This window comes from Phascolarctos cinereus, unplaced genomic scaffold (genome assembly GCF_003287225.1).
Source record: "Phascolarctos cinereus isolate Bilbo 61053 unplaced genomic scaffold, phaCin_HiC Scaffold_4;HRSCAF=312, whole genome shotgun sequence".
Classification (NCBI taxonomy): domain Eukaryota; kingdom Metazoa; phylum Chordata; class Mammalia; order Diprotodontia; family Phascolarctidae; genus Phascolarctos; species Phascolarctos cinereus.
The window spans coordinates 655,338,502-655,482,680 of record NW_027555847.1 but is presented as its reverse complement, the minus strand read 5'-3'; the positions used below and the strand labels follow the sequence as shown (position 1 = coordinate 655,482,680).

Sequence of the window (144,179 nt, the reverse complement as noted above, 5' to 3'; positions counted from 1 at the left end):
AATTGTCTTGGATCATTGTATTGCTAGAATAGCTAAGTCATTCACAATTGACAATCGTACAATATTTCTGTTACTGTGTATAATATTATCCTGGTTCTGCTCACTTGACTTTGGATTGGTTCATATAAGTCTTCCCAAGTTTTTCTGAAACCAAACTACTTGTCATCTCTTATAGCACAATAGTATTCCATCACAATCATACACTACAATTTGTTCAGCCATTCCCCAATTGATGGGCACGCCCTCAATTTCTAATTCTTTGCCACCACAATTATACATATGGATCTTTTTCCTTTTTCTTTGATCTCTTTAGGATACAGACCTAGTAGTGGTCTTGTTGGGTCAAAGGGTATGCAGTTTTATAGTCCTTTGGGCATAGTTCCAAATTGTTCTCCTGAACACTTGGATCAGATCACAACTCCACTAACTGTGCATTAAGCGTACTATTTTTCCAAATCCCCTCCAACATCAATCTTTTTCCTTTTCTGCCATATTAGCCAATCTGATAGGTATGAGGTGGTACCTCTGAGTTGTTTTAATTTGCATTTCTTTAATCAACAGTGATGTAGAGCATTTTTTAATATGACTACAGGTAGCTTTGATTTCTTCTTCTGAAAATTGTCTATTCATATCCTTTGACCATTTGTGAACTGGGGAATGACTCATAATCTTATGAATTTGACTCATTTCTCTATATATTTGAGAAATAATGACTTTATCTGAAAAAATTGTGGTTAAAAAATTCCCCCAGTTTCCTGCTTTCCTTCTAATCTTGGCTGCATTGGTTTTGTTTGTGGGGGGTTAAAACTTTAATTTAATGTAACCAAAATTATCCATTTTATATCACATGATGCTCTCTATCATCATATATTCTTCCCTTATCCATAGATCTAACAGGTAAAATTCTCTGTGCTCCTCTAATTTGCTTGTGATATCACCCTTTATATCTAAATCAAGTATTCATTTTGACCTTATCTTGGTATACAATGTGTGATGTTGGTCTATTCCTATTATTGTTGTTCAGTCATTTCAGTTGTGTCTGACTGTTCATGACCCCATTTTGGGTTTTCTTGGCAAAAATATGGGAGTAGTTTGCCATTTCCTTCTCTAGTCCATTTTACAGATGAGGAACTGAGGAAAACAGTTTTCCCAGCAATTTTTGTCAGACAGTGAGTTCTTATCCAAAAAGCCTGAATCTTCGGATTTATAAATGCTAGATTACTATGGTCACTTACTACTGTGTATTGTGTACCTAATCTCTTCCGCCAATTCATCACTATTTCTTAGCCAATACCAAATTGTTTTGATGATTACCATTCTGTAATACAATTTGAGATCTGGTACTGCTAGGTCATCCTCCTTCACATTTTTTTTCATTGATTCTCTTAATATTCTAGACCTTTTGTTCTTCCAGATAAATTTTGTTATTATTTTTCCTACCTCTACAAAATGATTTTTGGTGGTTTGATTGGAATGGCACTGAATAAGTACATTAGCTGAGACAGAATTGTCATTTTTATTATATTGGCTTGGCCTCCCATGAGCAATTAATATTGTCCAATTACTTAGACCTGTGTTTATTTGTGTGAAAAGTGTTTTGGCATTGTGTTCATATAGTTCTGGCTTTGTCTAGGCAGGCAGACTCCCAGGTATTTTATATTGCCTGCAGTTATTTTAAATTAAATTTCTCTTTCTATCTCTTCCTCTTGGTCTTTGTTGGTAATATATAGAAATGTTCATGATGTGTGTGGGTTTATTTAACATCCTGCTACTTTGCTGAAGTTAATTATTTCAACTAGTTTTTAGCTGATTCTCTAGGATCCTCTAAGTATACCAAAATACCATCTGCAAATAGTGATAGTTTTGTTTCTTTATTGCCCATTCTAATTCCTTCCACTTCTTTTTCTTCTTTTATTTCTATAGCTAGCATTTCTAGTAGAATATTGAATAATAGTCATGATGGTGGCCATCTTTGCTTCATCTCTAATCTTACTGGGAAGTCTTCTAGCTTATCTCCATTACAAATAATGCTTGCTGGTGGTTTAGACAGATACCACTTATCATTTTAAGGAAAGCTGCATTTATTCCTATGCATTCCAGTGTTTTTTTTAATAGGAATGAGTGTTGTATTTTGATAAAAGCTTTTTCTACATCTATTGAGATAATCATATGATTTTTGTTGGTTTTGTTATTGATATGGTCAATTACACTGATAGTTTTCCTAATATTAAACCAGATGTGAATTCCTGGTATAGTGTATGGTCTTTGTGATATATTGCCGTAATCTCCTTGCTAGTGTTTCATTTAAAAATTTTACATCAATATTCACTAGGGAAATTAGTCTATAACTTTCTATATGTTTTTGCTTTTCCTGGTTTAGGTATCAGCACCATATTTGTATTTTAAGAGGAATTTGGTAGGACTCCTTCTTTGCCTATTTTCCAAATAGTTTATATAGTACTGGAATTAATTGTTCTTTAAATGTTTGGTAAAATTCACTTGTGAATCCATCTAGTCCTGGGGATTTTTCCTTAGGGAGCTCATCTATGGCTTGTTCAATTTCTTTTTCTAAGATAAGATTATTTAAGCATTCTATTTCTCTTATGTTAATTTGGGCAACTTATATTTTTGTCAATATTCATCCATTTCACTTAGATTGTTGGACTTATTGGCATGTAATTGGGCAAAATAGCTCCTGATAACTGCCTTAATTTCAAGTTCATTGTTGATGAATTCACTCTTCTTGCTACTGGTAATTTGGTTGTCTTCTTAAAAAAAAAAGTAAAATTAACCTGTAGCTTACCTATTTTATTGGTTTACCTTTTAAAAAAAATAAAAATAAAAACCAGCTCCTAATTTTATTCATTAGTTCAATGGTTCTTTTACTTTCAATTTTATTAATCTCTCCTTTGATTTTCAGGATTTCTAATTTGGTGTTTAATTGGAGATTTTTAATTTGTTCTTTTTCTATTTTTTTAATTGAATGCTCAATTCATTGAACTACTCTTTCTCTATTTTATTGATGTAAGCATTTAGAGATATAAATTTTCCCCTAAGTGCTACTTTGGCTACATCTCATAAATTTTTTATGCTGTCTCATTGTTGCTGTTTTCTTTAATGAAATTATTGATCATTTCTATGATTTGTTCTTTGACCCACTCATTCTTTAGGACGAGATTACTTAGTTGCCAATTAATTTTTAATCTATACTTCCACAGCCCTTTATTTTATTTAATTTTTATTGCATTGTATTCTGAAAAGGATGCATTTAATATTTCTGCTTTTCTGCATTTGTTAGGTCTTTATGCCATAATACATAGTCAATTTTTGTGAAGGTGCCATATACAACTGAGAAAAAGATATACTTCTTCCTATTTTCATTCCATTTTCTCCAGAACTCTATCATATCTAATTTTTCTAAAATTCTATTCATCTCCTTAATTTCTTGTTTATTTTATGATTGGATTTACCTAATTCTGAGAGGGAAAGCTGAGGCCCCCACTAGTATACTTTTACTCTCTATTTCCTCCTTTAACTCATTTAACTTTTCCTTTAAGAATTTGGATTGCTATACTATTTGGTCCATATATGTTTAGTATTGATATTACTTCCTCTTTGGTAGCTTTTAGCAAAATGTAGTTTCCTTGCTTATCTCTTTTAACTAGACCTATTTTTTTTTTTGCTTTGTCTCAGTTCATGATTGCTACCCATGTTTTTTGTTTGGTTGGTTTTTTTACCTCAACTGAAGCATAATAGATTCTGTTCCAGCCCCTCATTTTTAATCTGTGTATGTCTCTCTGTCTCAAGTGTATTTCTTGTGAACAACATACTGTTGGATTCTTGTTTTTAATCCATTCTGCCACATGCTTTGTTTTATGAGTGAATTCATCCCATTCATATTCACAGTTATGATTATTGTGGTTTTTCCCTCCGTCCTATTTTTCCATTTACCCTCCTCTCTCTCTCTCTCTCTCTCTTCTCTCTCTCTCTCTCTCTCTCTCTCTCTCTCACCCTCCAACCCTTCTCAAAAGTCTGTTTTGTTTTTGACCACTGCTTCCCTTAATGCACTCTCTTTTCTATTAATCCTACCTCTTCTCTTATCCCCTTACACTCCTACTTTCCTGTAAGGTAAGAGATATTTTTATGCCCAAGTAAGTGTGTATGTTACTCTCTTTTTCAGCACATTCCAATGAAAGAAATGTTCAAGCGAAGCCCCCCACTTTTCCCCCTCTACTATAAAATCTCTTTCTTTCTTGCCTCTTTTATATGAGATAATTTTCCCCATTCTTTCTCTCCCTTCCCCTTCTCCCATTCCATTTCTATTTCTCACACCTTAATTTTATTTTTTTTAATCATCCCCTCATCGTCAACTCATACACATGCCCTCTGTCTATGTATATGCCTTCTAACTGCCCTAATAAAGATGAAGTCCTTAGGAGTTACAGTATTATCTTGCCATGTAGGAATGTAAACAGTTTAGCCTTATTGAATCCCTTATAATTACTCTTTCCTGTTTACCTTTTTATGTATCTCTTGAGTCTTGTATTTGAAAGTCAAATTTTCAATTCAGCTTTTCATTAGGAATGTTTGAAAGTCCTCTATTTCATTAAATATGCATTTTCCCTTTTGAAGTATTATGCTCAGTTTTGCTGGGTTGTGATTCTTGGTTGTAAACCTAGCTCCTTTGCCCTTCAGAATATCATATTCCAAGCCCTCATATCCTTCTATGTGAAAGCTATTAAATCTTGTGTGATCCTGACTGTGGCTTCATAGTACTTGAATTGTTTCTTTCTGGGTGCTTGCAATGTTTTCTCCTTGACCTGGGTGCTCTGGAATTTGACTATAACATTACTGAGATTTTTCATTTTGGAGCCTTTTTCAGAGGTGATCAGTGGACTCTTTCAATTTCTATTTTACCCCCAGATTCTAGGATACCAGGGCAGTTTTCCTTGATAATTTCTTGAAAGATATGTGAGCTCTTTTTTTTTTTTTGATCATGGCTTTCAGGTCTAACAATTCTTAAATTATTTCTCCTCAATCTATTTTCTATCTCAATTGTTTTTCCATTGAAATATTTCAAATTTTCTTCTATTTTTCATTCTTTTGATTTTATTTTATTGTTGCTTGATGTTTTGTGAAGTCATTACCTTCCACTCACCCAGTTCCAGTTTTTAAGGAATTATTTTCTTCATTGAGCTTTTTCCATTTAACAATTCTGATTTTTAAGTTCTTCTCTTCAATAGATTTTTGTGCCTTGTTTTGACCATTTGGCCAATTCTGTTTTTAAGGTCTTCTTTTCTTCAGTATTTTTGTGTCTTCTTTACCAAACTGTTGACGCTCTTTTCATAATTTTCTTACATCACTCTCATTTCTTTTCCCAATTTGTCCTCTACCTCTCTTATTTGATTTCTAAAATCCATTTTGAGCTCTTCTGGGAATTCTTGTTTGGCTTGTGTCCAATTCACATTTTTCTGTAAGGACCTACTTCAACGCTGTTTTGACATCTTTGTCTTTTTCTGAGTTTGTGTCTTGATCTTCCAGTCACTGTAGTAGCTTTTTATGATCAGGCTCTTCTTTTGTTATTTGCTCATTTTGCAGCCTATTTCTTGACTTTTAACTTCATGTTAACATCGGACTCTGCTTCTAGGGTGGAGGGGGCATTGTCCTAAGCATCACGTTTCTTATGCTGCTATTTTCAGAATTAGTTCTGGAGGTCTGTAGGTTTTTGATTCTTCTAAGGTAGTATGATCTAAGGAGAGGTGTGATCACTGCTCTCCTGGCATGTGCTCTGGTCTTTATCTAGGAAGGGACATTGTTTCTCTATAGCCACAAGTGCTTGTGCTCCTTTTAGCCATGAAACTGTGACTAGGTCCCCTGCTCTCCTGCAGCCACAAGCACTAGCACTTGGAATTGAGAGCAGGGCCCCTACTCCCTTGTGAATGACCACAAGCACTTTTCTCCACCCTAGAACTGTGACCAGTCCTCCTACTCCTCTGAAGTCACAAGTCCCAGTGTTCCTCTTCCCCCCGGACCTGTGGCCCAGAACTGCTTATGGGCAATGCAACAGGGTCCTGAACCCAGTGCCAGCAAAAAGTCTCTTGTAATCTCTTTCTAACCAATTATCCAACCCCTTACCATCTGTGGACTTAGAGATCTCAAAGCTTCTGCTGCCACTGTTGTAGCTGACCTTAAGGTCTACTGCTGGCATTGCCATGGTCCAGGCCTGATCACCACTCCAGTGTGATCATCTTTTTCTGTCAACCTCCTAAGTTGTCTGGTATTGCTTCACCCTGACCTTTTGTTGGCTCTGCAGCTCCAGAATTTGACCTGAGGTGTTATTACACAGTTGTTGGGAGAGTTCAGGTGAATTCCAGGCCCTATTCCACCATCTTGGCTCCAGCCCTACTTCCTATTCTTCTGAGGAGAAAAGGAGACAAATAACTGGCTTTCTGAGAATCTGATAAGTTCAAAGTTGAAAGAATCCCCAAAGACAATTTAATCAGTCAGTCAATAAACATTTATTAAGCACCTATTATGGGCTATTTGGTAAAAATTTTGGGTAAAACTGGAAAGCAATCTGGCAGAAATGTGATATAGACCAACATCTTACACCAAGATAAGGTCAAAATGGATACATGACCTAGACAGAAAGAAGATATCATAAGTAAATTAGAGGAGCATGGAACATATTACCTATGTTATCAGTATTACCAGATTTATGGATAAGAGATTACACTTAATTTTGCTGGGTAATATTCCTGGGAGTTTTCATTTGGAGATCTCTTTCAGGAGGTGATCAGTGGACTCTTTCAATTTCTACTTTACCTTCTGGTTCTAGGATATCAGGGCAGTTTTTCTTAATAATTTCTTGGAAGAAGTAAGCATGTCTTTCAGATAGTTCAGTAATTCTTAAATTATCTCTTCTCAATCTATTTTCCAAAACAGAAAGGGAAAGGGACCTATAGGTACAAAAAATATTTTAGCAGCTCTTTCTGTAGTGGCAAAGAATTGGAAATTAAGGAGATGCCCATAAATGGGGAAATGGCTGAACAAGTTGTGGTATATGATTGTGATGGAATACTACAATTGTGCTATAAGAAACAACAAACAGGATGCTCTCAGAAAAACTCACCATTACTATATGGAATATGTGCACACATAGACCACACAAAATCCAGTCGACCTGAAATACAAACAGCGCTTTTTGCAAAGTAACTCAGCAGGTATTGTGTCAAACAGTAGCCCTGAGGGAAACAAGGCTGGCAAATGAAGACTAGCTGACAAAAGTTGGACCAGGATACACATCTTTCTGGAGTCATCATCATCATGAGGAGCACTGGGAAGCTGGCATAGCTTTCTCAATCAAATCCAGTCTAATTAACAAGCTTGTATGCCTCCCAAAAGGAGTGAATGACAGGCTCACAAGGCTCACAATAATATGATTGTTGTCACTTGCAGGAAGTGGCACACTACCATCATCGGTGGCTATGTTCCCACCGTGATGAACAGTGATGAGGTCAAAGAAAAATTTTATGAGATATTTAACATTTTCTTCTATTGTTTTCATTCTTTTAACTTTGTTTTACTGTTTCTTAAAATCTCATGGAGTCATTAGCTTCCATTTGCCCAATTCTAATTTTTAAGGAATTATTTTCTTCAGTGACTTTTTGAAGCTCCTTTTCTACCCGACCAATTCTTCTTCTTAAGGAATTCTTTTTTTTTTTTTAGTGAATTTTTGTGCACCTTTTTCCATGTGGCCAGTACTGCTTTTTAAGGAGTTCTCTTCAGTGAATTTTTGTCTTTTTCCATTTAACCAATTGTGCTTTTTAAGGAGTTCTTCTCTTCATTGGATTTTTGTGCCTCTTTTTCTATTTGAGCTATTCTGTTTTTTAAGGTGTTATTTTCTTCAGCATTTTTTGTGCCTTTTTTTACCAAGCTGTTGGATCTTTTTCAAGATTTTCTTGTGTCACTCTCATTTCTTTTTTCAATTTCTCCTCTACCTCTCTTGATTTTTAAAATCCTTTTTTGAGCTCTTTCAGGAATTCTTGTTGGGCCTAAGACCAATTCACATTTTTCTTTGAAGCTCTGGATGTAGCAGTTTTGACTTTGTAGTCTTCTGAGTTTATATTTTGATCTCTGTCACCATAGCAATTTTCTAGGATCAGGTTCCCTTCTTTGTTGTTGTTGTTATTTGCTCACTTTTCCAGCCTATTTCTTGACTTTTAACTTTATATTAAAGTTGGGTTTTGCATGGAACTGTGACCAGGGTTCTCATTACCCTGCAGCGGCAAACTCTCATGTACTAGTAGTCCTCCTTGCCCTGAGACTGTGACCCAAGACTGTGACCCAGATCCCTGTATGGGCAATGCAACAGACTCTTGCATCCAGTGTCAGCAAAGGGACCTCTGTAACATCCTTCTGACCAATTGTCCAGCCACCTTATCATTTGCAGACTGAGAGCTCCAGAAGCCACTGCTGCCTATTCATTCCCGCCCCGCCCCGCCCCCCCCCCCCCGCCTACCACTGGTTTGTTAGGAGTTGCCTGCATTAGACTGTGCTTCACTCTCATCCCAGCTCAACAGACATTTCTTGCCAAACTTCTAAGTTATCCTGGGCTGGAAAATTGTTTCACCTTGTCCTTTTGTAGGTTCTGCCACTCCAGAATTCATTTTAAAGTCGTTTGGAGGGGAATTTGGGAGAGCTCAGGTGAGTCCATGCCTTTTCTCTGCCACCTTGGCTCCACCACCTTCCCCACCACCATCTAAGTAGACCCTCTGAGCTCTACACCCTTCATGAATGATTGGGATCAGTCCTGAAGGAGCCTAAATTCTGAAGACATAGGGCAGGTCCTTTTTCCTCAAAGTGCCTGGCTCTCTCTACCTCTACCCCAGAACCTGAGGTGGGTAGGAGGTAATCACTTAAAAGCTTAGGTTTGTTTCAAGTCTCGAGTTTTCCAAAAAAAACAAAGAAGAGTAAAAAGGCACTCAATGCTCAATTCATATTTGATTCTGGAGGTAATAGGGAACCACTGGAATTTATTGAGTAGAGACAGGACATAACAGGAAAATCACTTCAGCTATGTGAAAGTTGGAATAAGGAGACATTTGAGCCAGAAACATCATGTAAGAAATGATTACAATAGACCAGATGAGAGGTGATGAGAATCTATACTGGCATGTGGCCTGTGTGAACACAGACTCCAAATCACCACTGCTGTGACCCTTCCCTCCCATCCCCCAAATAAAAAGTCTCCAAAGGCATTTAACAACCAAGGAGACTCTTCAGGGACCCAAACCTTGATTCTTCTATTTCAGTGCTGCCAAACCTCACTGAGAGTCTCTTCACAGATATATACACATAGGGTACCAACACCCCATAGGCATCCACATGCAAAAGTACACAGGGCTGCTCCCTTCACGTGATCAGCGCGTAGCCAGAGATTTGTGGGGTGGGTGAATGAAGCCAAGGTCCAGGCTGACGCAATAGTAATAGTGATGTTTAGAGAGTCTTAGAGTTCCTTTGCCCTTCTCTATAGCAACAGAACTCCACACCCTTCTAAAGGACCTGGCTGTCAACATCCACAGGAAGGGATCTTCAAGGCAGTGAAGAGCTAGAGATGAGGTGACCCCATGAACTCAGTCAGGCTCTAGCCAGACCAGGAAAGAACAGGTCAGCAGCCCTTGACCCCTCAATGTCTGTCTGCCTTTTCCTCCTGTTGAGTCCCTACCCCTTCTCTCTTATTCCTACCAGGCACAGGGGAATGAAAGAGTTGATCCTGGAGGACTGGGGTGGGGGTGGGGGTGGAGAAGATGGATGGCAGGGAGAGGGAAGAATGATCTTGGGATGACAGGAGACTAGATGGTGGGACCTTGGAGGATAAGGGAGTGGGTGACAACCTCAGAAGGATAAAGGAATGGGTGGGATGACCCCGAGAACACAGAGTAATTGGTAGGATGATCCTGGAAGGATAGATATGATGAACCCAGGGCAACAGGGAGTGGGCATAATGACCTGGGCAGTGCTCCTGAGGTCCCACATATCCCCACAGGCCCCACCCCATGGCCTCAAAGAAGAAGAGTGGGGGCTCAGGCCGCCGGGGTACAGGGGGCACGGGAGGCACATGGGGTACAGGGGGCACAGGCACAGATGGCACGGAGAAGGTGGTGCTGTCGGATCGCTACCAGTTTCTACAGCAGGAGTTTGCAGCATTGACTGAGCAGCTGGACACCTATGAGAAATATGTGCAGAGCGTGCTATGGGAGAATGACTTCCTGGACCAGGAGGCTGCCCAGCTACGTGAGGAGAACCGGCAATATGCATCTTACGTGTCCTCACGGGCCCAGCGTTGTGCCAACTTCATCATCACACTGGATGCCCAGAACCGGGCAGACCTGGCCCAGGTGCACTTCCAACAAGAAGAGCTCACTGCTCTATACCAGGGTCGCGAGGGTGTCGTGCGCTCCCAGCTCACAGAGATGGAGGCCCGCTCGGCCAAAATGGCATACCAGGTGGAACTGCTACAACCCTTCAAGGTCAGTGACCCATGGGTGAGCAGGGGTACAGATGCAGGTCGCACACAGGGCTGAGGAAAAGGGAGAAGACACAGACGAGGGATCAGATAAGGAGGACTCAGCAGTGCCTTCAGAGAAGGCTCATAAAGGCAAGGGGCTGCAGGCTCAACCTGCCTAGTTGCTCTTAGCCCCATATGCTTACCTGTCTCTGGAACCTCAGAGATGCTGGCTCAAAGGTCTGGACATGGGATATATAGAACCTAAGGGATTGCACAAAGGGGACTGTCCATGTCAACACCTTGGGGCTGATCCTATGGTCCTCTGGACCCTCCCAGGAGCTACAGCTGGAGCAGCTGGCCAGGATCAAGACCCTAGAAAGAGAGTTGTTGCACATGCGGGTAGAACACACCCAACTGCTGCACCGTGTGAAAGGACGCTTCCTGGAGGACAAAGCCACATGTGAGCGTGAGGCCCGGCAACAGGTGCAGTTGTTGGTCCGCAGGGCAGAGCGTGAAGCCACTCACTCCCTCCTCATGCATATTCAGTCTATCAAGGCTGAGAATAGGCGTCTCCGGCAGGAGCTCCTGGAGCTCCTACTCCGGACAAAGCTGCTACATGATACCAGGCAGGAGCTGCTAGACCAGCGAAGGCAGTTACGGCAGGAGCATGAAGACACCAGGGAACTGGCCAAAATGCATGGCTGGCTTCAACGGGGCCCTGATGGGCCCCCACTTTGGGAGCCACCACTGCATGCAATCAGCTCAACTTCATTCTCATCCTTGCTCACACCTTACTTACTCATGCCCACCTCTTCATCCTTGACCACCTCCTCACCCACACCCCCAGCGTCACCCACATCTCCAGCCTTACCCACACCCCCAGGATCTTCAGAAAACACTGCAAGGCCCAAGATGCTGTCTGGTGGCCCAAATGCCCCCTTATCTGCCTCCGCAATTTCCAATACCAAGTCTCCAACTCCAGGTGGACCTCATGAGGTTCCCTCTCCACCCTCTTTACACAGCCGTGGTACCTCCCATGATGAGTCTATGAGCGTGGGATCAAAGGCAGGGCCCTAAGCAGGGCCTTGGGAGCTGGGGGGGGGGCGAGGAAGGGGAAGCAAGAAAGGGAGAATTTCTAATAAAGGTCTATGTCATGTCCCATTTCCTGCCATTTATGATGATCTACATGTGACCTTCGGCAATTTGCTACCTTTCTCTCTGCCTCAATTTCCTTAGTAGCAACAGGAGGGAGGTGGGCCAGGTCATCTTTAAGGTCCCTTCCAACGCTAACATTCTATGATTCTAGGCTTATTCTTCGTTCATTTATTTACTGATTTGTTGCTGTCTTTCATTTTCGAAGAGGACCAAAATGACATCATTATGCTAAAGTCAAGTTACAGTGCTTCTGACTGTGGCTGATCAGACGAATATGTGCTCAGAATGCTCTACCACAGGTCAGGTACAAATAGTCCACGTGAACCTTTGGGGTGGATTCTCTAAATTTGCACGTCTTGCATTTCTTTTGAGCTCCTTCAATTCTACTTTGCTCATAGAGCACAGCACCTTCTCTGATGAGGGCATGCCATGCAGGGCAGTCCTGTGCCAGTGTCTCCCATGTCACACAATCAATTCCAAAGTTCTTAAGAGAGACCTTGAGGGCAGCCTGGAGTCAGGAGGACCTAAGTTCAAATCCAGCCACACTTACTAGCTGTGTGACTCTAGGCAAGTCACTTAACTCCAATTGGCTCACAAAAAAAAAAAAGAAAAAGAAGAAGAAAAGAAAAAAAGAGAGAGACCTTGAGAGTGTCCTTGTATTGCTTCTTCTGGCCACCACATGAACTCTGGTCTTGTGTTAGCTCTCCATGAAAAAGTCTTTTTGGCAAGCACATGTTTTACATTTAAACAATGTGGCCAGAGCCAAAATAGAGAAAGAAAATTATGGACCAATTTCCCTAATGAATATAGATGCAAAAATTTTAAATAAAATATTAGCAAAGAGATTACAACTTATCTCGAGGATAATACACTATGACCAGGTAGGATTTATACCAGGAATGCAGGGCTGGTTCAATATTAGGAAAACTATCAGTATAATTGACCATATCAACAACAAAACTAACAGAACAGCATGGCCAGGCCACTGGAGTTGCCCTCTCTGAAGCAGAGTTTGAATGGTTGGCAGTTTAGTTAGAGAAAGGACTTCAGTTGGGGCAGCTAGGTGGCACAGTGGATAGAGCACCAACCCTGAAGTCAGGAGGACCTGAGTTCAAATGCAGCCTCAGACCAAACGTTTGACACTTACTAGCTGTGTGACCCTGGGCAAGTCACTTAACCCAATTGCCTTTAAAAAAGAGAGAGAGAGGGAGAAAGGACCTCAGTGTCTGGTATCTTACCTGCCAGTTGATCTTCAGCATCTTCCTAAGACAGTTCAAATGGAAGCAATTCATTTCCCTGGCATGGCACTGATATGCTGTCCAGGTTTCATAGGCATACAACAATGAGGTCAGCAAAACGGCTCTGTAGACCTTCAGTTTGATAGTCAGTTTACTACCTCTTCTCCCCCATACTTTCCTTTGGAGCCTCCCAAACACTGAGCTAGCTCTGGCAATGCTGTGCCTCAACCTCATTTCTTGGCCCTTATGCCTCCCCCTCAGGGCTCTTCAGAGCTTCAGTGGGGGAACCCGCTGAGGGGACCCTGGCAGCTGTGTCTGTGGCCCTCTCCCAAGAGAGACTCAAGAGTAAGAGAGAGCATGACAAGAAAGAATGACACCTGAAGGCAGGTGGCTTTCGGTGGGCCTGTAGGGGGCACTTCTTTCTCCCGGACTGTTGGTTGCTCATTTCTTTCTTCTAATTACTGATTTATTCGCAATGTGGATTGGTAGCTAGCTGGGCCAGTAGATAGAGCACTCCACCCACAGTCAGGAAGACCTGAGCTCAAATGTGGCCTCAGACACTTACTAGTTGTGTGACCATGATCAAGTCAATCCACCTGGCTGCCTCAGTTTCCTCATCTGTAAAATGCAGATAATAACAGCACCTATCTTGCAGAGAGTTGTTGTAAGGATCAAATGAGATAATATTTGTTAAAAAAAAAAAAAACCAGCACAGCACCTGGAACATAGCAGACACTGTATAAAAGCTTCTTCTCTTCCTCCTTCCCACTGAGCCAAAAAATGGGATAGTTGGTGTGGGTTCAGTGCACACCAGTGTTACATTTGCCATAGAATCCTACACATGGTTCATTTCTCTGCTCTCGGCAACCTACAGAAAAGCAGGCTGTCAATTAATTGGTTAATGAACTAGGAAAGGAATGGAGTAAATAACTTGGCCACCAGGTGGCACTAGCCTCTAGCCACTACCCAAAGGTTTTAACCAGATATTCAGAGCAGATATTCAGGTTTTCCCAAAGGCCTCAATATTTCTACTGCTAATCAAAAGTCTCTCAGTCTATCAACTCTTAGACTTATTCTACTCCTAGTAATGCAGCCCCAGTTAAATGTTGGTCTATGGAGACGGAATAAGAAAATGGTGAGTTGCCCTGAAATGTTAAAATTAGAGAAATGTCAATGGCTCTTGCCCCAACCCAACATTTAGGACATCTTCCGTTCTCATTGACTTCATAAGACTCAAATTTTGACATTTTTAAGTCATATGTTTTATTCAAACACAGCAAAGTAAATTTTTTAAAGTAAAAGAACTAGGGGCAGCTAGATGGTGCAGTGGATAGAGCACCAGCACTGGATTCAGGAGGACCTGAGTTCAAATCCGGCCTCAGACACATAACGCTTACTATCTGTGTGACCCTGGGCAAGTCACTTAACCCCATTGCCTAGCAAATAAATGAATGAATGAATGAATGAATAAATGAATAAATAAATAAATGAAGTAAAAGAACTACCAGGCCCAACCTTTTCCCAACATCTTTTACCACTCCTGTTCCTGGAGATATGAAAAAAAGAGGAGAAGTTGCACACCTGGGCTGCCAGCATTTAACTCAAAAGGTAAAAGAGCATAAGAGAAAGACATGCCTCCCTCTTTCTCCCACAACTAACTGTTCCTCTTAACTCTATGACAGCAGTCCACCCCCAGCACTCTGGAACATGCTCCAACAGCAATATGCCCCATAGAGCTTGGCCCACAACCTCCATCCGCATGCCAGATCCTGACCTCAGTTCTGGCTGGTCTCAGGCCCAGTAGTTAGTATCTCAGAGGCCAATGAAATAGCAGCGGTAATATTACCATTACTTGCTGCCACTAGCTGTTCTCCTCTTCCTTCCTCCCCTCCCTTCACTCTCTCTCTCTCTCTCTCTCTCTCTCTCTCTCTCTCTCTCTCTCTCCCTCCTTCTCTGTCTTTCTCTCCCCTTCCTTTCTTCCTCCCACCCTCTTCCCCTCTCCCCTAAATTGCACCCTAATGGGGAAGAAAGTTGGGTCAGCCATATGGACTCAGATGAATTGAAGACCAACAGCCTCTCCCTGTGAGTTGCAAGTTTGCATGAATAATCTCATCCTTTCTCCTAACTTCTTAGCTTCACCATAGTCTCAAACTTGTGACTAAGCAGTCCTGCTTTCCTGTCTCGAAGACTCAGTTTCTCCTGTGCTTGCCCTCAGGGTCCCTCAGACTTCCATAGAAATATAACACATTGTAAGCCCTGATCCAAGGCCATGGGTTAAAAATGTGGGTCTGCACCTAATTATGAAAGCTTGGGCTACTTTCTCCAGCCTTTACTTTCCTCATCCATAAAATCAAGAAGTTAGGTTAAGTGATCTATAATGTCCCTTTCATCTCTAGAAAGTATGATTATTAAGCTACACAGTGACCTACATGATACAAGGATGCCCACTCTTTCCACTATTATTTGATATAGTTTTGGAAATGCTGGCAACACTTCACTCTTCATCATTTTGTGCAAGTTTTTCCATGCCTTTCTAAAATCATTGAGCTCATCGTTTCTTATAGCATGGTAGTATTCCATCACAAACATACACCACAACTTGTTTAGCTATTCCCCAATTGATCCCTGAATTTTCCAGTTCTTTGCCACCACAAAGAGAGCTGCTATAAGCATCACATTCACATTCAAAGTTATAATTACTATTTGTGAGTTTCCCTCCATCTTATCTTTACTCATTATTTTCTGTATCTGTTAGCTTCTATTCTCCCCTGACACTATCACCCCCCACTTCATCCACCCCTCCAAAAGTCCTCCCCATCCTCCTACATCTCAATCCACACACCCCTCTAAAAGTCCCTCCCCAACTCTGTCCTCCAATTTTCTCACCTCTGTACATGTTCAGAAGAATTTTACACCCTTCCAGATATACATGTTTCCTCTTCAATCCCAGATTAGAGTAAGTTTCCAATGTTATCAGCCCTCTATTTCCACCTGCTTCCTCTGTTTTAGTTATTTCACACCTCATTTTTATAATATAATTGCTCCCTTTTACCTTTTCCTAATTTTGTTTTTTAGATTCACTCCATTATACACAGCTCAGCTCCAACCTTTCTTTCAAACTACTTTAGTAATGATGACAGTTTTAAGAATACTGATAACATTTTCATATATATAATAAATAAATAGTTTGACCTTAATGAGTGCCTTATAATTGATCTTTAATGTTTTCCTCATATTCCTTCTGGATCTTTTATATCAAATTTTCCATTGAAGTTTTTTGTTTGTTTGTTTGTTTGTTTTTCTGTGAGATAATTGGGGTTAAGTGACTTGCCCTGAGTCACACAGCTAGTAAGTGTTATATGTCTGAGGCCAAATTTGAACTCAGGTCCACCTCATTCCAGGGCCGGTGCTCTATCCACTGTGCCATTTAGCTGCTCCCAAGTTTTTGTTACAAATACCTAAAAGAATTTCAGTTTGTCAAATGTCCATTTTTTTTTCATTCAGGATTATACTCGACATTGTTTGGTAAGTTATTCTTGGACACAACTCTTTTGCTCTTCAAAATACAATGTTCTTCAAAAGCTGCTAGGTCTTGTGAAATCCTGAGTGTATTTCTGCAGTATTTAAATTGTTTTCTTTTTTTCTTGTTGCTTGCAATATTTTCTCCTTAACCTGGGATTTTTTAAAGTTGGCTACGACATTCTGGTAAGTTTTTCTCCTGGAATCTCTGCCAGGTGGTTAACAGTAGATTTTTCTTTTTTTCTACTTTACCCTCTTGTTCTAGAACTTCAAGGCAATTTTCCTAAATAATTCCTTGATATTGTATCCAGGTTTTTTTTTATCATAACTTTTGGGTAGTGCAACAATTCTTATATTGTCTTTCCTTGATCTATTCTCCAGATCAGTTGTTTTTCTAATGAGGTGTTTCAGATTCTTATTTTTTTTCAGTTTTTTAGTTTTATTTTCTAGTTTTATTATTTCCTGCTGTCATATAATATCATTCAATTCCTCTTATCCAATTCTAGTTTTCAAGGAGTAATTTTCTATTTTTCCAATTGGTTAACTTTCTTTTCATAATTTTCTTGGATTGCTTTTTTTCCCCTAATTTTTCCTTGATCTCCCTTATTTGATTTTTTAATTCCTTTTTAACTTCTTTCGAGAACTCTTTTTGGGCTTGCGACCATTTGATGTTACTCTTTTTTTACCTCACTACCTTCCTCTGAATATGAATCCATATCCTCTTTTACACCGAAGTAGCTAGCTATGGTCGTGTTCTTTTTCCTTTGCTTACTCATTTTTATTTTTATTTTGTTTTATTTTATTTTTAGTGGCTTATTATTATAATCAATTTTTAATCCCAAATTGTGGGTGATGTTGCCCTAGGCCTCAGGTCCTCCTTATTGTTATTTTCTGAATTCTGTCTGAGGGCTCAACCTCAAGGACTCTTCTCCCCTAAGCCACAGTTAGAGCCCACAGGTATGCTGTCCCAAAAATTTTCTTACTCCCCGTGGTACTGCACAGGCATGTGCTTGCCACCCCTCCTCACCCACAGCCACAGCCCAGGATCGTTTCTGGGTCCTTCAATTTTCCCCCATTCAGCCACCTGCTGTTGTTTGTGAGGTGAAAGTTCCTGAGGTTGTGAGGTAAAAGTTTGTGTGGTGAAATTTCTTGAGGTTATAAGTAAGGTGAAAATTGAGGTGAAATTTCTTGAGGCCTAATCTGCTTCCTAGTGGAGCTGCCTTCAGCGCCTATTGTTTGCCAATTCAGCGGAGTCAGCCTGGAGGTATCTATACTTTACTCAGGCCGAACCTCAGTCCCTGGAGGTCCTGTCTTTTCTGAGGTAATCTCAAGTTATTTTAGGAGGACAACTACTTTACTCCTTTATTGTTGCTGCTCTACATTCATTTCATGGGGATGTCCTGTCTGTTTGTGGAAGAAATCTGGAGAGCCTGGAAATTTCTGACCTCCTCCACCAGCTTCTCAGAATGTCCTTTTCCTAAGTGCTTGTTGAAGAAATAAAGAACAACTTAAGAAGCTAGAGGAATAGTCAGTGTTCATGGCTAGGCCATGCCAGTATAATAAAAATGTCAATACTACCACATCTAATTAACATTTTAAATGTCTCACTAATCAAATTACCAAGGAGATACTTTATAGAAGTTGATTTTTTTTAAATTATAGCATCTTTTTATAGATGATAATAGTCCACCCCCAGCACTCAGGAACATGCTCCGGTGGCTCCATGCCCCCTATAGTCACTGACCAAGCTTATACTTTGCAGGGAATTTCTGCCTATGGTTGCAGAGACACCAAAAGGGTATAAATTATAGATTCAAAGGTAGTGACAGAGTCACAGGACATCATGACAAATTATTTTAGCTCTCACCTCCTAACATCCCTTACCACCTCAGTCAGCCAATTAGCTATGTGCCAGGCACTATTCTAAGTTCTGGGGATACAAAAAAAAAAAAAGGAAAAAACAGTCCCTGTTCTTCAAGGAGCTCACAGTCTAATGGAGGAGACAAGATACAAACAACTATAAGCAAACACGATACACAGGATAAATTGAAGATAACCTCCGATGCTAAGCAAGAATAAGAAGGAAAGGGAAAGGCATCTTACAGAAGGACTTTGGGCAAGACTTGAAGGAAGCCAAGTAGCCAGGAGGCAGAGATGAAGAGGAAGAGCATTCCAGGCATGGGGGACAGCCAACGAAAAAGCTTAGAGTCAGTATCACAGTCGAGGAATAGCAAGAACACCAGTGTCACTGGATCATAGAGTGCATGGAAGGCAACATGGTATAAGACTGAAAGTTAGGGAAAGGCCAAATTATGAAGGGCTTTTAAAGCCAAATAGAGAATTTTATATGTGATCCTGGAGGTAACAGGGAGCCATTGAAGCTTATTAAATAGAAGGATAGCTGGAATAGTTCTCTCCTGTTCAGTCACTAGCTCCAAATCTCAGATTCCAGCTCCCTGGTCCTATGTAGGCCCCACAGTGCATTACCAATCTGTATGCCAATCCAAACTTCCTGTCACGCCAAAGAAGGTGTCGAGGGTTCGTTCATGATCTAGATGTGTTCTCATCTGATAAATGTATCAGAGCTAAGTGGAGTGGAGTAATTTCCCCACTAGGTGACACCTAGTTAACCCATATATGTTCTCATCCTATAAATGTCTCAGGGTGCAGCATCTTCTCACTTACTTTAAATGGTGTGGGATGATTGTCTAGGCTGACCACCCCCACCCTGACATAAATATTTTTTTTTAAATAAAAGAAGGGTGATTAATTAATGACTGGGGCTTCTTGACAGAGTTGAGAGCCATTTAGGAAGTCAGTATGAGGAGAACAAACCAGGGCTGGGAATATAGGGGGAAAGGGCAAGATCATTTGTTATCCAGAATTTACAGAAAACAATAAACAGCTACAGTGAGTCCTGCCTAATGATCAAGTAGGATCAGACTGGGTGAGTTGCAAGTTTTTGCTCCTCCACCCTCATTATACTTAAAGAACTATCAAAATGCTCCCGCCCCCACACTCATGTAGGAGTAAGTGGGGAAATTCCTAACACACCAGAGAGAAGAAAAGAAAGAAAACAAATAAGCCAGGTAGAGATGTCAGTCTCAGCCTACATCCCTGTGACAGTGAGTGTGCATTCAACTTTCATTTTTAATTTTACTTAATTAAATTGCAGTAACCATATGTTGCCAACTTGAATTCTTTGGCATGATGAAGGACATGGAATTGGGAGGGCGGAAAAAGGGGAGGGAAAGTGATAGGGATAATCATTCCAAAGGAGATGAAGACTCAATCAAGGTAACCCAGGCTCCTTTAAAATATTTTGCTAATTGTCTCTTGAAGTTGAACGCTGGCTGCTTTTTGCATAGAAAAGCTCAGACTTTATGCTCCCTCTAGTGGACAGAAGGGATATTTCAGTCTACCAAAAGGTTGAGAGTCCTGCATGTGTAGTTAGAAAGGAAATGGCTCAAAGAGCATGCCACCCAGTGGCTAATTCGAATATTGTACTGAGGCACTCCCCAGTCCCTCATTAGATTTTACTTACTATCATTATCATTATCATTATCATTATCATTATTATTTATTATTATTAGTCAGGCAATTGGGGTTAAATGACTTGCCCAGAGCTACACAGCTAGTGAGTGTTATGTGTCTGAGGCCGCATTTGAACTCAGATCCTCCTGAGTCCAGGGCTGGTGCTCTATCCACTGCGCTACCTAGCTGCCACCTAGCTGCCCCCCCATTAGATTTTCATACTACATTCTTTACGCAGAAAGGAGGTAGCACCAAGTCCAGTGTCACATTAATTATTCAGAAGCTAATTGCCAAGGGTGGGAAATCACAGCAGAGTCAGGGACAGAGGCCAATTCAAGCCCCCCCAAATCTAATTCATGCCCTTTTTTTAAAAGCACATTCCACCTAGATGAACAGATGGAATATATCCAATAATCATCTGGATTATTTTAATAGCCTCCCTCTGCAACAGTGATCATCATTTTGAAGATGGGATGTCCTGCTGTGCCTGGACAGACTATGGCAAGGGACAATTGTATTCTGGTCATTTTAAAAAAGGAAATTTACAGCATATACATCTACAGCTTATGCAAATATTAGGCATCTGTAGAGAAAGAAAGTCTACTTATGTGTAACACCGACTACCTTGACTCTCCCCTACCTGAAGGCCAGGTAGATTAGACTTTACACATACACACACACACACACACACACACATACACATGCTCTCTCTCTCTCTCTCTCTCTCTCTCTCTCTCTCTCTCTCTCTCTCTCTCTCTCTCTCTCTTTCCTACTCTAGTAGCCTTAAGTATATACTCTAGTAGCTGGAAGTATATAAGCTCTCTGGCATGGACTCCAGGTCTACTGATGGCGTTCCTCCAAGTTCCATTTATCAGGCTAACAATCAGATTAGCTTTTACACAGAAATATTTACTTCAAAAAGTATAATTACAACTATACAAACTTACTCCCCTATGTGTTCCCCTTATATCTCAATCTCTTGTGAAGGGAAAGGGATTAGGGTTTCAGTTTAGCTCAATTCCTATAGAAAACTATCCTAGTTCCAAGTCTAATCTCCATCCCACCCCACCCCAGTCCCAGGTACCCTGGTTTCCCACAGCTTCTATGCTGGGCTGGATGGCTGAATCACCCTGCCTGCTCCAAAAGCTCAGAGACCCCAAAACTGAGGACAAACAACACAGAACAGAAACAAACACCACCAGGCCCATTTCTTGGAACCAGGGCAAAAGGAGAGCAGAAGAACTTTCCTTCTCCTCCCAACAGTTCAGTTCATGGTGTCTGCTGTGGGTGACACTCGATAAGAGCTGCTGAAATGGGAGCAGCAGAAAGAATGCAGAAAAGAATGAAGCTAGACCAGCTCAGTCTTTCCAGTTATAAAGACAGAGGCAGCCAATCAAAGGAGGCTCTCCCCACCCACATGGTAGGGGACTAAGAGACCTCCATGTTAGACAATCTAGACGTGCTCCAAAGGTTCCTCAAGGGTGCCTCCATCTTGGGTGAAATGGGTATGCCCAGACATATCCTGGTTATGTATATTTGGATTAAATAATAGAGTGAGCTTGGATCCAGTAGTAAAAACCCATGGCCTCAAACGTCTGTTCGCAAATGCCCAAAATTTAAACAACAAACAGAATGAACTAGAGGTCTTAACACAAAGATGCAAATTTGATCACACAGATATTGTTGAGACTTGGTGGGATGAAGCCATCATCATAATAAGATTCTGATTGGGTACAACTTCTTCATAAGAAACAAGACAGATAAAGAAAGTCCACTCATATTAGAAAATCTAAGAACCAGAGTGGGAAAGAATGGTGGGGAGCATTGGAGTAAAGGTGAATGGATAAATAACAGAAGGAGTTTCATCAAATTAGTATGCTACAGAGCAAAAGAGCATAGATAAGGAGTTTGAGAAACAGATCACAAGCCCAGCATAGAGGCATGATAAGGTAGTGACGCAGACTCAAACTATCCAGGCATCTGCTGGATCTCTGTTTGCCCAAGGTAACTGAGAACTCTTTTAAAACCTGAATTACTTCCTTTTATTTTTATATCACATACATTTCTAAATATATCTTTTCCTCCTCCTCTACCCATTAAGGTTTTCTTTGTAACAAAGATTTTAAAAAGAAAGGATATTTTAACAAAACCAACCAACAGATCTGACACATCTCTTTATAATTTTAATTGATGTTTTCTGTTTCTTACATCACCGTGTATGGCTCCTCCACCCAGAGCCAAACTCTACACCCATAGTCCTCTACTTCTCCAATGAAAGGCTAACAATAAGTTAATAGACATGCCTTAATGATAACTTCGTCCTTCGAAGGGTGGAGGAACCAACGAGGAGGAATCCTATTCTGGATCCAACCAATGGGGAAAATCTGGTAACTGGAGTGGAAATCACGGGAACCTAAGGAGTAAATGACTCTTGTTTCCTAGAATTAGTGGTAGAGAAGAAGAGGAAAGTCAGGCATAATCAGGTATGAACTCTAAATTTTTAGGAAACTATATTTCAAAGAGTTCAGATGAAGGATAGATCAGATCCCATAGACTAAAGGTATTCATTAAAAGTCAGTTGATGATGGATGAAAAACTCTCAAAAATGAAATTCTGAAGTCACAAAAGGAAACAATTATGATGAAGGGAAAAAAATAGGAGTTGTCTGAAGAACACTACATGGATACATAGAGAACTCACCAACTTTCTCAGATTTTTTAAAAATACATATAGAGCATAAGAGCAAGACAAGGTAACAGGATAAATACAAAAGTTTAGCATGATTCTATAAGACATATGCCTAAACGACAGTCAATGTTCGAGTGGTTGTGGGAAGATAGGCACACTAACATGTTTTTTGGGGTTGTTTGTTTGTTTGTTTGTTTGTTTTTGGTGTTTTTTAGTTTCTTTGTTTGTTTGGCTAGACAATGGGGTTAAGTGACTTGCCCAGGGTCACACAGTTAGTAAGTGTCAAGTGAGGCCAAATTTGAACTCAGGTCCTCCTGACTCTAAGGCTGGTGTTCTATCCACTATGTCACCTAGTTGCCCCAATATGTTGTTGGCAGAGCTTTGAAATGGCCCAACCATTTTAGAAGGTAAATTATGCAAATAAAGTGACCAAAAGGTCCATGCCTTTGAACCAGAGACTCCATTACTGGACTTATACCCCAAGGAAATCATTGATGAGAAAAAGTCACCATATATTCTGAAATATTTAGAGCATCACTTTTTGTGATAGTTAAGAATTGGAAACTGTTGTGCACAACTAATTCAGCTCGCCACTAGAGCCAGGATCCTGACTTTGAAGGAATAAGACAAGCTTGACCTTCTATCTTGAATGCGCATTGATGAGGCAGGAGACAAGATGGAAGCAACTCCGCTTATTTTTAGCAAAGCACTTACTTATGTAGTAAAATAACAGGAACTCTTTCTCAAGATACAATGACGTATAGCCCACGCTGTGCTCAAGGACAGTGCATGCATGTCCTGTGCACTCATCTGACTCCAATCCCAGTATAGACTGCTAATGACCATACCATAACCAGGGGAGTTAAAGATTGTTACAGATCCATACAATGGAGCACCGAACCAGGCGACCTTTGCTCAAAGATCAGCACCCGAGAGGGGCCTTCACCCATCAGTGAGACCTCCTGAACAGCCTGTGGCCCTCTACATCCTGATAGATCCCTAACAGTTCCCCCTTTTTTGTTTTTGATGGAGACGGAGCATATGAAGCTCAGTCCCAAAGTCCTTTATCTGATTAGCTATGCACCTGAGCAAACACAGTCTAAAACACAGCATGGCCAGCAATAGTGAACATAGTGGCAACAAAGAAGACAATGGAGACATAAGCCAATGTCCAAGGTTATCAAAAGGGTTACAGAGTTTATCTAGCCAATCAAGTATATGTGGGGCAGTTTTATCTGGCATCAAATCCTTATCAGCCGCCCTTGCAATATCTTTGGCAATTGCGTATAAGTCATCAATATCCACTGCAATAGTAGAATTTCCAACAGCCCATTTAGATGCCTACATAGTCTTTGCCAATCCCATTGGGATTTATTGTATTTAACATTGGTAAGGCAAATGAATTCATACCTATAATCACATTTCAAATGTGTTCTATATTCTAAAATATCCAATTCATCACCTATTTCGATAACGGTTTCCTTCATTCCGTCAAGTATATGGTAAAATTCACCATCTATCCTTTTTTGTGTTTGGAAACCTTTAGATACATTGCGAGCTAATTGATTCATAAAATCAGCTTGAACCATTTCATTTCTTGTGATAGATATAGATTGAGATAAAGATACATAAGCAGTTATGATAGCTATAAGTGAAACAATTCCTAATACTACACATGAAATACATCTCTTTTTCCTAGCAACTGCTAATTGATTACTTTGGTCTATTATTCCAAAAATATGATCAGAACGTGACTCATACCAATCTTTGCTTTTCACAGGCACCAAGGCAAACTTTTGTTGTGTAATAATGAAAATAATTTGGTCTCTAATCTTGGTTCCTATACATTCAGACACCCTGCAATTAATACAAGTGACATTATATTCCCCTGAATCCACGGCCGTTATATTAACATTCTGTGCTCTTCCCCACATAAATGCATGATTGCCAGTCAAACAAGCTCACATTGTCATATTATCATGGATGGTCCCTTGCAAATTCGTGATGTTTATGGGGCCTAAGGCTACCCATGCCTTCCACAACTGATTTTTCAACCCCTCTGTCCTCATGTCACTGAGGAAATGGAAACCTGCCAAAAGCCCAAATATGATTGTTTTTCTCCCTTGTATAATTGTGCCAGGATTGTAAGGTAAAATTCTTTTGTAACACAACACAATGACGTTCTGAAGTATAACAAGATAACCAAGGAGGATACCCTAAGCTCTTGCTAATCGGTGTCACATGATAGCATGGCTTTGAATTACTTGGACATCTGATAGGTGTGTCATTAACACACTGTGACTCCAAGATGCCCGTGTAAGTAACCTTATAAAATTGAAAAGACAACAGTATAAGGAGGGGGTGCTGTGTTATCAAACACATACCCATCAAAACGGGTGGTGACATTAAATAATTGTAAACACGTGGAGTCTTTGGTGTTATTGCCTTTTGTAACACAAATAGGCGGCACCAAAGCCACACCAGTAAAGTTCATTTTTACAGTGTGTTGAGACCGGTTCTTAGGTGATATGAAATGAAATTCCTTGCCAAAACCTGTCGAGGCATTTCCTTGCAAAGTGACCTCGGGTATTGTCTCTCCCCATGTAACTAGTCTGGGCCATGGTGGTTTTGTCACGAAGGCCCATCGTGTTGTATTTCCTGTCTCTGCTGCTGCTGTATTCTGTATCCCTGCTGATGATAACGACAAGAGGCACAGCTTGGTTAAAAGTTCTTGTAATGCCTCCTTCTTATTCTTTCGGCTCCTTCAATTTCCTGGTGTGTTTTCTCTTCTGCTTGCCTTGTCCCTTCTGAATGGATAATGGACATCCTTCGTTCTGACCCAAGTTCTCCATCACCTGTGAAAATAAGAACAAACCCTTGCCCCCAGGTTAGCACTTGCCCTGGACCCTGGCAGACACCATCAACATCTCTCCACAGAACTTTCATATTATGTTTAGGAGAAAGGAATCTGTTTGATTTAGTGGTGTCACTAGTACTGTTGTCATTTCCTGCCAGATATTTCATTGCAGGGGAGAGGTTACAACTATCGAATTTTAAATAATTTATAGTGTAGAGTGCAGTGTTCAATTGATGCCAAGAAGATTCCTTAGCTCCCTTTTTTTGTTTTTGGAGCACCATTTTCAAGGTACCATTGGCACGTTCAACTATGGCCTGACCACGAGGATTATAGGGAAGGCCAGTAGTGTGACTAATAGAGAACTCAGTACAAAACTTTTTAAAACCTTGCGAAATATATGCAGGACCATTATCAGTCTTTAAGCATTGAGGTGGGCCAGTGAAGGAAAAACAATGAAGCAAATGATTAACAACATTGCAAACAGCCTCACCCGCTTGAGCAGTATCAAAAATAAAGCCTGAATAAGTATCAATAGAAACATGAACATATTTTTGTCTTCCAAAAGGAGAATAATGAGTAACATCCATTTGCCATAAGGTGTTAGGTGTAAGTCCCTTGGGGTTATGGACATCAACATGGAAAGGGGGTTGAAAAGGCACACAAGTAGCACAGCGCTTAACAATTTCACGTGCTTGTGATTTTGTTATGCCATATAAAGTTCTTAAAGACCTAGCAGATAAATGTAACTTCTTATGACTATTCCTTGCTATTTCCACATTCATTGTTAAAGACCTATCAACAATATCATTACCTTGAAAAATTGGTCCTGGGGCAAGAGTGTGGGAACAAACATGCAAAACATAAAATTTTTCTGTCCTATTCTGTATCATAAGTTGTATAGCATTAAGCAGCTGACATACATTGTTGCCAGTATTTTTTATTACAGCAGTCTCTAGAAGTTTTAGAATTCCTTCAACAGATTTACTATCTGAGATAATATTCATTAGCTCCTCATATTTTTGAAATGCACAATAGATAGCATATAATTCATTCTGTTGTGTGGATATAAAGGGTGTTTCAATCACATGTAACTCCTTTCTTTTAGGGCACCAGATAGAGGCCTTATTCATCTTAGTGGCATCAGTAAAGACATTAATCCCGTGTACGGGTTCACCTGCTGTAAGTGTGGGTTATATCCAAGGCCAGTTCTCAAAGACTGCATGATATTTAAAGGGTTTTCCAAAAACAAGTGTCAAATTTACATGTATTTGCTAATTAGGCAACTTTTGTATTGCCTTTTCTATAACTTGTTGAGGAAATGGAAGGTATATGACTTCCGAATGTGTGCCACACAATGTTAATTACTTAAAGTATTTTTGGCTGAGATGGTAAATATACTCATTCTAAAAAGCCTTTGTTTCTGATGCATCACTGCTGTTGGAGAATTTGGAGTGTTAAATATAGAAGCCTCCACACTTTCATGCCTATCAATCCTGTTCGTGTGTGCTCCAACTACTTGTTCCTGAATATACAGCAATGTGTGTTTCGCCTCAGGGGTCAGTATTCCGGGTGAATCTAATTGAGGATCACCTCTAAGGCAATCATATAAAGGTATCAATTCATAATTTGGAATGCCTATCTGTAACTGAAGCCACTGTACATCTCCTATAAGTTTCTGAAAATCATTGTTTTCAACTTTTGTAGGTCTATTTTTGGAGGATGTAGAACTATTTTTTCTTGAAGTATCTGGTGACCTAAATATTGATATGGAGGAAGTTTTTGAATTTTTTCTGGGGCTATTTGAAGCCCATGACTTTGCAACACACTTTGTATTTTTAATAAGATTTCTTCCAACACTTCAAGATTGGGATGAGCACATAAAATGTCATCCCTGTAATGTATCATTTTTAGCTTTTTGTCATGGAATAGTAAAAAAGCAATCTTTTAAATCAATAACTATCAAAGGCTAGGAAGTCATAAAGCATCGTTAATTTTCCTGACTTCTTTGCAATAATAAAAACAGGTGAATTTTAAGGAACCCAGACAAGTTCATTGGATTTCATTTTGTATTTTGTCAGTTTTATGGATAGAAAAAGCACAAACAGTGGGCGGGAGAAAATAACAGCTCTAAGTAAATATAAAATATGGCGCCCACAAATCAGGGGGAAATGAATTGAGTTTTAGCTATCTGTTATCCTAGTAGTTTAACTTCATCTTAAAATAATTGATTAGTGGTGATTTATTAGGCAAGCTAAAAGTAACTAATATCCATAAAAAGTCATATGAAACTTATTAGTCCGGAAGCCAAGATGGCGGAGTGAAAAAGTAGTCGCTCTCACTCTCCCCTATCAACCTCTGAAAACCCAGAAAATATCACCCCAGAAAAAAAAAAAACCTAGACTAGAAGAAAGACAAGGAGCAGCAGTGCAGTAGCCCAGCAAACGGGTCTCCCAGTGCCTCAGCAAAAACAAGGGGCCCCAGGCGGATAAGTACCCTGCAGCATTCATCTGAAAGGAGGTGAAGAAAACAACCTAAAGGCTTCCTAAAGCCCCGACCTTGCTGATTCCAACCCAACACCAGGTGAGCTGTAGGAGCCCTGAAGCCTCCAATTGTGAAGAGATCCTGAAGCCCAGGTGGTAGAGCAGGCAAACACCAACACCTGGACCTCCCAGTGCCTCAGTGGGGGGGGGGGGAACTGGTGGAAACCAGCTCAGAAAACCACCAGGAGTGGCAATCCACCCCAAAGGAATGTCCCTGTGCATTAGCAGAAAGGAGGGAGACAACACTGCAGGGGCCCCAGGCAGATAAACATCCTGCAGCAGCCATCTAAAAGGAGCAGAAGAAAGCTAAAGGAAAGGAAAAGCAGGCAACCTAGAATTGCCTGAAAGTTCCAGCCTTGCTGATTCCAGCCCAACACAAGGTAAGCTGCCAGAAACCTACAGCCTCCAATTCCCAGCCTAAGAGGCCCCAGAACAAAGCCAGTGACCAAGACCTAGGCTCCCAACACAACAAGCTTGGGTCAGTACCCTCTGTTCCCCAGCAGGAGAGCTCAATCTCTTTAAAGGCCAGGGAATAAAGAAACACCATGAGTAAAAAGAAACGTACCATAGATTCATATTATGAGAAGAGTGAAGATCAAGACAGAAATTCTGAAGAGGACAACATTGTCAACAAACCCACATCTGCAACAACAAAAGGGAATATGAACTGGTCTGAAGCCCAAAAAGCCTTCTTAGAAGAGCTCAAGAAGGATTTTAATAGTCAAATGAGACAGGTAAAAGAGTCCTTCAAAAATACAATTGGCCAGTTGGAAAAAAAATACACTGAAGAAAACAAGTCCCTAAAAAACACAATTGGCCAGTTGAAGGAAGTACAAAATCTAACAGAAGAGTATGCTGAAGGAAACAAGTCCCTAAAAAACACAATTGGCCAGTTGAAGAAGGAAGTACAAAAACTAACAGAAGAAAACAATCTGTTAAAAACTAGAATTGGACAAATGGAAACTAATGTCTCTATGAGAGAGCAAGATCAGTCAAACAGAAACAAAAAAATGAAAAAATCGATGAAAATGTAAAATACCTCATCAGTAAAACAACGACCTGGAAAATCGACTCAGGAGAGACAATTTAAAAATTATTGGACTACCTGAAAATCATGATGAAAAAAAGAGCCTGGACAGTATCTTTCAGGAAATCATAAAGGAAAACTGCCCAGAAGTCCTAGAACCAGAAGGGAAAATAACCATAGAAAGAATCCACCGATCACCACCTGAAAGAGATCCCAAATTGACAATGCCAAGAAAATAATAGCAAAATTCCAAAATTACCAGATGAAAGAGAAGGTGCTGCAAGCAGCCAGAAAGAAAGAATTTAAATATCATGGAACCACAGTCAGGATTACACAGGACCTTGCAGCTTCTACATTAAAAGACCGCAGGGCATGGAACATGATATTCTGAAGGCAAAGGAGCTTGGAATGCAGCCAAGGATCAATTACCCAGCAAAAATGAGCATCATTTTTCAAGGGAGGAGGTGGATATTCAACAAAATAGGAGACTTCCAAACTTTCCTGATAAAAAGACCAGAGCTCAACAAAAAATTTGATCTTCAAGTACAGGACTCAAGAAGGACTTAAAAAGGTAAATGGGACAGAAGGATACAATATGTTGTTAATGGGGGGGCTGTTTAAACCCCTACAAGGGAATATGAGACTTGCAACCCTTGAGAACTGTATTGTTATTACACCTTGTTAAAGGAGTATATATAAAGAGGGTGGATATTAGTTGACTTTGATGTAATGATAAAAAAAAATCTAATCAAGTGGGTTAAATGGATCCAAATAAGTGGATCAATCTAATCTTAGAAAAGGTACTGAGAAAGGAGGAGGCAGACAAGGGTAAATTACATTACAGGAAAAGACACAAAATCCTATTACAGCAGAGGGAAAGGGGGGGGAGCATTGTTTGAACCTTACTCTCATCAGATTAGGCTCAAGAAGGGCATAATATAATCAGTTAGGTATAGAAATCTAACTTGCCCTATAGGCAGTAGGAGGGAAAAGGGGAAAGAAAAGGGAGGGGGGAAAGAAGGGAGGGAAGCAGCAGTAAGACTAAAGGGGAAGAAAAGGGAAAGGGATAATAAAAGGGGGAAGGGACTGAAGGAGGTGGTGGTCAAAAGCAAAACACTAGTGAAGGGAGAAAGGAAAAAGGAGAAAGAAAAGCATAAATGGGGGGAAAGGATGGAGAAAAAGACACAGATAGTAATCATAACTGTGAATGTGAATGGGATGAACTCTCCCATAAAACGGAAACAGATTGCAGAATGGATTAAAAACCATAATCCTACAATATGTTGTTTACAGGAAACACATTTGAAAAAGAGTGACACATACAGGGTAAAGGTAAAAGGCTGGAGCAGAATATATTATGAGTCAGCTGAAGTAAAAAAAGCAGGGGTAGCAATCCTGATCTCTGATAAAGCAAAAGCAAAAATAAATCTAATCAAAAGAGATAAGGAAGGAAACTACATCCTGCTAAAAGGCACCATAGACAATGAAGTAATATTACATTAAATTGAAAAGTTTTTGCACAAAAAAAGCCAATGCAACTAAGATTAGAAGGAAGGTAGAAAATTGGGAAAGAATTTTTACAACCAGTCTTTCTGATAAAGGCTTCATTTCTAAAATATATAGAGAATTAAGACAAATTTTTAAGAACACAAGCCATTCCCTAATTGATAAATGGTCAAAGGATATGAACAGACAGTTCTCAGATGAAGAAATTAAAGCCATCTATAGTCATATGAAAAAACGCTCTAAATCACTATTGATTAGAGAAATGCAAATCAAAACAACTCTGAGGTACCACATCACACCTATCAGATTGGCCAACATGACAAAACAGGAAAATGATAAATGTTGGAGAGGATGTGGGAAAATTGGAACGCTAATACATTGTTGGTGGAGTTGTGAAATGATACAACCATTTTGGAGAACAATTTGGAACTATGCCCAAAGGGATACAAAAATGTGCATACCCTTTGATCCAGCAATAGCACTTCTAGGGCTATATCCCAAAGAGATCAAACAAATGGGAAAAGGACCCACATGTACAAAAATATGCATAGCAGCTCTTTTTGTGGTGGCAAAGAATTGGAAATTGAGAGAATGCCCATCAATTGGGGAATGGCTGAGCAAGTTGTGGTATATGAATGTAATGGAATACTATTGTGCTATAAGAAATGATGAACAGGCTGACTTCAGAAAAGCCTGGGAAGACTTATATGGTCTGATGCTGAGTGAAGTGAGCAGAACCAAGAGGACTTTGTACACAATAGCAGCCACATTATGCAATGACTAAGAATGTTAAACTGAACCCTTCTCAGCATTACGAGGATCTAAAACATCTCCAGAGGCCTCGGGAAGGAAAATGCTGTCCACATCCAAAGAAAGAACTATGGAAGTCAAATCACTCTCACTTATTTTTACCTTCTGTTGAGTTTTGTCTCATCTTTCTGATGGTTCCTCTTCTTGGTTTTAATTTTTACTTACAACTTCACTAATGTGAAAATATGTTCAATAGGTATGTAAATGTAAAGCTTATGTCAGATTGTGCGCCATCTTGGGGAGGGTGGGGGGGAGAAAAAGGGAGAAAACTTTTCAACTCAAAAGCATATGGAAAAAAAATATTTTTTTAAATAAAAATTTTTAAAAAAAGAAACATTAAAAATTATCAAGGAGTCTTCATTAATTTGTAACATTTTGATGGTATACCTGCAGACTGCAGAACAATACACCCAAAGTAAGCAAAGGGTGACACCCTCTGCACCCTTTCAGGGGTAATTATAAATCTATGAGATTGAAAGGCTTGTTGACTGAAAAGCCTGTTAAAACTTGGGCATTAATAAGGAAAGTTTGGTAGTAGTAGGACAACTGCAAAGTTTACCATCCATACAATAAATTATTTTTGTCTGGGAATATTTCTAACAAGTTTAATAGTGTGATGAACAAAATTTTGGCACATGGTAAGAAACATTCCTCCTTAAAGGATCATAATAGGGAAAATGGGAAATACTGCTTTAATAAGATAACCATACCCAAATTCAAGCTCAAAATAAAGTTAATTATAGTTCTAAGAGTCTTTTACCTCAAGCAGTAAGTTTCACTAATTATGGCTTAAAGCCAGATGCAGTTAATTGTTTTCATAGAAGTGTAATAATCAATGAAGATTTACTAGGACTCACATATATAAGAAATTTTACTTAACATCCTTTCTTTCCCACATTTAAACTTGTCTTGGTGAAAAAGCCAATTATTAGAAATCATTTATATAAAGTTGCAATTTCTCAGTAAGCTAAATGAATTGTTTAGGAACTCAATAACATAAACAAATTCTTCTCTCAGAGCAGACAACCTTGACACAGTTGGTAGGAGCTTTTGGCAAGCTTCCAAAGTTAGGGGAATTGCCTTGTGTCCCTCCTTTTCACTCAGAAGTAATTAAGAATTCTAGGTCTTAGCTTTAAAACAGTAACTTCAAATAACTTAGTTAACAATTTTGGTAATTTGCATGGGTGATAGTTAAATTATTTTAGCTCTAAGCTGTTCTTTTAATCATAGGTAAAGATAGAAATACCTGATTTTCTAAATGATAGTTATAAAACATCATAAACAAGATTAACCAGACTTGATAAAATAATTTAGTTGGATTTACACAGTTATCTCACTACTTTTCAGTTTCTTTTAGTTCACATTTTAATAACATCAAAATTACTAAAAATTGCTTGACATAACACATAAAAGTGTACCAATTTGTAATGAGACTAGATTTTTAAAACTTGAAACATGCATATTACTAATGTGAATGAACTAAATTATCTTTAGATTGTGTTCCAATACTTAAAAACTTTTCTTTTGATTTGAAGAGGAAAACTCCTCCTTCTCCTTCTTTTCTCCCCCACCCCAACCTGGCCAGGGTTGGAATTCGAGAGAAAGGAAAAGAATATTTTTCAACATAATCTTTCAATCTTACACCCAAAGCTTTGGCCAGAGCTTTAGAATGCAAAGAAGAAAGAGAATTTTTCCTCCAAAAGTTTCCAAATCTTTTACTCTCAAATCATCTATTCCTGCTATTCATGCAGACAGATTATATTATTCTTTCTATCCATACTTTTCTTATTCCTGTATGCTTAAACTTTCTTGCCTTTTATCAAATTATATAACCTATATAATGAAGTACTTCTTCTCCCATTCTATCCCCCATCCACCCGCTCCCAGGAAATGTGACTGGTATTAAGGAGGGGGAAGGGAAGAAAGTCACTAACAGCATTTCAGCACAGACCATCATTCACACAGACACAGACAAACATAGAACAAAATGACAGGGAGAATCCAAAAGCGAGAAACTTGTCAGAAATTCCCTACACAAATGAAATAATACTGTTTTTATTTTATTTTATCTTTTCTTTTCAGGGTATTCTAAAACCAGGCAAAATCTTTCTTAAGGTTTTGGTTCTTATAAAAGGAAACTTTTTCACTTTGTAATGCTCCACAATGTCCATAATATATTGCTGTGACTACACATTCCTTTTCTACTTCCCCTTGGGGATTTTTGAAATTCCTCACAGCGGGATTTTTGAAATTCCTCATGGCACATAGCAGGAGCTTCCTTTGTCCTCACAGCTCCTACAAGCCCACTTTTATAAGATTGTAGATAGTGAAAGTGCCCCGAGGAACTGATTTTGGGCCTTTGGTGTTATAAAATTCTGTCAATTGTTCTCCCACTATTTTCCATTGTTCTAAATCTAAACTCCCTTCTCTGGGGTGCTATGGAGATTTCATATCAATAATATCTGGAAACTCTTATTTTCTTAGGAGTTACCAAGCACCCCGTTCCCTAATCACTTTATATATTACTCTAACATTCTGTTCCTTATCTGAGAGTCTACCTAGATTTTGCCTCATGATAAGACTTTACCTTACCTCTCCGTAGTTTTGTGCCACGGGATACAATTTGGAGACCTCTCACAAGGGGGCTGCCTGGCTTCCCAAAGACCTCGGCGTCCTGACCGTGGGGTGATTTCTCCGCCTTTTTTCCGGCCCGGCCCTTCACTTTTCAGGCTAAAAGGTGTCCCACGTTGTGGATCTTGGGTTGTTTTCTCAGCTTCCTCCGCTGCCTGCCCTTCAGTCTTCAGACTACCAAAGGGGGTCCCACGTTGGGTGCCAGTTTGTTGTGCACAACTAATTCAGATCGCCACTAGAGCCAGGATCCTGACTTTGAAGGAATAAGACAAGCTTAACCTTCTATCTCAAATGCGCATTGATGAGGCAGGAGACAAGATGGAAGCAACTCCGCTTATTTTTAGCAAAGCACTTACTTATGTAGTAAAATAACAGGAACTCTTTCTCAAGATACAATGACGTATAGCCCACCCTGTGCTCAAGGACAGTGCATGCATGTCCTGTGCACTCATCTGACTCCAATCCCAGAATAGACTGCTAACGACCATACAATAACTAGAGGAGTTAAAGATTGTTACAGATCCATACAATGGAGCACCGAACCAGGTGACCTTTGCTCAAAGATCAGCACCGAGAGGGGCCTTCACCCATCAGTGAGACCTCCTGAACAGCCTGTGGCCCTCTATAGATCCTTACAGATACCTAACAGAAACAAAGTCAGAGAATGGTACACGAAATTGTGGTACACAGATATAATGGAATTCTACTGCACTGTAAGAAATGGTGCACATATTCGCACCATCCATCTTCATTCTTGAAGCTGGAAGCCAGAAGCCTGAAGAAACTGAAAAGGTTGGCTCTTCCTTCTCTCACTAACTCTGCCCTACTTCTCATGCAGGGCCATTTCTCTCCACCAGTGAAGAGAGAGTCCCATACCCACTGGCTCTTGGGTTAGTGTTACACATCGATGAAAAGAGATGCACATTCAGTAAGAGGCATTTGAAGCATTAACACAAAGGAAAAAATATATTTAAAAAAAAAACATGAGTAGATTATGAGACTTGCAAACAACCCAAGCAACAGAAACATAAGAAAGGTAACAAATGTGACAACCAAGGAAAGAATAAGTAATGTTCTTGTGGTGATCTACAGATATTTTTACAAAGAAAACAGAAAGAGAAAAACATCTTTTTTTTTCAAAAGGGCTATTAAGAAATTTCTTTTGGAAAGTACACAAGGGGATAAAGATAAAAGTGTAATTTAAAGAAATAAGGGACATGATGATAAAGGAGTAAGTCTGAAACACAGTGGAGAAACCAGGAACACATTCATCATTTGAATCAATGTATTTTATGGGACTAAGTTTCAGAAGAAGGGGAATGCATGAAATGGTGGAGGATGGGTGAAAATGTGTGATGTACCCTAATCAAATCCATAGGTAATAAAGTAAAGATAACTCCTGTAGTTAGTCTCTCAGGGAAAGAGATTCAAGAAAATTGAAGAGGCGGTAAAGGAAAATTGAAATGGGCAAAAAAAGGAGAACTTATATAGATCCATTCCAATTGCAAATACTACTACTAATAGTTAAACTAGGAAAGGATAAGGCAAAAAAGAAAAGGAAAAAGTTAATCCAATAGGTGTCAGAAAGAGCAGAAAGAGACAAGAAAACTTGATCAAGATATAAGAGTGGTAAGGCCCGTGGTCCATTTTCAGGAAAGGAGAATCATGAACATTCCCCTTGAGACAGAAATAAAAGTCAGTATTGCTTTCCTTGGCTATCTACACATGATGACAATTTTCGCAAATGTTTATTAAAAGTGCTATATGACAAAAAAAGAAATGATGTACACAATAAATACAGAGAAGTGTGGAAAGATCTACATGAGCCTATGCAGAGTGAAATAAGCAGGGCCAAGAAAACAATGTATGCAATAACTTTGCTGTTTAGTTATTTTGGGTCATGTCCAACTCTTCGTGACCCTTTTTGGGGTTTTCTTGGCAAAAATACTAAAATAATTTGCCATTTCCTTCTCCGGCTCATTTTACAGATGAGGAAACTGAGGAAAACAGATTAAGTCACTTGCTCAGGGTCTGCGGCCAGAATTGAACTCATGAAGATGAGTCTTCCTGACTCCAGGTCCAGCACTCTATGCACTGTGCCACCTAGCTGCCCTTTATACACAGTAACTACAGCAATGTAAATGGAAAGAATCACCACATACAAAAATCAAAAGGAAATGTAACAAAATTATACAGATCAAGCAGGACTCAAGTGAGAAGATAGGAGAAGGCCACCTATCCCTTGGTGAAGGTGGGAAGTCCACAGGTGATACACATTGCACATGCTTTCAGACTTTCCCAATATATCTATTACACTGATTTTTTCTTTCTCCTCTAAAAAAAAACACTATCTGTCATATGGGATGGTTCTCAGGGGAGGGATAGATGGGATACTATGATGATCTAAGAAACAAAAAAAAAATCAATAAAAATTATTAAAAAAAAAAAAAAGAAAGAAATGTGCCTAAAGAGACAAAGCTCAGAATGAGCTGAGGGTGGCAGTGAGAACAACGGAGGACAAAAGGGTGGGGTTTTAAAGCTAGAGTGAGGAGGAGTATTGAAGAGAAATATGTCCACTGCTTGGAGTTAACCTAAAGGGAGCTTCCAAAGCCAGGAAGCCAGAACTTCCCACACAGGCCAAATGAACATGAACATTTCTGCTTCTGCCATGGCATTCTATAGGGCATCCCTCAGCTCCTTTGCTGCGATCAGTTCTTCCACTGGAAAAGCCAATTCTCAGGCCTTCCATCTCTGATTTGTTCTCCTGGATATAGGGTGCACCTTCACTCATTCATCCAAACCCAATCATCATGGGTGGGTCAATTAAATTATGCCTTGCTCCCTCCTGCCCCTTCCAGGCTCTCCTTCTACCACCCTGAATCAGTCACCTCTCCTGCCTTGAGGTTTATTCAATATATATTTATCATCCAATCAAAAATCTGCTGGCCATTGTCTACAGACTTCCAAAACACTCTTCTCCCTTCCTTAATAAGTTTGGTGGCTGGCTGGAAGTATTTCACTCTTCCCCAACTGCTGCTGTCACACTAAGGAACTCCAACATACATCCTCTAACCTCCTAATTCCCCAATTTATTAATTCCCTATGAACTACATCTTCTCACCACCACAAGTCTACACATCAAGGGTCATGCCTTTATTCTTTCCATCACTCACAAATGTTCTATGTCTATATTCATGAACTCTAGAATTGCTTTATCTGATCATTCCACCTCTCTCTCTGCTTTGCAAAAGCACTACAAGTTTATGTTACATAGTGTCAAACTAGGAGCTCACCACTGCAAGGCAATTCTTTTACAACTCCTTAATCGAATCATATCCCACTTACTACAGTGGCTTTTCCCATACCTTTTCTTCTCTCCTTAAACTTACCCTAGCTCTCCCTACCCCCTACCCTCTCAGTTGAGAACCTTGCTTCGTATTTGAGGAATTTTGAAGCAAAAAAAAAATTGATGCCATTAGCTGAGAACTCCCTTTTCTCTCTTGTTCCTCACCTCACATTACTCAGATAGATGCCTTCTGGCACTATTTCCTCTTTCACCCCTGTTTCACATGAAGATGTGGTCTTTCTCCTTGTCAAGGATAACCCATCTATGTGAATAAGTGATCCCATTGCATACAATCTTTCCTGGCAGGTTCCCCCACCCTGCCCTGTCTCATTATCCCCACTCTATCACTACTACTCAGTCACTCCCAGTCTACTGGCTGCATCTACACTGCCAGCAACAACATCATTCTCAAAAAACCTTCACTTGATCCATTCATCCCCACCAGCTATCATTCTATATCTCTCCTTTTATTGGCTAAACTCCTTGTGAAGGCTCTCTACAATAAGTGCTTCCATTTCCTTTCTACTTACTGTCTTAACACTTCGCAATCTGACCTCCAACTTCATCATTCAACTGAAACTGCTTTTTCCAAGGTTATTAATGCTCCCCAAATCGCCAAATCTAATGTTCTTTTTTTCAGTCCTCATCGTGCTTGTCCTCTCTGCAGCCTTTGACATTGTTGTTGGTCACCCTCTTTTCCTTGATAATCTCCTCTCTTTCATAACACTACTTTCTCCTGGTTCTCCTCTTACCTATCTGACCACTCCTTCTCTGTGTGTTTTGCTGGATCTTCAGCCATGTCATGCTTGCTAAATGTGGGTGTCCCCACAGGGCTCTAACTTGGACTTCTCACCTCTCTCTAAACTATTTCATTTGGTGATCCTCATCAGTTCCCATGGTTTCAATTATCACCTCTATGCAGATGATTCTCAGATCTACTTGTCCAGCCCCAACTTTTCTTCCAATCTCCAGTCACTCGTCTCCATCTGCCTATTAGACATCTCAAACTGTTTGTCCTGTAGATATACTAAACTCAACATGTTCAAAACTGAACTCATCTTTCTCTCCAAATCCTCCCCTCTTCCTAACTCCCTTATTATTGTGAAGGGTACCACAGTACTCATAGTTACCCAGGCTCACAACCTAGGTGTCATCCTTACTCTCAACCCTCCCCCCATATCCAATCAGTGGCCAAAGCCTGTCATTTCCATCTTTGTAATATCTCTCATGTATGCCCCCTTCTATCTTCTGACACTGATACCACCCTGGTCCAGGCCTTTATCACCATTCACCTGGACTATTACAATAGCCTGCTGGTTGTTCCCCTGCCTCAAGTGTCCCCCAACTTCAATCCAAATTTAGAGAGAAAAAAGAGAATGAAAAGGAGTAACTTGGTCTAACAGCTCTCTTGAACATACCATGAGAAGCAAAGACAATAGTCCATCCCCCTGAGTCTCAGTCAATCAAGTTCCATGTGTCTTATCAAAAAAGGTACAGGTAAGCCTGCCCATACCCCATGAGGAGGTGTTCCTTAGATGGCTTCAAAGAAAGGATCAGACTCCATTTGTCATCACATTGATTGGGAAACTCATGAAACTGATCATTTTATACTAAAGTATATCCAGTCAATTAATAAGTATTTATTAATCTACCCATTTAATAACCTTGCCAAAAGTGGCACAGTGGCTAGAGCTCTGGGCCTGGAATCAAAAAGACCTAAATTCAAACACAGTGTCAGACAATTACAAGCAGTGTGACCTTGGGCAAGTCTCTTAATCTCTGCCTTTCCTCAGCTGTTTAATGGGGATAATAATAGCCCCTACCTCCACAGATTGTTGTGAGGATTAAATGAGCCAATATTTGTAAAGCCCTTAGCACAGTGCCGGGCACACAATAGACACCATATAAATGCTAGTTGCTATTATTATTATTAAAAGGAAATAAGGTTAGTCTCCCATGAAATGTTGTCTCTTGGTCACCTGTTCATGTGCACTCATGCCTGTACAAGCACGCTGACTTGTAGACGATACATGCACAGGCAAGGACACACACTTAACACCTGGCACGTCCTTGTCACTCTCTGGGCATCACTTTCCTCCTCTGCGAAATGAACGGGTGGGACTCTAATTTCAGCCCTTCCAGCCCTCAATTTTTTTGAGTCTATGTGACACTGTCGGCTAGCTAAGGACGAGGTGACGAATCAACAAACTGAGGCTTCAGGAATGATGGAAACCAATCCATGACGAAAAAAAAAAAGAATGAAACTCTCAGCCACCTTCATGCCACATCCTGGGGCTGAGTAAGGTGCAGGAGAAGAATGTTGGAAGCAGGGGGCGTGGCCACGAGCGCGAGGGAGGAGTTGGAGTACCATGTAGGGGCGGAGCTAGCTCCAGGTCACGCCCAATGTGGGCGTGTCCCTGGCTCTCGGAAGTCACCTCTGAGAAAAGAAAGGGGACTGGGCCAAACTGGAGGCAGGGGCCAGGCTTCCCCGCGCACGATAGTCGGATTGGCCCAGAGGCGCCGGCGCTGGCGCAAGCGCAGCATCGCCTCTGGTTTCCACAGCAACGAGTTCAACAGCTGCCCCGAGGAAGGGGAAGAAACGGAGGTCCTGAGCAGAAGCGAAGGAAACGAAGGAAACGGGGCGTCCTTCGGCCATGAGCTGGGCCGAGGTGGACGAACACGTGTCCCAGCGCTACCTCATCAAGCGGCGGCTCGGGAAGGGGGTGAGAGACCCGGTTCTGAGGGAGCTCCTGGTGTATCAGGAAAGACACCGCCGGACCTGCCCTCGAGGAGACTGCGGTCTGTGGGGGACCCAGGGTGGAGCCCCTGTCTGAGGAGGAGACACACCCCTCCTGTCCTCCAGGGGCCCCGAGATCTGATGGATCCCAGGACCCCTCCCTGGGGGAGCCCCCTGTCTGAGGAGGAGGCACACCCCCTCATGTTCTCTAGGGGCCCCGAGATCTGATGGGTCCCAGGACCCTGTCCGGGGGAGTCTGTCTGAGAAGGAGACACATCCCCTCCTGTCCCCATGATCTCAAGGGGACTCAGACCCCTCACCCTCAAGAAGATCCCTCAGATGAATGAAAGAAACACCCCTGTCTATCCTCAAGGGCCCCCCTGATCTGAGGAATACCCAGGACTCTACCTTCAGTGAACCCCCTGTCAAAGAGGGAAACACAACCCTGCTTGGCTTGGCCTCTCTAGGCCTCTGGTCTGTGGAGGACCCAAAGGCCTGTTAAGGAGATCCTGGTATAAGGGAAAGATACAGCCCTACCGTCCTTAAGGAGCCTCTGGTCTGTGAGAGACCCAGTGGCCTTCCCTCAGGGAGCCTCTAGTATAAGGAGGACATAGCCTTGCCTTTCTTTAAAAAGCAAAGGTTCTGTAGAAAACTGAAGGACTTGCCCTCAGGGAGCTTCTTACTTAAGGGGGTGACAGCCTTGAACTGTCCTCAAGGACAACCTGAGGAGAATAAACAATCTGCCTGTACTCAAGGGTCCTGTATTCTATGGGACACTAGTCTTGCTCTCAAAGAGCCCCCTATCTGAAGTGGTTAGACAGCCTTGCCTCTGGTCATTGAGGACCCAGGGCCCTACCCTCAGGGAAACCCCCTGCCTAAGAAGGAGACCAAGCACTGCTTACCTTCAAGAAGCCCCATGATCTGGGGCAGCTAGATGGCGCAGTGGATAGAGCACCGGCCCTGGATTCAGGAGGACCTGAGTTCAAATACTGTTTCAGACACATAATACTTCCTAGCTGTGTGACTCTGGGCAAGTCACTTAACCCCAGTTGCCTCACTAAAAAAAAAAAAAAGCTCCATGATCTGGAAGGACTCAGGACTCTGAACTTAGGGAGCCCCTGGGCCTGGTCCACAGGAAGACATCTGGTTTGTCTCCTTCAAGTCCTCAAAGAGCTTCTGGTCTATGGGACACTCAGGGAGTCACCTATCTGAGAGGAAGACATATACTTACCTGTCTTCATGGAGCATCTGGTCTTTGGGGTGGAGGGGAGAGGTTGAGCCCCACTCTCAGGGAGCCCCTGGTCTGAAGGGGAGACCCAGTACTGCTCAGTTCAAAACAGAGGAGACAAGGTGTTGAGACAAGAAAAAGGCATTGTAGCAGATTACGTAGTGTCAAATAAGTGTAAATACAGCACCACTTTGCTTTTTACAGTGGAAAAGACTGCAAATCAGAGTTATATAACGTAACATCACATACCAATTTTGCCCCATTGGGTCTCTCCACATACTTAGGGTCATGTCTGTCTCAGACATTCCTTGGCTGCGGAGGTCTCTGGTTAAGCCCTGATGCTAACCTGGGTCTCTTGACCAACAATAAACTAGAATTGGGTGCTAAAGTGCAGGTATGGTAGTAATTGTTAGAGAAGGGGTGAGGAATGGATTCTAAGAAGGCCCACTACCAGCATCAGGATGTGGAAAGGTCAGAGCTCAGGGATGAGACCATCCTAGCTGGGGTGGCCTCTAGCCACCCTACTTTCCAGGTCCTACGGAAAGGAAAAGGCGTGGTTTCTGCTCTCCCAGGCCTATGGCATTGTTTGGAAAGCTGCAGATCGAAGGACAGGAGAAACTGTGGCCATCAAGAAGATCTTTGATGCCTTCAGGAACAAGACAGATGCACAGGTGAAGGGAGTAATGGAGAAATGGAACTTTGGAGGGGAGGGAAAGGTGATGGTAGAAGGGACGGACATATTGGGGGAATGAAATCAATAACATCACATACCACGAACAATGCCCTTTGTGTTTTATTACAGAGAACGTTCAGAGAGATCATGTTTCTCCAGGTGAGCATCTGTCATATGATATGACCTAGCCTCATGCCAACAGCACTCCTCAGACACATAAATACTGCCCCAGGTTCATGCTTACTTGGATGAACTTGTGATCTCATTGATATGGGTACTCTCTCTAGTGGTTCAGACTTATCTGTTCTGAATCAAACTCACTCCTATATCAGAGGCCTTTTAAGGGAAAAATCTAGTGTAGGGAGGGAGATATCCCTGCTTCCATGAGAGGCTAGCCTTACAAAATCACAAAATTTCAGACTTAGAAGAGATCTCAGTGGCCATCTAATCCAATAAATATCCTCTCTCTGATCTGTACAACTAGCAGTTTTCCAGATTTTATTTGACAACCACTGTGCTTTAGAAGAATCTGTTTGGCAGCTGTGTGAAGGAGAGGCTGGATATAAGTTCATATGAAAAAGACCTGAGGGGCTTAGTGGATTGCAAACTCACCAGTGAGGTGAAAACCAAATATACTGATTAGGCTGTATTAAAAGAATGAAAAATGAGACGATAAATCTACTGTACTTCCCCTGGCCAAACCACAGCTGGAGCAATGGTGTTAAGCACCACGTTCTCAAAGATCATTGACAAATTGGAGTGCATCCAAAGAAAGGCAACTAGAATGATGAAGACACAGGGAACTATGCCGTTTTGGGATTGGTTGAAGAAAATGGGAATTTTTGCCTGGAAAAGAAAAAGTGACATATGATCTTTGTCTTCAAGTATTTGAGAGGTTGTCATATGAATGAGGGGCTATAGAGTTCTTTAACTTAGCTCTAGACAAAAGAAGTAGGAATTGGATAGAAGTCCTTGGGAAGCAGATCTCAGTTTTATGTAAGGAAAAACATCCTTACAATTAGAACTGTTCAAAAGTGAAATGAGCTTCCCCATTCCTCTTCATTCAGACTAGAGAAACAATTAGTGATGATTTTGTAGAGCAAAAGTGACCAGTAGGCCATATGTGGACCACAACACTCCTGTGGCCCAAATGAGATTAAAATGTAATTAGGAAATATTTAACAAAATAAAAATACAATAGACATAGGTATCATTACATTTCAAAACTCAGTAAATATGCTGCCCACAGGGAGCCTTATGAGGAAGAGGAGGAGCAGCAGTAGTAGTAGTACTAGTAGTAGTAGTAGTAGTAGTAGCCCCTGTTTCTATTTGAGTGTGTCACCTTTGTTGTAGAAGGTATTCTTCCTAGACAAGACTAGATGATGTTTAAGGTTCCTTCCCACTCTGAGATTGTGTGATTCTATACTTCACATATGCAGTATATAGATTCTCTTCAAATTATGTTAGAGACTATTCTCCTTAAAGGAACCTTCTACAAGGGGCCTTAAGAATTACAAAGACTGGAACCAGGACTTGTCACCTTGCCCCTGAGCAAGAAAGCCTGGTGTACTCTGGACTACCAGGTCAGTGTCAGCCAAGCCTTTTACGTAGCTCTTGCCAATTTGTGCTTCCTGACCTTTCATCCTCAGGAGTTTGATAATCATCCCAACATCATCCGGCTTCTGAATGTCATCAGGGCAGAAAATGACAGGGACATTTACCTAGTATTTGAATCCATGGGTAAGTGAGTTCCCTTTCCCTCATGCCCTGAATTTGTATACATAGGTGAGTGAAAATGTTCTAATGTTATCTCATTATCCCATCTCCCAAACTCCACTCCCCTGGCTGCTGTGCCCTGTATTTCCTGTGCAGACACAGACCTTCATACTGTCATCCGGAAAGGGAATCTGCTGAAGGATATTCATAAATGTTACATCCTTTACCAGCTCCTACGTGCAACCAAATTCATTCACTCAGGAAATGTCATCCACAGAGACCAAAAGGTGAAAACCCCAGGTCCTATCTACTCCCTTCCACCTTCTCCCCATTCTTCTTACTGACACCTGCTTCCCCGGGCCCCTACATCACTAATTCCCTCAGAATCCTCACTGACTCCTACCTTAGGGTCCTTACACATAAAGGGATATAAGGTTTCCTTACGTTCCTTACAAAATTCTAGATTTTTCCTACAACCTCAAAAATAAAATATTCCTCCAAAAGTACACAAATACCCATCTATCAAATTGTTTCTCCCATCAAGTTCCTCACATCATCCTGTCAGACTCACTTGTTCCTAGAAACCTCATCTTTAATCTCAAGGTACCCCACTCCACCCCCAGAAGGCCCAGTCATTATTCCTTGGGTCCTCACACCTCCCCCGTAACATTACAACAATTTTCCAAACCTTCACGTGTACACACTTAAACTTCCTATACCCCTTAGCCTTCCAATGTTCTTCTGGATGCTGACTGTTGTGTAAAACTCTGTGACTTTGGCCTTGCACGTTCCCTGAGTCAGCTTCATGAGGAACCGGGGAACCCAGCCCTGACAGAGTATGTGGCCACACGCTGGTACCGAGCCCCAGAAATCCTGTTGTCTTCACACCGGTAATGGGGGACCTGGAGAGTGGAGAAACACCAGGGAAACAGGGATAGGGAGGTGGGTAGCTACTTTCACAGTGGGCCCTGAAGATCCTTCTGTCTTCCAACTCTTCACACCTAGCATTTCCTCTCCCCTACTTTTGTTCAAGACTTGTCCCCTCTCCCTGCCACCAGTCCCAGGCATGCGTTTATCTTCACCCCACCCTCACTCCTGTGGCAGCCTCATCCTTACCTCATCTTCCTCCCTCATCCTAGGCATGTCTTTACTCTGTGACCCTGCAGGTACACACAGGGTGTGGACATGTGGAGCTTGGGCTGTATCCTGGGGGAGATGCTGCTTGGGAGACCTTTGTTCCCAGGAACTTCTACCCCTCAATCAGCTTGAGCTAATCCTGGCAGCCATCCCAGCCCCAAACAAAGAGGGTGAGCACTGACTGAGGAGGTATATTCATCCCAGCCCTGACTAGTGTTCCAACCATGTTACTATGTAATCACAGAGTAACTAGATATTTCCCTGCCCTTCTGTACCCTTTGTGACCTAACCAGAGAGGGTGAGATTAAACAGAGAACTATCCATCCTGGTCCATGTAGAGAGAACAAGGCTGATTGACATTTGGCTGGCGAGATGGGGTGGGAAGGGCGGGGAGTTACCCCGGCCCCTACAGAGTGGGTGAGAGTGACCAGGGGGGATGATCATTCTACCGTTGGCCAGAGGAAGTAGTTTCCCTCGGGAACTGTTCCTCTTCTGTTTGCCCCATCTGTCCACTTTCATTCCACTACCTTCTGCTCTTTGTATCCAGAGTTCCTGGCCATTGGCTCAGACTACAATACTTCTATCTTCTACCGGCTGGGCCCCCGGTAAGTGTGGGTTTGAAAGGAAAGGGTTTATGTAAGACTAATGCTTCTTTTATCTTCTTGATACATTGGGATCAGTCACTCAGTGCTAGGTATAGAAAGTAACTCTAAACATTGATCACAATATTTTTTGAGTCAGAGGCCAAAATGATCACTGAAATTAGGGGCTGCTAGTAAGAGACTTTGATGAAACATGCATCTCCATGGCATTTCTCAAGCAAAAAGATCCCCAGCTGGATTCCTGCCACCAGTATTGGGTAACTTTTTACTACCTGCTATGCAGAGTATCAAGAGAAGTATGATTTATCCTCCAAAGACCCTGACTTGGCAATCAGAGCCTTTTTCTCCTCCTTCTCCTCCTCTTCTTCTCCTCCTCCTTCTTTTCCCCTCCTCCTCTCCTTTTCTTCCTCCACTCCATCTTCCTCCTCTTCCTCCACCCCAGCCTCTTACCTGCCTCCTCTGGTGGCTCTGCTTCCCCTATTTGACTATAATATTAGTGAATCTTGAAGTATAAATTATGTGGAGATAGAAATGTTTCTGTTATAATTCCATGTTTTTTCAATGCCTAATACATGCAAGGAGTTATATAGACGGTGGGGTTACAAAGATAGGAAATTGTCCTGTCCCTGTTCTCTCAGAGTTTCATCTATTAGAGGGATTGACCCACATGTATTACAATTTATTTGTGTATAAGGAAGAGCATACTGGGAACAATGGAGACATTTAGACAAAAATACTTTTAAGAAAAATCCGAGGAAAGAGAACTCTAAAGGCCCGGAGGAGAGTGGCCCCTCAATCAAACCTCAAAGTAAGAGAATCTTAACCAGTGGAAAAGAGAAGGGAGAACATTCTGTGGTGGAGGGCCTATGGTGATACACAGAGGTGGGAGAGAAGAGGTCAAGATCAGGCCAGTTTGACTGGAATATAAGTGTGCTAAAAGGAATAAATCAACTTGTTCAGTGTTATGTTTAGTGATCAAGTGCATTAGAAACAACATTTATTACTTATATCAAGTAGCTGCTTAGAGGATGGTTTCCTGATAGAGAGGTCTTACTATCCAACTAAATGTTCCAATTTAGAACAAAAATTCTGGTCTTTAAACATCCTTCCAAAAGCTTCCAGAGAATTCTAGGTAATTATTTCAGGCTAGAAAGTTTATATTTTTTGTTGTTGTTTTTATTTATTCATTATTTATTTATTTATTTATTTATTTTGGCTAGGCAATGGGGCTAAGTGACTTTCCCAGGGTCACACAGCTAGTGAGTGTTATGTGTCTGAGGCCGGATTTGAACTCAGGTCCTCCTGACTCCAGGGCCGGTGCTCTATCCACTATACCACTTAGCTGCCCCTAGAAAGCTTATATTAAAGTTACAAATAAAAAACAGATGGTTTCTCTGACAAGAAGGGAAAACGAGTCAATGATTTTTTTTTGTGATGTAAGATTATGACTGTAACATACAACTTCATTAACTTTAGGATGAGATATAGGTATTGTAAATACAAAGATTCAAGAAATAGCCAAGTATGAAACAAACCCAACTGTATGACAAAAATTGTTAATATCATCTGAAACCTGACAACAGTAATTCCAAACTTTTTTTTGTTCTGAGAACCCATTTCAACAGCAACAAATGTGTTATGAACCCCCAGGACAATTTAATATACTATTCAGAATATTCTGCAATTAATTACTGTTTAAGGCAATATTAAAGAATTTTAGTGCAAACCCCTTGGATGATCAAAGGATCTCAAAGGATTCATGAACCACTAAATAAGACCCACTGCCTTATAATATCTGCCAGTATTGGTATATAGGCAATTCATACTTTTAATGGTAGAGGCCTTTCAAATAAGCATTAGGCTTTTCTTAATTTTTTATTTCATTTGTCCACAAATTTGAGAGACTAATTCTGTTTCAAAAAGTGGATTTAGGAAAGGGAAATTATGTAAAATAAAGAAAGCAATATGAAATAAGGCTCAAAAGATAGGTTAGAGAGAGATGGTGGAAAGCCTTAAATGCCAGGCTAAATAGTTTAGATTTTATCGTATAGGTAACAGAAAAGCCACTGGAAGCCTTTGAGCAAAGGAGTGATAGGGTCAAGACTGTCTTAGCAAGATTATTTTAGCAGTTTTGTAAAGGATGGATTGGAGTGGAGAAAGGATCTGAGGTAGGGAAACCAGTTAGGAAGCTTTTATGATATTCTAGGCAAGAGGTCATGAGGATCAACACCAGGGTGCCAATTACCTTAGAATTGAGTTGGAAAAAAACCTTAGACATTCTTTACCTCCTAGGAGAATTTCGTTGGGTTGATGGGCTTCTGGCAGTCTTTTGAGCACCTCAGGGGCTTTTCTGTAAGACCTTTGTTATAGGTCACTGTTTCAAGTTTTAAGTATTTGTCTATAAGCATTGAATCTTCGAGGGATTTGAGAGGAAAAGATATTTAAAAGGAACATTGCGAGGGATGTGGTAAGGAATCAACAGGAGATGGTGAAAGGTGTTTGTTCAGATAGAGCCAAGCTAAGTTTTTAATGAGTCTGATCAGTGAGGTTATTTGACACTAACTATCAAGCAGAGAAAAGTAAATGGTCCATTTTCCTAGGGTTAGAGATTAATGTGGTGGTTTTAAGGGTAGCCTTGTGACTAAGCTCAGAGCATTGCCTAGGCAGAGAGGTAATAAAATTCAAGGGAACCTGTGAGGTGGGTGTGGATGTTGAAGTCATTGAGGCAGCCAGGAAAATGTCCTAAAGATGAGTGGACAATGGCAAAAAAGTCTGGGAGAGCAGCCAGGGATTTCAGTAAAATAATGAAGAGATGGTGATCTGAAAGTGGCTATAGGGAATATATAGATACATAAACATGTTTTTATATATATATATGTATATATACATACATATATACACATATACAGATATGTGTTAGGGAATAGAGAGGTAGGAGAATTCTCACTACTAGGCATAGCTCAAGTAAGGGTATACAGGGTGTCCTTGATTCTGGGCATTCCCATTTCTTATTAGGAACATAATCTGGCAGCAGTATGTATACCAGGTGGGTTATAAACAGGGAGAGAATATGAGTGATTCCCATTAATGGGACAGAATATAGGAATCAAATAAGATGAAATTTAGGAGATATGTCACTACTTACACTTGGATTCAAATTCAATTGAACAAGTCCATGTTCTGCACCTACTATATGCATTGTGATGGTACAGGAACACAATGACAGAAGTACAGTCCTATCCTTGTGGAGCTTTTATTCTACTGGAAGGAAGAGGGAAAAGTCAACTTTACAAGTTTAGAATGGGAAATATATGGCGAGAGAGCATTTCACCATGAAAAAGATCTGGGAGATGAGGTAGCCTGGAAGTACAGAGATGGAGGCTGTCTGAAGCTACATCAGTACAGACGTAGGGTCCCGGACTAGGGAGGGATTGATTCCTTTGGGCTCTGCCCTGCTCAGGTTGCATCTTATGAAAACATATTGTGCTTAATTCTAGGATATTGATAAACTGGAAAGAGTCCAGAGTAGGTGGCCAGGATGGTGAAGGGTCTTGGAACCTTGCCATATGAGGCTCAATTACAAGAACTGGGGATGTTTTGCTTGAAAAAGAGAAAATTTAGTGTGCACATGATAGTTGTCCAGGTATTTTAAGAACTATGATGAGGAAGAAGGATTCAATTTATTCAATTTGGCTCCAGAGAATAGAACCAGCAACAACTGGTGTGAGTTGCAAAGAAGCAAATTTAGTTTTAACCCAGGGGAAAACTTCCTCACAATGAAAGCTGTTCTACTGAAGTAGAATGGTCTGCCTGGGGAGGGAGTGGCTCCCCCTCACTGGAGACTGTCTTCAGGCCAAGCTGGATAACCTCATGGTAGGTGTATTGTAGAGGGGATTTTCATTCAGTTAGAGGTTGAATTAGATAGATAGCTTCTGAGGTTTCTTTCAACTCAGATTTTGTGATATGATTCCTGATGCAGATTCTGAATTCACTTGGCATCTGTTATATTCAGTACCCCACTAATTCTCCAGGCCTCTTTCCCTCCCCATTTCCCCCTCTCTCTTCCATTCACCTTCCTTCCCACTCTCCTTCTCTACCCATCCCCCCCATCCATCCCTCCTGCCTTACTGCCTTTACCCTTCTCTCTTCCCTCTCTTTCCCTCACTTCTCTCTCCCCTTTTCTCCTTCCCTTCTTTTTACTTTTAACCATACAAGTTCTTCTCCTGAGTTTTTTCTTCCTTTTTCAATCTTCCTTTTTCTCCTCCTACCTTCACCCTAACTTCGATCTCTCTAGGGCCCAACCCTAACCAAGGACTACAGGCCCTCCATCATAGACATCTTTTAGACCTTGTTCTGTTGTATCAAGCAGATTAGATTTACTCCCAGAGTTAGGATTCTTGGGTTCAAGAGAACCCCAAGATTTATCAGTTATGAGACTTGTGTGTCAAGACCTTTCACCACTCTGAGCTTCAGTTTCTTTATTTATCCTTGCACTGCCTGCCTCTTGGGTGGTTGTAAGGAAAGCACTTTGTAATTATCAATGCACAGTAGAACTGTGGGTTATTCACATCCCTGGGGTTAAGCTGCCATGGATCCCTCTGGGGTTGGAGCGCACCGTGAGGGACAGTGGAGCTCCCAGATATGGGACTACAACAGAGTGACCAGAGTATGGTGAGATCAGCACTTGCCTCCAGGCAGCTACTGACCCTGGACTCTCGCCTCCCACCAACCACTCCTCCTGAGGCCCTGGACCTGTTGCAACGACTCCTGGTGTTTGACCCTGAGAAACGGCTGACAGCAGATGAGGCCCTGAGGCACCCTTATGTGAGGAGGTAGGGAGAGAGCCCCAAGGGGGGCTGACAAGGAGGGAAGGCCAGGAGGGAATGTGAGGCCCCAGGTCAGGCAGACAATGGAGAGAGGCAGGGAAAGGGAAGGCCAGCACCAAGGAGCTAAGAATGGGGGAGAAGGGGAGGGGGCAGAGCTGGAGAGCAAGATTTGCAAGTTCCCAGATAAAGCTGATGACAAGGATGGAAGGTAGAAGAGAGGCCAGGATTGGCTAGGGAGGAGGAGAGTAATCCAGGCAAGGCTGACAGTGGACAGCAGAGTGGAGGCCAAGATTGGTTGAGGAAGGGGGGAAGATGTGGATCTCTTGGATCTCTTGCCAGTGAGCTGAAGATAAAGGAGTCTGGGCTTAGAGGATTTCCAGATGAAACCAACAGCAGCAGCAGGTTAAGATGGAGAGAAGGCGGAGTCAGAGAACTCCCTGGAGGGATACTGTCCTAGCTGTACCCCTTAGATGTGTGAATGGAAAAGTGAGGGTAGAGGAAGCACTCCCCAGGTGAGCAGTGGGCACCATCCACCTCTGAGTTTCCTTCTGACCTCTGACTCCAGATTCCACTGTCCAGCCAAGGAGCCAGCCCTGGAGTATGAAGTGCTCCTGCCCATCGATGATGGTGTACAGCTCTCTGTGCTGGAGTATCGCAACCGGCTATACAAGGTGACCTCCAGGAGCCTCTGCCTCTGCCTTTTTCTCTGTCATATATACAAGTGTACACACGTGCACATGCATATCGGCACATATTCGTGCACACATGCGTATACATGCATGTACACACATGCATGTGCATAAATCCTGTGCGTGTGTGCCTTGCACTGCATGTACATATGTGCAAATGAAACTCATAAACACCGCAGATGATACATGTACTGAACACACACACACACACCACATACCCCAGAACCTGGATGGCAGTTCTCTCCTGAATGCTCTTTAATCCAAATACTCCCTCCCCACTTCAGGCCCATGGAGTTTGACTTTGCCCGGGTGTCAGTCCCTCCCTAAGATACTCTCACTCCCACTCTAAGTATTCCCTCACTCCAGGAAATCCTTCATTTCAGGTTGTACACACACATAAGTTACTCCCTGGGCCTCAATATTCCCGTCAACCCAGATAACCCCTCCCCTACTACGGGCCCACTTTGAATACTCACCAGAGGGACTCTGAGATGTCCCCTTCCTATAGATGATCCTAGAGCGAAAGGCAAACAATGGACTTCAAGACCTGGAGATTCAGAGAGAAGCCCTGGGGGACCTTCCCAGGTCAAGCCCTGTGCCCCTGCCCTCCCAGAAAGATCCCCTCCTGTGGAACTCTACCTCTGAGCTGGCCCAGGCCCCAAGGGAACCGGAAACCTCTGCCCTGAGGGAACGTCGTTCACAAATCCCTGGACCCAGGCCACAGAGTGAACCCACTCCCTGCCATGGTACGTGATCTCTGAGCCTTTCTGATCTTGCTATATGGTGTGACCCTGAATCCTCCCACCACCCCCAATGGCATATGACTCCTTGACCCTTTGGTGTATGATTCCTGATCTGAATCCATGCTATGTTATCCATTTCCCAACCCCTTCCCTCCCCACCAGTGTTATAACCCTTGACCTCACCATGGTATTTGATTCCCTGACCCAAACCCACACAGTTATAATTCTAGACCTCACAAAGGTATACAACCGTGACCCTCACCATGACATGTTCCTTCTCTCCCACCCCAAACATAGGCACCCTTGGTCCCCGGCAAGGGTCAGCACCCTCTATCCGGCTACAGCATCGAGGTTTCTCAGGGAAGAGGGGACAGTCATTTTGGGGTGATGCTCGCACTCTCACTGGCCCCCCTGGGGTAAGTTTATTCATTTCTAATCAACTAACACTTGCTATGTACAGTGTCAGGGGTTAGGACAGCATGGGGGGAGTAAGTTCCCTGCCCTCTCGGATCTCACAGTGTAATATGACCACATATGTCACTAGAGTAGAAAAAAGAACTTGGTCAGTCAGTGAAGTGCAAATTGAGGACAGTGTGAGACCCAAGGGAGGAGAGATCACTTCCATTTTGGGCTTAAGTGGTGGTGACATGGCAGGCTTCTTGGTGGAAATGGCAGCAGGGCAAGGCCTCCACAGAACCAGGGGCCCGCAGCAGGCAGAGATTGGGTGTGAAATGTGTTCTGTTCCAGAAGCAGAGAATGTCTGAGATGCACAGACGTGGGAGGGGCAGTCAGCACCAGAGCCTAGTCAGGTGTGGTCCAGTGGAAAGTGTGTATAAGGATAGAGTGTGAATGAAGGTGAGAAAGGTGGGTGGGATCCAAACGGAGCAGGGCCTGAAGTGCAAGGCTGAGAAGGCTATGTTTTCTCCTGTAGAGCAGCAGGGAGCCACTGAAGAGTTTTGGTCAAGGAAGGGATGAGGTCAGACCTGGCATTGGGTCTGAAGGAGCAGCTCTCTGAAGGGTGGATGGCAGGAGGAGAAACAGAGAGCAGGGAAACAATGTTAAGGTGGTCACAATGGGAGAGGAAGAGATGAATGCAAAAGCTGTGGTAGAGGCAGACTCAACCAGATTGGGCAGTTGATTGGATGTGTGAAGTGAGGGAGAAGGATAAGTAAGTTCAAGATGACTCTGAGGAGTTGGTGCTGAGAAGGACGAAGAGGAGGAGGGGGAGGATATCAGGGAGGTTAAGAAGAGGAGGCTTGGAAGGGGAGACAATTTCAGGCTTGAACATGTCAAGCTGAAGGACATCCATACGGAGATGTCCATGTAGGTATTTGGAAATAGGGCTTGGGCACTCAGGAGAGAGACTGAAGCTGGGGGTGCAAGTCTGGGAATCATCTGCATAAAAGGGAATGACACTAAAGGGAAAAAGTAGAAAGAACAATGGAGGACAGAACCTTGAGGCAGCCGGGACACAGGAGAGTGACTCAGCAGGTCCAGACTGTCTCCCTTCTCTTATCCTACCTCATCTAGCCACCTCTTGATCTTCCCCTAGGCCCTCCACCTTTAATTTTCATTGCTGCAGCCCTGATGTGCCCCATCTCAGGATATGATCACTCACTTGAGGCAGTAACCCTGTCAGCACCAGACGAGGGGTAACCTGTCTCTGTTTTTAGGAGAAGCCAGGCCTCAAGTCGGCCATGTCTGCCCCTTCCCTCGCTGCCCAGGCGGCAGCTGCGGTGACCAACCAGGCCCTAACACGAAAGGACAGTTCCCTGATGGGTGTGATGACTTCCACAAACGCCAAGCTGGTGAGGGAGACCAGATGCAGAGTGCTATCACTTTCCAGACACTGACCATCCCTCCACAGCCCAACACTAGTCATCTGTCCCTCTGGCCCTGACTATTCCTTCCCTGACATCACTGTCATTTCCCCAACATTAATTGTCTACTTATACTGATCCTGTCTTCCCCCATGAATTCTTCTTTCCTCCCAGGTCCCTCGCCTGCCCTCTGGCCCCACTCAGGATGCTCGAGCTCTCCTACGGCCCGCAAGGAGGATGTTCCAGTCCTCTGCCTCCCAGGGGACCATAGGGGCAGCTAGGGCATCCCTGGGAGGCTACTCCCAGGCCTACGGAACGATCTGCAAGTCAGCCCTGTATGGTCTGCCCCTCTCTCACTCCTCACTCCATCCCCTCCCCCATGTACCTCCATCCTGATTCCCTTCTAGAGACATCCTAACTTTTACCTCTATGTACTTCTTCTAGCCCCTGACTAGTCCCTATTTGCCCCCCAGAGATATCCCCAGCCTGCTTCACCCCATGGACTTCCCTCACCTGATCCTCATGACCCCCTGAGCCCTCACTGAAGCTCCCTTACCCAGACACTCCCAAGAGATAAGAAACCTCCTCTGAGCCATCCTCTCTGACTCACTCCATGGGGTCTCTGGCTTGAGGAATGTTTGGCTTCAGCCATGGGAGTCTGTGCCCTTTACTCTTCCCATAAACACCAACAATTTATTTTCAGCAATAAAGTCTCTGATTTTCTGCATGGCTTGGTATTCCTCCAGCATAGGGAATTGAGTTCCCCCAAACCCTGACTTTCCTCCTCCTGCCCTCTACCCAGGACTATGTGTGTCCGAGTGTGACAGTCTTTATCTGATCATGCGTCTCTTGCCAGGACTGCATGATTCCACATACAGATGTATTGTTTATGACCATCTCTTTCTTTGTCATTGGTATTAGCCATATGTAGTAATGTGCGTCTCAGAGCACACTCGAGGTTTCTGATTCCAAGGGGTTACTGAATCTTGGGACTGCACCTCAGCTCTACAGTGTATCAGTGGGATACTAACTAGGGCATTCATTGTGGGGAAAGACCACAATACCTTACTGAATCAGTGGGACACATAGACACCTGTGTGATGATATGATGATCTGAGTGGTAGAAAGTTTGAGTAAATGGGGGGAATCAGCTGCGCTAAGTCTGGGCACTCTTTTCTCTGGTATTTTCACCAGGGCTGGCTGACCTCCAGCCCTGGAAACAGCTTTTCCAAAGCAGTGGCTTTTATAGTCTTTAGGTAGCAGGGAGGTAATCAGGCAGCTTTTCAGGCCTGGTCTCTAAAGAAGCAACCCCTTCCTCCTGCTGGCAAAGTCAGCCCACATCTTTCGTATCCCAAATGGGGCACATCATGTGTTGGGGCCCTGGCCTTGTCTAAATGTGTGCTGAGCAGCAGAGGGGAGCACTGTGTGAAGAAAGGCCATTGGATGGGGATGACTGGACCTTTCTTAAATGGAGTAATACCCACCAACTCCATAATAGAAGGCAGAGAAAGAAAAGATGGTGGAGGAAGTCAGAACCTGTTTAACTGCTGTCTGGCTCACTCCCACCCCAACCCTCATTCTCTTACCAGGTCTCATTTCATCCTTGGTCCCCTGAGAAAAAGCCAGAGATCCAGGGGTGCAGCCACTCCCTGATCTCCTACCTCAAAGCAAAGAATTTCTTTCTCTTGTTGCCTGCTAAGAGGCAGCCCATTCCAAGGAAGAAGCAATAGCCTAATGGCCAGGAGACTTGGGTCCCAGCCTGGTCAGCGCAAGCAGGCATGGAGCCCACTAGGGGCTCTAAAGAAGGGTTCTCAACAATTGTAAAGAGCTGCAGAGGAACAGGTGGGAAATAAGAAATGTGACAAGATATCTCCTAAGGCCTGTCACTGATCTCTGGACTGAACTCCCTGGCTTCCTCACACCTTTGTTCTCCTTCAGTCGGCCCTGCCCACATCCTGCACATACCTTGTAGGACAAGGCACAGGCCCACACAGGTGCTAACACTGGTCTCATGTGTGATTCATCTCTGTCACAGGAATCCCAGACTGACTCCATCTCAGTACTTCTGTTTCACACACTCCTCCTAAGACATTCCTGATAAGATGTTTGTGTAGTTTTGAAGAATCTAAGACTCCAAAGCCAGGTTTAATAAATTCAAGTCTAATTTATTGATGCAGCAAATTATTCTTCCCTCATCCCTCCTTCTCTCATCCCCTGGAGAGGGCGGAAGACACACAGGCACTGAGTCTGTGCCATCCCCTCCCCAAGGAGAACTCTCCCAGCATCTTATGTCCATCATCATGGGTGCCCCTCTTCAACACCCAGAGAGGCACGCAACCAAGAATAGGAGAGATGCTAGCTCAGAGCCTTAGATAGCACTGCCCCCCTTTTCTAGACACCCAACCAGAACCCATAACTCCCCAGGGTCCCACCCCATCCACCCTGCAAATCAACCAACTTTTATTAAGTGCCTACTGGGTACAAAACACAGTACCTGGTGCTGGGAAGACCACCTACCTTATAAATGCTGTAAGATAGGGTTCTCTCTGATCCTATGACCTCTCCCTGCCCTCACATGTTCCCTCCTCCCTCCCCTAAGCAGAGAAGAACTCCCCTGGGAGAAACACACACACACACACACACACACACAAAGATTTTCCACCCTTTCTCTCTGTTGGAGAGGCAACTTGGTACAGTGGAAAAGAACAGTAGACAAGGAACCAGAAAACCTAGTCTCTTGTTCCAGCTCCACAGTTTCCTGGCTGTATAACGTGGAACAAATCACTTCTCCCAGCTCCTTTCCTCATCTATAAAAGTACCTCAGAAGGCCATTATGAGGCTCCAATGAGACAGTGTGTGAATACTTTTCATAAACTCTCAAGCTCTGTTCAAATGAGGATTTGTTACTTCCAAATTCCTTAGACTGAGAGATGCACTAATAGGCCGGGAAGAGAGAGAGAGGGATAGACAGATGGTTAAGCAGACCAGTGGGAGAAAGGACAGGCAGATAATTAAGCAGACCAGTGGGAGAAGGGATAGGCAGATAAGCAAACCAGTGTATGGAGGTAGGAGGTTGGAGCATACATCTTCCAACTGAAGGTGTATTGAAAAGCTTTGGAATAAAGGAAGATATAGAAAATGAACAGATGGACAGACAGACCAATATAATTGGATGAACAGATAGGAATAGTCCCCCAAAAAGGTAAAGCCCACATTCCAAAGGCAGGCAAGGCAGTAGCACATCGTTGTGGGGACTAGGTCTGCCCAGATACACTGGACTTTGTGAGCACAGTGAGGGTGGGGGTGGTCCTCTACCCCTGGGCAATGATATCCCTCATAAGCCCAAGGGGACATCCTGTTCTTCAGGATATGGCACTCACTCCCCACCCTATCTCAACCTACCCTGTTTAGAGATTTGGCATCTGGCTTGGTCACTGGACCCACAATGGAGTTGAGTATGTTAGTGGTAATGTGAGTCAGTGATAGTGACACTCTGGGCAGGAAAGATTGCCAGGGTGTTGGATCATTTCTTGGTCTTGAAAGTGCCCAATATCTTGGGCATGAACTTGCCCACCTTGCGGTCCCTAGCATCAGCCTCGCCTGCCCCAGCCTCACCTGCCCCGGCCTCCTCCTTCTTACAGAAGACCTCAAAGCGACTATAGACACGCTTTTCCTTCCGCATACTCTCCATCTTTCGTAGCAGGGTGTCTCGTTCTTCCAGGCTAGCCGGGAGTGTCCGGCTGAAGCGATTCTGGCCCCCAAAGCTGTCTGAGCGGAAGATGGCTGAGCATTTGTCCTTGTCAGACATCTCATGGGCCCTGCTGACATCCAGGGCAGCAGCAGGTGAACGGTACAGCTCAGGGCTGCTGTGGGCTGCACCCCCTGCCCCAGCCCCAGATCCAGCCCCACCACGATGTTTCTGGTTGTGAGCATTGATCTGCTCCAGTATCACCTTGGTGTCATCTCGAAGGTTACTACTGTAGAGGGCATTAGGTGTGGCAGAGGCCAGGCGATGCCTGGAGCCCCGTTCCTCTGCCCCTACCTCTGGGCTATCTCCCCGTGATGGTCGATGGGGGCCCTCAGGCTGCCCATTCTCCTGGGGCCCTAAGAAGCCACCCTCCTCCTCTAGCCTTTTCTCCCCCTTGGGACTCAGCAACTGTTTTAGGCGAAGTGAGCCCTTGCGCAGGAACTCCATGGAACTGGGCTCTGGTCGGCCAATATCTTCCTCCCCAGGTGTCCCTATCTTCTGGGTGTCCCCAGCAAATGTGAGGCTACTCTTCCGCTCAGGTACTGGGGGTATAGGACTACTCCTCCGCTCAGGCATTGGAGGTAGGGGACTGCTGCGCTGCTCAGGATATGCTGAGGTAGGGCTTCCCTTCCTTTCAGGATAGGCTGAGGTGGGGCTCCCCTTCCTCTCAGGGACAGGCGGCACAGGGCTTCCCTTCCTTTCTGGAAATGCTGATGTGGGGCTCCCCTTCCTCTCAGGGACAGGTGGCACAGGGCTCCCTTTCCTTTCTGGAAATGCTGGTATGGGGCTCCCTCTCTTTTCAAGCACAGGACTCCCCTTCCTCTCTGGATAGGCTGGTGTGGGGCTTCCTTTCCTCTCAGGTGGAGGACTTGCCCTGCCCTGGGGCAGGGCAGCCCTGCCATCAGAGGCAAGAAATCGAGAGGGCAGTCTGTCAGTACCCCGACCCAGGGTATCAAGAAGCTGGGCAGCACTCAGAGTAGCTGCACCTGGCTGTCTCTCAGCCTCTTCATGCAGCCGACTGGCAAAGGAATCACGTAGATCTAAAAGGCAGCTCTCGAGGCTACGTCGCTCCCCCCCAGTACCCCCACTACTCGTCCCGGTCTCTTGCCGCCATGACTGTGACACCGCTGCTTTGCTAACAGTGATCAAACCACCTGGCTTATCCTGGTCCCGGTCCCGGTCTCTGTCCCGGGCCGGGCCCTTGTACTTCTCCAGCAGTTCTGCCACCTTGGAGGAGGAGGCTGTCCGCACTGTCTCACCACCCTCGCCCACTGTCTCACTGACTGTCTGCTCCTTCTGGAAGAGCTGTACTTTCTCATTTGTGGCCCCAGCACCAGCCCCACCTCCAGGTCCCTCCTTTTGGGATGAACTGAATATGAGGGAAGAGCGAAGCCGGGAGCTTCTCTGGATCAGGGGGTTAAGGCGGGAGCGGAATGAGTCCTGCTTGACTAAGGCTGCCCCTTCAGCCACCTCACGCTCTGGGCCATCCCCCCCACCTAGAGCCTTTGGGGGAAAGGGCCCCCCAGTCCTGAAAGAGGAGGGGAGCAGGTCCCCAGTGGGTAAGGGATAGCGGCCAGGGGGATCACCCAGGACTTCATCATAGGATTCTGCCTCCATGGGGCCAGGCAGACCCTCATCTCCACCATCAGAGTGGCAGCCGCTGAGGTAGGAGGAGATACGCCAGTTGCGCAGCCCTGCCCGGCCCTCAGCCCCACCCTTCCGGCTGGGTTCCATTTCTGGTTCAGCCTCTGGTGGGAACCACCGTTGGTCCAAACTCTGCTTCTGTGTGGGTGATGACTGGCAAAGGAACCTTTGCCCAATGTTAGGGCGCTGTGGGGCACCAGGCTCCAGTCCACGGGGTTCAGGGTCAGAGCCATGCCGGACTTCCCTTGAGGCACTGGATGGTACGTAGTCCAGCCGCAGGTGTCCACCAGGACCCTCGGGATGAGGGCCAAAGCCCTCTAACTCTGGGAAACGGGGGCTCCCCTCTACCCCATAATCTTCAGGGTCCCCAAAACCCGGACGTCCAGCCCGCAGCTTCTCAAACAAGCCCTGAGGCCGGGTAGCTGTGAACTGGGGTTCAAACTGGTAGTGTTGCTGGTAGAGCTGGTCACGGTGAAAGTGGCTGGTCTGAAAGCGGAAGTCATCACCATGGCTAACAAACATCTGACGGGACACTTGGCGGGATGCAGCAAAGTTCTCCATGGCTCCATCAGCAAAGGTATGTCTCTTGAAGGCATCCATCTCTAAATGCTTGGCTCGGAGAAAGCCACGGGAGCTGGGGTCCCCACTATTGCCAGCCTCCATCTCCATGTGTTTGGCACGGAGGAAGCCCCGATTACCAGAGTCTCCACCGTGCCCAGCTTCCATCTCTAGGTGCTTGGCACGGAGGAAGCCACGAGTGCTGGGATCCCCACCATGGCCAGCATCTAGCTCCATGCCAGGCCGACGTGAGAGCATCCTCAGCCCATGCATGTCTCCCGCACCCCCTGAATGCCGAAGTAGGTCATCCCTGCGGAAGGTTGATAGGAAGTGACGGTCAGGGTCCAAGAAGGAGGGGAAGCCCAGGCCCTCATCACGTGGTGGGAACAGCAAGTGGGCACGCTTGGGGAAGAAGGACCCTGGTCCTCCTACAGGAGCCCCCATCAGGGGCCCTGGGCCCCCATATGGAGTCAGGGCATAAGTGTCCGCGTGGGTCAAGGCCAGGGCCAGAGCCCCAGCTGCAGGGATCAATGGCTCAGACTGAGCAAAGAGGATGCGAAATTCCTCATCAAAGCTGGATACCAGCTCTCCCTGGAAAACATGAGCGATGCTCCGATGAATCTTCTCAAAGGACCACATGAAGCTAAAAGGAGGGAGACATACAGGTCAGGGACAGGGAGGACACTGGAGGAAAAACAGTGGAAGGACCCCATAGTGAATCTTCTCAAAAGACTACAAGAAACTGGGAGTATAAGGAGGTAGGGGTTAGTGGAGAGGGCACAGGAATAAATTTAAGGAGAGAGTAGGCAGGTGGGGGAAGTACTCTTTATCCCACAAAGTCTTTTTTCTTCATATCCACCCCTCTCCTGAAGCAGCTCACCTGTAGCTACCACTCAGCACCACAGCACAATCCACCAGCAGGAACTTCTCCTTCACGTGGCCCTTGAAGGACTTTCCTGTGCGGCAGTAATAGGTGGGGCCTGAGACTGTGCGAACCCGAAGGAACTGGATGGGAAGGGGGATGAGTCAGGGGTATAAGAAGCAAGGCAATCTCCATGCAGACTCACCCTCCCAAATGAACCTGCCTGGTACAGGTTGAACCACACCTGCGAAGATTGCCCTTTGTTACCTCCTCATCTACCCTTGCCACCAGTCTCTGACATCTGTGAGACGCAGGTTGAACCTCCCATAATTATCCCCCACTCCTTTCCGCAGTCACTCACATCCACATGATGCAGATTGACCCGGCACTTTTCAGCCATGTCCAGAAAATGCTGGGCATTCATTTCATCCAGGAGGATATAAACAGGGACACGTCGGGCAGCTGCCTCCAACACCTCGCTCAGCAGGTCCACATCTGTGAACATGTCCATCACAATGGCCACCACCTGGAAGATGCACAAGGGGCAGATGTGGGAGAAGTGTTGCTGATCAAACTAGTGATACTTCTAGGTTAAAGAGACTTCTCTTCTCCCCACTCACATAGCCTTGAAAGCCTTCTCGCCCATCTGTCCCCATCAACAAAGTATCTTACCCTCCTCAGAAGAGTTTAGTGTCATCTGCAATCCAGCATGCACTCCCTCTCCTAGATTTGTATACTGAAATGAGGCTGATCCCAGCACCAATCCCTAGGAAACCCACCCAACTGCTCACAAATTCTCTATCCAGAAAAGTACCCATTTATCCCTATCTTTTGTTTCCTATTTCTAAATTTTCCTGGTACCAAGGAAGATAACTGAAATAGTAGGTGACATTTACACAGCAATCTAAAGTTTACCAAACACTTTATACATATTATCTCACATGATCCTCAAAAGAACTCTATGAGATAGGTACCAGCAGTGATTTTATACCCATTTTACAGGTCATGAAACTAAGGTTCAGAACAGTATCTGAGGCAGGATTCCTACACAAGTCCCCTGACTCCACATCAAACTCCTCTCCCATGACACCATGCTGCCCACTCAACTGAGGTAACAGGAAGAAAGCAAGGATGACACAGGTGTGACATCAGGAACACGAAAGGCCAGAAAGAAGTGGGTGATGAATGCTAAGGACAACAAAAAAAGGACTGGCCTTTTGAGTTATGAGACAGATCAAGGCAGGAAGTAGACGACTGAGCAGGGTAGCTAGAATGACATAACCAATGACTGAACCTCTCCAGTGGTTTTCTCCACTATGTAGAATGATCTTCAGACTGGGACAGGGAAGTGGGGGAAAAGGGAATGGTTAGAACCAAGATGGAAGCAAGATCACATTGCGTGGGTTGAATGCAAAAGCACAGCAGTGAACTCGATGAGACCTCAAAGACCATCCAATCCAACCTCCTTATATTGGAGAAGGGGCACTGAGGCCCAGGGAGGTTAATACACTTGCCCAAGGTCATACCATGAGTTAAGAGTTGTAGGCAGGATTTAGAACCACACCATCCTGATTCCAAGTTTAGGACTCTGACCACAACAATTCACTGTAAATTTTGTGGGAACAAAGAAATGAAAACAAAGTCAGTGTACATCATTTGGGAAATGCCTAAACAAATTCTGGTATATGAATGTGATACCACATTATTATATCTTAAGAAACAACGAATATGAAAAATTCAGAGAAACTAAGGAAGTTTTTTATGCACTGATGCAGAAGAAAGTAAGCAGAACCATCAGCAAAAGACCACAATAATATAAGAACAACACTGAAAGGCTAGCAGAACTCTGATCAATGCAGTCACCAATCCTGACTTCAGAAGTCTCATGGGGAAGAACCCTTCCACCTTCTAAACAGACAAGGCTGCAATATGGCCTACAGCTGCAATATGAGACATTATCACACCTACCCAATGTGCTCGTTTCTTCTGCTTCATTTTGTTTCTTTGTTACAAGGAAGGGGTTGGTTTTTTGTGATTTTGTTTTTATTTTTTGGTCAGGGATGGGGAAGGAGTCATTGGGAAGTGACAGTAATGTGAGGAAGAAAAAAAAAGTATCAATAAAATATTTGTTTAAAAATAACTAAAGCATGGTATGGTCCTGTATGTAAGAAGTGTCAGGATTGCTAAAGCGCAGATGAACTGAAGCTGATAAGGAAATCTAAGGACAACAAGAACAATTTTCTTAGCTATGTTAGAGGAAGAAGGCCTAAAGAAGGGATAGCACTGTTGCTAGGGTGGATGAGATAATAACTAACAACAGAGAGAAGGAAAACTGCTTGACTCATACTTTGCTTGTCTTCTCCACCAAAGAAAATGTTCTTTGGACTGGAAAGAACAAGATAAAAACAGTTAATAGTGAGCTAATGCCCAAGAGAGTGATTTGACTTGATAAGAGTATATTACATATTACCCTCTATTTGAATAACATAAGACTAGTCTACACTCATTTTAAACTACAGGAGAGAATGGAACAGTACGTTCCTTGGAACAAAAGAACTCAAGATACAACACAAGGTAACCAACCCTGCAAGTCTGAGCCTAACAATTCATGAAAAAAGATGGACATTCAATAAAATGAGGTATTTGAAACTTTGTTTTGTTTTGTTTTTTGTTTTTGGGCAATTGGGGTTAAGTGACTTGCCCAGGGTCACACAGCTAGTAAGTGTCAAGTGTTTGGTCTGAGGCCAGATTTAAACTCAGGTCCTCCTGACTTCAGGGCCGGTGCTATATCCACTGAACCACCTAGCTGCCCCCTGAAACTTTTCTAGAAAGAAAATCAGACCTGAGGAAGTTATTTGTTCCTCAAAATACCCCACATAACAGAAATACAAGAAAGGGAAACAAATATAGCAACCAAGAACAACAACAAAATAACAAAAATGAAACCATTAAGAGATTCTTTTCTAAATGCACACAAAGTGAGAAGGGCAGAAGCAGCAACCACACAGAAGCGATAGTGGAAAAGAAGGCCTGAAACATCACATACTACACCTCACAACATTCCTCCTACGGGTGAATCGATTCTTTTGAAGGACTAAATTACAGAATGAGAGAATACATAAAAGGGGAGAAGCAGAGGAAGAAGATAGAGAGTAATACATAATGTACTCTAATCAAGTCAAAAGCTAACAATGCAGGGAAAATTAACTCCTCTAGTCTCTCAGGAAGAGTGCCTACAGGAGATTGCGCACAGAGGAAAAGGGAGGGATTGAAAAGGGGGGAAAGAAGAAAGACTGAAATCTTGCTTCAGTAGTGGGAAAGGGTACCACTCATAGGAGAAGAGAGATATTCTATAAAGGGAGACTGGGACCTAACAGTGGGCATGATCCACAGGTATTTGGTACTTTGAGAGGGAGAAAGTACTCATCCTGCCTCAGGAGAAGGGGAATCAGACTTGTGGGAGCAACTAACACACAGAAAAGTGGGAGGGCATGGACCTAAGGAAGAGATCTCAAGGGAAAAAATGATCAAAAGGGAGGGCAAAGGTTAATGATGAACCAAAAGATCAGAGAAATAGGAAAATCCTTGTCTTAGAGCAATATTCTCTCTATCACCTGCAGGAATTGGTACTTCTAAGAATGAGGCTCAGCAAGAAGAAAGCGGACAAGAGGTGGGGAAAGATCTACAAGGAAATCACCTAGAAACCATTTAGAACAGGGGTGGGGAACCTATAGCCTCGAGGCCACATGTGGCCTTCAATTTTACAGAACAAATCCTTTTACTAAGGAGATATATTCTGTGAAGTTTGGATTCAGTCAAATGGCCGCACTTGAGGACCTAGAGGGCCACACGTGGCCTTGGAGCTGCAGGTTCTCCACCTCTGGTTTAGAAGAAGGAACCCAAAATAGGCACTTTAGAAGCTTTAATTCCAAGAGGAATTAAATTCTAGACTAAAAAAAGGACTAAATAAGCATAAGGGCAATGAATCAAAGGATAAAAGACTGAAATAGACAGAAAGAAAAGATCAATAATGAAGAGAACATAGGAAAGAAATCCTTTTTAGAAAAAGACACAAGGGGCAGCTAGGTGGTGCAGTGGATAGAGCACCAGCCCTGAAGTCAGGAGGACGTGAGTTCAAATCCAGCCTCAGACCAAACACTTGACACTTACTGGCTGTGTGACCCTGGGCAAGTCACTTGACCCCAATTGCCTAAAAAGAAAAAAAAAAAAGAAAAAACACAGAAAATGAAATTTTAAAATTAAGGTACAAAACAAGCTGAAAGAAGAGGAGAGGAAAGGGGATTTTACTTGACTCTTTAATTGAGAAAGAAAAAAAGAAGAGAATTAAATAACTATATAAAAGCAAGTAAGCAAAAGGAACTAATAAGAAAAACTCCAGAACTAGGGCAAGGTAACAAACAAGGTTAGAAAAGGTAACAAACATTTAGAGATGCTTCAAGATGAGACAAAGAGAGCTGGTAGGAATAGGATTGCCTCAAATTAAGCTAAATAACTTCAAAGATAACACTGTCTTTACAGAGGAAGAGGAAGAAAGAATAGGTCATGTCGGGCATACAGAATCACAGAATTTGAGATCTGGAATGGACTTCAGCAGCCATTCAGTCCAAACCCATACCCAATGATTATAATATACTCATTAACCAGTCATCTTGTCTTTACTTGAAGATCTCCCAGAACCTACCACCTCTCAAGGCCGCCCATTCCACTTTTGGATAGCTCAAATCGTTAAGATGTTTTTCCTGACATCAAAACTAATTTGACTTGTTTGCAATTTCTATCTCCCACTCCTGGTTCTGCCCTATAGGGCCAGATAGAAGTTTAATCTTTCCTCCATATAATATCCTTTCAAATACCTGAACAGAGCTATCATGTCCCCCTTGCAGTCTTCTCCATGCCAAACATGCCTGGTGCCTTTCAACTGACCCTCAAATGACATGTATTCACAACCATTCACCATCCTAACTGCCCTCCTCTTAGACACCCTGCAGTTTATCAATGTCTTCTTACACTGTGATTCCCAGAACTGGACACAATACTCCAGATAAGATCTGACAAAGGCAGAGTAGAGTTGAACTATCACCTCCTTAATTCCTGGAAGCTATGCCTCCTGGGACAGTGAATGATCACATTAGCTTTTTTTGGCTGCCACATCACACAGCTGCTGACTCACATTGCGCTTACCTCCACTAAAACCCTGAGATGTTTTTTCAAAACTGCTGTCTCACACCTCCCTGACTTATCCTTATAAAGTTGAATTTTTTGCATCTACACGTAAGCCTTTACATTTGTCTCGATTGGATTCCATCTTATTAGAGTTGGCACAATGCTGAGAGCCTGCCAGGATCCTCTTGGATCCCAAGTCTATCATCCAATGTATTAGCCACCCCACCCAGCTTTGTGTCATCTGCAAATGTGATGAGTTTGCATTCTATGACTTTCTCCAGCTCACTGATAAAAAAGGTTAAGTAGCACAAGGCCAAACAGAGATTCCTGGACTACTCCATTGGAGACCTCCTTCCAAGCTGCCACTGAATTATTAATAACTTGCTCCTTGAGCCCAGCCATTCAGTCATTTATGAATCCATCTGAATCTATACAATCTACTTCTCCATAAGAATGATATGAAAATACTTTTCAAAATGTTTTGCTAAAATCCAAGCAAACTATATCTACAGCATTCCCCAATCTACCAGTTTAGTAACCTTACTGAAAAAGAACATAAAGCTTGTCTGTAAGACCTGTTCTTGATGAAGCCATATTGGTTCTTAGTAATCCTGATTTTCCTTTATAGGTGTTCACCAATTACCTCTTTAATATGATCCATTCTATAATTTTCCTGAGAACCAAAGTCAATTTCACTGACCTATAGTTTACATACTCTGTTACCTTCCCTTTTTTGAAAATTAAGAAATTTACCTTTCTCCAATTTTATGCTACCTCTTCTATTTTCCACAATCCTTCAAATATTGCTTATAATGGCTCAGCAATTCCTTCAGTAGCTAAGGATGTTCCTTCTCGTTGGAATGTTTCCTTGTGTGTCTTCAGAATTTCATTTTTAAGTATCTTTCAAACCTCCTGAGCTGATTTCCCCTGAAGAATTTTAGCCCTTGTGATTATACCAATCCTTCCTCTGAACACTCTAAAACCTGCTTTCCCAAAATCTAGGGTACATATCAAACTACACCCAGATTTCCTCTTTCTCTATCACAGACTATTATTATTCATACCCCAGTAACCAGCTCCTTCCCATTGGTGAGAATAAGTTCCAAATGGCTATGACTCTTAAATACAAAAATTCACACCATCAAAAATAAAATTAAAGAATACTGATGTAATTGATCAAGAATGCAAGAGTGATATGAGTGGTGTCAGGGATGCTAAAGCTCAGAGAATGGAAGGAGATAACTTTTACAACTATGGCTGGAAGGAAAATTGTTAACAGCCAAGTATAGCAGAGATCACAGAAAAAGATACATAATTTCATTTAGATAAAATATAAAAGCTTTTGTACAAATGAACTCAACGCAACTAGAATTAGATAAAACTTGGGGGGGGATCTTGAAATCTAATACCTGATAAAAGTCTGATATTCCAGACATATAGGGAATTGATACTAATAAGATCAATGAGCCATTTGTTAATTAAATAAGTAGTCAATGGAGATTAATAAATAGTTTTCAAAAGAGAAATTGCCAGCCATCAATGGCCATGCAGTTAGCATTGTAAAATACAAAGAAAATTTAAAGTCAGAGTATTCATTTTCAAATCCCACCTCTGATATTTACAACCTGTGTGACCTTAGGCAATTCACTTAACCTCTCTGAGCTCCATTTTCCTCATCTGTAAAATGAAGAGGTTCAATGGAAGGGCTTTTAAGGTCCCTTCCAGCTCTATTTGGAGTATCAATAATTCTAGGTGAAAAAAATGCTCTAAATCACTAAAAAGAAGGATGCAAATTTAAGCAACTCTAAGACCATCTCAGAAGGGAAGAATTTACTATCAAATAAGAGATAGAGAACACCAAGAAATGCAAAATGGATAATTTTGATTACACTAAATTGAAAAGTTTTTGCACAAACAAAGCCAATGCAACCACGATTAGAAGGGAAGCAGAAAGCTGGGAAACAATTTTTACAGCCAGTGTTTCTGATAAAGGCCTTATTTCTAAAATATATAGAGAACTGAGTCAAATTTATAAGAATAAAAATCATTCCCCAATTGATAAATGGTCAAAGGATATGAACGTGAAGTTTTCAGAGGAAGAAATTAAAGCTATCTATAGTCATATGAAAAAATGCTCTAAATCACTATTGATTAGAGAAATGCAAATCAAAACAACTCTGAGGTACCACATCACACCTATCATATTAGCCAACATAACAAAACAGGACAATGATAGATGTTGGAGAAGATGTGGGAAAATTGGAACACTAATGCATTGTTGGTGGAGTTGTGAACTGAGCCAACCATTTTGAAGAGTAATTTGGAACTATGCCCAAAGGGCTATAAAAATGTGCATACCCTTTGATCCAGCAATACCACTTCTAGGGCTGTATCCCAAAGAGATTATACAAATGGGAAAAGGACCCATATATACAAAAATATTTATAGCAGCTCTTTTTGTGGTGGCAAAGAATTGGAAATCGAGGGAATGCCCATCAATTGGGGAATGGCTGAACAAGTTGTGGTATATGAATGTAATGGAATACTATTGTGCTATAAGAAATGATGAGCAGGAGGACTTCAGAAAAACCTGGAAAGACTTGTATGGACTGATGCTGAGTGAAGTGAGCAAAACCAGGACAATGTTGTACACAGTTAACAGCCACATTGTGTGATGACTAACGTTGATAGACTTAGCTCTTCTTAGCAGTGCAAGGATCTAAGACATCTCCAAAGATCTCAAGATGGAAAATGCTATCCACATGCAAAGAAAGAACTATGGAGTTTCAATGCAGATTGAAGCATACTATTTGCTATTTTTTTCTCCTGTTTTGTTTTCTTTCTTCTTTCTGGTGGTTCCTCCTATTGGTTCTAATTCTTTCTTACAACATCACTAATGTGAAAATACATTTAATAGAAATGTATATGTATAACCTATATCAGATTGCGAGCAGTTTTAGGCAGGGAGGCGGGGAGGGAGAGGGAGAAAAATTTAAAACTCAAAAGCTTATGGAAGTGATTGTTGATAAATCAAAATAAATTAATTTTAAAAAAGAAAAATAATAAAGAGGGGAAAAAAAGAAAAATTAAATTGACTAGGAAAAAAAATTAACTAAGATCTTCCAAGAAAAAAAAAATGGGAAAAGGACCCACATGAACAAAATATTTATAGCAGCTCTTTTTGCGGTGGCCAAGAATTGGAAATTGAGGGGATGTCCATCTATTGGAGAATGGCTGAACAAGTTGTGGTATATGAATGTAATGGAATACTATTGTGCTATAACAAATGATGAGCAGGCAGACTTCAGAAAAACCTGGAAAGACTTGTATGGTCTGATGCTGAGTGAAATGAGCAGAACCAGGAGAACATCGTACACAGTAACAACTACACTGTGCAATGACTGACTTTGATAGACTTAACTCTTCTCAGCAATGCAAGGATCTAAGACAACTCCAAAAGACTCATGATAGAAAATGCTATCCGCACCCAGAGAAAGCACTATGGAGTCTGAATGCAGATGGAAGCATACTATTTGCTCTCCTTTTCCTTTGTTGTTTTGTTGTTTCTTCTTTCTCATTATTCCTCCCTTTAGTTCTAATTCTTCTTTACATCACGACTAATGTGAAAATATGTTTAATATGAATGCATAACTAGAGCCTACATCAGATTGTATGCTGTCTTGGAGAGGGGGGAGGAGAGGGATAAGAAGAAAATTTAAAACTCAAAATCTTATAGAAGTGAAGGTTGAAAATTAAAAATAAATAAATTTTTTTAAAAATAGTAAGTGGTTAAAAAAAACACCTCAAACACAGGAAACTGGTAAGATGATGAAAAACAGAAAGGACTGATGTTGAAAGAGTCATGGGAAGGCAGGCACACAGATAAACTTTTAGTGGAGCTGGGAATTGGTACAGCCATTTAGATAACCAATTTGGAATTATTTGAGAAAGGTAACTAATCTCATCATACCCTTTGGCACAGCAAATTCTAAGTTGGTTATTGTGTTCCCCTTACATCTACTCCGGTAACTTCAGGCAAAATCCATTTTTTCATTCTCATTGGAATTGTTTCCTTTTGTGTCTTCAGAATTTCATTTTTAAGCATCTCTCAAACCTCCTAGGCTGAGTTCTGCATGGAGATGACTCACTGGGCCTGGAAAAAGTAGCTGGAAGTCTAGAAGTCAAGTTGTCCCCAGATGAGGCTAACTAAGGTTAGCATAAATAAGCATAAATATTCTTGTATAAAATGGACCTTGAAAACCATCAAGTTTCTAGAAAGAAAAGAGAAAGTCCTTCTGTAGGTCTGCAAATATAATGTGTCTGGTGGATGAAAACTTATGAGCGTTTATGAGAGAAAAATATTCTTTCAACCACAAAGTTCCCTCCTAAAATCTGTACAGTTACCAAGCAGACATAGTCTAGCTGTTTTCATCAAAGACTGTCCTTTTATACACGGTTGTAGTTTGGAAAACTATGCTGATCATGGAGGCGAGGCAAAGGTAAAATGAATGCCAATCAATTGTGGAATGGTGGAAGAAGCCATGGCATAAGGATGCAATAGAATATTATGGCGCCATAAAAAATGATTAATAATAAGCATTCAGATGAACACAGCAAGGCTTATATGAAATGATAAGAGTGAAAAAAAGAACCCAAAGAATAACATATGAAGTAAACTACAGCAATTTAAATGTTAACACTAAAAATCAGTCAAAAGTTTATGAATTTTGGTGAACAATATCAGTCTTAGAGTGCAGGTAGGTGGTACAATGGTTAGAGCACCAGGCCTGGGTGTCAGGAAGATTCATCTTTGTGACTTCAAATCTGGTCTCAGATACTTATTGGCTGTGTGACCCTAGGTAAGTCACTTAACCCTGTTTGCTTCAGTTTCCTCATCTGTAAAAGGAGATGGAGAAGGAACTGGCAAACTATTCCTGCATCTTTGCCAAGAAATCCCAAATGGGGTCACAAAGAGTCAGGCATAACTGAAAAACAGCTGAACAAATCAGTCTTGTTTGTTTTTGCTTTATTTCTTGGTTTTTAGGCAATTGGGGTTAAGTGACTCACCCAGGGTCACACAGCTAGAAATTGTCAAGTGTTTGGTCTGAGGCCGCATTTGAACTCAGGTCCTCCTGACTGTAGGGGCTGTGCTCTATCCACTGCGCCACCTAGCTGCCCCCGAACAAATCAGTCTTAAAGAACTATAAGGAAACCCACTTTCCTCCCCTTGGTAGAAAGGTCAAGACTATGAATGTGGAATTTGACAGTTAGGCTATTGGACGAGGATCTGGGCAGTGACATAGCACAGTGAAGATAGCACTAGACGTGGACTCAGGAAAACCTGAGTTCAAATCTTGCCTCAGACACTTTCTAGATGTGGTACCCTCAGCAAGTCATTTAACCTGTTTGCCTCTATTTTCTCAACAGTACAATGGGGATAAGAATACAACCTACCCCCGGGCTTTGTGAAAATGGTTTTCTTTGTTACAGTAAAGGTTCAAAGGGGGACAGGGGAGGGGATGGGGTTTTAAGGGTAAATGACAGTGGTGTAAAAACAAAAAGCAACATAAAACTTTTCTTTCCTTTTTTTTTTTTAAAGGTAATTGGGGTTAAGTGACTTGCCCAGGGTCCCACAGCTGGTAAATGTCTGAGGCCACATTTGAACTCAAGTCCTCCTGATTTCAGGGCTGGTGCTCTATCCACTGTGCCATCTAACTGCCCCTGAAACTTTTTTTTTTTTAAAGAAAATATGCTCATCTCCGATTTACCTGAGTACCAGTGGGTCAGGATCAACATACCCAAAAGAAACTGTCATCATTCCCTAAGCCTGCTCATCTCTTTGGCATCCCACTATTAGTGAGTGACACCCCTCTCCCACATAAACACACACCCAGCCTCTCAGTCCTCCAGTCACATGTGACTGAAAATGACTAGACTGGCAAGTAAGAAGGATTCCAGAGGACTATAGCTTACCAAAACTTCAGCAAAGTCCCTCATGCTATTTGTGTGCTTCAAATTTTTTTCTTTTGCCTCATGCTATTTGTGCAGAAAAAAATGGAGTTATATGGGCCAGATGGCAGCACAGTAGGGTGAATTTGGAATTGATTGAATGGCCTGACCCAGAGAATAGTCATGAAAAGTTTGACATATGAACTTGAGAGGTCATCTCTGGAGTAGTGCCCTAGGGATATGTGCTTGGCCTTAAAAAACTGGACATTTTTATTGGCGATGTGAATAAAGGTGTAGGAAATGTGCTTATCAAACCTGCTGATGACACAAAGCTAGGCGGGAAAAATGGTTAACACAGCGAACGATAGTTACGATCCGAGCAGATCCTTATAGGCCAAAATGTCGGGCCAAATCTCACAAGGTGAAATTTGGTAGGGATAAAGGTGAAGCATTACTTGGGTTCCAAAAAAATCAATTTCACAAGTATAAGATGGCAGAGATGTGGCCAGGAAAGAGGTCTTCTGAATGAGATCTGGGGTTCTTAGTGGCCTGCAAGCTCAGCAGTGTGATATCGCAGCCCAAAAAGCTAATGGGATTTGAAGTTACATCATGAGAGACATAAGGCCCAGGACTGAGGTCTAGAACTACAGAAATGGCACCACAGACACCAGACTGGAGCCAGAAAGCAGACCTCAGGCAAAGGCTTAGTACAAGGCTGGCTGGGAATCTGAACTGAACTGATCTGAACAGACCAAATGCCAGAAGGACCAGAGACTGGTCCATCAGTCCATCAGGACTGACAGAGAGCCAAGCACATACTCCATGTATGGCATAATGCCTGATCCTCTGCCTAATCCTCTGTCAACTTGAGATACCGCTACCAAGCTGGTGCTAACTGTGAATTTAGTCCAGTTCCTGGGGACCCAGACCTCTTAGCTTCTCAGTTTTTGGAGAGGGATACCATACAACACTGCCCTCCATTATCACAGGACTCCAAAAGATAGAGGCTCCAGGCAACTGGTGACTAAATTTGAAAATGTTGTACCAATTACTCCCAATCACGGTGACTCAGCATCAATGTCTCCCAAAGTAAAAGCCAACTTCACCTGCTACCTCTCCCTGACAGCTAATCCTACCAAACCCCTTCCTTCTTCGCCCTCTCTCTCCAAACCTTTCCTCACTTCTTTCACCTTCGTGTGCTCATGGAAACCTGTTTCTTTAAAAGGCTTCATCGCCTGCCACCTTCTCCAGTACCAGTGGCTCCTTCTTCTATGGCCCCTGAGACACTGAGATGCATGAAGGAGTTGGCATACTCTTTGCTTCCCTGGGTCATGGCCAGACCTTCCCTTGCCTACCATCATTCAGCGACTTAATCTAATCCATTCATCTCCAGTATCTGGTCAGTCGCTTGATAATAGGATCTACCAGCCTCCAGAACTCTTCCTTCTTTCTCATGTTCATTATCTGGCTCAAAGTCTTTCCCTCCAACCCCAAGTACTCCCCTCCTACCAGATGGCTTAAATACACATGTTGACATCCTCTCACATACACTGGCCTCCCAGTTCATCTACTTCTTCCACTCCGGTGACTTCACCTTCATGTCACCTCAGTGACCCAAAGAGATGGTGGGTCATACCCTAAATTTCACCATCACTCAGACTAGTGTCATCTCCTTGATTCTTAACTCACAAATCACCCCTTCCTGACCATATCTCCCATCCCTTCATCTCTCTCTGTCCCTCCCTCCTCTCTCCTCCATTACCCTCCCTCCCTTTCTCTCTCTCTCTCTCTCTCTCTCTCTCTCTCTCTCTCTCTCTCTCTCTCTCTCTCTCTCTCTCTCTTCCTCTCTCCCCTCCTTCCTTTCCCCTCTGTCTCCTCCTCCATTCCCCTCCTTTTCCCCCTCTCCTTCTGCTTCTCTCTCTCTTTCTCTCTCTCTTTCCCTCTCTGTCTCTCTCTTTCTCTCTCTGTCTGTTTCTCTCTCTCTCTCTCTCTCTCTGTCTCTCTCTCTCTCTTTCCCCTTCCCTCCCTCCCTCCTACATTAAGTAAAGGAAAACCAGAGTCTGTTCCATACATTTTTGCAATGGTTAATACACTGTCTATCTATATCTAATTTCCATGTTCTCCTCTCCTCATCCCACGCCCCTCCCCAAGTGCAGGGCCTGGGTCTGCTCATTTTCTAATTTCTCTAGACTGGCTAATGTCTTCCCCTCCAAGGTTCCATCTGCTCTGTATATACCTTGTCCATGCTGCCTCTTCTAGTAGAACACAAGCTCCTTGAGGGCAAGGACTGTCTGCCTTTTCCTTTGTATCACCAGGGGCACAGAATAAGCTCTTAATAAACGCTTGCTGACTGATTGACCGTGAGCTCCCAGCGGATGATTGTACTTGCTTGCTCCGCCTCCTGTCTACCCAAGACTCTAAGTTTCCTAAGGCCAGGCCGGCCCTGAGTCTATTCCTACTTCTTTCCCCCCAGATTATCAGCTTCTCTAAGGGCAGGGCCTGGTTCTGCCCATCTTGCTCTCCCATAACTTGACTTGGTTCAGAGCTGAACACAGTTGCTCAGTACAGACTTGCTGATTGATCCTTACAACTTCCGCTACTTATGTCTCCCCTTTGTCCCCATATAACTGGTCCTGACCTGTTGCGCAGCTCTGATCATCCTCCTGGCCTCATCCTTGATGCTGGGGTTGTCAGGTGGCGGCGGCTGCACCAGCGTGGTCACTTCGGTGCCCTGAAAGCCAAAGGTCATAGGCCATCCGAGGTCAAGTTCAGGCACAGCCAAGTCTGAATTCACAGGCCAGTAGGTACCAGAGGAGCCATCCATGTCTACGTCAGCATCTGCTCGGGGAAGGGATCCGGAGGCACTTCCCTGGGCATTGGCATTCTCCCGGGAGGCATGCTGTGGCTGCTGAAGATGTCGGCTCACATGAGCCAGCTCATCAGGACACAGGAAGTCAGGGGCTCCCTCATCAGCCAGGAAGCGTCGGTAGGCCTCAGCTCCCCCCTCAGCAAGGGCATCTAAGGCCAGCCGGTAGTATTCCTTGTAGTGGGGGGGCAGGTAGTCCGGGGCTAGGGGGTTGTCCCCCTGGGAGGAGCTCTGAGATCGTCGAGCCATGGCAGTCGGACCAGGGAGCTGCAACAGAAGGGAAAACAGTGTCACACAAAAAGACTAGATTAGGACCAGGGCTTCTAGCAAGACAGTGACCTGTCCTTCAAAGTCTAAGGAAGCACAAGCCATGCCCCGCCAGACACATCCACAGAATACATCCCATCCTGCACACATACAGGGTCTGCTTCAGAACACCACACAATCAGCACAAACACAGACAACCACGTGGCCATATATGGGTAGAGAGACGGGCTACATTCCTGAGAAGCCCCTGAGAGGTCAGGGTTCGCTGGGAAAGCCAGACACAAGGGTGAGCTGGATGGGTTCTCCCTGAAGGTTCGGGACATGAAATACTCTGGATTCTACAGGAACAATGGACCCACCTTATGGCTGGTAGGTCAGACCCACTAGTATCCTTCTGGGTTTTCCCATTATCCCCCAAGGCCAGGGGATCAGGATACCTCAGTATCACATGACTTAGAGTTATATAGCACCTTAGAAGTAATGCAGTCTAAGTTTCTCAATTTTGTAAAGAAACTGAGGCTCAAAGAGATTTAGGGAACTCCCTCTCCTCCACTAATCTTAGCTCCCTTCATGATCACCTCTAGCCAGGGATTCGAGACCCCAAACCTCATTACCCCTATCATTTCTGCTGGAAAGCAGATACGACCTGGAACACATCCCCAACAAGAACCCCTCAAAACTCCCTATAGCCAAGGGTCTAAGCCCCAAAGATTTAGCCTGCTCTTACTAACACACGAGAAAAGGAAATAACCCAGGTGTCCGGGCCTGAGCGGCCTCCACCCAGCCTGGAGGGGAGCAGAGAATATTGCATCAGGCGACACCCAGGCCCCTCCCCTGTAGCATAGTGGGGCAGGGCCTGAACAGCCCAGGGGCGGAGACCTGCAGCCCCAGGTTGCCTTTACCTGGGCGGGGAGAGGTAGGAGGAGGGTCCAGCCACGCCCCCTCAGTAGAGGCAGCTGGAAAACCCGGAGTGGAGAAGTCCAAGACCGTTAAGAGTCATAGCCCTTCCAAACCACCAACTGGAGACCAATTACTTTCCCATTTATACACACACACACACACACACACACACACACACACACACACACACACACATACTTATATACATACATGCACCACTACCACCACCACCATTACCTACTTGAACCCATATATTATTCTATCCATCCCACCCCATTTCACATAAACAAAATTTGCTGTTTGTTGTTAGCCTAAAAATTACTTACACACACATGCTGTTGTTATCCCCTGGAATTATACACACAAAAGCCTCAAACATATGCTTTTGTTAACTGTTTCACTAAACCTCCCCCCTTAAACAGAGAAATCCTCTTGTTAACCACCTGCAATCATACACATATATATATATGCACACAACACACAAGTTGCTACCTGCCCCACACTCTCCCCTCAAATTATATACACACTATTGTTTTTCCCCTGATACATTACTGTTACCTTCCTTCCAGAGATCAGAGAACCTGCTGGTAGTACCCAACACACATGACCCTACTGTTATCACCTTCCTCAAGTTCTATACACCATAACCCCTCACCATTACCACCTGACCATCCTCACCCCTAGACCTTACTGTCATCTCCCCTCACCAAACATATACACACACACACTTATGAATGAAAATTATTTATCCTTATACCCAGACTCTGAGATCCTGGGGGTTGGGGGAGGGGGAAAGGGAGGATGACACATGGGGTCAGAGTACCTGAGTTCAAATTGTAACTCTGCCTCTTACTACCTATATGGCCTTGGGCAAGTCACTTAACCTGGGGACCTCAGTTTCCTCACCTGTGAAAGGAGGGGAGTTGGACTATGTGACCTCGGGCTGAAGTCTCTTTCAACTCTAAATCTTTGATCCTATGAGGTTACATACACACATACACACAAGGCTCCTGCTGCTCCTCTAAAGACCCCTAATTATGCTCGGCAAACAGACCCTACTCCACAAAGGTCCCAAATTTATCTCCTCAGGACCCTAATTACCCTCCTTCCTCTCATCCTACACTGGACAGAAGTGAGCCTTGTTTTCTAGGGAGTTCAGCTGCACACGTTAACTATACACAGGCAGACTTCACCTCTGGCCAAGCAACCATCAGTTCAGGACGTTAGGATGTTAGAAGTCATTTAATCTAGATGTCAACCCCCTCATTTTATAGATGGAGACATTTGAGACCCAGCACTTGCCCAGGGTCTCATGGGTATTAAGTGGCAGATTTGAGTTCAGGTGGTACAACTCCAAGTTCAGGACCCAAAGTCCTGGGCTCTTTGCAGGGTACCCCACCTCTGAGGTGGATTGACCTTGTGACAGACAACCACTGACATATCATGAGGCAGCTGGGTGGTATAGTGGACACAGTGCTGGGATTGCAGTTAGGAAGACCTGAGTTCAAATCTAACCTTAGATGCTTACTAGCCATATGTCCTTGGACAAGTCACTTAACCTCTGTCTGCCTCAGTTTCCTCAATTGTAAAATGGGGATAATAATAGCACCTACCCAATGGGGTTGTTGTGATGGTTAAATGAGATAATAGGCATGTATAAGTAGGTACTTAATAAATGTTAATTTCCTTCTTTTTCTTCCTTCCTCCTGGTTAGACAAAGTTTCTCACATGCTACATATGGGTACAAACTAGATAACCATTTTTCTTTTCCTTTTTTTAAATCTGTAGGAAAAAAAATGAGGAAAGGGACCAGGTCCATGATTTCATTGGCATAAGCAGATCCCAAACAAGGAAACTCCCTTTACAATGCTGGTCAACATAGTCTCTGCAATTTCCAGGTTTAAGAGTTGCCTAGAGCACTGAGAAATAAGTGACTTGCCCAAAGTCCCATGGTCAGTGTGTTTCAAAAGGCAAGATTTGAACATAGCCTTCCTGGCTCTTGGGCAAACTCTTTCCATTGCAGGAAAAACAAAAACTAAAAAAGCAAAGGAAAAAACAAATACATTTTTACTAAATTCTTGATTCTTGAAAACTTAAGTTACCCCACTAAAGACCCAATTTATCCAGATTTCATTATTGCCCTACCTATATACATACACTAACTACTACCTTCAAAAACTCTGCAGTCACCACCCCCAAAGCCTCTGCAGTTAAAAAGCTCCCTTCCTCCCTCACCCCCAAAAATTACTACCATCTTTCCCCAATGACCAGGAATTTGGTCCTCCCCCTCATAGGAATCACAGGCAGTAATTTGCCAGGATGTGTTGGGAAGGGGGCATGGAGTGGGGAATGGGTAAGAGTATGTGGCTCAAGAACTGGTACCATGATATCTCCCAAGCAGACCTCCTTTACTGGCTTCCCTAGAACTGAAAAAGCCAAAGACACCTCTTTACCACCAAGGGAGAGAAGGCTCTGAGGTATATACTCCCCATCTAGAAATGGAGAAATATGACACTTAATGGATCTCAAATGTCTTACAAGTGTAAGCAGATCTTATTGCCTATGGTTTTGGCCATTTCAGACTTAGCCTTGATTCTCTAGGGATGTGCCCCCATACACACACCCTCCCTGGATTTGTCATTCTTCCCCAGGCCCTTCAACTCTCCAGTTACCCTCATAGATTCATAAAATATTATCACTGGAAGGAACCTTGCATAACCTTACACGTCTAATCCAAACCCTTCATTAGACAGATGAAGTAACTGAGATTCAGAGAGGAAAGTGACTAGACTATGGTCACACAGCATGCCCTGTCCCCTATCACAGGATATGTGACAAGCCTATATAACACACACAAGTGTTAGTGCTGGAATTTAAAAACCAGGCCTAGTGTTTTTTTCCAGGACACTACAACCAGCAATTTCTCCTTTGTAAACTCCTTCCTCTTCCAGTCCTATCACCCTAAAAATTAGGGGAATTCCAACAATTAGCTCTGTCCAAAAATAGAATGGGCAACCTCTGGAGGTAGTGGGTCTCCAAGTAGGGATTTGGTAGAGGGGATTCCTGCCCAGGTACAAGATAGCTTCACCACCAAAGTCCCTTCCAACTCTGGTATTCTGTGATTCCTCAATGACCCTCATTTCTTCTCAACTCATTTCTTACCATCCTTATCTTCATTATTCTACTCTTTCTTCCTTCAATGCCCCTCATTTCTCCCCCATAATCCATTCTCTCCCTCCCTACTCTTTCCTAATCCTCAGTCTCCCTCTGTTTCTCCCCTCTACTGATCTCATTCTCCCCAATCCCCTTTTCTCACCATCTCCTTCCTTTTCCCCCAGCCCTTTTCTCCCTTTAAAAATCCTCTTTTTTTCCCCAAATTCTTCTCGTCCTACCCCAGTCACTTCCTCAAAAGCTTAACCTTCTTTCATTCACTTTTACTCTTTCTCCCCTCCATCTACCTCCTAGCTGATGGCTAAACTACTGATAGTCTTTGGGTGCCTCCCTCAACCCTGGCGGCCTTAGGGAAAAGACAGGCCTCCTCATTCAAGTAGTTTATCCTGAGTACCAAGGAAACTGGCCTCCCAGGTCTGAAAAGCAAAGTTCTTAGCCCTTTATCTTCTCTGGGTTTAGGCGGTCCTTCCTGGGACACGATCAAGGCAAAAACAGGAGGGATTCAATTCAGACAACAAGAAATAGTCCTAAAAGAGGTTCTGAGATTTAAGACACAGCCAGCTGCCCTCTGAAGAATAGGCGAAGAGGCTAAACATCTTCCTCCTAGAGCAGGGTCTGCTCAAAACCTAAGCCCAGGGGAGCCCCTGACCCTACAGGAATCACAAAACCCCCAAAATAGGCAGGGCACTAAGAGGATTGAGCAGTGGCGGGACCATAGCCACAACTGACCACATGAGGTCTGTGAATCAATCAATCAATAAGCATTTATTAAGCACCTTCTAGGTGCCAGGCATTTGGTAGGTGCTGGGGTATACCAAACCAAAATTAATTAGTCCCTGCCTTCAGGGAATTTACATTCTGTCACAACTACATTCAATGTGTCCAGAATAACCTCAGAGATAGTTCAATGGTCCCCATATAGCCCTCAAATTCAAATGAAGGGATCCTGGAAATATTATGGCATAGTAGAGATAATCTGGCTCTGTTATTTCCTTCTTTGGGACCTTAGGAAACTCACTTTCTCTCTCTGATTCTCAGCAAGTTATGCCATAGAAGGGATTGTACAGAAGGAAGATGGCTTCCATGGACCCTAAGGATCCTTCCAATTCTCAGATTCTGTGAGTAGATAATCTCCAAAGCGATCTGTGAGCTTATGATCTTACTGACCCCAGAACCTAGAAGTACTAAGATTGGCCCACAAGGCCTTCAATATCAGCCTCAATTTCCACTCCTCAAGTTATCCCCAATAACCCAGCGAACTATGACCCTCCAGCTAGCTTCCAAAGTCTGACCTTTGACTCCCAGCCTCAGGCTCCTATCCTCCCCCATCTCCTGACCCTCTACAACTTCACAGTTATATCATCTACCAAAAACACTCCATCAAGACCAGGAGTTCTTAACCTGGTGACTTCAAACTTAAAAAAAAAAACTATCAATAACTATAATATAATTGGCTTCCTCTGTAACTCCAGGTACTTTATTTTATTCATATAAAAACATTCTGAGAGAGGGTCCACAAGTGAACCAGACAGTCAAAAGGGTTCATGACACGAAACAGGTTAAGTACTGCTGCTCTAAACTGTACTAATGGCCAGGTGCCACATGCAGCATGGAAGAAGCCCACTCAGTCAGGAAGCTCGGGTGTTTATCTGTCTAGAATATTCAGGAAGGTGAGGGCAAAGTGAGGAAGCAGGGGTGTTCATAAGGGACACAGACAGGAAGTAGGGGTTTTTAGATAGGAAATGGGGGCACAGATAGGAAATAGGGGTGTTTACACAGGAAAGTGGGGAGCAAACAGGAAGTAGGAGAGTAACTAGGATATAGGGGACACAGACAGGAAGTAGGGTGTTTACATAGAAAATGGGGGCACAGACAGGAAGTGGGGGGTGTTTACGTAGGAAACGGGGGCATAAACAGGAAGTGGGGATATTTATATAGGAAATAGGGGCACAGGTAAGAAGCAGGTGTTTAACTTGGATACAGAGGGAACAGATAGGAAACAGGAGAGTTTAGCAAGGATATGGGGGCATAGATAGGAAGCAGTACTGATAAGAAGTGGGGCAGCAGACTTTCCAGAAGGGCTCACAGGAAAAAAAAAAAGCATCCACAGAAGGAAATGGGTCCAGGAAAGAAGACAGAGTAGAAATGGGTTCATATACTGGATGTGGAGACCAGACAGGACCCAGTGGGAGCTCAAATAGGAAATCAGTTCACATTAGTGGGGGCCACAGAGGAAACAAGTTATTTATCTTGGTTGTTGGAGGCCATATAAATTAAGTCCCAGACAAGAAGTAGAGCTCAGAAAACACATACGGGCCGTAGAGAGGAAATGGGATCGCAGACAGAAAGGGAACTGAGACGACCAGTTCACTTTAGTTCATTACAGACAGCCGCCCCCAGTCCTAACTGTCAGAAGACCCAGGTTCTAATGTCATTTTGGCAACTGATCCTCGGAATTACCTAAAGCAATTATGGTCTCCCAGGTGCTTCTCACCTGTCCCCCACCCTACCTGGCACTCGGGCCACTTTAGGCCTCAGTTTACTCCTGGACTCAAAAAGTGAGGGGATTACAGTCCCTGACCCCCTAAGGCTCCTCCCAGTACCACAACTCAGAATTTCTTTTCTGGCCCCAGGAAAGGAGAGCAAGGAGTCACTAAGTCCTCCTCCCAAAGCTCGCCTCGCCCAAACCTGCCCAGGGCCCGATTCCCAGAGCCCAGATCATTCTGACCTCACTCTGATCTTCAAGGGCCCCCCCTTCAGGGACACCACTTCCCCCTACCTGGAATCTTGCCCTCTCAGTTTTCTGCCTCCCATAGACCAGGCAGGCTCAGAAGAGCTGAGAGAAGGACAGACCTGCCAAGAAAATGTGTGAGGAAAGAAGGGGGAAGGGGGCATTAAAGGCACTGGCTCCCCAAAGCTCTCCTAAGCTACCCCCAAAAAACAGGCTAGGGAGGGAAAAGCTGGTAGGCAGCCAGGCCAGGGTGTTCCCCACAGCCCCAGACCCCCATAGCCCTGTCTCTCACACTCACTTTCACAGACACACCCAAAAGAGCTCACATATATTGTACTTACAAGGCAAATCTCAGAGCCCTGCTTCCTCACCCTGAGCCTAGAGCACTTGAAGGCTGTCTCCCACTCTCTCCCACTCTCACACTCTTCTCACTCTCTCTCTCTCTCTCTCTCTCTCTCTCTCACACACACATACACACACACACACACAAACGCACGCAGATCCTCTAAAGTCTAGATCTAGGCATCTGGCTCACCACCTCCCTTTCCCTCCCAGCCCTACTGTCTCCTCTTCCCCCTAGCTCTCCCTAAGGTGCTGAGACTCTAGTCTGACCTAACTCCGCCCCCACAGTGTGAGGAGGGAAGGTAGGCAGGGGAAACCTTACCTGGCCAGGTGCGGGCCCAGGGCTCTCCGGAGGTGACCAGTGACCTGGTGCCGGCCCAGGCTGTCCCCTCCGCACCCGTACCCCACCCCGCAGCCGCTCCCTGCCTCCCTGCCTCCCTGCCCCACGGACTGATTCACACGCTCCCTCCCCCGGCCCAGCCCTGCCCAGCCCCCTCGTTGCCTGCCCGGCCTGCCCGGGCAGCACCTCTGGGGGGGCGGGGAGGAAAGCCCCACCCCTGCTGAAAGGGAGACACACAAACCCCGGAGCTCCCTCTCTTCTCTCCTCTCACTGCTCCCTTCCAGGACCATCCCGCTGCCCCGGGATCTCACTTGGGGCAGAAATCAAGGTACGGGGAGGAAAGGTCCTCACGGACAGACAACGCTCCCTTGGAGCCTTCCCCAGGTCAGGACCTGCCTCTCCAGGCCAGGGAGAACTGCACCGAACTGTGAACCCCTTAAACCTATAGGCCTCCTAACCCTAGAACTCCCTCCCACCCCTCTCCTCATCCCACAGACCCGTCAAAGAGGGCTTATTAAATCACTGAGGCCATTGTGGAATATGGCAGGAAAGCTTTCATCTCCTGATATGCAGTTTCACTGACCTCAAAAACACTGTCCCTGCTCACCTAGAGGTTACAATTCAACAGGAGGCTGTCAGAACAACTATATTAATACACTATATTACATCAAAAATGCATTGAGAGCTGTGATACAAAATGCTCTCTAAGGGGAAGTCTAGGGAAGGTTGTTCTCAACTGGGAGAATCAAGGAAGGCTTTCTAGAGATAACTTATTTAAACTGAGCTTTAAATAGAAGGGAATTCAATAGAAGACAGGGAGAATGGGCATTCCAGGCAATAGGGACCTTCATGAGCAAAGACCCAGGGGCAGGAAAGTAATCCCCAAGCCCTGACATAGTGTTTTATGCACAGTAACGAATTTATTAAGTGTTCGCAGAACGGAATGAAAAGAAATGAAATTCCATTCCATTAAATACATTTATTAGACACCTACTATGTGCAAGGCACTAAACTAACTTCTGTTAATATAAAGACAGTCCCTTCCCCAAGGAGAGCTATAACTCTAAAACCCTTGTCTCCTCCAAACTACTTTGTATACAAATCAGCATGATACAAAGTAGTTTGAAATGGAATTAATTTGAAAAAGAACAGAGTATTATAACTGGCAAGGGAATTGGGATCTGGGAAGGCTTTACAATGCTGAATTTTGAAGAAATACAGGAAATCTGAAAAGCAGAGATGAGGAGGGGGCACATTCTGGGCATGTGAGATAGTAAGGAGATGTAAGAAAGGCTGACCAGTTCAAGGAGCTATAAGCATCCCCAGTCTGGCAGGAGCTGAGAATTTGTTACACCATCTCCACCAAGGGGTCTGAAAGTTAATTGTATCCTGGACCCCTTGGGCAGTGTAAGGAAGACTGTGCATACCTTCTTAAAATAATGTTTTTAAATGCATAGGATGAAAGATATAGGATTACAAAGGAAACCAATTATATTGTAATACAATTATCAAGATATTTCTTAAAAAGCAAATTCACAGACCTCAGGTCTGTTCTACATTATCCTTTACCCTCGAATCTGTCACCTTCTTGTTCTGTTGAGGATCACACCTTGACAAACTCCAACCTTAGATTACTCTCACCATCTGCTTCTTTAACTCCTATCCAGTGCTGGTGAAAGGAGATGGAGAAAATGAGGGAGTAAACTGTATTATCTAATCTCAACTGGGTCCTCACTGCAGCAAGGCAAACATTTTATTTCTCCCTAATCAACTTGCTATCCCACTCTTCACAGCTGCTATTCTAAACATTCTCATTTCTCCCCAAGCCTTCCATTGTACTCCCAACTCCTACTCTCTTAGACAAGGCATATTACACTGGTCAAGAGCTTTCACTTCATTTCACTTCATTCAGACATCTGCCACCACTGTCCCCTCCTTCATTCCTCTCTCAGATTAAGGGGTGGCCTTTCTCCTTGCTAAGGTCACACCCTCTGCAAGCATACATACCATTCCCACCCTACTTCTCCAGCAAATTGCCCCCACTGTTATCCCCACTCTCTCTTTTCTTCATTTTCCTATCTATTGGTTCTCCCTACTTCTTATAAACATGCCCATATCTTCCAGCCTTAAAAAGCCTTCACTTGAGCCTATCATAGCTATCACCCTTCCTTCATGGATAAACTCCTTAAGAAAGTTATCTATAATCAGTGCCTTCACCTTCTCTCCCCTTACTCCCATCTAAACCCTTTACAACTTCCAACCTCACCGTTCCACTGAAACTACTCTCACAAAGTTACTCACAGTCTTTTAACTGCTAAATCTAATGACCTTTTCTCAGTCTTCATTCACCTTGACCTCCGCTGTCTTTGATATTGTTGACCACTTTTCCCTCCTGGGTACTCTCTCCTTCATGGGTTTTCATGACATTGTTCTCCCCTGGTTCTTCTCTCTGTCCGACTGCTCCTTTTCTGTTTCCTTGGTTAGTTCTTCAGACAGGTCATGCCCACTAACTATAGATGCCATGTGCCCCAAGGATCTGTCTGAGCCTTCTCTTTTTTCTCAATACTATCTCACATAGTGATTTCATAAGCTCCCATGGGTTGGATTATTATCTTGATGCAGGTGATTCCCAGATTTAAATATCCAGCCCTAACTTCTCTCCTGATCTATACAATCATACATCACAAACTGCCTCTTGGATATCTCAAGCTGAAATGTCCTACTGACATCTCAACCTCAAATATTCAAAACTGAATTTGTTATATCATTCCCCCCTAAACCCTCCCCTCTTCCCAACTTTCCTATTACTACCTAGGGTACCTCCATTCTCCTCACCCTCACATCCCCTATGTACCCACACTCCTTTGCCAACCAAAACATCTCTCACATAGGTTCCCTTCTCTTTACTCACACAGCTTCAACCCCAGATTAGGACCCCATTACCACTTGCCAGGATTATTGCAATAGCCTTCTAACTGGTTTCCTTACCTCAAGTCCCTCCCCACCTCAATCTGTCCTCCACACAACTACCAAAATGATTTTCCTAAAGCACAGGTCTGGCTGTGTCATCCCCTACTCAGTCAACTCCAGTGGCTTCCTATTACCTCTAGCATCACATGTAAACTCTATATGACATTTAAGGCTTTTCATAAATATGTTTCACATGACTTCACGTGTATATTGGGTGTTATATTGTTCGCTTTCTCAATGGGTGAGGTAGGGGCTGGAGGGAGGGAAAGAATTTGGAACTGAAAATTTTTTTTAAAAGGTCAAAAGCTCTTCATAATCTAGCTCCTTCCTACCTTTCTAGTCTTTTTATCCCATCTGTGGGATCTATCTTTACTCCTATCTATGATCAAATTACAACTGGCCTCTGTTTCCCTTCTCAGTGCCCTTAACCCTGTTTATACCCCATGGCTGGAATACTCTGCCCAGCAACCTCACCTCCACTTCTTGATTTCCCTTCCTTCAAGACTCAACTCGAATCTCACCTTCTTCAGGAGGCCTTTGCCTTTCCCTCTTCAGCTATCTGCCATCTAACTATCTATGTGGTATGTACCCAGTTATTTCCATATCAGCTCACACATTAACTCTATGAGCTTCTCCTGGGTAGAGACTGTCTTTTGCCTTTCCTTATGTCCACAGCTCTTAGCACAGTGTTTCGTACACAGCAAACACTTAATAAAGGTTTGTGGTTCACTGACTGAAAAGGTAGGTTTGGTTCAATTCAATCCAGCAAATATTTTAAGTAGCCACTATATGTTGGACACTGTGCTAGGCAATGCATCCCAAAAACAAACAAACAAACAAAAATGAAGCAGTCCTTACCCCCAAGGAAATTACATTCCACTAAAGGAAAAATATATGCACTTGCACAACATATTGGGGGGGGTACTGATAACTGGATCAGAAAAGGGCTGGCGCAGGAGGTGGTGCCCGAGCTGAACCATTCTAAAAGGAGTGAGGATAGCATTCCAGATATGGGGTTGGGGAGGAGAGAGAGAGACTGTCTGAGCTAAGGCACAAAGCTGGTTCAGTATGGAGAACAGCAGGCACACCGGTGTAGCTGGATGCTAAGTGTGTAAAAAGGAATAATATGTAATTAGCCTTGGAAGTCAGGATGGAGCCAGATTTTTAAAGGCTTTAAATGCCATACAGGAGTTTTCACTTTATCTTTGAGCCAATTAGGAGACTGAATGTCATTGAGCAAGGAAATAACACGGTCAAACCTATGCTTTAGTAATATCAATTTGGCCATGGAATGGAGGACAGAGGAGAGAGTGAAAGTTGGGAGACCAAGTAAGAGGCAAGAGATGGTGAAAGGTGATGAGGATCTGAATCAGGGTGGTTGTGATATGAGTTGAGACATTCGAGGTATGGTGTAGAAGAAGACAGAATTCACACACCTTGGCAACTGATTGAATAGTATGAAAGAAAAGTACAGAAAGTATAGAAAGGAAAGAATCAAGGATGACTCCCAGGGTACGAAGGAATCTGGATGACTGGAAGGATGGTAATGCCTTCCACAGAAAATTTGGAGATGGGTGGGTTTAGGGTAGAACAAATTGATTAGCATTTGTGATGTCTGCAAGACATCCAGGAAGAGATCACCAACAGGTAGCTGGCAACTCAAGATCTGAGTTCAGGAACTTAAGGAAACCCAAGACCTCATTGTCTTCATGAGCCCATTTGGGGTTTTCTTGACAGGGATACAGGAGTGATTTGCTATTTCCTTCTCCAGGAATGAGGAAACTGAGGCAATCAAGGTCAAGCAATTTGTTAGAGGGCCATACAACTAGTGTCTGAGGCTGGATTTCAGCTCAGGTCTTCCAGACTCCAGACCCAGTGTTCTATCCATTGAACCACCCAACCTATAAAATATGGACCTTATAAAAAAATAAAGACTCCTACTAAGGGTAAGTTAAAACTGCAACAAACTTAAAACCCTGAGTCTGCACAACTGATTGACCCCTAAAATTACTGTCCCACAAAACTAAGGCCCCAAATGTGCTGCTCTTCCAAATTGTTGGCCCCAGACTTACGGCCTTACTGACCTCCACCTTCAAAAAAGCTGAACTAAAAGAGAACCACCTGCCCCCTACCAGAATTGGCAGACACACCACCAGGCAGGGGGCGCCCCCACGTGGTCATGCCGAGACCTGCAGGGCCGTGCGCGGGCACGCGCACTCACTCCGGGCACCCGCCCGGAACCTGAAAGCCCGAGAGCGCGCAGGCGGCCACGAGCCTGGTGTTGCCGGGAAACCAGCCCCAGCGGGCAGCGGTAGGGGCGGGGCGGGCCGCCGCCCAGGTGCGAAATTTGGGGAGGGGAGGAGGAAAAGAGGGAAGGGGCAGGACCGGAATCGGAAGCGAGTCTTAGTGACCTCTCAGTGAAAACCTGTTGCTTCCCCCCGCCCGTGTTTGTTTTGCCTTCTCAGTCATCCCCACCTTCTCCGGTATTCCCTAATCCTCAGGCGCCCCCTCCTCTTCCTCTTCAGATCCCCAACCTCAGTCACCTCCTCTGATCTCTCCGCTGCAGCCACTCCGTCTTTTCTAACCCCCCGAAGTTGATCACCCCTTCCTCTCCTGTGACTCCCCACCTTGGTCACTCCCCTCATGCCTTCTGATCCCCCCTAAGTCATCTCCTCTTCTCTTCCTCTGACCCCTCACCTCAGTCACCCTCTTCTCTCTTCCTCTGACCTTGCATCCCAGTCACTCCCTCCTTACCTCTTCTGACCCTTCTACCCCACCCCCTTCTCATCTGACCTACTCATCTCAGTCTCGCCCCCTCCTCTTCTTTTGTGATTCTCCTCAAGCACCCACTCCTCTCTTCCTCTAACCCCCCTGACTATCCCTCCCTTTCCTCCTCTGACTCTCCTCTACTCAGTGGCTCCTTCCTCACCTCTTCTGATCCCCCCCACTTCAGTCACCACCTCTTCTCTCCTCCGACACTCTCTCCACCTCAGTCCACCTCAGTCACCCCCTTCTCGCTTCCCTGGCCTCTGACACCTAGTTACCCCCTCCTTATCTCTTCTGATCCCCCTACTTCAGTCACCCCCTCCTCCCAGCTCAGTCACCATCTCCACTTTTATTCCCAATGTGATCATCCCCTACTACCTTCCTCTGATCACCTGCCTTTCTCTGAACCTCCTGTAGTTCTCCTTCCCTGTTTACTCAGATTGTCCACTCAGTCACCCAATCCACATCCAACCCAGCATTTGTTAAGCTTCTACTTGTGCAAAACTTTGAGTAAGGTGTTGGTGATACAAAAAAAAAAAGAAAAAAGAAAAAGATGGTCCCTGCCCTCAAGAAGCTTAAGAGTCCACTGGGGGAATATAACACATAAACATAAGTATATACATGATAATTGGAGGAGGAGGAAAAGGAGGGGAGAGAGAGAACATTAACAACTAAAGGAATAAAATATTCTTGTAGAGGAAGCATAACCCAAATCTTAAAGGAACCTAAGGATTCTAAGAGATAGAGTTAAAGACGGAGTGTGTTCATGCACCAAGATTTGCATGGAGATGAGTGCCACTGTTGGGGTGCAACGAGTAGTCCAGTCTGGCTGGAGCATAGTTTGTGAAGAGGAGTAATGTATGAGAAGCCCAGAAAGGAAACCTAGAACTTGAGTGTGAAAGGCTTTAAATGCAGCCTGGGTGGCTGTCTTTTATCTTACAGCAGAGGTTCTTCATCTGGGGTTTGTGAACTTGTTATTCTGATTTTGATAATTGTATTTCAACTTAATTGTTTTCCTTGATAATCCTGTATATTTTATTTGATGCATTTAAAAATACTTTGAGAAGTTGTCCATGACAAAAAAAAGGTTAAGAACCCCTGTCCTAAAGGATAGGGAGACACTAACTTCTATCCACTGCTCTCAGTTTTTCCCTCTTTCTTTTTTTTAATTATATATTTTTCAATCAGCAAAAATACTCTTTTTCACCCTAACCCGCCAAACTCTCCCCCAATGAGAAAAACAAAAACCCAATCCAAAACATATAGTCAGTCAAAACAAAATTCCACATTGGCTGTGTGCAACAACAACAAAAAAATTGTCTTATTCTAAACTCTTTCACCTCTGTCAGGAAGTGGGTAGCTTGTTTGATCATTAGTCCTTCGGAATCTTGGTTGGTCACTGATGAGAGTTCTTAATTCTTTCAAAATTGTTTGCCTTTGTATAAACTGTTGTCATTGTATACATCATTCTCCTGGATCTGTTTACTCAGCATCAGTTTGTACAGGTCCTCCCAGATTTCTCTGAAACCATCTCCATCCTTTCTTGCAGCACAATAGTATGCCATCACATTTATATACCATAACTTGTTCAGCCATTCTCCAATTTATGGCCACTCCCTCAGAATCCCATTATTTGCCACCTCAAAAAGAGCTATAAATATTAGCCTTTCTTTCATATGACAGTGCTTCATGCTAGAAGACAACTATACTTCCCTCTCCACCTCTTCCATAGGCTTCAATCAACTTCCAAGTTCACTCAGTCAATAAGCACTTCTTAAGAACTTACTATGTGTAGGCACTAGACTAAGTTCTGGAGATGCACAGAAAAAAAAAAAGACATGGCCAGTCTTTGCCCTCAAAGATACATTCTAAGGGGCAGAGACAATATATAAAATAATTGGTACATACAGGATACCCACAGAGTAGATGGAAGGTTCCTTCAATATTACTCATGGGATGAATGGTAGGTCTTTCCCCAACCTAGCTGCCTTCCTCTATTCTCCCTCTTGCTTATCAATGCCCTTCCTAAAGTATGGCACCCAAAAATGAACACAATACTCCAAATATTTAACCAGGACAGAGAAAACAGAGTCTCAATTTAACCCATCTAAACATTTTAAGTGGCTGATTTTGCAAGACACTCATCTTGGCATTGAGGATACAGAGACAAAAATACAATAGCTCTGTCCTCAAGACTTTACGTTCTATAAAAAAGATACAACATAGAAAAAAAAAGATGCCAAAGACAAGAAAAGTTAAAGAGGGAGAGGGTGCTAGCACCAGGGAAGATGAGGGAAGGCTTCCAGGAGAAGGTGACACCTGAGTTGACTCTTAAAGGAAAAAAAGATTCAGAGAGGAGATTAGGAGGGAGTTCATTTCCAGCCTGGGGAATAGTTTTCATGAATGCATGGAGTGGGGAGATGGAGTATGGAGTCTGGTTTTTCAGGGGAATAGAAACGAGGTTGGAGAGGTAGGTGGGATCCAGATAATCTAGGGTCTTGAATGCCAGGGTGAGGAGTTTGTATTTTGTCCTGTAGGCAACGGGAAACCACAGAGCCGGGGAGTGACTTCAGTTTTGTGTTTAGGAGAATTAATTTAGCAGCTGTGTGAAGGATGGGTTGGAGACAGGAGAGAATGAAGGCAGAAAGAGCAATAGAGTTGTTGCAATAGTCTGGGCTAGAAGTGATAAGGACTTGATTTGAGGTGTGGTCATATTTTGAGTGGATAGAAGGAGACAGATACAAGAGATGTTATGGAGTTAAGATTGACAAAACTCGGCAACTAACTAGATAAGTTGAAGTAGGAGTAAAAGAGGGAAGCAATGAGTCCAAGGGTATAGAGGAACCTGGGGAACTGGAAGGATGGTGGTACCCTTAATAAAAATAGGGAAGTTTAGAGGAGGAGGCTTAGGGGAAAAAATAATGAATTCCATTTTGGGTATGTTGAGTTTGAGATATCTAAGGAGCATCCATTTGGAAATGTACAATAATTGATGTGGGACTGGAACTCAGGGGGAAAACTGGAGCTGGGTTCAGTTATCTGTGCCTTCAGTTACCCCTTCTCTGTATCTTCTGACCTCTCCATTCGCCCTCTCCCTATCCCCTCTGATTTTTCCTTCAATCACTCTTTTCCTTGCCTTTCTTTTGCCTCTCCCTGTTTCCTCTGATATCCTCCAATCCATCCCTTATCTGATTGCCTCCCTTAGACCTGACTTTAGCACAGTGCCTGGCACATAGTAGACATTTAATAAATGTTTGTTGAATGAATGAATATTCTCTGATTCCCCACCTCATTCATCTCCTTTCCTTTCATCCCATTTTCACTTATCCATTCCTATTCTTTTCTCAGTTATCCTCATCTCTCCTCCCTCTGATGCTTCCTTCTCTTCCCCCCTCCCCATCTCTCCTATGAGTTCTTTTCTATCTTCTTCCTTTTGAATCTTCCTCAATAATCCCCATCCTTAGCACCCTCTTCAGTCATTCTGCTGCCTGTCTCTTCTTTCTGATCCCCCTCAGTCAACTCCCCCTGCCACAAGAGGATGAGTGGTAAAAAGCAGGGAGGCAGACCTACTGTAGTACCTTGGAAGGTGAAAAAGCCTACCCCTGGGCCTAAGTCAAGAGCACCTAATGGTGAGTTCATGGGCCTTCCCTCAACCGACTCGGGGTCCTACCATCCACAATCCCAGGGCTGATCCTCAAACCAACCCCCATTCAATGTGCCTTTTGACCTTCTTTATACCACCCCCTCTAAATTCATATCTGACTGACTGGTCCTCAGACACCCAGCAACCTTTTCCTAACGTGTTGAATAACCTTCAGACCTACTATATACATTCCCTTCAACATCTCCTCCAAATCCACCTCAGACTTAATGGGTATCCCTCAGATTCTGCCTTCTCAGTCCACTTCTGACCTACTGAGAGACCCCACTCCATCCCCAACCATCTTCAGAGATTCCTTCTTAATTCCTGCATTTGGAGTGGAAAAGTGGCCAAAAAAGAAGCCTGTGTTGCCCCTAGAGCTCAGGAGAGTGTCATTCCTGTAACCTTGTTGGGAGGGAGGGGGTTGGAGAAGGGAGAAGTGGGGATTAGATGTTGGACTACTGAAAAGATTTTTGTTGAGACTTTGGCTTGAATTTGTTGATGAGATCAAGTGACATTTGATGTGGGTCTATACTTGACTAGGTCTGTTGGAGGAAGATAAGAGCAAAAATGGGGTAGAGATTGAGACCAGAATTAAGAAGGGGTGGTATTACATTAAAAAGAGCACTGTACTTGAAGTCAGGATTTGGGTTCTAATCATGACTCTAGTACTTAATACCCATATAACCTTGAGTTACATCAATTTCCCTCTCTAAAAAAATGAGTGGGTTCGATCAGATGATCTCTGAGGTTACTTCCAATTTGAAAGCTATATTTTTATAACTTAGCACACAGCCTCATAGACAGGGTGTCCCAAAGGTTCAAACTGCACTCAGGCTTTTGGGACTTCCCAAGTCTTCTCTTCCCTAGCTAATCATTCCCAAGTTCACTCAATCAACAGGTGCTTCTTAAGAACTTACTATGTGTAGGCACTAGACTAAACTCTGGAGATATAAAAAAAAAACAGACATGGCCAGTCTTTACCCTCAAAGATACATTCTAAGGGGCAGAGACAATACATAAAATAATTGGCACATACCGGATACTCACAGAGTAGATGGAGGGTTCTTTAACTATTACTCATGGATGAATGGTAGGCCTTTCCCCAACCTGGCTGCCTTCCTCTCTTCTCCCTCTTGCTTATCAATGCCCCTCCTAAAGTATGGCGCCCAAAAGTGAACACAATGCTCCAAATATTTAACCAGAGCAGAGTAAACAGATCTCAGTTTAACTCATTTTAAGTAACTTACTTTGTAAGACACTCATCTTGGCGTTGAGGATACAGAGACAAAAATACAATAGCTCCATCCTTAAGACCTTACATTCTGTAGAAGAGATACAAGATGGAAAGAAAGATGCTCAGTTCAAGGAAAGCTAAGGAGGGAGAGGATGCTAGCACCAGGGAAGATGAGGGAAGCCTTCCAGGAGAAGGTGACACCTAAATTGACCCTTGAAAGAAAATAAGATTCAGAGGAGGAGATTAGGAGGGAGTTCATTTCCAGCCTGGGGAACCCCTTATAGCAGGACAAAGCAGCATCAGGCTAAATGTATTGTCACCTCTGGTCCTCAGAATAAGCAATCCCAGTAGAACCCAGAGTGATCCCAGAGAAACATATAGTGAATCCCGGGAGATCCTAGCTGAGTTCAGTATGCCCCCAGAGACATTATTCTCATTTCTGACAGACCCCTGACTGACCCCAGCTTGCCCTAGGATGACGCTGGTGAAATTTTAAACTAATCCTGAAAAGCTCATTCCTCTACATCTCCAAATCTTGATTACTCCCTTAGAGATGCTTCAATCTTCCCCTTTATCAGCATTTACCAATCCATGTCACTACTACTAATCCATGTCTAATCTATGCAAGCATATACTGGTCTCCTCAGGCTCAGAAATGCACACTGCTCACAATCTTTGACCCTTCTCATTCCATTCCCTGAAATCCTATGTCCCAAGACTCTAGGTCTTATAGGATTTCCCATGCTGGATCAAAGGACCCAAGAGAACCCACCCCCCTAGGAGAGTTGAGGGAGAGCAACTGTTTAACACCACTCCCTACCTTCCCCCCCACCCCCCAGGCCTCACACATGAGTCCCTGAAATAGCCCCCGCTGAGTCTGAGGCTAGGGCCAGCCTCCTTAATAAGAGTAATGAGCACAGCCACAGCGTGCTTCCCTGATCCCTAAGCACCCAATAAATGCCAGGGAGGGGGACAAATCAACCAGGAAACCAGCCCTTAAGGGGAGATGGGGGTAGGGCAGAAAAGGATGCTTAGAAACACGAGCTTTCTCTGCTCTCCATCAGTCCTGACTCACCATACTCAGGCTTAGTCTCTCCCATCACACACAAACATGAACATGTACCCTGTACCTCAAGTAAACAGATGTTTCCCCATACACACATGTAGACAAACATATGCCCTTATCCTGGGAACATTCTCCCTTATGGGAGCACTGCCCCCAAAATACATACATACACATAGCCCCAACATAGCATCATCTGAAAACATAAGTGCATACATATGCTCTCCACAGGAACAACTTCCCCCCCTAATACCTTCCCTCTTCTTATTACTTGCCTACCTCAGTCTGACGTGGGACCCTATAGCAGCTCCTCCTTTCTCCCATACTCGGCCTTGTAAACCCAACTCACAGATCTTTAGTTTCCTGTAGGCCTATTTGAATGAGGCCATTTCATATTCGTCATCTGATCAGCATCTTCTCTCAGAACATTCCCCATCATGTATATCTACTAAGCCCCCTTGACTTCTTCCCAGAAAAGATTCCATCACCTATAGCCCATCATACATGCTTATCATCTCTCCAGATTCCAGCCTAGAACACATTTCATTTCATGTACCATCAAACATCTTCCAAATCTCTGTTTATGACACACTCCATCATATGGCTGCTAACCCCCTTGCCCAGATCATGATCCATCAGATGTTTGCCAGCTCTCCCCACTCCTGCCTAGAACAGGCTTCATCATGTCTTTCAGCAGCCCCTTCCCAGAACATGTTCGATCACATATTTGCCAACCCATTGCCCAGAATGTGTTCTATCACATCCCCCAAATTGCTTGCCTCCCTAAATATCATATGATCCATCCCCCAGCTCTTTCTAAGACAGGCATATCATCAAATGCCCAATTTACCATTACAGCAATCTGTCTTTTCTATTGCCTTTTCCAGTCAATTTTCTGTATACACAATGGCTATTCCTTCCCAAAGACTCGATGACCAGCCAGTCCCCTCCCCAAGAGGCCACAGTTGTCCCTGTCTAGTCCCCTCAGGGTCAGTGACCAGCTCGTCCAATGACTGAGATGTCAGTGACCAGTCTCTCTGTGGCGTGTTGACTCTCAGTGGTCCATCCATCCCTCCAAGAGGTCAGTGACTGATTACTATCTACACCACTTCCAGTGGTGGCCCTTGGCTGTAGGCCCTGTTCTTCTCTCAGTGACTTACCTGACCATGCACCTGTTCCTCCTGCTCTTCAAAGCCACCTGTCCTTAGCTGCTCCAGCTCCAGGGCTAACTCAATCCCCTCCATCCGTACCCATGCGTGCTCCTCTTGTAACTGCTCAAGCCACCGCTGTTCCTCTTGCCATAGTTGCTCTTCCCTCCAGAGTTGCTCCTCCAGCTGCAGTTGGAGCTGAATCTGCCGCCGGCGGTCCTCCAATAAGAGCTGCTCCCTCTCCAGACACAGCTGGACCTCTTGGAGTCTCAATACTTCCTGTGCCAGGGCTGGGTCAGGGCAGCTAGCCCCATATCGCCCCAGCTCCATGGCTGTGACCAACACCAATTCTGGGCTTGCAGTTGAAGCCTCTGTCACTACTGCCCCTGAGCAATCTGACCTGACCACTGGTTCAGGGTGCCCGACAGCAACTGACCTGCCCATCTCCTCCATCTCCTCCATCACGTGCTTTCCCTGACCCGCCCCATCCTGGGGGCCCCCTGGGGCCAGTGGCCTACTCTCAACCACAGAGCCTGTCTCACCCCCTCCCTTCCGACCACGGCCCTGTCTCTTAGTTCGGGGTCTACGGGACCGACCGCGCTTCCCAGACATGGTGTCCAGTCTGTGCTGTTGCCCCTGAAATGACTATCTGCCCTGCCCTACTGGTCACAGTCCCCTCTCACTCCCCAGCACCCCAGAGGGCCTGGTCATGTTGCCCAAAGTGTTCTCTCTGACCAGCCTCCAGCAAAGATAGTGTTAGGGGATGGCACAAACTCTCAGAGGTGAGTGCCAGGATAGGCCAGCCCTCAGGCTCACCCCCCCCCGTGGTCCCCTGCTTGCCTGCCTGTCAGCCAGCCGGTATCCTGTCTGGTCCGTCTGCCTCTCCCCCACGCACCCTCCCGGTCCTCTGGCCGGCAGCTCTAGGCTGAGAGCCTTCTGAGTGTCTCTCTCGGCCCAGGAAGGCTGGGGCTAGACCAGGCTAGGTTGGAGAGTTTATAGGGACTCCGAGCTGCCGCCTCTCAGCCAGGCCTCAGAGGCTGACTAACAGGCTGACACATGGCAGCAGGGACTTTATGGGCCACAGGCCTGGTTAGCCAAACCAAGGTAGAGCTACACAGAGACAGTGAGAGAGGCAGCTTTCACAGAGGCAGGATCTGACAACGTGTTTACAGCAACTTGTTGGGTCCTGTATCTGGGCTGGGCGTACACCCACAGCACTGCCTTATATGGAATCACTTCAACCCCTTGCTGATGGGACCGGGAAACTCAAACCCCAAACCCTCACTTAGCCTGCGTGCCATGGACCCTTAAGGAGCAAGGATGCCTTGAGCCCTCACTGACCAGTTGGTTTTGTAGTGACAAACCATTGATCACAGAATAGTTAGCTGTCCAAATAGTGTAGCTGTTCAAAAAAGAGTGCTTAACTTAGGGCATCTTAATTTTGAAAGGTAGCATGGTGTAAAGGAAAGAACACTGGATTTGGAATTTGAGGACCTGAATTTGAAATCTAACTTTCCCACTGTGTGACGCTGACAAGTCTCACTCTGCTAAATGATTTTGAACATTCCTTTCTGCTCCAAAAATCCTAGGAATTCAGAGGAGTCCAAGACCCCCAGTAGGAAATCCAGAACCCAAGCCCTCACTAACTCACTGACTAATGAGCACTTCAGCCTCCCAGCCTACTGACTGAGCCCTCACTGACCAGGGAAACAAACCCCAAATCCAGCAATTCTGAGGTCTGTGTGGACATGACTGTGTTTGCTGCTAGGGAAGCACTGTGAGAATACAGTACAAAGAATATACTCTATGCCCAGAGCTATTTGAGAAGATTATAGCTGGCACATAGAGTCTTTAAAACGTTTACAAAGTGTTTTACATAACATTATCCCATTTGATCCTCACACTAACAGGTAAAGTAGGAGACCCAGGCTCAGAGTTTAAGTAAGTTGCCCAGGGTTATATCCCTAAGGAAATATCAAAGGCTAAATTCAAACCCAGGCCTCTCATGACTCCAAGTCCAGGGCTTTTTCTTTTTTGCCATGCTCCCTTGTAAAATGTACAGGAAAAGATTACTAGTAGTACCAGGTAGCACATGAGCAGTATTAAGTGAGTAGTGGGCCTGATGGGGATGCACCTTGAGCTCTGTGGGCTCAGAGGGATGTAACAAATAGGAAGAGGGGGATCTGTGGACCAGAGTAGTCAGTGAGAGTAAGGGAACTGAGGTGTCTGCTGATCACGGAGGGAAGCTTGAGCTCATAGACAACCTGTAACGGTTGGTAGGTTTTGGGTCAGTGGGGGGCACTTAGGTGAGCAAATGTTTGGAGGCCCTGAAAGTACAGGATGTGTCTGAAAGCTGTGAGCAGCCCAGCTGAGGGGGAGCTTTATCGTGGCCTTCAAGTGTTAGAAGAGCTTCCAGAGGGATATTCAGAATGGGGTGAAAATTTGGAACTCAAAAACTTATGGAAGTGAATGTTGAAAACTAAAAATAAATAAATTTATATTAAAAAAAAAAACAGAAGAGCTTCCAGGCAGAAGAGGTTGGCCTGAGAGGGCAGAATGAGGAGCAAAGGGTGGATGCTGAAGGGAGACAGATTCAGGTAAGATGGCAGGCAGAAGCTCTTGACAATGAGAGCTGTCCAAGCTGAATGACTATTTACTGAGAGTATCGCAGAGGGGATTCCCACTCAGCTGTGGGTTGGATTAGATCAGACTTCTGTGGTCCTTTCTTGATCTGAGAATCTGGGAATGGGAATCATGCAGAATGCTGAGATGGAACAAAAGGAAATAAAACCAGACCGTCCAGATTATAAAGGGCCTTGAATGCCAAATGTATGAGTATGAGCTTTACCTCACAATCAGGGAACCCAGGGAGAAGGCCCAAGGATGGTCAGAAGTACTGACTCCTGCACCAGATTCAGCCCTTCCTCACTTCTCCCCCCTTCCTCACCACCCCTTCACTTGATGTGATATTTCACACAGACTCAAGGCATCCTTGCTTAGGTGAGTGTGGAAAGGGGGCTTCTTTAACCAAAATGTAATTGTTAATCAAATTCCTCTTAAGTACATGGGTATGTAAAGGTCCAGTTGAGGTTGGTCCTAAGGAGAAAAAAAAATAGAAGGGATGCAGTTGGGTGGGGCCCAGATGAGACAAACAGTAGTAAAGAAGGGGCATGGGTGGGGGTTCCCTAACAGTAATATCTCGAGCCCTCCCCTTCCTCACTTCTTCCCACCACAGTCTGCTTTGGGTGAGTCATACCAACGCCCAGAGCTCAATAAACTCCTCAACCTACCGGCCCTTCAGGTTTGGCCTCCCAGACCCCTCCCCCGCCTCCCTGATTCCCCACCCTGCCCTCCCTTTCTTTCCTCTCCCCATTGGTCCTGAGAAGTGGCAAGAAGAGGAACCCTGGGGGGGAGGGGTGTGCTGGGCAGGACAAAGCAGAGTGTTGGAGAAAGTAGCTGTGAATGTAGTGTGGGGCCACTGGTGAGCATGGAAGGGAGGGGAACCACAGGTGCTACCTCACCTCCAGTTTTAGTGCCAGTGGGCACTGAAGCTACTTCTACCAGCCCCCTTCCCATGACCCTGGTTTACTGGGTGGCCTGGTGAGTCACTGATCTTTTCTGGTCTTCAATTTCCCCTTATGCTTTATGGGAAGAAGCTGAGGCTACCTTAGAGGAAGATGGACTAGCCCTTGGAAGTCAAGGGCTTAGTTTGGGTTCTTGGCCAGTGGCCAGACACGTCCAGATTTCCCCCAGACAGGTGTCCCAACATGGCTTAGGACTGGAGTGTGGTTGGTGTACAAGGTGCTAGTTGGGAGGCTGACTCTAAATCCTGACTCTGTCACTTATTACCCGTGTGACCTTGGGCAAATCACTTAACCTCTCTGGGTCTCAGTTTCCTCATCTGTAAAATGAGGGGGTTGGATTAGATAACCCATCAAGTTTTTCCCAGCTCTAAATCTACGATCCTACGACGCACTTCCTTACCCTTCATATGCAATCAGTAGTCAGTTTTTGTTTATTATATCGCTAAAACATCTCTTAAATCTATCCCCTTTTCCTCTTCAAATTCCTGCCTCCCTAGTTCAGGCCCTCATCAGCTCTTAATAACAGCAATAATAGTAACTGACACATGTAACCCTCTAAGGTTTTAGCATTAAACAACCCTCTGAGGTAATTGCTACACTTTCCCGCAGTCTCATACAGGCAAGTAAACTAGGGCCAGAAAGGCTAATATGTGAGACAGGTTTGAATCAAGGTCCCCCAGTCCTTCAGGTTCTCAGTCTAGGAGTCATCTTGGATTCTTCACTATCTATCACACCCCATTTCCAAGCTGTTGCCAAGGCCCATTGATTTCACCTTTACAACATCTCTCGAATACACCACCTTCTCTCTTCTGACACTGCCCCTGAACTGGTGCTGGCCCTCATCACTTCACACCTGAATTATTGCAATGGCTGCTGGTGGGTCAGCCTGCTTCAAATCTCTCCCCCACTACAATCCATCCTTTCTATTCATACACTAAAGTGGTTTTCCTAAAGCGCAGATCCAAACTTGTCACCCCCCTGTTCCTTAAACTCCAGTGACTCATTCCCTCCAATAACACATAGAAAATCAGTTTGGCATTCAAAGTCCTTCACAACCTGCCTTACTCCCTGGCATGTACTCTTGGATCTGGTGTCCCTGGCCTCCTGGCTGTTCCACCTCTGAGCTCTAGGCATGTTTCCTGGCTGTCCCTGGTGCCTGGAACACTCTCCCTCCTCCACTTCTCGTTACTGACCTCCCTGGCTTCTTTAAGTCTCAGCCAAAGTCCCACCTTCTAGAGGATGCCTTCCCATATTCCTCTGAATTCCAGTGCCTTCTCTCTTGTTAATTATTCCCTATTTATCCTGAATCTCGCTTGCTTTGTATACATTTGCATTTGTTTGTAGGTTGCCTCCCCCATTAGATTCTAAGCTTCTTGAGGGCAGAGACTTACCTTTTACCTCTTTTTCTATCCTCCATGCTTAGCAGAGTGCCTGGTACTTAGTATGGGGAGAATAAATGTTGATTGATTGATTCACTATGGAAAGCCTTTAAACCAGAGAACAAAATTTATTCAATAACAGATACTTCATACAGAAAAAAAAATCTTATTAATATAATATATGAAGCATGTAAGCCAGAGTTATCACACTAAGGAAGACCTGAGGTCAAATCTAGCCTAAGACACTTACCAGCTGTGTTACCCTGGGCAAGTCACTTAACCCAGTTTGCCTCAGTTTCCTCATCTGTAAAATGAGCTGGAAAAGGAAATGGCAAACCACTCTAATATCCTTGCCAAGAAAACCCCAAATAGGGTCAGACACAGCTGAAATGACTGAACAACAACAAAATTTCCCTTTTTACCTGGACAATCATACCAGTCTCCTGAACATCTGTGCGCTTCCAATTTCTTCCTTTTTTAGGCTATGCTTGATATTACTACCCTGGTAATATAGCTAGTGCATAGATTGACCATGACACTCTTGCCCACAAACCTTCAAGGGCTCCCTGTTAACTAGAAAATACAGATCCCTCAGTCTCTGTTGAAGGCTGTCCCTAAATCTCTTCAAATGACTTTTCTCGGCACATCTTACTCTAGTGCCCTTCATTCACATAGCTGATGTTGTGGCCAAGCTGAACTACAACTATTCCTCACCCTCATTCTAACCCACCCCATCCCCCTCTCCGAGAAGTCCCAAACAGACTCAAGCTGTGTCTCCTTCTACTGAAATCCTTTTCCCTTAGGTCCAGCTTTCTTCCCTCCTCCCCTTCATATCACTTTTTCTGGATCTCTTCTTTGCCCCTAGTCATGCTCTAGCTTATGTCATACTTAGCTATGTCCATGTGCCCTTGTATTAGAGGGTAAGCTCCTTGAAGGCAGCGACTTGGTGCTTTTTCATCTTTATATCTCTAACTCCCAGCACAGTGTTCCTGTTACCTACTGTTACACATAGTAGGTGCTTAATAAACATTTGTTAGTGGAATTGTTGGATCCTTCTCTGATGAGGAATCCCCTTAATGGAAGAGTATTGTGACGTGTGCTAATTAACGATGTTGTGTGTGGGTTTTTGCTGCTAATAATGGTGCATGTGGAGTTGACTTGTTAAGGCTGTTGAGTGCTGGGGGAACTCATTAAAGGCAGACGCTGGGAACCTTTTAGGAGCCCCATAAACATGACTGTGACTCCTGGGGTGGGCACTGGGGGCCATACTTCCCATTCCTCTTACTAACTACTATCTTCCTCAAATTAGAGAAGTCAGGCAGTGGTGTGAAAACTCCTGAGAATGCCAAACAACCTTTACCTTCTGTTCCAGACAAACCCACTCAACCCAAAGGTAAGAACGGTACAGAGTTATCACAAATGTGCCACAGCACCCTGAAGGCTCCTGAAGTGCTAGGCTGAGTGCTTACTCTTAGAGTGAGGGATCCCCAAGTGCAGGGCTATGTCTGTCTCCTCACTGGATAGGGGAGCTCAGTCTAGGTGAGGTAAATGGGAATTAAGTAAAGGCAGACTCAAGAGAAAAAGTGTGGGGGGGTGCTTTGGGTCTGAAACTCAGTCTTCTGTTTATATATATACCTAGTTAGATATATGTACATCAATGTCTATGTCTCTGTGTACGTCTGTGTCAGAGTATATGTCTCTCTGTGTCTATGTGTGTATCTGTCTGTCTTTATGTGTAGACTCCCTCTCCTGGCTGGAGAGAGAAATGACCACTCAGCTCTGGGCTCCTGGGATCCATACCACATATTGCCAAGTTTTCCCTGACTGCCTTACAACCCTCTTTTATGCTTTACCCTCTACTCAGAAGCAGCTGGTGGTGAAGTAAATATAGCACTAGATCTGGAGTCCAGAAGAACAGAGTTCAAGTCTAGCCTCGGGCACATACTAGCTGTGTGAGCCCAGGCAAGTCATTTAATCTCTGTTTGCTTTTGTTTTTACAGAAATCTCTGTAAAATGGGGATAATGATAGCACCTACCTTTCAGGGTTGTTCTGAGGCTCAAATGAGATAAATTTGTAAAAATAAATAAACAAATAAATCAATCAATAAATCAATCAATAAATGACACAGCACAGTGCCTGGCACACACTAGGCACTATATAAATTGTTATTCCCTTTTCCTCTTACACCCTACCCTGGGCATTGACATCTCCCATCACTTCTTCCTTCTCCATTTCTCTATGTCCTGAGGCCTTTTTCTCACTGAAACTCAGGCATCATGTTCTTCATATTCTATAACAAGAGGGAAAGGATTTGTGCTTTTGTAGGGTTGAACCTGGACATCGGAATAGCATGAAATCTTCCATATTTCAAGGAATGATGTTAGCAATAGAAGAGAATGAAGAGATTAAATAGTCTAAAATTTTCAAATAGAAAATGAGACCCAGAATATCTCCTAGAGTCACCTAGGCCTAGCCTGGCCCATCACTGTTCCTGCTAGGCCAGGTACATCTGGCCACCTTGCCCTTAACAAGAGAATGTCTTCTGCCCCAGAATCCTTCCCTTTCCCTTCTTTCCTTGCCTCCTCCCACCCCCTCAAGATAAAACTGATTTAGAATTTGCTCACCTAGATCAAGCTCATTGGCCTGTTCTTCTAATTCCAGGCTCAATTTCAGCTAATCAGGAGGCCTCTTGATGACATGGAGGGCTTCGATGCTTCATCAGTAGGACTATAAAATCACCTGGCTAACTCCCATCTAATGAGAGGGGGAAATGTACTATCACATAATTTCCCCCTATTACCTCAAAAATCAAAATTAATTAAGTAGGTTTACACCCCCCTCCCCTCCCAAGGGTAACTTTGTATGTTCACAAAAGAAGAACCCTTTCACAGCCTAGCTACTGCAGGCTTCTATGAGATTGAATCACTTCATCTTCCTAGTTCACATCTGTCCTGATTGCCACGTGGCTCTAAGGATAACTAGTTGCCATATTCCTCACCTAGTAACTCTATAAGAATATTTACCATGTGTTACTGACTGAGCCTGTCTGGAGCTGATCCTTGCTTCAGTTTCAGAATTGAAATAACATGAGACATTTGTAGACCATCTAATAATTAATAAAAGGAAGTTTATCTAGTTTAGCCAAAGCAGGGAAAGGATCTCAAGCAAGGATACAGCATCAATGCATTTGCTTGCACCTTTCTTGCCTCTGTGTTGGCCTTGCTGGTTTAAAGCCGAAGGGAGGAAGTCCTTACTCCTTGCATGATGGCTACATCAATGGTTCAAAACTTACTCTCTTTGGCCAATTAAGCCTCAATGACATTTTCAAATACTTTAAATGAAAAACTAGCCTACTCATTTTAGTTCTCATTATTTCATTATTATTTCTAAAATGAAATAGTGAAATGAGTGGAATCATGAGAACATCATACACCTTAACAGCAATATTGTTTGAAAAACAACTGCAAATGACTAAGTTATTTTGAGTATCACAAATACTCAGATTAACTACAAAGGACCTATGAGGGGAGATGCTATCTACCTCCAGAAAAAGAACTGATAAACATAAGTATGGTTTTACACACACATATATGTGTGTGTGTTTGTGTGTGTGTCAAATGGTAGCCTTTTCTAGTGTGGGATGGAGAGGGAGGGAGTAAAAAAATTAAAAGTGCCCAGCAGAAAACAAAAGAAAACTCAGAGGGAAGCACAGAATAGCAAGGTAGTTTTGCAAACGATGTGTAGTATTTATTACATTTTTTTAACTAAATGATGTGAAATGGAGATTCGTGGTTTCATATTGAATCCTCTTTCTGTGTTGTGCTGTGTACATGGAAATGCTTTTTTTGTCTTTTAATTCAAAATGAATAAACATTTTTAAAAAGAAAGAAAAACTAGCCTCGCCTGCAAAGGGTAGGACCTTAGGATATTACTCCTGCCATAACAGAGGAAATAAGACCATGGCCACTTAGTAAAGCGCACTGACCATAGGGTCCCCTGAGGCTCTCTCCTGGGCCCTCTTCTCTTTTCCTTCTATACTATTTCAGCTGATGATTTTATGGTCACAACTATCACCTCTATGCAGACCACTCTCAGATCTTCTCCCGCTCCAGCTGCCTATTAGACATCTTGAACTCAACACATTCCAAACTGAACTCATTATCATTCCCCCTAAACCTTCACTTCTTCTTACTTTCTCATTGCTTTTGAGGATACCACCAACCTCCCAGTTTCCCAGGCTCGAAGCTGAGATGTCATTTTCAATCCCTTACTCCCTTACCACCCCCACCCTCACCCATATCCAGTCAATTGTCAAGTTCTGTCTTTCTACCTTCACAATTTCTCTTCTACATGTCCCATTCTCTCCTCTGACACACTGCCACCACCCTGGTATAGGCCCTCATATTATTGTTGTTCATCCTCCATTCTCGAAGAGGACCAATGACATCATGAGTGCATTGTCTTGACTTGCCCATGAATTGGATTTGAGTGAGGCAGAGCTGCACAAAGTCGTCAGCCTCCCTCTGTCCTCCAGGGCCATCAAAGTCTAGTGGCAAGGCAAAGGTCGAGATGACTGGTGATGGCCCAGGTTGCAATGGGTGACCATGGCTCTTTACAGTAAGGTCCTTCCCAAGCCTCACTTTGTCTGAGTAGGCCCTCATAACCTCATGACTGCCTCAAGTCTTTCTTCGCTCCAGTGCATGATAATAACTAACATCTATGTGGCGCTTACCATGTGCCAGGTACTGTGCTGAGTGCTCTACATCTCATTTGACCCTCACAACAACCCTGGGAGGAAGATGCTACTATTACCCCATTTTATAGATAGAGAAACTGAAGCAAACAGATTAAGTTACTTGCCCAGGATCATATACTTAGTGTCTGCGGTCAAATTTAAACTCGGGTCGTCCTGCCTTCAGGAATACAATATATCCTTCACTCAGCTATCAAATTTCCTAAAGTACAAATCTGACCATATCACCTCCCTATTCAGTAAACTCTTGTGGCTCCTTATTACTTCCAGGATCAAACATAAAACCTTATGTGTTTGGTTTTTAAAGCCCTTTGTAACCCTTCTTACCTTTCCAGTCTTCTACACCTTATTCCCCTCCACTTACTCTGCAGTCTAGTTACACTGGCCTAATTGTTCCTTGCATATGGCAGCCTGTCTCCTGACTCCAACCATTGTCATTGGCTGTTCAACATTTTTGGAATACTCTCTCTCTTCCTTTCTATCTCCTAGCTTCCCTGCCTTCCTTCAAATATCAGCTAAAGTCCCACCTTCTACAAGAAGCCTTTCTTAGACCTCCTTAATCTTAATGACTTCCCTCTGAGACTGAGATAATATTTGTAAAGCATTTAGCACAGTGCCTGACACATAGGAGGTGCTTAATAAATACCAATTGACCAATTGACTAACCATACCTCTTATGTAAGATGTACAGTGAAGCTGGCTTGTTAACACTGAGCCAGCCAATGGGCAGGAGATGGAATCAAGAAGGAAGGAAGGAAGGAAGGAAGGAAAGAAGGAAGGAAGGAAGGAAGGAAGGAAGGAAGGAAGGAAGGAAGGAAGGAAGGAAGGAAGGAAGCACTCAGGTGCTTGTTATGTGCTAGGTACTATGTTAAGGAAATATAAACAATTTTTTAAAAGACACTTCCTGCCCTGGAGGAGCTTACATTCTATTTGGGGTAGATAACACACAAAAGAAAGTTGAAAAGTAAGGGAAGGGGATTGGGGGGAAGGAAAGTGCCCATTAGGGCCATGGTTTTGAAGTTCAGAAAGCCCAGAACAAGGCTGGGAGGAGAATGAAGGCTGACAGGCTGGCCTGGGCCCTTCCAGGAAATGGAGGCCCCAGGAAGAACTCACCGATGGGAGAAAGGGGAAGGCAGCCTTTCTGAAAGAAGAAAGGAAACAAGCATTTATTAAGTGCCTACTATGTGCCAGGAACTGTGCTAAGCACTGTACAAATGTTAATTTATTTGAAACACCAACCCTGGGAGGCAGGCACTATTATTATCTCTGCTTTACAGTTGAGGAAACTAAGGCAGACAGGGATGAAGTGACTTGCCTAAGGTCACGCAACCAGTGTGTCAGGAAGGATTTGAACTCAGGTCTTCTTGACTCCAGGCCTACTTCTTTTTCCACTACCCCACCTAGCTGGGAAGGATATTTCAAAGTGAGTAGACAACAGGAATGCTAGGCTGTTCCAAATCAAGGTGGCCTCGGGCACTGAGAGAAGTTTCAGGTGGAGTCAGCGCGGCTGAGTGGAAGCTGTATGATTTTGAAATCCAGAAAGCCAGGAGCAGGACAGGGAGGAGAATGGAAGTACAAAGAATAAAGCAATACCAGCTCACCAGAAGGTTATGTTCTAATGACGTAAATAACTTTATACAGGATAAACATAAAATTAATAAATAAATACATCTGTACATGTATACAGTATAAATATAAGGTGAATAAATAAAACTCTATACAAAATAGTCAAATACAAGGCAGTTTGGGAGGAAGGGCACCAGCAGTTGGGATCAGCAAAGGCTTCCTGCAGAAGATGGTGCCCAAACTGAATCGTAAAGGAAGGCAAGGACTCTCTGAGGCAGAATAAGAAAAAGGAATGCATTTCAGGCACGGCATGTGATCAACTCAAGGGCCTGGAAATATGAGGTGGAATGTGTATGAGGAAGGCCAATATGAATGGATTACAGCATGTAGGGGGCAGAGAAGTATCCAGTGTGATTTGAAAAGATAGGCTGGGACCAAGTCATATAGAACTTTAAATGCTAAATACAGTTTAGAAGCAATAGGAAGCCGCTGGAGTTGATTATGTGGAGAAGTCACGTGGTCACACCTGTGCTTGAAGAAAAGTGCTAGTACAAAAATATGTACAATAGACTGGAATAGAGACTGGAGGCCGGGAGACTTTTGTAATAATCTGTGCAAGAGGTGATCAGGTTCTGAACTCAGGTGTGTGAGTAAAGAGGAGGGGTTGAATATGAAAGATGCTTTGAATGTAGAAATGGCCAGATCCAGCAACTGATTAGATATGTAGAATGAAGGAAAGTAAAGAATCTAGGATAATGCTGAGGTTATAAAATTGGGTGACCAGAAAGATGCTAGTGCCTTCAATGGAAATAGGGAAGTTTGAAAGAGGAGAGTATTTAAGGGAAAAGTTAATGGAGTTCAATTTTAGACATGGTGAGTTTGGGATGACTTTGGGAGATCTAGTTTTGAAATGTCCTGAAGCTCAGGGGAGAGACTCGTGATGGGGGGGGGAGAGAAAAAAAAGAAGAAGAGAGAGAGAGTATACACATCTTTAATGTGCATGTATAAAATATGTGTATACACACATCCTCATTTTCAGTTCTCATTTCTCCCTCATCTCCATGGCAGAGCTTTCCAAGGAAGAAGTAGCAGCAATCACCATTCAGTGTGCCTACAGGCAGCACCTAGCACAGAAGGAACGAATCCGTCAAATAAAAGAGAAGGAAGAATATACAGCCTTGATGGACCAGCTACAAAAGGAGGTAGGACTCCACATGTTGGGAGGGGTCAGGTAGTGTGATACTGGGTGAATGGTCCACAGTGACCTTTGTGTCACCGGGAGAGTGATGCGTGACCAGGAGTCAGCAACTTGCACTCTGTGTCTGCCACATCTCTCCTTAAGTTGACTTTTGAGGGCTGGTATCACCCAGCAGTGAGAGGAAACCACACTTTGGCTCTCAGGCCTTCCTAGCTATGGTGAAGCGTGAGCAGGAGGAAGCTCGACGGGAACGCGAGAAGGAGGAAGAGCAGCGGCGAAGGCGGCTGGAGGAGCAGAAGCGTAGGAAGCGCATGTTGGAAGCTGCATTTGAAGGAGATGTAGAGGAAATGAAGGCTGTGCTGAGGGAGGTCAGCATGGGGCATTCCAAGCACAGTGAGGGGTCTCATCCATGGGTCAGTTCAAGGTCAGCAAGAGGTCAGCCAAGGTTAATTGCTGGGTCATCCAGGTATAACAATAGTGTCCAAATGGTCAACAAGGAGCCACTGAGGATTCATCAAGGACCAGAAAAAAGTTAGAGCCAGCAGCAATAAAGCAAGGTCCAGGGACTGGCAGCAGGGGCTTGTCAGGAACATGTTGAAACCTATTTCCCATATTCCTGTCCAGCTTATTCCAAGGGAAACCTCAAATTCCAAAGCAGAGCTCAGAGAGGATATGACCATAGTTGTGTCTCCCCCATTCCATGAAGTTCAGAAGTCTTCCCAAAGCTGCCTAAGGGTGGCCTCCTATCCTCAGACCACAATATGCCAGCTTCCATACACTCTCATGGTACCCAGTGTTCCACTATAAGAACAGGCAGAAGACATAAGAGTGTACTTACTGCTGGGACAGATAGAGGACAGACATCAGAGCAGAAACATTAAGAAAGATAGGATTGTCTCTGCATTTGTCCCCTGCTGACCCCTGTATGTGTCATCCAGACCTCTTTCTTGAGTTACTTTTTTTTTGTCTTTTTTTTTTTTGGTTAGGCAGTGGGGTTAAGTGACTTGCCCAGGGTCACACAGGTCCTCCTGAATCCAGGGCCAGTGCTCTATCTACTGCGCCACCTAACTGCCCCCTCCACACCTCTTTCTGTCCTTGTCCCCTCACACATACCCGGTGTATATCCCTGTCTGTGCCTGTGCACGTCACCCATTGTAACTCCATTATCCATTAATCCCTAGGCATGTCACTGAGGAATATGTCCTTCTGTCACCCCACTTGTGTATCTCCAGGCTGTCACATGAGCATTTTTTCCCATGTGGCCCCTGGACGTGTTTTCTCCTGTCACTCCCTTTGTGTCACTTGACGTGTTGTGGGTCTTTGTGAAGGTAGGGGACATGCTGAGCCAGGAGGGCGTGGGCCACGATGACCTGGGGAAAGCAGTGAGGCTGAAGAGCCACTTAGCCATGGTGGAATGCGCCGATGCAAATGGGAACACGCCACTGTCAGAGGCTTCAGGAGGAGGTCATCCTGCTGCCATCAAGTTCCTCATAGAGAATGGTGCCCACCCCAACTGCAAGGTACAGAGAGGAAAGGGGGCCTTAGAGGAAGAGAGGGGAGGTAAATGCAAGAAAGGAAGATTTGAGCCCTAGCTTAGGGAATTCTGGGGATGAGACAGTAGGGTGGGGTGGTGGGTAATGGTGTGGTAGTCCTGGACCAAGGAGTCCTGGGAAAGAAGGAAGTGAGTACGGGGGCAGGGTAGCCCTAACTCAGAAAGGCCTAGGCCCTTTGGCTTAGGGAGTCCTGAGAGGTAGGGAAAAGAGAAGCTGAAGAACCATGGCTTAGAGAGTGTTGGATGACAGGGAAGAGAGAAGTAGTTGAGGGGGCCATGCTCAGGGAGTCTCTTCCCACCTAGAGAGCCTTTAGTCGGACCCCTCTGTATAGAGCTGCCTTTGGTGGACACCTGGCTGCAGTGGAGATGCTTCTGCAGCATGGATCAGACCCACGGATCTATGCAGATGATGGAAATACTCCAGAGCAGGTGTGGACATGAACAACCCCTTTGCTCCCCTTCTCCCCTATCATGATGCCTGCCCTCCCTATGAAATCACAGACTAGATTTTCCATACCCTCTTCCTCTTAGGTCCTGACCTTGTATACTGATGATGTGAAGATGGAGCAGCTCAGCCTCCAGGCTGGAGAAAGGTCCAGGGCTCTGAGCCACTGTATAAACAAGTGCTGCCCGGTTCAACCATGAGTGTAGGCTCCCCTTCTAGGCCCTTGGGCTCAGGGCTTCTTTCTAAGCCCAGACTGAGACTTCTTCTCCCGGAGAAGACCCTGTCCTCATTTGAATTCCTCTCATACCAGCCTCAGCCCCCTGCTGTACCTAGCCCTGGTTCTAGTGCCTCTTAGCTTTTCTTTAAAAAAAAAATTTAATTAAATTTTTTTTTCATTCAATGAAAGTGTGCCTTCTCTTCCTCCCACCTCCTCTCCCATAAATCCCCAGTCTCCCACTAAGGGAGAAAAAAAATATCCCAAACCGTTATTTTACAAACAAGTATAGATAGTGAAGGAAGGAAGGAAATAAGCATCTATTAAGCACTTACTATGTGCCAGGCACCATGCGAAGTGCTGAAGATACAAATGGGAAAGGGGACAGGCATTTATTAACTACCTACTATGTGCCAGGTACTGTACTAAGCACTGTATAAATATTATCACATTTAATCCTTATGACAACCCTAAGAGGTAAATGTAATATCCCGTTTTATAGATGAGGAAACTGAAGCAGACAGGTTAAGTGACTTGTCCAGGGCTATACAGCTAATAAGTGCCTGAGGTTGGATTTGAACTCAAGTCTTTCTGAGTTCATGCTCAGCACTCTTATCTACTATGCTACCTAGTTGCCAAATTACAAAAGGGGGAGAAAGAAAAAAAAAAGACATTCGCTTACCTCAAGGACTTGACATCCTAATAGCAAATAGAACAGACTCCTACGTTAACCATTCGGCACCCCCACACCCACCTCAAGTCTCTCTCATTCTGCACTCTGAGCCTTTCATTCCCCCTTTTATCAAGTAGCGTTTTTTCATCATGAGTCCTCCAGAACGTTGATTGGTCATCATGTTAATATAAGTACCTAAATACAAACCTCAGGGGCTTTTGTGGCCAGCCAACCCCTTTCCAGCTATTGTTACACAAATATTTGAAATGCTTGCATGTGGAAGAGAGATTAGACTTGTTCTATTTTGCCTCAAAATGTAGAAACAGGAGCAAGAGTGAAAGTAGCAAAGCGACAAATGTAAGCTTGACATTGAGAAAAACTCCCTAACAATTAGAGCTTCTCTATCTGTAGCCAGAATGGGTTGCCTCACAAGGTAATGGGTTTCTACTCATTCGAGTTCATCAGGAAGAGGTTGGATGAGAACTTGTCTGTGGTATTGTAGTCCAGGATTCTTTAAGGTTTGCACTCGATGGCCACTGAGATCCATTCCAATTCTTAAAATTCTGTGATTTTTTGTTATGAAGCGGGATTCTTCTGAGATTGGGAGGATTCAGAAATGATAGAATTGTAAATGTTACCTATGGCCCAGTTCTCCCAAGGACTCTGGCTTCATACAAACCAGGTTCAATGACCTCAAATGGTTAACTTCACTCTTTGACTTCTTATATTCCTACTCCAGAATAAAACTGTAAGAAAGTCTCTAGAACAAAACTTCAATATGCTCTCCCCAAACGCAGAGTAACAGGTTGCCAATTCCTGCATAGGCACTGAATGTATAAATACAGGCATAGGGTATGGGGAATAGAACAACCTTTATTCTACTCACCAGTGGAAATGCATAAAATGCAAAGGATATACAGGAATCCACGAAGGAATATAGAAACCTGAAAGACGCAAATAGCTCATTAGCTTTATTAGAAACACTACCCCCTCCCACTACCAGAAAAAAAGCCTCTTATAGGCACTGCTAAATGAATATTCCCTTTTCACCTCAGACATACTAGGTGACTCATTCAAATATCATAGATGGTTGGCAGGGTCCAGATCTCCACTTCCATGTCCTGGTTTTGGTCTTCAAGCTGCAAGGTGATCCTACTGGAAGCACTATTCTTCCTCTGATAAATGTTCTGTTAAGGAAATCTCCCTCTGGGTGGACAGGTCCTGGCTCAAATCCATGAACTCAAACTCAAGATAACTCGTGAGATAACCCCCAAGACTGGAAATGTCCATTTTCAGGGTCACTAGTCTTTAAACTGTGCTCAGGAAAAGAAACAGAAAAGTAGAACGCATCCAGAAATTGGAGGTCCGGGAATGCCCATCTCAGGCTCACCTAGGCAAGCCTGGTCTGGTTGCCATGTGCTTCTCTTGCAAGCCACCCATTTCTGCTACTTCAAGGGGTGAAGGTTCCCTCTGTTCCTCCTTGCTGCACTCTGGTCTACAAATCCAAGGAAGAAAGAGCACACAAAAAGGAAAACGGGTAGAAAGGGTGAGCTGTTTCACAGCTTGCTTTTGTAGACCACAGAACAGGAACAGCTACTTTGACCAGAGTCTGCTTCTCTTGATTCTCAGTAACTAGTCATCATTTAGCCATCCCCAGTCATTAGGGACCAATCAGAGGAATTCTTTGTCATCTCAGCAAGGGATTATAGTACTGGTCTCCCTTCATGAGTCATGCCCCATCCAAGAAAAGTCCACACTCTGCAATCTCATCAAGCCAATTGAGGGACTCATCTGCTTGATCAGGGCCTCTCCTAAAAAGTATTAATAAAATATCCTTTTTAGAAAAAAAAGGGGGGGGGCAGCTAGGTAGCGCAGTGAATAGAACACTGGACCTGGAGTCAGGAGGACCTGAGTTCAAATTCAGCCTCAGACACATAACACTCATTATCTGTGTGACTCTGGGCAAGTCACTTAACCCCAATTGCCTCACAAGAAAAAAAAAAAGGAAAGTAGGATTGAATAAGGTGGGTCCTGGAAACAGGGGCATCCATTAAGATCATAAAAGCTTACTCAATTGAATTAAATTGAAGTTATTGTAATTATTCAGACAAGATGCAATGTGAGATGTCAAAGTATTCCATGAAATGGTGTTTCTTGTCGCTTTGGACCTATGGTAAAACCAATTCCATCAGTTCCTTTATTTGCTTCTCCAAGGAGAACCTGTACCTGTAAGTTCCATTTCACTACAATTTCCTCATATCTTCTGGGTTTATTTATATTGAGAATTTCAGTATTGATATAATTCAATCATTCTGTAATATGGCTCACTGGTCGTTGGATAAGAATCTTACATTTAGAGCACCATCAGGAAATTTAACATGTATAACCTAAAAACTGGGGGGTATATTGGTGCTGAAAAGAAGAATTTTTATTTCGAGGAATAACTTGTGATCATTGAAAGCATTATGCAAATGTAGGCCAGCCCAGTCTTCTTTTATTGTTGTTCAGTCCCTTACGACTCTTCATGACCCTGTTTGGGGTTTTCTTGGCAAACTCCTTGACATTTCCTTCTCCAGCTCGAGGCCGGATTTGAACTCATGACGATCAGTTTTCTTGATTCCAAGCCCAGTGTTCTATCCACTGTACCACCTAGCTGCCCAGTACAGTTTTAGATACAAGGTCTATCCGAGATATATGATAAATTAATAACCTAATGGATTGCTGTCATAATCTTGGACGTAGCTAATCTCCATTCATTTAGCTTTTTTACCATGCAGATTGCTGGACCAATTTCTTTTAAATGCTAGTGGATCTCATTAGAGTGGCCATGTAGTATTCTGGGGCATGATACAATCAGTATGATATCATTTACAAAGAGAAGTATTTTGTGGAAAAGAAAAAAACACCACCCCCTGTGTTTTAGCCATATCTTTTGGTGAAACATTTTTATTAATATGCAAGCATTCTGCTCGGATAATAATAGCTAGCATTTATATAGCACTTCAAGGCTGCAGCTACTACAAAGCTTAGAGCCAGCTTTTTGGAAAATGTCCTCCATCTCCTGCAGCTCTCTTCAGTTCTCTCTCCTGCGTTCCTCTCCAGAGAGATTTTTTTTTAATGTGATGTAAAACTCCACCCTTCAGTTTTGATACTAGGAAAACTTTATCTCTTCCTGAGCTGGGAAGAGCTTCGATACCCAAGCAACTTATGCCTCCTCAAAAGGCAGCCAGTCAGTCCAAGTCTTGTTAGTGTAATAAGGGTTTGAGAGGTCGTTATTGTTTGTCCTTCTTTCTGGAAGAGGACCATGACGTCAGGGAGGTGGTGCCATGACATGCGAGGGAATTGGATTTAAGCGAGGGAGGGCTGTGCAAAGTCACCAGCCTCACTCTCTCGTCCACAGCCATCTGGGTCCAGTGGCCAGATATAGATCAGGATGACTGGAGATGGCTTTCAGGGAGGAAGGGTGTTTGAGGATTGGGAATATCCAAGTCTTTGAGCCAGAAGGGTAACTGAGTCATGCCCTGGAGTTCTTAAAGAGACACAGTCTGTATGTAAGAGAGGGACTGAGAGGAAGGAAGGGGACCTCAGCTGAACAGGAGCAGGACTAGAAGCCATGCCCAGGACTTAGGCTGAGCTAAAAATAATCAGAGGCACAAGGACAATTGGCAAAAGAAAGAAAAAGTAGGGCCTACAAGTTACAGAGAAGGGAGAAATCAAGAAGGGCTGACTCCACTCGTTGTATCCATTCCTTCAAAGACTGAAGGAAATCCCAAAAAGAGGTCTGTTTTTCTCCAACTTCTCCTCCTACTGAGATCTCATCTGTTAATAAACATTCTAATATACTCTACTCACTTCTTCCTGGTTTGTCCCAACCAAAAAGAGGTCAGGACTTAGCTAAAGATAAAGATAAATTTAAATTAATACAGAGAGCCAAACTTTTATCTAAATGTTAGGAGCTTTCTGACCGAGGGCTCTGAGCTATTGTGGTCATACTACTAACTTTTTCTTTAATAGAAATTCTATGAAGCAGCAGAGGAAAGGGACCATATGGACCAGGGGGGCCATTATATTGCCCCTATGCTAAACAATGAGCAAATTGTTGTAACAGGGTGTGACTAACTCAATCTCCAGAGAGAGAGAGGAGATAGGGAGGAGTATCTGCTACCAACTGGATGCTCTACAGCAACACTATATACCTACGACCAGTATTACACCAGAATGATTGTTACATTGGGGAACATATATGTCAAAGATATGCCTCTTTTCTTTATTCCTACATTAATATTAATTATCAAGGGATATTTGACAAAATTATCTCATTTTTCTTGTATTAAGGAATCCTGTATATTTTTAGCACATTCATGGAAGACACCTTGTTAAAGCTTCATTTTGCAACCTTAAAAGTTGCATTTTGCTCTACTGAGTCAAATGCTTTTTTCAACAAATTGAAATTAAAATTTCCGTATTTTCATAGTCAATTGTGTGACAGTGAAGATGTCTGCTGTAGGAAGTGGTCTGAGAACATCTGTTGGTTCTGTTCTCATGCTGTCATAAAGGGTATACTCACTACGTGCATAGACTCTCATAAAGATTTCAAAGAGATGATAATATGGAAGTTGCTCATGTCTTTTTGGTTGCTTTCTTGGGATATCTAAATACTTCCTGTTTTCTTTGGAGGGGGGTGGGGCAGGAATTTATGACAAGCATTTATTAAGCACCTATTATGTTCCAGGCCCTATTCTAGCTGCTGGGATTAAAATGCGGGTGAATGAAATAATCCCAACCCACAAGGAGTTTACACTGTAATAGGGGAAACAAGAGGTATATTAAAAAGTACATGCAGGATAAATATAAGAGAATAAATACAAAGTAATTAATACAAGGTAGTTTGGGAGGGACGGCACTAGCAGCTGGGGTCAGAAAAGCCTTTATGGAAGGTAGCACTTGAACAGTGTCTTGAAGGAAGAGGGATTCTATGAGATGGAAGCGAGGAAGGGAATACGTTCCAGGTGTTGAGGACAGCCTGTTTAAAGCCATGCAGAGAGGAAATGGAATGTGGTGTTTAAGGAACAATGATGACCACATCTTATTGTCCAGTTCCTTCTGACTTTCTTCTTGAAGAAATTATGTGTGAGGGCAGTTAGGTGTTGTGGCGGGTAGAGCACTAAGACTTGAGTCAGGAAGACTCATCACTGTGAGTTCAAATCCAGCCTCAGACAATTACTAGCTGTGTGGCCCTAGGCAAGTCACTTAACCTCTATTTGCCTCAGTTTCCTCATCTGTAAAATGAGCTGGAAAAGGCAATAGCAAACCATTCCAGTATCTTTGCCAAGAAAACCCCAAATGGTGTCACCAAGAGTCAGACACAGACACAGAACAACAACCACATAGACAATGAAGTAAAATCATTTTTTTAAAAAAGTGTGATATGCACCCTTGTATGATATCTAATAACCTACAAGATTTGGGCCTCTTTATTTCCTTAATCCTAACCCATATTTTTCACTACCCTTCTGAGTGCACACTTTCACACTGAAGTCATCAAGTATGTGTTGACTTATTTTGGAAGACTTTATTAAGTTCTACCTAGAATTTCTATACTGTTTAATTTTTTGCTTATGTTTAACTGGAATGTTGAAATACAAGATGATAAAGCATCTCATAGAATGATGTTGCTTATTGCCTTTGGCTGCATTAGGAAGACAACTTTTCCAGTTGTCTGAGGACAACCTGTGAGCAACATTTCCATTTAGTTGCAAATTCTTTGTCTTCATCTGTAGCAAAAATGTCAATATTCATGTGGTTCAGTTCTCCCAATAGTGTCAGTGAATGGAGAATGGAGTTCACATTGATAGTACCAAGAGTTAAATTAATGTTTTCAAAGGGTCTAAATGCCATGTGATTCTTGGCCCTCTCTGCCCCCTTTTTTTTGGCTCTCTGCCCCCCACACTTTGTAAGCTGAAAGGGGCAGGGCATATGTACTGGGGTTCAGTGTGTAATTGTCTTTATGTTGTGGGCTACCATGGCCAAGAAATTTTTTAGCTTGCAATAAACCCTACACATTTAGCTAGGCTGAGTTCTCAGCAGACAGTCTGTCACTGGGACTGTCCTCAAAATCTTTGCCACTTGGTAGAACCTGCCAAGGCTTATGATCTACTAATATCACCTTAGAGGGCCTAGGATTACCTCCATGTCATGATGAAGTTTCAGAGTAGAATGTTTCTGGAGTGATAACATAAACACCTTGATAATACATACACTAATGACTGTGATGATGCACGGTATGGTAGAAAGAGTGTTGAATCTAGAATCAGGATGCCAGGGTTTTCATTCTGGATCAGGCATACTAGCTTTGACAAGTTGCTTTGTTTCTTTGAGCCTGTTTCTTTATCTATGAAATGGAGATAAAAATGTTTGGGCTCTCTCTCTTACAGGGTACCTAACTTGGGCATGTATATCCAGCTGCATGCATAGGCATCTGTGCGTGTTCATGATGTCCTTTGTCTATTCTCCACATGTAGGTAGCCTCCCTGGATGCTGTGGTAGATGTTCTGAGGTCCTGGGACATTAGTCTTACAGATGCCATGCTGAAAAATATGGAGGCTGAGCAGCAACGTCGGGCCCAAGAGGCCCAGAAGCAGAAGGAGGCAGAAACCAAGAGGTGCCCATGGGGAAGGGAAGGGTGGGGAGAGGGGTGTTTTCAGGTATTAAATGAGGGGGGTGGTTTGAGGGTGGCAAGTGAAGGCTGGAGTTAATGCATAGAGGTGGGGGAAACCACCACCCTCACTTCTTCTTTCCATTCCTATAGAATGGCTGCCAATGTGTGGGAGCTACAGAAGGAGCAAGAACGATGTCAAAAGGAGGTTAGTATGAATAGGACCCCAACCCCATAGTCCCTCAAAACCATGCCCCCCAAACAAACTCAGTGCTCAACTCCCCCATATAGGTTCCTGAACCCATTGAGTTCTAATTGGAAGGGTCCTCAAAGTGTACCTAAAACTACCCTTCTTTATCATGAATCCCCTCAACAGCAGCTCCAAGGATCTACCCTCTGCTCTAAGACGAGAAATTCTTGAGAGGGAAAACCTGCTGCCCCTGAAGTAACCATTCCATATCTGAACAATTCTAATTGCTAGGAAATTTTGTCATATGTCAAGCCTACATTAACCTATCTACAACTTCCATCCATTATCCCTAATTCTGCCTTCCTGGGGTCAAGAAGCGCATCTAACACCACTTATACATGACAATCCTTGAGATACATAAAGGCAGATATCATGTCCCTCCTAGGCAGCTAGGGGGTGCAGTGGACAGAGCACCAGGTCTGGAGTCAGGAAGACCTGACCTGAGTTCAACCCTGACCTCAGACATTTACTAGCTGTGTGACCCTGGGCAAGTCACTTAAGCCTGTTTACCTCAGTTTCCTCTTCTGTAAAATGAGCTGGAGAAGGAAATGGCAAACCACTCTAGTATCTTTGTGAAGAAAACCCCAAAATGGGGTCACAAAGAGTCAGATACAACTGAAAAACGACTGAACAAAAAAAAATCACATCCTTCCCAAGGTTCTTCTTCAGATTAAACATTCCCATTCCATTGAACCACTAGGACCTATTGCCCAGTGCTCCCACCACCCTTTTCTGGATGCTTTCCAATCATTCGGTGTGGCATTAATCACAAGATGTGTTGTGGCTATGGAGACCAGAGCAGCACTATTCCTTTAGTCTTTACCCCAGACCTCTCTTAATGCAGCTTGGGCAGAAGAGCATTAGCATAGGGGAGGCCATGTCCACTGTTCACTCCTATTGGTCACAAAGTCCACTAAGACCCCATCCATATCTTTTTCACAGGAACTCTAATGTAGTCATTGTTCCTCCACTCTGCATCTGTGACCTTGGCTTTTTAAACCCAAATGTAAGAAATTACATTTATTCCTGCTACATTTTATCTTACTTGATTCACCCCATTGCTCTAACCTGTTGGGACCCTTATGAATCTTAACTTTATCATCAACTATATTAGAGATTCCTCTCAGTTCCATGTCATCTGAAAATCTCATAAGTACGCCTTTCTGGCTTCAAGGCATTGATAAAAACATTGAATATCACAGTACCAAAAGTAGAACTCTCAGACCACCCTTCAAACTGACATGAGCCTATCAATGACTACTCTTTGAGTCTAGTCATTCAGCCAATTCTGAATCTCCCTCATTGTATTATCAAAGGGCCCACATTTCTCCATTTTGTCCACAATGATAATATGAAATTATGCACTGAATGCTTTCTTCAATATATTATGTCTACAATATTCCTCTTATCTACCAGTCTAGCTACTGCGTCAGAAAAGGAAATGAGGCTTGGTCTGGCATAACCTGTTCTTGTTGAACCTGTTGTATTCTGATTGTGCATGCATACTTGTATGTGATTTTTCTTCCATATCTAAATGTTCTCAAACCATCTCTTTAGCCATGTCTTCCAGAATTTTGCCAGGAAGGGCAGCTAGGTGGCGCAGTGGATAGAGTACCGGCCCTGAAGTCAGGAGGACCTGCGTTCAAATGTGACCTCAGACATATAACATTTACTAGCTGTGTGACCTTGGGCAAGTCACTTAACCCCATTACCTAACCCCCCCCCCAAAAAAAGAAAAGAAAAACAGAATTTTGCCAGGAATAGAATCAAGCTCATTGTTCTATAGTTTGCAGAGTCGATACTCTTCTCTTTTTTGAAAATTGGGACAACTTTGCTGTTTTCCAATTCTGTAGCAACTTTTACCATTCTCCAAGATCTTTCAAAGATTATGCACAATGCATTAGCTGTCACATCTGCCAGTTGTTGTTGTTGTTGTTTTCAGTACCATGGGACAAAGTCCAAGTGTTGGCTTGAACTCACTGAGGAAAATTGGGCTGTCTTTTACCACCTCACTTATCTTGAATTTCTACTCCCTACTATTCTTTTGTTTTGTTCTTTTCCAACTAAGGAATGTTTGTCTTGGGAGAGAAAACAAAAGCAAAGTAAGGGTTGAATGGTTCTGTCTTCTCGCTGTTATCCTTCATCATCCACCTAGATCAGCAGTCCTTCAGTTTTAAATGCTCCCCTTGGTCACAGAATAGCTAAAAAGCCCATTTTGTTGTCCTTCACATTCCTTCCCAACTCATTCTGTGCTTCACTCCTCCTGACATTCTTCTTACAGGACAGTACTAGCCTTTTGTATTCATCCTCAGTTATCTGCTCTTGCAGATTTTTCTGTCCAAGTCTCTTTAGAATTTGAATTAGTCATTAAGGTCCCTGTACAGTCATTTGGCTTTTTAGCTCCTTTCTCTCCTCAGAATCATTTATGCTTGTTTCTTCTCCTCAAAACGAGTGCCCCCGCAAAGTTATGTGCCCCATTCCATGGTCCTCAAGAACCTAGCTTTCTTCCAAAAATCCAGATCTTCACATCTCAGGCCCTTTAAACACCAACATAGCCCTCCACTCTTAGGAAGCTCCACTCCTAAGTCCCCCTAACCAACGGTCCACAAACAGTTTTCCTGATCCTAGGATCCTTAAATCCAGAGCCCTCCAAACTCAGATTCCTATCATGAGCCTCCCATACAGAGCCGGCCAAGACTCAACCAACCTCTCTCCCTTCCCCCAACAGCTGCAAAGAGCCTACTGTGAACTTAACAGAAGGATCACAGAGCATGACAAATGTGAAAGGAAGAAGATGGATAAAACAGAGATCACTCTGCAGGTGGGAGAGGCACCATTACTGGAGGAGGGGGTCATACTGTGTGAGGGACGAGTCGCTGCAAAGAGGGCAGATGGGTCACTCTGGAGGCCTGGAGGAGTCTCCATGGGGAGGGAGACAGGAATGACATAAGAAGGACGGCCATCGCATGGGAGGGGTAATGACCAGAAAAAGTGCGCACTAGACGGACTGTGACAGTGAAGGGGAGAGTCACACAGCAGAATCGTGGATAAAGAATTGAGAGAGAGCTTGGAGGGCATCTCATCCAAACTCCTTATTTTACAGAGAAACCCAGAGGCTAAGTGACTTTCCCAGGGAATAAAACCCAGGGCCTCTGACTCCAAATCACAGGATCTGAGAATTAAAAGGGACCCGAATAGCCTAGTATCTATATCTATATCTAATGTAGTGTATATATATATATATATAAATCTAGTGTACATATAAAAAACAATCTAGTGCATATGTACCATTATGTATTATATAAACTATATAATATATAGTATATATATATATATACTATATATTATATATAAAATATATATATAATCTAGCGTAACTCATACATCGATGGGATGCCCATGATAATATATCTGACAAGTGAAGACCTCCTAGGAGGGGGAGCTCACCACTTCTCTAAGGCAACTCTTTCAGACAGTACTAATTGTTATCAGGTTTTACCTGTTATCACACAATGTTCTAGGTCTAGATAGCTCTAATTTTAAGGAACTTTTTTCCAGTGGATCTGAATCCAGGGTCTGAATCTAGTTTTGTGACAGTCTCATTTCCCCCATCATCTTCCTTAAGCTAGATGTGCCTGTCAGATCCATCAATTAGTAGAGCGAACATTTATTGTTTACTATATGCCTGGGATTCTGCTAAAACCTGGTGATAAAAGGAAAAAGCAAAGATTATCCCTGCCCTCAAGGAGTTTGCATTCTAATACGGGAGAGAACACATACAAGATGCATACAGAGTAGATGGGAGGCAGCCTTGGAGAGCAAGGCATTAGCAGGTCAGAGGAAGGCACAAAATGAGCAGATCCAGGCTCTAATCTTGGGGGCTAGGGTGGAGCTGGATGGAGATTAGACACAGAAAGCTTGACAATAACCCAAGACAATGCAAAGCTATTGTTAAAATGTGTGAAACAAACTGGTTTTCTCTCACATAATATGTTTTAGTTTGCCTGCCTTATTGAAGTCAATTATTTACATAGATTCCAAGTGCTACAGGAGTCCTCAGGAGAGGGAGAGTTCATTGTGGACTGTGATGAAGATTGCAGAGAAGACATGAGGGTGGAGTTGGGTCTTAGAGGATCAGGAGTTGAAGATATGTGAAGGAGTAGAAGAAGGGGGGATATCATAAACTAACGTGCAAATCTAGAAATGAGCCACTGTCTGGCTGGGGTGGGTGGGCATTAGGAGAATGGGGATGAGTAGTCTACTTTGGCTGGAGCCGAGAGTGGGCATGAGGGAAATAGTTGGAAATAGTTGTGGGATAAGACTGGAAAGGCAGATTGGGATCAGAGAGAGAGGAGGCTTGCATGATAGGCTACGGAGTGGGCATTTTATTCTGTGGTCAGTGGGGCACCATTGAAGTTTATAAGTGATGTGATCAGAGCTTTTCCCTTTAGAAGGGCTAGTCAAGCAGACTGGATTGGAAGGGAGAGAGAGCAGAGGAGGAGAGGCTACTTAGGAGGCTATTGTCCCAATGTACGCTAGCAGCCCTGAAGTCTGAACTACATTAGAGGCTGTTGGGGATGTTGAAGAGGGGACTGATGTGAGCGCTACTATAGAGGAAGAATAGATAAAGCTCAGTGATTGAGTAAAGGGTGGATAAAGGTGATGGGAATGGGACTGCAGTCCAGGCTTTCCTTGGTTCTGATGCCTCAACCCAAGTCACCGAATTACAGGAGCTTAGGATTGGAAAGGACCTCAGAGGCTACTTAGTCCACCCTGTACCTGAGCAAGAACCTGCTCTACAACAGACCCAACAAGCAACCTGGGCACCGTGCCCGGCATTTACAAAGACAAAAACCAAACGATCCTTCCCCTCAAGGAGCTTATGTTCTAGGGGAGGATACAATGTGATCATCTCTCCTTTGGGGGGTTTTGTGACTCCTCTCTTGGTTCTTCTGCCTGTCAGATCCTGCCCAGTCTCTTCTTCTGGGTCTTCATCCAAATCACAACCATTAAGTGGGCATGTCCAAGTCTCTTGTCTTGGGCTCTTTGGTCTCCCTTTATTCTCTCACTTAGGGATCTCATCAACTCCCAGGAATTCAATTGTCATCTCTATGTAGATGATTCCCAGATCTATATGTCTGTCTCTGGTTTTTCTCCTGAGCCCCAGTCCTACATTACCAGCTGCCTATTGGACATTTCACAACTGGATGTTCCAAGTGCTTCTCAAGCTCAATATAGCCAAAACAGAATTTATTATCTTTCCCCCAAAACCTTCCCCTTTTCTGAACTTCCTTATTATTGTTGAGGGCACCTCAACATAATCCCTCTAGCAACTTAGGTTCAAAACCTCAGTGTCATCCTTGACTCCTCCCTCTTGCTCACCTCATATAGCCAATCAGTTGCTAAACCTCATAATTTCTTTCCCTACAGCATCTCTCACATGTGTTCTCTACTCTTTACTCACACTGCTGTCACCCTAATTCAGGTCTTCATCACCTCTTGCCTGGACTATTGCAATGGCCTTCTAGTTGGATTCCTCACCTCAAGTCTCTCCCCACTCTAACCCATTTTCTGTTCCATTGTCAAAGTGATTTTCCTAAAGCATGAACCTGACCATGTTATTCCCCCTGCCAGCCAATTTTTTTTAGTCTGTTAAGATCTTTTTGGATCTTAATGGGCCCACCTCCTTTTATTAACATCCATGTTCTTGATGATGTCTTTTATAATTGCTCCTCACTCTTAAATTATCCCTGTTAATATGCAACTACCTGCTGGCATCCAGCTTGTGTCTTTCAAATGCCCTTCAGGTTGACTAAAATTTTAATTCTTCTGAGAGCATGGTACCATGTTCCATAAATCACAGTCATATCACACCACCAGGAAAATATTGGCATTAAAGAGAGTCTTTTAAGCAGAAAGAAGCTTAGAATCACTGAGCATGCTCCACAGTTTCCTATATGTGATATAGCATAAGTTCTCATTTGCTTCTGGTTCTAGCTCATCACCCATTGACAGGTCCATCCCAAAGGTGTGCAGTAATAGACCAACACAGAGGGCTGCTCAGCCAACAGTATGCCATTAACTTGACAATATGCATTCTTCATCTACTTGTTTTTTCCTCTGCGGATTTCTACCTGAACATTTTTGAGTGGCTTTTAGATCTCATTGAGGAAAGTCTAGTGTTTGGGGGCCTGGTGGAATCAGTACAGTGTCATCTCCAAGCAGTATCTGGAGAAGTTCATCATTTATAGGGAATCCCTCCTCCACTGGGACTCTGAACAGAACATTCTCCATGACTGTGGTGGACACCTTAGGTAAGTAACAAACATCTCACTGGTCTATTCCCTGCTTACTGTTAATGTTTAAGTGACTGTTGAATAAAATTCAGCAATCACGTTTGTCAGGTTTCTAATTGATATATGCATGGTGGATAATTTTACTGGTAAAGAACCTTTAAAGTTAAATTTTGTTCTTTGAATGATATGCTTTAAAAAAAATAATCCACAATTAAGAAATACAATGGGATTCTATATTCTCTAAACTCATTCCTATTATTATATTAAGGGAAATCTCTATGCCTGTGTTTAAATTTTTTTAAATTTGTGAATGAATGATGCATTTTATCAAAGGCCTTTTCTTTTATACTTTTTATATTATCTTTATTATTGCTAAGACTTATAGTGATTTTCTCCATTATTGAATATACATTCCTGGTAGAAGTACCATTTGGGTTATGAACAGTATTTTGATATGTTGTTTAATTCCATTTGTTATTATTTTGTTTAATATATTTGTGTCAGTATTCTTTAACACCTCCACAAAGTCCTACTCCAGTGCCTCAATGTGGCACAGAGATGATCTTACATTTTCAAAGACTTTATCAGCAAAGCATAAACCTGTTAACAGGTTCCGCCATGCTAGAAAACACATTAAGTATGGTTGTGGCAACAATGTACATCTGCTTTCCAGAGACCAATCTACCTAAGTACAGAGAGGCTTGTCATCAGTAGACTGGCCATTACGTATTTGGCCATAATAAAGAAAAATGCAAAATGGCCCTCAGCCCTTTGTGGCCACCTTATGCTTTTGCAATGACAGAAGCAGATGCTGCTCAGGGTCGTAAAGCTTTTAGGCTATCTATAAGCAATACATTAGTTATTGGCATTCTAAATATGTCGCTCTTGTCCAAATGAGAAAACAAAAAATAATCCCACCATAAAGAACTATTACGATGACAGGGAAACCCACTCAGATGACGAGAATGACTCTAAAATCTCTACAGGCAAAGCCTCAGAGAAAAACACAGCTTGGGTACAAGTTCAGCTAGAATTCCTGGAAGAAATGAAGCAAGAGTTTTAAATGATTTTATAAATGAAATGAGAGTGTTAAAGAAAAGAATTGAAAAAGAAATGAATTCTATGGGAGAAAGACATGGAAAAAAGAATTAACAACTCAACACAAGTGGTACAAAATCTTAACCAAATTATAGATCCCTTGAAAATTAGAATGGACCAAAGAGACATGAATGATTCCATGAAGCAATAAGAAATATTAAAACAATGTCAAAAGATTTTTTTTTAGGTAATTGGGGTTAAGTGACTTGCCCAGGGTCACACAGCTAGTAAGTGTCAAGTGTTTAGTCTAAGGCTGAATTGGAACTCAGGTCCTCCTGACTTCAGGGCCAGTGCTCTATCTACTGCACCACCTAGCTGCTCTCAAAAGATTTTAAGAATAGAAGAAAATATAAGATATCTCACATCAAAAACAACTCATCTGGGAAACAGATCAAGGAGAAACAATTTAAGAATCGTTGCACTGGGGGCAGTTAGGTGGCGCAGTAGATAGAGCACTGGCTCTGGAGTCAGGAGGACCTGAGTTCAAATTTGACCTCAGACCAAACACTTGACACTTACTAGCTGTGTGACCCTGGGCAAGTCACTTAACCCCCTTGCCTAGACAAAAAAAAAAAAAAGAATCGTTGGACTACATGAAATCTATGATCAAAAGAAGAGCTTGGATTTTAAGAAATCATGGAGGAAAACTACCCAGACATATTACAACAAGAAAGCAAGAAAGTAAAGTGGAAATAGAAATAACCACCAATCACTTCCTGAAGGAAACCTCAAAATTAAAACTCCTAGGAACACTAAAGCCAAAATCTAGCACTTCAAAGTCAAAGAAAAATTCTGTAAAGTGGCTAGAAAGAGCTAAAGTCTTGAGGAGCCAGTCAGAATTAGAGCTAATCAGAAATTTTACTTCCTTTTAGTGTTGATTTCATTCATATTATTGTAGTAATTGTCAATAGACAATAAGTATTTAGTAAGCACTTACTGTGTGCCAGGCAAGGAGTTTATAATCTAATGGGGATTAGATAGGAAGGAGAGGGGGAGGGGGAAAGTTACTTTGTATGGAGGGTGGGATGGGAATGATGAAAAGATAAAAAATTCTAAAATGAGGGCAGCTGGATGGGAAATGAAGAGATATCTGTGCTGTTCTCTTTCCTTAACTAGAGGAGTTTATGACTGCACCCTCCAAGCAGAGGGCCAGAGGGTACTGATAAGGTCTGAGTGACAAGGTTGGTTGGATTTTGCAAGATGGTGAAATTTCTCAATAATGAGTTTGCTGGGAACATGAACTCCAACATGGGGGATGGGCGTGGGGGGTAGTATGCAAGTTGTAAATTACATGTGTTGTTTTGGTTCTGTTTACTTGATACAAGTCTTTCCATTTTCTCTGAATTCTTCATATTCATAGTTTCTTATAGCATAATAATATTCCATTACATGAAATAGATTGTGTTTTAATTGACAAGTGTCATAGGAGCAATATCTACCCCACACAGGCTAGGCTAGTTCTTCTCTAGAAGGTAATGAAACCGTAGTCAAAGACTTACTTGGTACAGGGGACTAAGGCTCAGACCATTGACGTAGCTTCCCATTCACCCGTGTGTACAAGGAGTTTGGAGTTCCTCATACTTGGCACATACCGAGCATGTCTAGGATGCTTTCTTAGCAAACATGGAGTCAGGGAAATTGTAGCCACCTGAATCAACACTACATTCTTGCCAAACATTCTTTTCATGATATTGTTAAGTAAACTTACTGTTAAATCTTAAATGATTTGTGAGTATCTCATTTTGTTTTAGTTCTAAACCTGAACCATCAGAACCAGACTCTCCAAAACAACAGGTCACTGATATCTATGTAATTTCTGAGTCAGCCATCTGTGTGTAGTCACACTGACTCATTAAAGCAAAGCTCAAAATCAATATCAACTTAAAGAAGTAATAAAAATGAGAAAAAGATATGACACCCAACTGAGGCAACCCCAGTCACATCTACTTAAACAATCATCAGCTAACACTAAAAAAATAAAAATGGCAATCAGAACAGACTATTGCCATTTCCTAAGGCAGCTTAACCAATATAAATTATTCAGTTACCATATGAAGGAGAACAATATAGTCTACACAAATTATTTCCCAGATATATGTTAAAATCAAAGAGTCATGTGAATAAGCTTATCTGAAAAACATAACATCATTTTGTTTGGTAACCCTTTGGTTATTACCATCAAATGAGACACAAATGAGGTAGACATATGTTCACCCAAGATATTTGCCATTGTCTAGAGGATATCCAGCACAGGGTACAAGTACAGGAAGGATTCCATATAATTGTGAGGTCCTCCAAAATGCTCCTGTTTTTGAATGGCATTATGCTGATTGCTTCTAACACAGAAATGTCTGCTGAGATCCATAATCACCCAAAAGAGTTTGATCAAATTATGCAAGAAAAACCAAGTAGATAAACAATGACTTTTGTATATACTATAATAGGTAGTTGGATGGGCAATCTATAAATCTGGTCAATCAGAAAGTTTTGTATGTGTGTATGTGCATACACATGCATGTATATGTATGTATTGAGCAGACTCTGTGGATGGACAGTTATTTGGGTCCAGAATTGAAAAAAGGAAGAAACTGAGCTGGATTTCCTTTGGGAAATGGTACAAAACTTTAAATGTCCCCAAGCTTCTCCCTGAGATAAAAGCCAATCTCTTTTTAATACCAGTATTCTACTGACATTGTATGGATTTGAATCATGGACTACCAAAGTCTTGGAAGAAAGTTGAGAATAATGGTAAATAGAGAGTCATATGAACACAGTACAGATTAAGAATTGCTCAAGAGAAGTGGTATAAAGGATGTCATCAGAATGAATCTGACCAGAAAAGGTGGCCCATCTGTAGGGGAAGGGAGAGATGGCAGATAGCCCATTCTTCTCCTCCTTTTGTTTCATTGACACAAAGCAGAATTGCTTTTCTCCCTCCCTTTTTCTTTAACTCCTACTACTGATGATGATGGTGTGTCACTGATGATGCTGATGATTTTGATGGTGATGACAATGACAATAACACTGATGATGGTGACAGTAGTGATAATGGTGGCGGTAGTGGTGGTGGTCAGGGGTATAGTAGATTAGTTCAGACTAATAGGCAGAGGGCGGCTCACCTGGCTAGGAATGGAGAAGGAAAATAAAGGGATTAAGAACAAGGTATGTCCTCACCAGTCTCTGTAATCTGCTGGCTTCATTCACACCCAGGATTATCTGGTCTGCCCCATTCCTCACTCTGTTCTTATCCAGACTTCAAGGCTCCCTTGAGTCTATCAAATGGGTGATGGCCATTAGGAATTATTTAGCCCTCTGATCAGACACTCCAGCATGATGTGGTCCCAAATGTCTCCATTATAATTGCAATTCCTCCTTGGAAGTCTGTCAGATTCAAAATCACAAGCATTTGGGGGACTTTGTATAATATCTGTCCACCCATAAGACAGACACTTTTGATGCCTTGTTTCCATGGTAATGCCTCTGGGAAAGGAGAAGTTCAGGGTTAAGCTCTTTTAAATTTTCCATTTTTATTGATAATATTTTGTTTTTACGTCACCTTCTTCTTTAATTATTATCCCCCTCCCTGAAAAAAGGGAGGGGGAGAAAAAAACATCTCAGGAAAAAAATCGAATAAGCATATCAACCAAATTTAATAATATATGCAATATCTTTTTTTGCGGGGGTTAACTATAAAATATGAAATCATTTTATTTGCATCCAATTTATGTGTGCAGGAACTAACTAGATGTAAATTATAAACCTGCAGGCAAAGCTCAGCTATCTGAATTTAGGTAAGCAAATTAATTTACCTAGAATATAATATTCCTTTTCAAAGCCGTTGTTAAAAGTAGGTCATAACTAAATTTAGAACTTCTCAGAAGAAAACATGCTACATCTGCTAATACTACAATCTGTTTCAAACTGCAGTCCCACTCTCTGAACATATCAATTACAACACCAAATCACAGACTGTATCAAGGAGAGAAAAGGCACATTTACATCTGTAGCAAGTCTGCTCCGGGGTCAGTCTCTCAGAGTCAGGCTGCTACATCTCTCCCTCAGGGTTTGTAAGGGTAGCATTGAGGAGCTGGGAGCCTACTATTTCATGCTATCATTGTGAGCCCCTCTTCTGGACGAGTTACCCCCTTGTTAACCAGCACTTATTAGCACCCCAGTTCCATGTAATCAATTAGCATCAATTAGTTCTTACAAAGGGATATTCAAAGATAAAACAAAAAATAGAAGTATAGACATTTCCGCCTATGACCTCCTTAGTCTCCAAGGGGAGTGGACTCAGACTTAACACAGTTTATACGTAGCACTGGTCCTCCCCAAGTCATATCCAAATGCACTATCACTGCTGGATGATTCTTCATCTCAGCTGTTGCTGGTCTGGGTCCCTAATGTCACTTGTCAGGATATTGTTATTGGACTGGCTGCAAAACCTGTCATGGATTTGACCCCTGTTCTCCCAGATGGCCTGTTTTCTTGACTCTTCAAACTCACAGTCATACCCTCAAACTTCCTTTACCTAAAACAAAAGGGAAAAAATGCCAAGGCAAAGAACTGAGGGCCACATGTAGCCTCAGAGGAAGAGGGCCCAAGGCTTCTCCCTTTATATAATTTTCTTTTACCCGAAGTCATCAGTGAAGGAGTCAAACTAAGAGAAAAGAACCATCTAAGAGGAAGAGAGGCCAAGTCCAACTAATGCCTTTTCAAAGGACCCCCAACTGCAGTAAATTAAAAGGACTGCTACTCAACATGTGCTTGGCAGACTGGAACCAGTTCCATAAGGTCTACACATTTCTAAATTTCTCCACAGCACTTCTATGGTGCGCTATCATAACTCACCTGGGAATCGTCTCTCTGGCCTCTTCAGTCAATATGCATTTATTTATTGAGTGCCTGCCCAGTATGTGCCAGCCAGCTGTGCTAAGCATCAAGGATACAAAAAGAGTCAAAAGCCAGTCCTGCCCTCAAGGAGCTCACAATCTAATCTAAGCCCCCAGGCTTGCCTCAGCTGAACAAACTGATGCATGTTCATAAGGATTGGGCCCCCAGGCCGATCCTGCATCATACATCCATACAAGTAAAATGAGATCTTTATTTGCTTAGAACACTCATACAAATATAAAGTTTCAAAATACCAACCATCCGCTTCAGAAGAAGATTCTTCACAAGTAGAATAAAGAACTGATATGAGATAATCTACAGAAGTAATCACTTGTTTAAGGCTCAATTTATTCTCTTATTAAAACTTATAAAAGTCATGGAATAGGTAACACTGAGTTTAAGTATTTAATAAATACAAGTTCAGAAAATAATTAAGGAAATAAATTAAAAGTTAAAAATGTATATACTTTGCATATGTCCTCAATATCTTAGAAAGCTAATAATTAGTTAAACATTTTAACTTGTAATTGGACTAAGAATTACTGGTTAAGATCTATGGATCTTGAGAACTTCAGACTTCATGCACATAATTAGGTTTATGGCAAAGTGCTATTATGGAGACAGGCTTACCAAGGCTCAGTTCTGTGGCCCACAATGCTGAGTTCTCCAAAAAGCAGCATCTTTTCCTCTGGGTTTTATTTCATCTTTATGGCCATGATTGAAGTCAGCTTTTTCAGTGGATGTCATACCACACTAATATTGTTTTTCTGACAGGGATGCACAGTCTCCACGAATGGGCAACCCCATACTTAAACTAAAGCTCTACCTTCTGTAGTTAAAAACCTCCTTCTCTGACTCTATAGCTACTTTATTCCCTACTGGATGAGTGCAGCTCATTCATGTCTCTTCACTCTGACAAGCTGGTCTCTCATTGACTTGATATCCCTGCCCAGGTGCCGTGGAGTAGTCCAGTCAGCATCATTGCTGCTGCCACTGCCATACTGGATGGCATCAAGTCAGGTCTGGTGGTTGTGTGGGCCGGCATATGCAATGTTCTAAACCCATAATCCCTAATCTCCACAGAGGAGGAAGGTTGGCACATTTTTCTATCCCTTCTTCAGAACCAAATTTAAAGGTATTGCTTCAGCTGTGTCTTTTTTTTTCCTTTTTTCTTTTTGGCTAGGCAATGGGGTTGAGTGACTTGCCCAGGGTCACACAGCTAGTAAGTGTTATGTGTCTGAGGCCAGATTTGAACTCAGGTCCTCCTGAATCCAGGGCTGGTGTTCTATCCACTGCACCACCTAGCTGCCCTTGAGCTATGTCTTGAAAGAAGAGAGTGATTCTGAGAGGTAGTGGGAAGGAAGGAGTGTATTCCAGACATGGGGAAGAGGGGAGTAGAGGTGGAGGGAGCAGCCAGTGCAAAAGGCATAGTAGCTGGAGTGTTGTGTGAGGACCTGAAAGAAAGCTAGTTTGGATGGAGTGTGGGAAGGAGAGGAATGTATCATAAGACTAAAGAGATGAGTCGGACACCCTTTGTAAAAAGGTCAAACGGAGGAGTTTTTATGTTATTCTACATGAAATAGGAAGCTACTGAATTTGATTAAGGGAATGACATGGTCACATCTGTACTTTAAAAAAATCTTTGGCTAGTCTGTAGGATAGACAGAAACAGTGAGAGACTTGTAGCAGAGAAACCAATTAGAAGGCTATTACAATAATTTAAGTGAGAGGTGGTGAGGCCTAAACTAAGGTAACAGCTGTGTGAATTAAGAAAAAAAAATCTTTTAAAAAGAATCGTGTGCAAGAGATGTTACAAAGGTAGAATTGGCAAGATTTGTCCAATGATTAGATATGTAAGGTCAGGGAGAAGAGAAATCAGGGATAACGCTGAGGCTACAAACCTGGGATTCAGGAAGGACACCGTACCTTCAGCAGTGAAATTTGCAAGATGGAAGAGTTTGGGAGGAAAGAGAGCTTGTTCAGTTTTGGATGTGTTGAGTTTCAAGAGGTCTCCGGGACACTCAGTTTGAAATGTCTAATTGGTTAAAGGGATACTGTGGAGGATAAAACCAGTTTAAAGAAAGCTTGTTGAGAGATGCAACTTGGCAAAGTCAGGCAAGAGCATTCAAAGATGAAATCGGGAAGAGAGCAACACTTGAAATAAAAATGGAAGAGCTCTACAAGGGATTTTTATAACAAATTCTTTTCCATATCAAGGGAAATGGGAACCGCCATACCTGGCCCTTGATATCACAGAACCAGATATCTTTACCAAAGTAGAATAAGAGGAGAAAGACAGCAAAAGCAGCTGCCCCAAAGATTACACAATTTTGAAGATGCCGAGGGATTGATTCACAAGGACTGTGAAACAGGATACCAATGGCATCAGAAAAAATCTAAGACACTAGTAATACAAAATGGAAAAAAAAAAAAGATGGCCGAGAGCATCAGTGACTACAAGCCTAAAGGCTTGTCCTCTCCTGCTTGTAAATTTTATGAGAATAGTCTACATATGTATCAAGGAGAAGCTAGGTGGTACAGTAGATAAAGCCTTGGCCCTGGAGTCAAGAAGACTTGAGTTCTAATCCAGTCTTAGATATTTACTAGTTGTGTGACCCTGACTGATGGGGATAATAATAGGGACTACCTCCCATAGTTGTGAAGATAAAATGAGATAATAATTGTAAAGTGCTTAGCATAGTGCCTGACACATAGTAGGTGCTTTATAAATGTGAGCTATTATTAAGGGTGGGAAACACAGGATCTGCCAATGATATTGCTTAGTAGATGACTTCTTTACCGTTACACAATTGACTTAAAGGTATAAAGAACACACCTAAATTAAGTTGCTTAATCAGTACCATCCAATCGAACTACCAAAAATTATTTTATAGAGCTAGGAAAATAATAAAATTCACCTAGAAGGACAAAAAGTCAAGAATATGAAAGGAATTAACGAAAAACAAATGCAAAGGAAGGTGGCCTGACCATACCAGACCTGAAACTGTATTATAAAGCAGCAATCATCAAACCTATTGGGTACTGGCTAAGAGATGGAGTGGTGGATCAGTGGGAAAGATTAATTACACAAGACACAGTAGCCAATGACTATAGTAACCTGCTGTTTGAGAAACTCAAAGACTGCAGCTTCTGGGTTAAGAACTCACTATTTGACAAAAACTGCGGGAAAAACTGAAAAATGGTATGGAAGAAACTAGGCATAGACCAACATCTCACATCCTATACCAAAATAAGGTTGAAATGGGTACATTGTGATTTAAATATAAAGAGTGATCCCATAAGCAAATTAAGAGAGCAGGGAATAGTTTACCTATCAGATCTATGGAGAAGGGAAGAATTTATAACCAAACAAGAGATACAGAACACTATGAAATGCAAAACGGATAATATTGATCACATTAAATTCAAAAGGGTTTGCACAAACAAAACCAATGCAACCAAAATTAGAAGGCAAAGCAGAAAGCTGGGAAATAATTTTTACAGCCAGTGTTTCTAATAAAGACCTCATTTCTAAAATATAGAGAGAACTGGGGCAGCTAGGTGGCTCAATGGATAGAGCTCCAGCCTTGGAGTCAGGAGGACGTGAGTACAAATATGGCCTCAGACACTTGACACTTACTAGCTGTGTGACCCTGGGCAAGTCACTTAACCCCGATTACCTCACCAAAAATAAAATAAAATAAAATATATAGAGAACTGAGTCAAATTTGTGAGAATACAAGTTACTCCCCAATTGATAAATGGTTAAAAGATATGAGCAGGCAATTTTCAGAGGAAGAAATTAAAGCTATTTATAGTCATATGAAAAAAATGCTCTAAAGCACTATTGATTAGAGAAATGCAAATTTAAAAACCTCTGAGGTACCACCTCACACCCATCAGATTGCCTAATATGACAGAAAAGGAAAATGATAAATGTTGGAGAAGGGGTGGGAAAATTGGAACATAATGCATTGTTTGTAGAATTGTAAACCAATCCAACCATTCTGGAGAGCAATTTGGAATTATGCCCAAAGGGCTATAAAACTGAATACCTTTTGGTTCATCATTCCACTATTAGGTCTGTATCCCAAAAAGATCATAAAAAAAGGGGAAAGGACCCACATGTACAAAAATATTTATAGCTGCTCTTTTTGTGGTGGCAAAGAATTGGAAATTGAGGTAATGCCAATCAATTGGGCAAATGACTAAACAAGTTGTGGTATATGAATGTAGCAGAATACTACTGTTCCATAAGAAATGATGAGCAGGTGGATTTCAGAAAAACCTGGAAAGACTTACACGAACTGATGCTGAGTGAAGTGAGCAGAACCAAGAGAACACTGTACACAGTATCAGCAACCTTGTGTGATGATCAACTATGAATAGACTTAGGTCTTGTTAACAACACAATGATCCAAGCCAATTCCAAAAGACTCTTGATGGAAAATACTATCCACCTCTAGAGAAAGAATTATGGAGTCTGAATGCAGAGTGAAGCATACTATTTTCACTATTTTTTTGTTTTTTTTGTTTTTTCTTGTGGTTTTTCCATTTTGTTCTGATACTTCTTTCACAACATGACTAATATGGAAATATGTTTAACATGGTTGTGTATGTATAACCTATATCAGATTGCTTGCTGTGTTGGGGAAGGGGGAGGGAAGGTAGGGAGAGAGAAAAATTTGGAACTCAAAATCCTACCCAAATGAATATTGAAAACTGTTTTTACATATAATTAGAAAAAAAATAAAATACTACTAAGTGCAAAATAAAATAAAATATCTCTGAGGTATCACAAAAAAAAAAAAGAACTTACTATTCAACAAAAACTCCTGGGAAAACTGGAAAGCAGTCTGACAAAAACTAGGCATAGATCAACAACTCACCTCATATGTTAAGATAAAGTCAAAATGGTTATATGATTTAGAAATGAAGAAATGATATCATAATTTAAGGGAGCATGGACAAAATTACCTGCCAGATCTATGGATAAAAGAAGATTTTGTAACCAAACAAGAGGTAGAGAGGATCATAGAAGGTAAAATAGATAAATTTGATCGTGTTAAGTTTTAAAATTTTTGCACAAACAAAACTAATGCATCTAAAATTAGAAGGAAAGAAGGAAACTGGGGGAAAGTTTTACAGCAAGTTTCTCAAATATATAGGGAACTTGGCCAAATTTGTATTTACAAAAGAGACATTCCTTGATTGATAAATGGTCGAAAGATATGAACAGTTTTCAGAAGAAGAAATATAATCTATCAAAAGTCATATAAAAATTCTGTAAATCACTAATAATTAAAAAATGCAAATTAAAACAACTCTGAGGTTGTTTTACCTTACACCCGTCAGATTTGCTAAGATGACGGAAAAGGAAAATGATAAATACTGAGGGGATGTGGAAAAATAAGGACACTAACACACTGTTGGTAGAACTGTGAACTGGTCCAACCATTCTGGAGAACAATTTGGAACTATGCCCAAATGGCTATAAAACTGACTCAGCAATACCACTACTAGGATTATATCCAAAAGAGGTCAAAGAAAAAGGGAAAGGACTTACATACACAAAAATATTTATAGCAACTTTTTGTGGTAACAAAGAATTTGAGATTCAGGGGATGCCCATCAGTTGGAGAATAGCTGAACAAGTTAGGGCATATGGTCGTGATGCAATGTTATTGTGCTATAAGAAATGAAGAGCAGGCAGATTTCAGAAAAATCTGTATTTACATGAACTGGTGCTGAGTGAAGTGAACAGGACCAGGAGAACATTGTACACAGTAACAGCAACATTGTGCAACGATCAGCTATGATTGACTTAGCTCTTCTCAGGAATACAATGATCCAAGGCAGTTCCAAAAGATTCATGATGAAAAATGCTATTCGCATCCAGAGAAAAAAACTGATAGAGTCTGAATGTACACCGAAGCATACTGTTTTCACTTTCTTTGAGTTTTTGTGGTTTATTCCTTTTGTTCTAGTTCTTCTTTCACAACATGACTAATGTGGAAATAATTAACATGATTGTACATGTATAACCTATATCAGATTGCTTGATGTCTTTGGGGGGTGGGGAGGGAGGGAGAAGAATTTGGAACTCAAAATCTTATGAAAAATGAATGTTGAAAACTATCTTTACATGTAATTGCAAAAAATAAGATACTATTTACATTTTAAAAATAAAATAGACAACCCCCCCCCCAAAAAAAAAGGTATGAAGAATAGAACATTTAAATCTAATGGCCTTTTTTCAACCTTTATCCTTCTGGACCTTTTTGCAGCCTTTGATACTTTATCACACTCTCTTCTCCAAGATATTTTCTTCTCCTTAGGTTTTCATGACACTGCTTCCTCCTGATTCTTTACCTGTCTGACTGCTGCTTTTCAGTCCCTTTTGTGGTTTTTTCAATCCAATGTTTGCCTACTAACTGAGTCTCCTAAGGTTCTGTCCTGGTCCTTCTTTTCTTCTCCCTCTGTATTACATTATATGTTCTGTATTTCACTCTAATACACACACACACACACACACACACACACACACACACACACACACATAAAATATCTTCCTCTATGTGTTGACTTGGTGATCTCATCAGCTCCCATGGGCTCAATTATTATCTCTTATCTTTATGCAAATGATTCCTAGATCTATATATCCAACCCTAACCTCTCTCCTGAGCTCCAGTCTAGCATTACCAACTTCTGAACATCTCAAACAGCATGTCTCATAGGCATCTGAAATTCAACATGTCAAAAACAGAACGCATTACCTTTTCCCCAAAACCCTTCTTCCCAATCACCTAGACTCACAAATTCAGTGTTACCCTTGAACCTTCTCTTAGATGGTCCCACAAATCCAAACTGTTGCTGAGTATTGTCATTTTTACATTCACATCTCCCATATAAGTGCCCCCCTCCTTCTCCATTGACACAAAAACCACGTTAGTACAGACTCTTATCACCTCATATCTGGACCATTGTAATTGCCTGCTGGGTAGTCTTCCTGCCTCAAGGTTCTCCTCACTACGATCCATTCTACACTTAGCAGTCAAAAAATTTTCCTAAAGCACAGATCTGACCATGTCACCCCACCACCACCACCACCACTACTCAGTAAATTCCACTGGCTCCCTGTCCCCTCCAGGATCAAATATAATATCCTCTGTTTGACTTTTAAAGCCCTTCACAGCTTTGTCCCTTCCTATCTTTCTAGTTGTCTTACACTTTACTCCATTCCATATAATTTTTGATCCTATAATGCCTGCCTTCTTGCTGTTCCCCACACAGCCATCCATCTCTCAACTCCATGCCTTTTTACTGGCTGTCTCCTCATGCTTGGCAAGCTCTCCCTCTTCACCTCTGTCTTCTGACTTCCCTGACTTCTTTCAAGACTTAGTTCAAATTCCACCTTGTAGAAGAAAGCTTTGCCAGTCCCCTCCACTAATAGTGCCTTCCCTCTGAAATTTTATGCCCTTTACACTGTATATATGTGTATGTACATAGATGTTTTACCTATTGTCTCCTCCATTGGAATATGAACTTCTTGAGAGCAAGGATTGTTTTTGCCCCCTTTAGTATCCTCAGCACTTACCACAATTTCCAGTAATGTAATAGACTCTTAGTAATGATTGTTGACCAATTGAAATCCCATTGTGCTGGGTTTCTTGTTGACAATAAAAAAACAAAACACCTTTTGATTCAGTAGAGCAAAGTACTCCCTTAAAGGCTTCCTTCCAACAAGGTGTCTCCCATGTGTTCATCAGAATTTCCCAAGTTTCCTTGATAATATAACAAGAAAGGTAACTTTATTCAGTGACCCTCTAGTCATTAATATTAGATTGGCTATAAAATATATAGACATAGGATCACCAATGGTGCTTGCCGGCATCACGTAAGAGATCTGTGACAAAGTCTTAGTTTAAGAGAGATTCCAGACATTCTGTTCACAGATGACATTGTTATGGCTGCATGAAGCCCCAAAACATTTGCGGAGCCACCTGAACCACTCAAAACAGTTAAGCCTAACCATCCATGCAGGGAAAGAATATATTTGTGAATGAAGAATTTCTGCTGTTCAGATATTGACATACAGTTAGATGGATAACCTATAAAGTTCATGCATCAGCATATAGATCTAGGATAGACACTGTAAATTGACAACAAATTGAGTTCAGAATTGAGGAGAACCAGCTGTACTGTTTTTGAGAAATTGCAGTGTTCCTTTAATGACCTTAACATTACAAAATTCCATCTTCTTACCATCTGTGTTTTTTGAAGGTTCTATGGCTACAAGTCATGGAACATCAGTCTCCAAAAACTTAAAAATAGGTGTCACTCAGACGGCAATGGTGGGTGTGAGAGGGCTGGACCTCATAACAAATAAGGAACTGTGAAGAAAAACCAGAGTGAAGGATACCATCCTAACAAGATCTGATCGGAAAAAATGAGCTGGTCAAGAGGCAAATGCAGGAGATAAACGATGGACAGCCTGTGAGCATCACTGTTCTTCTATTGATGTAAAGAGAAAATAAGAACCCTGCTCCCCCTGCACAGAAGGTGGATCCCTTTTGCTGAACTTATGGGAAGACGTGAACACGTGCTGCACAAGATGGGTAGGCATGGGAGTAGCTAGGTGGTGCACTGGATAGAGCTCTGGCCCTGGAGTCAGGAGGACCTGAGTTCAAATCCAGCCTCAGACACTTGACACTTAACTAGCTGTGTGACCCTGGGCAGGTCACTTAATCCCAATCGCCTCACAAAAAAAAAATGGGTAGGCACGAATGGGGGGTAATTTGCATAGCTGAGGGAACACCCCCCTTAGCTGACAGATCCATTTGAGTATGGGGAGTCAACAATACCAGAACAAAATTCTCATGATTTAACTTTGTTAGTATGATTAATAAGAAATTGACCTTTGACCAGGGTATTCCTGGTCACACCCCCTGTGTAATGTAGGTTAAGATCACATGAACTTTTGTGTTGCCAGGTGAAACTGTTGACTAATACCAAGCTTGCAAACTAGTCTTTTTCTGAGACTGGGTTATTTAACTTCTTTTTTCTTATTTGGTTAAACTAGGCATTTTATAGTTTTATAGATAATCATTTTGTTTAATTTGTTGGTTTTATTGGTATATAGTTAGGCAAAATAATTTCTTAAAATTTCCTTATTCATTTGTTGTGACTTTTTTTTCCTTTTTGATGCTGTTGATATGGTTTTCCTCTTTGTTTAATCAAAGTAGCTAATGGTTTACCTATTTATTGATTTTTTAAACTCTTACTTATTAATCCATTCCTATTGATGTTTGTTTTGATTTTGGTTTGGGGTTTTTTGTTTGTTTTATTTGGGGGGGGGGGCTTTTGCCATAATCTTTTTTCAAATTTAGACAATTTAGCCATAGCCAATTTTCTTTCCTTTGTCTCAACAACTTTACAGCCACATTCCACTTCTCTTCACTTTCACTAACCTCTTCACTTACCTTGGCAGTATACTTTCCAGGGATGTCCACATAGATGATGAGGTTGATGCACACATTGCCAGAGCTAGCTTGTGTTTGGGAAGCTCCAAAGGAAAGTATGGGAAAGAAGAAGTATTAGGTTACCTACCAAACAAGGTCTACAGAGCCATTATGCTGACCACATTGTTGCATGCTTGTGAAACCTGGACAGTACACCAGTGCCATGCCAGGAAATTGAATCACTTCCATTTGAACTGTCTTAGGAAGATTCTGAAGATCACCAGGCAAGCTAAGATACCACACACTGAGGTACTTTCTGAAGCTGAACTGCCAAGCATTCAAACTCTACTGCAGGGTGCAACTCTGATGGGCTGGCCACGTTGTTTGAATGCCAAACGTACACTTGCCTAAAAGACTATTTTACAAGAACTCACACAGGGCAGGGGCTCACATGGTGGTCAGAAGAAGTGATATGAGGACATTCTCAAGGTCTCTCTGTAGAACTTTGGAACTGATTGTAAAACGTGGGATACATTGTCATAGGATCATCTGGCATGACGTGTCTGCATCAAAAAAGGTTCCATGCTCTATGAGGAAAGCAGAATTTCAGTAGCTCAAAAGAAATGTGAGATAGGCAAATTTTAGAGACCTCTCCACTCCAAATGCTTACATGGACTAGTTGTACCTAATCTGTAGTAGAGTCTTCTGAGCTTGTATTGATTGGTCTGATCAGCCATAGTTCAACACACCGTATATTGACCCCGACATGATGATGTCATTTCAGTCTTCTTCAAGCATGAAGGACCAACGACAACTTCTCATTTGTTCCACCAGTTTATTTTTACCAATTTATTTTAGAATAATTAGCTTTTTTTTAAACTTACCTTGCCTTGCTTTACCTTGCTAACTACCATCTTATCTCCTACTCCTTAATCCTGCTCTTTGTCCTGTAACCTTCTCTCACAAAAGCCTAAAGTGGAATCTAGACCTGACAAGAGTTCGCTTTCAAATTCCTCATTTATCCCAAATTTCTCCTCAAAATCAATCTCTGACCTTCTTTACAAGACCAGTCACCTCTTCTCATGCCCTTCTCAGAAAACTGTCTTCCAGAGAATCTAATAGTAGAATCTGTTCCTACTGAATTTCATCTTATTTGATTAGGCCCAGTGTTTTAACTTTTTGAGATTTGCAATACTGATTTTGGTAGCTTTCTCTCTTAGCATCATGTCATTTGCAAATCTGATAATTGTGCCTTCATCTGAGTCATTAGCAAACATGTTGAATAGCACATCTCTCAGAGAGATATAACCTTGGGGCTCTCTGCTAGAGACTTTCCAAGCTGACGTTGAACCACTGATGACTACTCTTTGGATCCTGTCCAAAGTAGTTCCAAATTCATCTAACTATATTATCATCTAGCCTACTTTTCTCCATAAGGATATAATGGAAAATTTTGTCATAAATGTGAAGTCCGGTAACACCGTGTGTTTGACATTTACCTCATCAACCACTGTAATGAACCTATCAGAAAAGGAAATTAATTTAGTCTAGCACATCTTATTGTTGATGAAGCCATGCTAGATCTTAATGATCATTACTTTCCTTTCTAACTAATCACAAACCATCCTTTTAATAATATTTCCTAAGATTTTGCAAGAAATCAAAACTGAGTTAATCAATATGCAGTTTGAGAAACCTACCACTTCCATTTTGAAAGTCAGAACATTTGCCCTTCTCCAGTCCTGCAGCTTCTTTCCCATTTTCCAGTTTTTCAAAGTTCACTGACAGTAGTTGAACAATCACATTTTTCAGTTCCACAGGATAGAATTCACCTAAACCTGGCAACAAGTTAATTGAAGGCCACTAGGTTCTCTCTTACTATCTCTTCATTTATATTATGTTTCAGTTCCTTATTGATTATACTTCTCTCCTTCTCCATATGAAGATCATTCTGGTTGGCAGAGAAAACAAACAATATAATAGTTGACTCATTCTACAATCTCTTCATTGTCAGTTACCATCATTCTATCCCTCTCAAGCCATTGCCCTATCTCTTCTCTGATCATTCTCTTTCTCCCACAAAGGATGGGGGTGGGGTGGGGTGGGAGGGTTCACATAGCTGAAGAGTGATGCAGAGGATAATGAGAAGTCACATTTGGGGATAATACTGTGAAGGTCACAGTCTAAGTGGTCACTGAAGAAGGACACACCCAGGGAGGCCAAAGGTAGTTATATTGGGGGATTCATTGTGCAACCATTTTATCTTGAGGGTGGCAGAAGGTTACAATGGAAGGCTGGGGATTTGGTAGGAGAATGGGCCAAGGTAAGTATGTGCAAGTTTAAGGATTTCCAGGTCAGGGAAGTTTTGGCATTAGGAATCACAGATATCACAATTCTTAGGCCATCAAAGATGCTGAGACTCTGGTGGATGAGTTGCGGCTAGCAGCAGAGAAGGCAGAAGAGAAGCTGGCACTGGCTCGGCTGGAGCTGAGAGAGCAGACCCAGGAGGGTAGGTACCTGGGCCTGCCCACTTGGGGACTTAGGACCCCGGCTGAGCTGGGGCCCTTTGGCTCTCCCACTGGCCCATCGGAAAGGACGGGGGGTGAAGGGAGAGGGAATGTGGACGTTCTGGGGGTTGGGGCAAGACCCTCGGGTCTCCATTCTAATCGCCCCACAGAGGAAGGGGAGCTACCCGGGCTGAAGTGTCCAGCGGCTGAACTTCATGATGTATTGCTCAAGGATGTGGGTGATCGGACCCAGAGCGACGGGCGGTCAGTGCAGGGTGGACAATGGGCCTTGGGGCATTGGGATGATCAGAAGGATCTGGGGAGTTGGGAAGTTATTTTAACTGAAGGGACGTTAGTGTGACTCAGTGATAAGGGGTGGAGAGCAAAGTCAAAACTGTGTCATCATTGGCCTCCCCCAGGTGGCCTCTGGTTATTGATCCCACAGGCCAGGCAGCCACATTCCTTCGCTACCAGGACACCAACTACCTGGACACCCTCAACCCAGCCCATATGCAGCCTGACCGTGTGCGCCTGGCACTGCTTGGGGCCCTCAGGTGTGGGGAAAGGGAGGCAAAGCCTGTCCTGATCCAAAAACCCAATTAGTTCCCAGGGCAGCTTCTCCTAAAGCTTGAATGACCCCTTCCTCACCTTGATTCTGGTCTCACCATACAACCAGACCCCCTTTGTTTTTTGCCATTCATTCTAATACCCCTCCTCAGTGGATCCCCTATTCCTTCTTCATCCTTTCTTCCTCCTGACAATAGGCCTCCCAGGCATATAGGCCCAGGGGTAAGGAGTAGAGGAGATATCCATGACATGCGCCCCCACCCCTGGTTCTGGCATCTAGGTTTGGGAAACCCCTCGTGTTTGATATGCGTGAGATTGACATGTTTGAGGTCGTGAAAAGGCAGCTAGACGCCATCCAGCCTGAACTAGCCCAGGACCTTCTCTCCAAGAACCTGCTAAATAAGGACAGGTGTGTGGGAGAAGGAGACTTAGGGAGGCTATGATGGGGGGGAGCTGAGGGTAGAGGGGGCAACCCTTCCATAGACTTCTGCCTATCTTAGTACCCTCCCTGACCCCGTTGACTGCAGCAGCTCCCTAATCCAGCTGACCATCCCTGTCCCTACTGATCCTCTTTGACCACGGTGACCTTCTAACTCCACTGACCATCGCTGACCCCTTACCTCCAGATTCCTGTCCCTGCTTCGCCCTGGGGATGGTCCTGAGTATAACCACAACCAGTTCCAGATCTCTAGGACCATGCACTTCAAGGTCTTCTTCCTAACAAAGACCCGAAGGCCACCAGACTCCCAGCTGCAGACCCTACTCCCCATCCAGGTGCTACTGCCCAAGGACCAATACTAGACATCTTGCAACAAAAAAGGGGAAGGGAGGGCGGGGCTGGACAATAAACTGTGTGTAGGCATTGGGCACCATCCATGGTTGGGATTGGGAAAAGGAGATTGGTAGTGAGGAGGAGGATGGAAGATGCATGTATCTGGATCAGGATATGTGTGTCATGGGGAAGTATATGTAGGTATTTGTGTGTGTATGTGTGTGCATGTGTATGTGCATGTGCATGTGTGTGTGTTTGAGTCAGAATGGGGCAGGGGAGCATTGTGTCACAACCTGTTCCTGCTTTTATTTTGGGGAAGCGGGCTGCATTTGTGTGGCTATATCTGCCTTTGTGGGTATATCTCTATGTTTCAGGATGGAGGAAGGAGGACACTGCGTATATATAATAGGTTGTTGGCAACTCATTTACTTTGCCCAGCACTTCCACCAGCCTTAGTTACAAGGAGCAAAGGGTTTTCCCTCTTGATTTCCTGCCCTGGCAAATCCTCAACTGGCCACTAGGTGGTAGGAGGTAAGCAGCGCAGGCCAAGCACGCCGAAGGCCATGGTATCCTTGAAAATCTTGTGCCTAAGGAGCAGAGTCCTGTAGAAACTACCCTGGCTCTTGGACAGACCTCCAAGCCCTGGTTTTTCCATTTTCTCCACCCAACCCTTAGTCCTGGCAGCACTAGGGTAAATCAATCACACACGTAGAGCTTTGGGTTACAAGCTTCTACTGGATGTCAGAAGTGGTCACTGTATCAACTTTGAAATGAGTCAGAAGCCGTAGCATGTTTCTGAGGGCAGGAATAAGGAGCTTTCATTGATGACCCCACAAAAGGAGGTGCCACTGTGCCATCCCAGAGTCATAAATTCTGAGTTAAAAGGAAAGAGGTTAGAGCATCTAGTTTGACTCTCTCATTTTATAACTAGAGAAAATTAGGGCCTAGAGAGGAGGAGTGACCTGCCCAGAGTCACAGAGGGAGAAGATAAGGCTTAAAGCCAGGTCTTCTGACTCCAAAGCTAGTGTGCTTTTGATTGTTACATCAGCACAGAGCATTTCATTGTCAGTTTCCTCATCTGAAAAATGATGGGGGGGCTAGGTGGTACCGTGCACAGAGTGCCAGCCTGGGGTTAGGAGGACCTGAGTTTAAATCCCTCCTCAGATACTTACTAGCTATGTGACCCCAGGCAAGTCACTTAGCCCTGTCTGCCTCAGTTCCTCCTCTGTAAAATGAGCTGGAGAAGGAAATGGCAAACCATACCAGTGTCTTTACCAAGAAAATCCCAAATGGGCTTACAAATAATCAAACACAACTAATCAATCCCTCCCCCTCCCCCCAAAAAATGAAGGGGATGGCCTCTGGGTGCCTTCCAGTCCTAAATCTGTCTGCTTAGT

At 43.1% G+C, this 144,179-nt stretch overlaps 4 protein-coding genes across 8 annotated transcripts; 3 read left to right on the top strand and 1 right to left on the bottom strand.

The window, feature by feature from the left end:
• The first annotated feature begins 9,387 nt into the window (after positions 1-9,387).
• Positions 9,388-11,671, top strand: CCDC166 (coiled-coil domain containing 166). The gene is made up of 3 exons (XM_020995309.2): positions 9,388-9,669; positions 10,049-10,532; positions 10,847-11,671. The coding sequence occupies exons 2-3, from the start codon at positions 10,059-10,061 to the stop codon at positions 11,585-11,587; spliced, it is 1,215 nt and encodes a 404-aa protein (XP_020850968.1). The 5' UTR covers positions 9,388-9,669; positions 10,049-10,058; the 3' UTR covers positions 11,588-11,671.
• A 28,094-nt stretch (positions 11,672-39,765) lies between these two features.
• On the top strand, positions 39,766-54,259 carry MAPK15 (mitogen-activated protein kinase 15). Its single transcript, XM_078153865.1, is given in 15 exon segments — positions 39,766-40,084; positions 41,843-41,997; positions 42,129-42,158; positions 43,649-43,739; positions 43,872-44,002; positions 44,442-44,605; positions 44,882-44,969; positions 44,971-45,022; positions 45,400-45,457; positions 50,149-50,286; positions 50,846-50,951; positions 51,478-51,715; positions 52,010-52,128; positions 53,386-53,520; positions 53,707-54,259. Coding segments are annotated over 13 exon segments (1,554 nt in total). The 5' UTR covers positions 39,766-40,084; positions 41,843-41,997; positions 42,129-42,146; the 3' UTR covers positions 53,929-54,259.
• A 1,417-nt stretch (positions 54,260-55,676) lies between these two features.
• On the bottom strand, positions 55,677-110,374 carry FAM83H (family with sequence similarity 83 member H). Of its 3 annotated transcripts, XM_020995237.2 has the most exons (7): positions 110,293-110,374; positions 99,894-99,988; positions 94,931-98,014; positions 74,116-74,610; positions 60,706-60,870; positions 60,363-60,487; positions 55,677-60,125 (listed from the first exon to the last, which is right to left on the bottom strand). In XM_020995237.2, the coding sequence occupies exons 3-7, from the start codon at positions 95,528-95,530 to the stop codon at positions 57,056-57,058; spliced, it is 4,455 nt and encodes a 1,484-aa protein (XP_020850896.1). In that variant the 5' UTR covers positions 95,531-98,014; positions 99,894-99,988; positions 110,293-110,374; the 3' UTR covers positions 55,677-57,055. The 3 variants fall into 3 exon arrangements, with proteins under 3 accessions (XP_020850896.1, XP_020850898.1, XP_020850899.1); XM_020995239.1 differs by lacking the exons at positions 94,931-98,014; positions 99,894-99,988; positions 110,293-110,374 and adding an exon at positions 82,077-82,193; XM_020995240.2 differs by lacking the exons at positions 94,931-98,014; positions 99,894-99,988; positions 110,293-110,374 and adding an exon at positions 74,970-75,388.
• IQANK1 (IQ motif and ankyrin repeat containing 1) lies at positions 90,975-142,866 on the top strand. 3 transcript variants are annotated; one of them, XM_078153862.1, is made up of 14 exons: positions 90,976-91,459; positions 101,191-101,274; positions 107,270-107,403; positions 107,603-107,767; positions 108,728-108,919; positions 109,255-109,380; positions 116,805-116,944; positions 117,092-117,146; positions 119,917-120,009; positions 141,337-141,445; positions 141,614-141,707; positions 141,863-141,997; positions 142,291-142,419; positions 142,637-142,866. In XM_078153862.1, exons 1-14 carry the CDS (start codon positions 91,369-91,371, stop codon positions 142,809-142,811), a joined length of 1,722 nt encoding a protein of 573 aa, XP_078009988.1. In that variant the 5' UTR covers positions 90,976-91,368; the 3' UTR covers positions 142,812-142,866. The 3 variants fall into 3 exon arrangements, with proteins under 3 accessions (XP_078009990.1, XP_078009989.1, XP_078009988.1); XM_078153864.1 differs by lacking the exon at positions 107,603-107,767 and having other exon boundaries at positions 90,975-91,459; XM_078153863.1 differs by lacking the exon at positions 109,255-109,380 and having other exon boundaries at positions 90,975-91,459.
• Positions 142,867-144,179: the final 1,313 nt, after the last annotated feature.

What these genes read in the sequence shown, in the direction of transcription:
- CCDC166 (XM_020995309.2), top strand. Translation starts at nt 10,059, where the DNA reads ATGGCCTCAAAGAAGAAGAGTGGGGGCTCAGGCCGCCGGGGTACAGGG. An exon ending in AACTGCTACAACCCTTCAAG is followed by an intron (nt 10,533 to 10,846) that starts GTCAGTGACCCA and finishes GGACCCTCCCAG; the next exon opens with GAGCTACAGCTGGAGCAGCT.
- IQANK1 (XM_078153862.1), top strand. Translation starts at nt 91,369, where the DNA reads ATGAGTGGTAAAAAGCAGGGAGGCAGACCTACTGTAGTACCTTGGAAG. An exon ending in TAAGTCAAGAGCACCTAATG is followed by an intron (nt 91,460 to 101,190) that starts GTGAGTTCATGG and finishes TCCTCAAATTAG; the next exon opens with AGAAGTCAGGCAGTGGTGTG. An exon ending in AAGGAGGCAGAAACCAAGAG is followed by an intron (nt 116,945 to 117,091) that starts GTGCCCATGGGG and finishes CCATTCCTATAG; the next exon opens with AATGGCTGCCAATGTGTGGG.
- FAM83H (XM_020995237.2), bottom strand. Translation starts at nt 95,530, where the DNA reads ATGTCTGGGAAGCGCGGTCGGTCCCGTAGACCCCGAACTAAGAGACAG. An exon ending in AGGAACAGGTGCATGGTCAG is followed by an intron (nt 74,611 to 94,930) that starts GTAAGTCACTGA and finishes CTTCTGTTGCAG; the next exon opens with CTCCCTGGTCCGACTGCCAT. An exon ending in TGATCAGAGCTGCGCAACAG is followed by an intron (nt 60,871 to 74,115) that starts GTCAGGACCAGT and finishes TGCATCTTCCAG; the next exon opens with GTGGTGGCCATTGTGATGGA.